Source organism: Oncorhynchus keta, chromosome 27 (genome assembly GCF_023373465.1).
Source record: "Oncorhynchus keta strain PuntledgeMale-10-30-2019 chromosome 27, Oket_V2, whole genome shotgun sequence".
Lineage (NCBI taxonomy): Eukaryota > Metazoa > Chordata > Actinopteri > Salmoniformes > Salmonidae > Oncorhynchus > Oncorhynchus keta.
Genome location: NC_068447.1, coordinates 25,911,307 through 26,038,155, shown reverse-complemented (window position 1 = coordinate 26,038,155; position 126,849 = coordinate 25,911,307). Strand labels below are relative to the sequence as shown.

At 43.5% G+C, this 126,849-nt stretch overlaps 5 protein-coding genes, 3 long non-coding RNA genes and 3 other non-coding genes across 24 annotated transcripts in view; 8 read left to right on the top strand and 3 right to left on the bottom strand.

Moving 5' to 3' along the window:
- The first annotated feature begins 7,350 nt into the window (after positions 1 to 7,350).
- LOC118359664 (nascent polypeptide-associated complex subunit alpha-like) lies at positions 7,351 to 20,354 on the top strand. 3 transcript variants are annotated; one of them, XM_035738259.1, is made up of 9 exons: positions 7,351 to 7,484; positions 8,448 to 8,525; positions 14,276 to 16,060; positions 18,217 to 18,296; positions 18,680 to 18,757; positions 18,926 to 19,072; positions 19,288 to 19,416; positions 19,835 to 19,957; positions 20,237 to 20,354. In XM_035738259.1, exons 2-9 carry the CDS (start codon positions 8,456 to 8,458, stop codon positions 20,249 to 20,251), a joined length of 2,427 nt encoding a protein of 808 aa, XP_035594152.1. In that variant the 5' UTR covers positions 7,351 to 7,484; positions 8,448 to 8,455; the 3' UTR covers positions 20,252 to 20,354. The 3 variants fall into 3 exon arrangements, with proteins under 3 accessions (XP_035594152.1, XP_035594153.1, XP_035594154.1); XM_035738260.1 differs by lacking the exon at positions 14,276 to 16,060 and adding an exon at positions 12,132 to 13,016; XM_035738261.1 differs by lacking the exon at positions 14,276 to 16,060.
- On the top strand, positions 18,461 to 18,534 carry LOC118360357 (small nucleolar RNA SNORD59). The gene has a single exon (XR_004820837.1). It is a non-coding gene; the product is annotated as a small nucleolar RNA SNORD59 (small nucleolar RNA).
- Positions 19,471 to 19,544, top strand: LOC118360356 (small nucleolar RNA SNORD59). The gene has a single exon (XR_004820836.1). It is a non-coding gene; the product is annotated as a small nucleolar RNA SNORD59 (small nucleolar RNA).
- Positions 20,094 to 20,167, top strand: LOC118360355 (small nucleolar RNA SNORD59). Its single transcript, XR_004820835.1, has one exon. It is a non-coding gene; the product is annotated as a small nucleolar RNA SNORD59 (small nucleolar RNA).
- Positions 20,355 to 26,923: 6,569 nt separating the features above from the next.
- On the top strand, positions 26,924 to 33,045 carry LOC118359663 (prostaglandin E synthase 3-like). Its single transcript, XM_035738258.2, has 8 exons — positions 26,924 to 27,092; positions 30,847 to 30,960; positions 31,092 to 31,161; positions 31,279 to 31,377; positions 31,911 to 32,048; positions 32,178 to 32,234; positions 32,452 to 32,479; positions 32,654 to 33,045. Coding segments are annotated over exons 1-8 (528 nt in total). The 5' UTR covers positions 26,924 to 27,090; the 3' UTR covers positions 32,674 to 33,045.
- Positions 33,046 to 39,488: 6,443 nt separating this feature from the next.
- Positions 39,489 to 83,838, top strand: LOC118359662 (bromodomain adjacent to zinc finger domain protein 2A-like). 11 transcript variants are annotated; one of them, XM_052482030.1, is made up of 29 exons: positions 39,489 to 39,880; positions 43,188 to 43,317; positions 55,106 to 55,957; positions 56,469 to 58,973; positions 59,228 to 59,485; positions 59,588 to 59,989; positions 60,160 to 60,220; positions 60,460 to 60,568; positions 60,957 to 61,058; positions 61,196 to 61,421; positions 61,612 to 61,673; positions 61,777 to 61,842; positions 61,939 to 62,571; positions 62,767 to 62,981; positions 63,145 to 63,219; positions 63,314 to 63,491; positions 63,571 to 63,633; positions 65,610 to 65,754; positions 65,839 to 66,446; positions 66,589 to 66,787; positions 67,102 to 67,257; positions 67,490 to 67,650; positions 68,129 to 68,194; positions 70,856 to 71,139; positions 71,328 to 71,463; positions 71,740 to 71,886; positions 72,280 to 72,551; positions 72,740 to 72,883; positions 80,956 to 83,838. In XM_052482030.1, the coding sequence occupies exons 2-29, from the start codon at positions 43,188 to 43,190 to the stop codon at positions 81,113 to 81,115; spliced, it is 8,415 nt and encodes a 2,804-aa protein (XP_052337990.1). In that variant the 5' UTR covers positions 39,489 to 39,880; the 3' UTR covers positions 81,116 to 83,838. The 11 variants fall into 11 exon arrangements, with proteins under 11 accessions (XP_052337990.1, XP_052337996.1, XP_052337999.1 ...); XM_052482036.1 differs by lacking the exon at positions 55,106 to 55,957 and adding an exon at positions 44,383 to 45,207 and having other exon boundaries at positions 39,492 to 39,880; XM_052482039.1 differs by lacking the exons at positions 39,489 to 39,880; positions 55,106 to 55,957 and adding exons at positions 39,940 to 39,961; positions 44,383 to 45,207.
- Positions 68,201 to 69,370, bottom strand: LOC127912506 (uncharacterized). Of its 2 annotated transcripts, none has more exons than XR_008082963.1 (3): positions 69,239 to 69,370; positions 69,130 to 69,181; positions 68,201 to 69,085 (listed from the first exon to the last, which is right to left on the bottom strand). It is a non-coding gene; the product is annotated as an uncharacterized LOC127912506 (long non-coding RNA). The 2 variants fall into 2 exon arrangements; XR_008082964.1 differs by having other exon boundaries at positions 69,220 to 69,318.
- LOC127912505 (uncharacterized) lies at positions 75,746 to 79,586 on the top strand. The gene is made up of 4 exons (XR_008082962.1): positions 75,746 to 75,824; positions 77,750 to 77,873; positions 78,826 to 79,453; positions 79,494 to 79,586. It is a non-coding gene; the product is annotated as an uncharacterized LOC127912505 (long non-coding RNA).
- LOC127912504 (uncharacterized) lies at positions 75,765 to 79,641 on the bottom strand. Its single transcript, XR_008082961.1, has 6 exons — positions 79,512 to 79,641; positions 78,260 to 78,759; positions 77,890 to 78,217; positions 77,020 to 77,309; positions 76,938 to 76,977; positions 75,765 to 75,884 (listed from the first exon to the last, which is right to left on the bottom strand). It is a non-coding gene; the product is annotated as an uncharacterized LOC127912504 (long non-coding RNA).
- Positions 83,839 to 119,091: 35,253 nt separating the features above from the next.
- Positions 119,092 to 122,477, top strand: LOC118359661 (lens fiber major intrinsic protein-like). Its single transcript, XM_035738254.2, has 4 exons — positions 119,092 to 119,987; positions 120,451 to 120,615; positions 120,796 to 120,876; positions 121,055 to 122,477. Exons 1-4 carry the CDS (start codon positions 119,628 to 119,630, stop codon positions 121,238 to 121,240), a joined length of 792 nt encoding a protein of 263 aa, XP_035594147.1. The 5' UTR covers positions 119,092 to 119,627; the 3' UTR covers positions 121,241 to 122,477.
- A 2,794-nt stretch (positions 122,478 to 125,271) lies between these two features.
- Positions 125,272 to 126,849, bottom strand: part of LOC118360285 (RNA-binding protein 38-like) — a 23,438-nt gene continuing 21,860 nt past the window's right edge. Inside the window, exon 4 of the mRNA XM_052482029.1 lies at positions 125,272 to 126,849. This exon is cut by the window's right edge and continues 1,995 nt beyond it. The gene's annotated coding sequence lies outside the window, so the exon portion shown is untranslated.

Below are 126,849 nucleotides of genomic sequence, written 5' to 3'. Positions count from 1 at the left end.
TTCGAGCCAGGCCTAATCGCCCAACATCAGTGCCCGACCTCACAAATGCTCTTATGGCTGAATGGAAGCAAGTCCCTGCAGCAATGGTCCAACATCTAGTGGAAAGCTTTCCCAGAAAAGTGGAGGCTGTTATGGCAGCAAAGGGGGGGACCAGCTCCACATTAATGGCAATGATTTTGTAATGAGATGTTTTTCTACTTTTGGTCATGTACTGTATTTAGCAGATGTTATTGCAGGTGTAGTGAAGTTCTTGTGTTCCTAGCTCCAACAGTGCAGTAATATCTAGCAATACACAACAATACACACATCAAAAAGTAAAATAATGGAATTAAGGTATATAGAAATATTAGGACAAACAATGTCGGAGTCCGGAGTATGTATTTTGTGTGTGTTGTGTGTGTATATACACTACCAGTCAAAAGTTTGGACACACCTACTCAAGGGTTTTTATTTATTTTTTTACTATTTTCTACATTGTAGAAAAATAGTGAAGACAAAACTATGAAATAACACATGGAATCATTTAGTAACCAAAGAAGTGTTAAACAAATAAAAGTATATTTTATATATGAGATTATTCAAAGTAGCCACCTTAATGACATCTTTGCACACACTTGGCATTATCTCAACCAACTTCAAGGGGTAGTCCGCTCGAATGCATTTCAATTAAGGTGTGCCTTGTTAAGGTGTGCCTTGTTAAAAGTTCATTTGTGGAATTCCTTTCCTCAATGCGTTTGAGCAAATCAGTTGTTTGGTGACAAGGTAGCGGTGGTATACAGAAGATTTCCCTATTTGGTAAAAGACTAGGTCCATATTATGGCAAGAACAGCTCAAATAAGCAAAGATAAACAACAATCCATTATTACTTTAAGACATGAAGGTCAGTCAATCTGTAAAACTTAAAGAATTGTTAAAGTTTCTTCAAGTGCAGTCACAAAAACCAAGCGCTATGATGAAACTGGCTCTCATGAGGACCGCCACAGGAAAGGAAGACCCAGAGTTACCTATGCTGCAGAGGATAAGTTCATTAGAGTGACCAGCCAAGATAAATGCTTATTTGCATAAGAATTCAATTCCATTGATCATCTTTGAGATGTTTCTACAACTTGATTGGAGTTCACCTGTGGTAAATTCAATTGATTGGACATGATTTGGAAAGGCACACGTCTGTCCACATAAGGTCCCACAGTTGACTGTGCATGTCAGAGTAAAAACCAAGCTATGAGGTCGAAGGAATTGTCCATAGAGCTCCGAGACAGGATTGTGTCTAGGCAAACATCTGGGGAAGACTACCAAAACATTTCTGCAGCATTGACGGACCCCAAGAACGCTGTGGCCTCCATTTTTAAATGGAAGCGGTTTGGAACCACCAAGACTAGGCATAACTAAACAATCGGGGGAGAAGGGCTTTGGTCAGAACCCGATGGTCACTCTGACAGATTTCCAGAGCTCCTCTGTGGAGATGGGAGAACCTTCCAGAAGGACAGCCATCACTGCAGCACTTCATCAATCAGGCCTTTCCACCAATCAGACGGAAGCCACTCCTCAGTAAAAGACACATTTTTTAATTTTTCATCTTTTATTTAACAAGGTAGGCTAGTTGAGAACATGTTCTCATTTACTAATGCGACCTGGCCAAGATAAAGCATAGCAGTGCGACACAAACAACACAGAGTTACTCATGGAATAAACAAACATACAGTCAATAATACAATAGAAAAAGTATATATACAATGTGCTCAAATAAGGCAATAAATGGCCATAGTGGTGCAATAATTTACAATATAGCAATTAAACACTAGAGTGATAGATGTGCAAATAGAGATACTGGGGTGCAAAGGAGCAAAATAAATAACAGTATGGGGATGAGGTAGTTGGATGGGCTATGTACAGATGGCTATGTGCAGTGATCTGTGAGCTGCTCTGACAGCAGGTGCTTAAAGCTAGTGAGGGAGATGTGAGTCTCCAGCTTCAGTGATTTGTTTGTTTGTTGTTGTTGCAGTTCGTTCCAGTCATTGGCAGCAGAGAACTGGAATGAAAGGCAGCCAAAGGAGGAATTGGCTTTGGGGGTGACCAGTGAGATATACCTGCTGTGGTGTGTGCTACGGATGGGTGCTGCTATGGTGATCAATGAGCTGAGATAAGGTGAGGCTTTACCTAGCAAAGACTTAGAGGACATGGAACTAATGGTTTTGGCGACGAATATGAAGCGAGGGCCAGCCATCGAGCGCATACAGGTCGCAGTGGTGGATAGTATATGGGGCTTTGGTGACAAAACGGATGGCACTGTGATAGACTGCATCCAATTTGCTGAGTAGAGTGTTGGAGGCTATTTTGTAAAGGACATCGCTGAAGTCAAGGATCGGTAGGATAGTCAGTTTTACAAGGGTATGTTTGGCAGCATGAGTGAATGATGCTTTGTTGCGAAATAGGAAGCCGATTCTACATTTAATTTTGGATTGGAGGTGTTTAATGTGAGTCTGGAAGGAGAGTTTACAGTTTAACCAGACACCTAGGTATTTGTAGTTGTCCACATATTCTAAGTCAGAACCGTCCAGAGTAGTGATGCTGGACGGGCGGGCAGGTGCGGGCAGCGATCGGTTGAAGAGCATGCATTTAGTTTTACTTGCATTTAAGAGCAGTTGGAGGCACCAGAAGGAGAGTTTTATGGTATAGTTAACACAGCTTAGTTAACACAGCGTCCAACGAAGGGCCAGAAGTATACAGAATGGTGTCGTCTGCTTAGAGGTGGATCAGAGAATCACCAGCAGCAAGAGCGACATCATTTATGTATACAGAGTAAAGAGTCGGCCAGATTATTGAACCCTGTGGCACACCCATAGAGACTGCCAGAGGTCCGGACAACAGGCCCTCCGATTTGACACACTAAACTCTGCCTGAGAAGTAGTTGGTGAACCAGGCGAGGCAGTCATTTGAGAAACCAAGGCTGTTTAGTCTGCTGATAAGCATGTGGTGACTGACAGAGTTTAAAGCCTTGGCCAGGTCGATGAAGATGGCTGCACAGTATTGTCTCTTATCGTTGGCGGTTATGATATCGTTTAGGACCTTGAGCGTTGCTGACGTGCACCCATGACCAGCTCGTAAACCAGATTGCATAGAGGAGAAGAAACGGTGGGATTCTAAATGTTCGGTGATCTGTTAAGTTGGCTTTTGAAGACCTTAGAAAGGCAGGATAGGATAGATATAGGTCTGTAGCAGTTTGGGTCTAGATTGTCACCCCCTTGGAAGAGGGGGGTGATGCGGCAGCTTTCGAATCTTTTGAGATCTCAGACGATACGAAAGAGAGGTTGAACAGGCTAGTAATAGGGGTTGCAAAAATGTTGGTGGATAAATGTAGAAAAAAGGGTCCAGATTGTCTAGCCCAGCTGATTTGTAGGGGTCCAGATTTTGCTGTTCTTTCAGAACATCAGCTATCTGGATTTGGGTGAAAGAGAAATGGGGAGGCTTGGGCAAGTTGCTGTGGGGAGCGCAGGACTGTTGACCAGGGTAGGGTTAGCCAGGTGGAAAGCATGGCCAGCTGTAGAAAAATGCTTTTTGAAATGATCAATTATTGCGGATTTATCCGTGGTGACAGTGTTTCCCAGCCTCTGAAGTTGGGAGGAGGTGCTCTTATTCTCCATGGACTTTAGTGTCCCAGAACTTTTTTGAGTTTGTGCTACAGGATGCAAATTTCTGTTTGAAAAAGCTAGTCTTTGCTTTCCTAACTGTGTATATTGGTTCCTAACTTCCCTGAAAAGTTGTATATCGCGGGGGCTATTCAATGCTAATGCAGTATGCCACAGGATGTTTTTGTGCTGGTCAAGGGCAGTCAGGTCTGGAGTGAACCAAGGGCTATATCTGTTCCTGGTTCTACATTTTATGAATGGGGCATGCTTATTTAAGATGGTGAGGAAAGCACTTTTAAAGAATAACCAGGCATCCTCTACTGAAGAAATTAGGTCAATATTCTTCCAGGATACCAGGGGCCAGATCGATTAGAAAGTGACGGCCCACTTGGAGTTTGCCAAATGGCACCTAAAGAACTCAGACCATGAGAAACAAGATTCTCTGGTCTGACAAAACCAAGATTGAACTCTTTGGCCTGAATGCCAAGCGTCACGTCTGGATGAAACCTGGCACCACCCCTACGGGGAAGCATGTTAGTGGAGATGTTTTTTAGCGGCAGCGACTGGGCGACTAGTCCGGATTGAGGGAAAGATGAATGGAGCAAAGTACAGCGAAATCCTTGATGAAAACCTGCTCCAGAGCGCGCAGGACCTCAGACTGGGGCAAAGGTTCACCTTCCAACAGGGCAACAACCCTAAGTACTCAGGAAAAATAAATCAGGAGTGGCTTTTGCGACAAGTATCTGGATGTCATTGAGTGGCCCAGCCAGAGCCCGGACTTGAACCTGAGGAATATCTCTGGAGAGACCTGAAAATTGCTGTGCAGTGACACTCCCCATCCAACCTGACAGCTTGATATGATCTGCAGAGCAGAATGGGAGACTCCCCAAATACAGGTGTGCCAAGCTTGTAGTGTCATACCGAAGGAGACTTGAGGCTGTAGTCGCTGCCAAAGGTGCTTCAACAAAGTACTGAGTAAAGGGACTAACTAGTTATGTAAATTTATGTTGTGTCTTTACTATCATTAACTGAAGACTTATAGTTTTTATCAAAGATTCTCTGTAATTAGTATTACGCGATTAGACTGATTAATCATGTTACCGTAATTACTAGGAAGTCGGGGCACCAAGGAAAAATATTCAGATTACAAAGTTATCATTTCCTAAAATAACTTTTCAGATATTTTATCTGATCAATTAGTCTTCGAATTAAATCATTATTTACTTTACCTCACGTTAATCTCATTCCAAACATCGTAAATTGTTGGTTATCTGCACGAACCCAGTCTTCACTATGAGTCATCCATACATCAATTGTCTTAAATAATGTATGTATTACTAAGTAATTCACAGAAATGCACAAACATACAGAAAATATGGTTACAAGAAATTATAGGAGAATGTGCCCTAGTGGGCTAAACCGGCATGGCGGCTTGTTAGACAAAAGGGGAAGTGGGGGTCGACTAACTGAAATGAACACTCACTCATTCGGGAACAATTGCACTCAATATATATATTTACGCTCAGTGTGTCGTCTTGATTGCTGGTGAAAAGTTAGTTTCTTTTGTAGAATTGTCCGTCTCTCTCCCTCTCTCTCTCTCTCTGTCGTGGTTATAGTGTATAGTTCAGAGTGACATTCATTTGCTTCGATATACTGTGGATGTTTCGGAGGTTGTCGTGCTTCACGTTCAATGATACCGAATTCCTAGCTGCAGACTAGTAATTAATATCAAAGACTTGTTCTTATTCTGTCGGTATCGATAGTCTAAGAGTTTAACCATGTGGTATGGTTAAAAGACTCAGCAATGGTCAACAACCTTCGTCTCCTCCTAATGGAGAAAAAAATGGTCTGGTGATAATTTCTCAAAGTTGGGTTTTATTCGGAATGGCAGAAAAGGGCTGTCCCAGGACGCCTGACCCTAACTGGGCTCAGGGGCGGTCCTCTGATTTAGTTAACTCCAATCCCCTTTTTGAGTTTTCCTTCATTAAACAGTCCAAAATCATATTACACAATTTTACAAACTGTATCATACTCACTCATTCATCTTATACAACAATTAGATGTAAACCTCATATCTGAGGCTATTATATAAACAGTGTTATGGTAATGGGCCACACCGTCTCCAATGAGCTTCCCCAATTTGTGACAAACGGACCAGTTCGTAGCTGGATTCTTTACCGATCTTTTATACTTTCTCCAGAACATGACATTTGTTCGTACCTCAAGTTCTGTGTGCTCCATGAAAATTTCCTCTGCCTCTTATACTATGTGGCCATGTGGCAGGTTCTTCTCAGGAATTTACGACCTCTCTCTGACCACAGCAGCCTAGTTGAAGGAGGAAAGGGGGAGGCAGGGAGGGGGGATGGGCTTGCTATACCCAAAGAGGCCAACGTCATGACAGTATTTATGTATTTTTTTAGTTTTTGCTTTGTCATTATGGGGTATTGTTTGTAGATTGATGAGGTGAAAAAAACAATTGACTTAATTTTAGAATATGGCTGTAACATAACAAAATGTGGAAAAATGACATGTGAAATGGGTCAAACAGTATGTAAACATTATTAAAGTGACCAGTGCTCCATGTCTATGTACATAGGGCAGCAGCCTCTAAGGTGCAGGGCTGAGTAACCAAGTGGTAGCCAGCTAGTGACAGTGACTTAGGTCAGGGCAGGATACTGGTTGGAGGCTGGCTAGTGATGGCTATTTAACAGTCTGATGGCCTTGAGTTAAGAAGCTGTTTTTCAGTCTCTCTGCCCCAGCTTTGATGCACCTGTACTGACCTCGCCTTCTGGAAAATAGCGGGGGGGAATAGGCTGTAACTCAGGTAGATGAGGTCCATGGTGATCTTATTGGCATTCCTGTGACATCATGTGCGGTAGATATCCTGGAGGGCAAGTAGTGTGCCCCCGGTGATGCATTAGGCGGACCACACCACCCTCTGGATAGCCATGTGGTTGTGGACGGTGCAGTTGCTGTACCAGGTGGTGATACAGCCCGACTGGATGCTCTCAATGGTGCATCTGTAAAATTCTGTGAGGAACTTCGGGGGCAAGCCAAATTTCTTCAGCCTCCTGAGGTTGAACAGGCGCTGTTGGGCCTTCTTCACCACACTGTCTGTGTGTGTGGACCATTTCAGATTTCAGTGATGTGTACACTGAGGAATTTTAAGCTTTTCACCTTCTCCACTGCGGCCCCGTCGATGTGGGTGGGGGCGGGCTCGCTTTGTCTGGTCTTTTTTGGTAAACAGGCCTATAACTGTTGTGTCATCTGCAAACTTGATGGCACAACACCTGGGGGTGTCCTGTCAGACTGGGTCATGCACTTCCTGGCGGGCCGTCCCCAGGTGGTAAAAGTAGACAACAACACCTCCACTACGCTGATCCTCTAACACAAGGGCCCCACAAGGGTGCTTGCTCAGCCCCCTCCTCTACTCCCTGTTCACCCATAACTGCGTGGCCATCCTGATGTCACTGAAGTTGCTAATGATTTGTACTGCCGTGTTCATGTATCGTGTTAATGAGGCCCAGACAAAGAAGCTGACCAGTGCTGAAAGATTAAAACAGACACGATCAAGTCACACACAAAAACAACAGTGCCTGCCAGAATGTCAAATGTTAAAATGTCCCACCATATAATGTCAACTTTGCAGATTTCAAATATGAAAATGTAGAGTTGTAACTTCACCTGAAAAACCTCTGAAAGGATACGCCATAGATGTTATGGAAAAAATAGTGTGAACACCATTTGGAAACACCGGAACAACCCGGAAGAAGAAGCTAGTGCAAAATGTGATAACACCGCGAGACAGAGGTCAGAATTTCTCTCTCACAACCATCTTGGATATAGAATCCTGACTCGGTGAGTCTCTCGCTAATCTATCTTAATCTAACCCTTTATTGTCTTTGAAAATATTTTAAACAGGGTTCCGACAGTACATGATAAATTTGTCATACACTTTATGTGGATATTAATCTATATCATTGGATGTACACATTTTCACTGTTATGTAGTCGATCTCTGGTACAAAATGGGGGAACATGACTGCTCACATTCCCTATCTGGAACAGGCTAACTAGTTTATAACACAGGACGAATTTTAAATGTTACCAATTGTGGTATGTTTGTGAAGTGTTTAGTAAACGTTGTCCGTGTATGAACACGTAAAATTGTCTTTCGGCTTTTTGTGACCGTGCACAGCCAGCTAGCTAACGTTAGCTTCAAGTGAACCTTGTTCGCCAGAAAGTGAGTTTAACGTTAGCTTGATAACTTTTTTGTTTTCTTTGTAGAGTTTAAAAGTTGATACGAGTGTTTATTATTGCTGATATGTTATATTAAACAGATTTGATTGATTTGCAGTTTTACATTAACTAGTTAAGTAATCATTTTAAAGTGGCTTGTTTGTGCTAACTAGGGCTGTAGGTAACGCTAGCTATGTAGCAACACGTGAAACACGCACATCACTTGAGTTATAATTTAAAATGGCTAACGTTAGCTACTATCCATTAGCCAGTTACCCTTCAGTCAGTAAGTTGCATAACGTTACATTTGACAGTATCAGTAGTAAAGTGATTCAAATGTTACTCAAGTACAATAGCTTGTACTTAGTATAAATGAGATCTAGCTGGGAATGATTGATATTTAAACACAGACACGTTGAATCCAGTTCCTACTACAGTACACTGAAGCCATCAGCGCTCTGCATTCGCCTAGTCAGTGAGCCATGTAAAAAAATAATGAGTAAGTTGGCTGTGTTTTATTCAATCCTCACTTGATTTAAATGTAAGGTATTCCTGGTTATCATTACTTGATTTCTCCTTTCAGACACAAGCATGCCTGGCGAAGCCACAGAGACTGTCCCAGTCACTGAGCAGGAGATGCAACAGCCGCAAGTTGAGACTGGTTCGTATTGCATTATTATATCACACATGCATGCTAAGATACTAAACTACAGGGCTAATTGGGGTCCTGGAACTCAAACACTGCAGTACAAGTCATATTCCCCCATTGGGAGTGGAGTGGTGGCTTTTATTTCAGAGCTCTATATTGGTTTAATTCCTTTTGGGAAAGGTAACACTCGTCTGTTGACACTGAAATAATCAAGCAGGTGACACTGCTGTTGAATGACACTAACATCTGTTGGTGACGTTGACTTGGAACTCTGGGTTGCCTGTTGAGTCCTGCTTTACACACATTCTCAGCATAAATCGGGAGGTGTGGTGTCTGGTTTATTTTAAGGGGATGGGTGGGCTGAGCAGCTGATGGATCATATAAACCATACCCTGTCTCTATCTACTCGGTCTCTATCCACAACTTCCAGACTAGAAACCTTGTTTTTATACTGGGAAGTGAGTAGCCCTCTAGAATTATGTTTGACAAGGCCGGTCATTGCCTCACTTTGCATTAAATTGGGAATAACTGTGTGTTAACAATTTGGTTGTGTCCTGAAATTCACTGCAGTCCAAATGGGTTATCCAGGACCCCTTATTTACTCAAACTCACTCACAACTGCCTGTTGAATGTTACTGCACTGACAACTGGGTTGTGAAACACTTCCCAATGCATGGGTATTTATGTAGTCGCCTTGTGCATGGAACATTTTAAAGGAACAGGAATTAATTACGTGGTCAAACTAATGGCAACCTTTGGTATAAAGGAGTGGCACTGACTCATATTGGTAGAGTTGTAGGAATTACTTCTGGTTCTGGGAAATTCCAGTCCACATAAAATATATTTTTTATGGCAGCTTTATTTATTTTTTATTCTCATTGACCATGTTAAGTGTCCATTGCTTACTGCTATTTTCTGTTTATTTTATCTGAAATTCCAGCTTTTACTTCGAATTGATGGTAATGATAGTGCTATAGTATAGAGGTCGACCGATTATGATTTTTTTTTTTTTCAACGACAATACCAATTATTGGAGGGCCAAAAAAAATGATACTGATTAATCGGCCAATTTATTTTTATAAATATATATATTTGTAATAATGACAATTACAACTAGACTGAATGAACACGTTTATTTGAACTTAATACATAAATAAAATCGATTTAGTCTCAAATAAGTCATGGAAAATGTTCAATTTGGTTTAAATAATGCAAAAACGCAGTTGGAGAATGTAAAAGTGCAGTATGTGCCATTGTAAAAAAAAAAAAGCTCACGTTTAAGTTCCTTGCTCAACATGAGAAAGTATGAAAGCTAGTGGTTCCTTATAACATGAGTCTTCAATATTCCCAGTTAATAAGTTTTAGGTTGTAGTCATTGGAATTATAGGACTATTTCTCTCTCTACCATTTGTATTTCCATATACTTTCGACTATTGGGTGTTCTTATAGGCACTATAGTATTTCCAGCCTAATCTCGGGAGTTGATAGGCTTGAAGTGATCAACAGCACTGTGCTTCAAGCATTGCAGAGAGCTGCTGGCAAATGTAGGAAAGTGCTGTTTGAATGAATACTTACAGGCCTGCTGCTGCCTACCACCAATCAGTCAGACTGTACTATCATACTTAATTATAATATAATAAACACAGATGTGAGCTTTAGGTCAGTTTGTTCAAATTTTGAAAACAATGTTTATTCTTTCAGTGAATACGGAACTGTTCCGTGTTTTATGGAACAAGTGGCAACCCTAAATATTGCTGTTACTTTGCATAGCCTTCAATGTTATGTCATAATTATGTAAAATTCTGACATGAATTACGGTCTTTGTGAGGAAGAAATATTCTTCACAGTTCGCAACGAGCCAGGTGGCTCAAACTGTTGCATATACTCTGACTCTGAGAGAAGTGACCATTTCCCTGGTTAATATTGCCTGCTAACATGAATTTCTTAATTACATATGGAGGTTTACAAAAAAATATACTTGTGTATTGATTTTAAGTAAGGCATTGATGTTTATGGTTAGATGCAACGATTGTGCTTTTTTTCGCTAATGCGCTTTTATTAAATCATCAACCATTTGGCGAAGTTTGAGGTAGGCTGTGATTCATTGATAAATTAACTGGCACCGCATTGATTATATGCAAAGCGGGACAAGCTAGTTAACTTCACATGGTTGATATTACTAGTTTAACTATGATTATGCTAAGATAAGTTTAATGCTAGCTAGCAACTTACCATGGCTCCTTGCTGCACTCGCGTAAATCGGCCTTAATTAATCAGCCAACCTCTACTATGGTAATGTACTGATGACCTAACAAGTGCAGGCCTGTTATGGCATTGATTTGACTAAATGTTGATGTCAAAGGTACGCTGCTTCTGTGAAGTAGCTTATGGCTTTTTCAAGTCATTTGAGAAACATTTGGTTTTGACTAGAAAGGAGTTCGCATTGTGGTTTTCTTAAAGCATTTTCGTGCTGTAACAAACTCAATTCTGATTAGTATGGTGACGATGTCAATATGCTAGTGATTATAATTGGTGAAACTTTTATGGATTTCCTCACTACCAAGCCCTGTACTAGAAGCGTTATAAACAGATGAAAGTCCATGTTTCCTGAAAGAGACTATGGGGTGGCGCTGATTAAGACCACAAATTGCTTTTGAAGTCCATTGGTCATGATGGCAGCCAAAGAAGATGCATGTGCTAAACTAGTGAAGACTACCGATATTGATTGGAGAAGACATGGGTGTTCAGTACCACAGGTGCTTGTTTAATCAAGTTGCTGAGAAACTACAGTGAAGGATTTATGGAGAGCCCACATACTAGTGATAACTGTTTTTAGCTGAAGACCACACGTGAATGCTTTAGGAATTAATGTTAAGACTGTTTTGTTTTTTGTTCCGCATGGAAGTCGGTGTTTCAGAAAGGTGTTGAAAATCCTACTGGGGAATTTGTTTGTTGCATGAAATGGGTGAAAAAAAAAACTTTGCAATTCTAGTTATTTGATGGTTTTTCGGGTAATGTTATTAAATTGTCTCATTATATATAACAGAATAGGACGTTTTCTAGTTTTCCAGTGTGCATGATTGTCTCTGTCGCAAGACACTTCACTCTGAAATGTTGTCATTACGGTTTGTAGGTGTATTGAATGCTACTCTGTCTTCAGAGGTTTTCCTCACTCTTGGTCTCAAGGTGTTTCCAAGTACAATCTTGTGCATTTGGGCACTGCATGATAACTGGGACATGGGCACAAGTTTGGTTTTGTTGGTATACACATTCACCCATTTTAGGTTCAGTTATAACAAATGGAAAGCTCATGTCTGCATCCTTGAACAACCTCACAAACACCTTGGTTCAACTGAATTGGTAGATGTAGATCACAAACCCATTGCTAAAAATGTACTCTTATTCAATTTTTTCCTCTTAATATTTTGTCACATAATTAAAACATTTTGGACCCTGCCTTCATGTTTTAGTCTCTCGTATAGGGGAGTACTATTAGTGTAGCTAGATTTTCTTAAACAAGGTGTTCAATCATTTTGATCATATGCTTTAAAAAAACACGCTATCGCTGTGACTATCCCCTGCTGCTCCTTCCGCTCCTCCTCCTTTCCTTCCTATCAGCTCCAGGGGTGTTGAGTTCCTCTGCTCCCCTTGGGATGTCTGTGCCCGACGTGACCAATGCCCCTTTGGAGAGTCCTGTGCCTCCAGAAGGCTCCACTTTTCTTCCAGAAATCAAATCCCATTCAGTGTCAGACATGGCTTCTGGAGAGGCAGCTAGTGGACAACTTAATGGTGTAAAAGCAACACCTGAAGCCACTGCGCAAACTGAAGTGCCTGGTGTCACAGAGGAAGCAGTGATCCAAGAATCTGTCTCACCAGTTGAGGCAGCTGCATCTGCCGCAGAAGAAACGCATGTTCCGGAACCAACGGCTCTTTCCGACGAACCTGATGCCTCAAATGAAGAACCAACTGTTAAAGACCTAGAAGCTGCTGCAGAAGAGCCGGTCACCCAAGCAACTGAAAATATAATAATTCAAGATTCAGCTGAAGTTACAGAGACTACCGTGGCAGCTAGTCAAGAGGCTGTGGTTGAGGAACCTATGGCTGGAGCTGAAGAACCCATTGAAGTGGTCAAAGAACCTGTGCCTGCTGCTGAAGAGCCCATCACTGATGCTGTTGACGTGCCAATCGTAGACACTATTGATGGGATGGCACGTGGAACTCCAGAAGTCACCCCTGAGCCTGCAGTTGAGACCATCGTTGAAGATGTGAAGACTGTGGGTTTGAAGCCAGCTCCTGAAGATGCAGTACCATGCACTGAAGTGGCCAGCTCGAACCTTGGGGCAAAAGAACCGAAATCTCTGCCTACTGATTTGACCATAGACACTGCCACACTAAACACAACTCTCGTTGAGAAAGAAGCATTTGCGGCCTTCTCTGAGGCCGACCAGCCAAAGGTGACGTCAAATCGTGCAGGCCCGACCATCTCCACCCGGCACCTGTCAGGTGGGTCATTTTGTGTGTAAAGTAAAAGCTGCTTTTACTTTCTTACAGCAGCTCCCCCTTCCAGATCTTTTGCTTCTTATATACTTGCTAACTTTTGCACCCACTGGGCCTAGATTACCTTGTAAATGGTATGTTTCCCCCAATTTATCTTTTTGTATTTCAATATGCTTGATGAAAAGGGCTAATGTTGACAGAATTAAGAATGTCAAGATTTTATTTTACGGCTTGTTATCTCGAGGGCTCGCTATCTTTTACGTCACTGGTTTAAACTCATTGTTTCACCTTGAAACAGGCCAGTCCATTTAATTAAGCACTTAATGTAAAGAGTTGACTTCCAGCAACTTTTTCCTCTTGTCGTCAGATGTTGACTGTTCTGTTTCTGTTGCTCTATTTTCTCTCTCAGTGCTTATTGGTGTTTGTCCAGGAAGAATGCACCAAGCCAACTGTGTTCATGTGCTTTAACTGCAGTGTGTTTTCAACACTGATATTTGTTTCCAATTAGTGTTTGTATCAATTTGTGGGAGTTGTAGTTCCAGTTTAAGGCTTTTTGTTCATTGTGGTACACCATTTTAATCCTCAGTATCTTTTAATCATTCTCACATCTGCTGTTGATTGCTTTAAAAAAAATGGTAGTATTAAACATAGCGAATTGGTTAAATGTTTCAATGAAATACTGATTTTATTTGTACCTATACTATAGTGATTCCCAAACCTATGGGGTTCGCTATGACGAAGGGGGGCATGAGTGAAAATGTTTGGGAGCACTGGTATAGCTTAACTTTGAAACTCTGTAAACCACAATTCATCATTCTACCTAGGGTTTAGGTCAAATGTTCTTAGTGTTATTTGTTCTGCATAGCATTGTTTATAACCTCCAAAGTGCCTTTGAATTTGACCGGTCACAAATTCATTTTGGTATAAATAGTGCCATACTTTGCGAATGCGTTTGCCAAACTTTGTCTTTCCTCTGCACTGAGTGGGTCCTCAATTTGAATCTCTGGTTATGAAATTATAGTGATGTTGTAGAAAATGTGACGTGTGTTTTTTGCCTGAATACTTTAAATTGAGTGTGCTGCCCTGCAACAAATCCTTCCATTTCGGAAAGAAGTTTGGTGTGGTGTTTATTTTCCTAACCCAGGATTTCTGAGATAAAATTGCCTCCTGTGTGTTCCGATCTTTTAACCCGCATGGTTCAGGCTTTGACATCCTTGTCTTCCAAATGTAAAAACATTTTTTTTAAACAAATTTGTTTCATTCAGCTGCACCCTCTGCCCCTGCAAGTCTGGCTACTTCAAAGAAACCTCAGACTGCTTCTGGCCCTGCCAAGCCCAAAGGCAAAGAGGCCAAGGGTGGCTCTGCCCCAAAGGCTGTCCCTTGCAGAAGAAAACGCTCTTCTATGTCTGCCTCCTCTGCTTCTCCTACCTCCTCCACACCCCATTCCCCCCTAGCTAACTCACCCGGGGCTTCTGGAACTCCCAGCCAGGGCAGTCGTGCCGCACCCAAGGTTGTGAAGGTTGGCAAACAAAGAAAGGCTAAAAAAGAGTATTTTAAGCCTGCTGCTGACCTGCCAGCCCCAGCAGAGGCTCCTGCCCCCACAGAGGCCAAACCTCTTCCTATGGAGCCTAAAGCTGCTCCTGCACCAGTAGTGGCCACGCCAGTAACTGTTGCTCCAGAGCCTGCCTCTCCCAAACCTGTGACGTCCCCTGTGTCCTTCAAAGTGACCTCAAAGCCTGCTGCACCAGCCCCTGTGTCATTTGCTGCCGCTATTGCCTCTCCCCCTAGAGCTGCTTCTGAAATGCCCATGGCCAAGCCAGAGCGTCTGCTCAAAGCTGAGGTGAAAGAGGTCAATGCAGCACCTGCCCTGGAGGATGACGATGACCTTCCCCCACTAATTCCACCAGAGGAGCCAGTAAATATGCCAGTCTTCTCACCCCCTACAGTAGTAGGTACTCCTAAGCCTGCCCCAGTTGCTTCTCCAGCTCCCCCTAAGCCAGCTCCTGTTGAGCCCGTTGTAGTGGCGTCAGCTCCTTTTAAGGCTGTTGTGGCTACACCAGCTCCCCTAAAGCCGCCTCCAGTTGTTGCTACAGCAGCTCCCTCTAAGTCAGTCCCAGTTAAGCCCATTGTTGCTACACCAGCTCCCCTTAAGTCTGCTCCTGTTAAGCCAGTTCCAGTTAAGCCCATTGTTGCTACACCAGATACCCCTAAGCCTGCTCCAGTTGTAGCTGTACCAGCTCCCCCTAAGCCAGTTCCAGTTAAGCCCATTGTTGCTACACCAGCTACCCGTAAGCCTGCTCCCCCTAAGCCAGTTCCAGTTAAGCCCATTGTTGCTACACCAGCTACCCCTAAGCCTGCTCCAGTTGTAGCTGCACCAGCTCCCCCTAAGCCAGTTCCAGTTAAGCCCATTGTTGCTACACCAGCTCCCCCTAAGCCTGCTCCAATTGTACCTGCGTCGGCTCCTGTTAAGCCCGTTGTGGCTACAATAGTGCCCCCTAAGCCAGTTCCAGTTAAGCCCGTTGTGGCTACACCGGCTCCCCTTAAACCTGCTCCAGTTGTAGCTGCATTAGCTTCCGTCAAGGCGTCTCCGGTTGTAGCTTCGCCAGCTCCCGTTGAGCCAGTTATAGCTGCACCAGCTTCCGTCAAGGCCTCTCCGGTTGTAGCTTCGCCAGCTCCTGTTGAGCCAGTTATAGCTGCACCAGCTTCCGTCAAGACCGTTCCCGTTGTAGCTACTCCAACTCCTATTGAGACCTCTCCGGTTGTACCAGCACCCGCTAAGCCAGCTCTTGTTGAGCCCGTTGTAGCTGCACCAGCTTCCGTCAAGGTCGCTCCCGTTGTAGCTGGACCAGCTCCCCTTAAGCCTGCTTCCTATGCAGCCGTGGTAGCTGCACCAGCTCCCCTTAAGCCTGTTCCCATCGAGCCTGTTGTAGCTTCCCCAGCTCCCCCTAAGCCTGTTGAAGTAGCCGTTGTACCAGCACCTGTTTCAAACCCTGCCCCCACCCCTGCTAAACCCCCTACCAAACCGGAGCCTGTGATCAAGAATGACAAGGGTATTTCTCCTTATTTTGTCTGTCTGTGTCCTCTGTTTGCCCACCAGTGTTGATTTCTATGGCCCGTTCAAGTCTCTTCACTTTTTAAGGTTAAAGCTAAAGAAAGTAGAGATTGTAGTAGTCTTTATTAGCTTTTCCTCAAATGTAACCTCTGAACTGGCCTGTTTCAAAGATCACGCATAGTTATTGGAGCTATTGATTGGAGAATTCGGGGCTCCCATTTGAGTGCCATTTTTATTATTTGGCGTACATTTTTACTGTGTACTTTCAAACAAGACATTCCAGTGTTTTTCCTCCCAACAAGATATGGTTCAAATTATGTAAATGCCCTGCTTTTATATACCGTTTTTTTCTGGGGGTGGTCTCTCAATTATAGTGAAATGAGGAGCCCTATTACAGTGCCTTCAAAGTATTCATACCCCTGGACTTATTCCACATTTTGTTACAGCCTAACTTCAAAATGGATTTTAAAAATACACTTTTGCACCCATCTACACACTAATGTCAAAGTGAAAATGTTATTTTTTTGCAAATCTATTAAATTAAATGCAGATCTCATTTACATAAGTATTCACGGGTAAGCACCTTAGACCCACACCTGTTTTACATTTTCCTATTTATTATTTTCAAAAGTCTTCAAGCTCTGAAATTGGTTCTTGAGCATGGCTAGAAAATCAAGTAGATTTAAGAACTAACTCTGCCACTCAAACATTTGGCCTTGAGTTTTAGGTTATTTTCCTGCTGAAAGTTGACATCTCCAAATGTCTGGTGGAATGCAGACTGAACCAGGTTTTCCTCTAGGATTTTGTCCGCTTAGCTCGTTCTTTTTTTAAATCCTGAAACTCCACAGTCCTTAACGATTACAAGCATACCCATAACATGATGCAGCCACCACTAGGCTTGAAAATATGGAGTGGTACTCATTAATGCGTTGTATTGTATTTACCCCAAGCATAACACTATTCCGGACAAAACATTCATTGTTTTTTGCGGTATTACTTTAGTGCCTTGTTGCAAACAGGATGTTTGTTTTGGAATATTTTTTTAAATTCTGTACAGGCTTCCTTTTCAGTCTGTCAATTAGGTTAGTATTGTGGAGTAACTACAATATAAATCCATCCTGTAAGCCATTAAACCCTTAACTGTTTGAAAGTCAACATTGGCCTCATGGTGAAATCCCTGGGTGGTTTCCTTCCTCTCTGGCAACTGCGTTAGGAGGAATGCCTGTATCTTTGTGGTAACTGGGTGTATTGATAATTATTAATGACTTCACCTTGCTCAATGGGATATTTAGTGTCTGCTTTTAAATTATAATTTTTTTAGTTGCCCTTTTGCTAGGCATTGGAATACCTCCCTGGTTTTTGGGGTTGACAATGTATTTGAAATTCGCTACTCGACTGAGGGACCATACAATTGTATGTATGTATGTATGTATGTATGTATGTGATACAGAGATGAGGTAGTCATTCGAAATTTGTGTTAAACACTATTGCACACAGTCCATGCAACTTATTATGTGGCTTGTTAAACATGTTTTTACTCCTGAACTTATTTAGCCTTGCCATAACAAAAGGCTTGACTATTTAAGATGTTTCAGACCTCTGTTTTGAAATGGTGTGTTAAGCCTTCGATAAAATCAATTTAATCCCTTTTTAAATTCTGTCTAACAAAATGTTGGCAAGTCGAGGGGTGTGAATACTTTCTGAAGGAGCTCTATTTCTGTCAGCCTATAAAATTACTTTTGTGGGGAATGGCTAGGGGGGTGGCAGTTCTATGTCATTGTGATACAGATTTGTCAAGTTGGGAGAACATTTCAAATCCATATGCAAAGGATGTGCAAAATTTTACTACTCCAGATACTTTCACATTTCTAAGCAGGTCTGTTGATTTCTACGCTGACTTTTTTTGTTAACCTCATCCACATATACCCGTTTTTATTCTGTTTCACTGCCACAAATGAATAGGTTAAATTCACCTACCACCAACCAATGTTGCGATCATTCAACATCTCGATTTGTATTAGTCTCTGTTGTGCCTCATAAACTTGCTCTGTTAAATACCTATGCAATTACACTTCTCTTACAAAGGCTACTGTAGAAGAACTGGTTTTCTGCAGCTCTGCAGCTAATGCTTGTTTCTCTGGGGGTGGCTTACAGGGTCTGGCACTGAATCAGACAGTGATGAGTCTGTACCAGATCTGGAGGAACACGACTCTGCACAGACACAGCAAGCGCAGGTAAGACCACCTGAGAGCGACCACGTGCCCAGATAAGACTATTCAGGCAGAGGTCTGGTAGGCCACAGAACAGATTAATTTAGCACGTTGCTTCTACGGTGTATGGGTGTGATATAGTAAACCATTATATTTCACTCCCGACATGATTAGAATAAATCCTGGACTCTTCAGTGATGATTGATTCAGTGACTTTCGTTCTTCTGATTCTACTGAAGCCATCCTTCCTGTTCTGAGAAGAGAAAAGGCCAAAGGGATATTTTAATATGCTTTATTTTTACCGCGCACACCATATTCTTACATATGGGTTGAATTTTTGATCGCGTTCTCTAAAAATCTACATCTTGCCTGTCATTAAAGGAGGATTTATATATTTTCCTCCACAGCTTGCAGCTGCTGCAGAAATAGACGAAGAACCCGTTAGCAAAGCCAAACAGAGCCGTAGTGAAAAGAAGGCACGAAAGGTAACTAATTTGAAACTATCTAGACTTGTTTTCATAAGGCATTCCAGTCTTAAAAGTATACATTGAATTATTTAAATTACTATGCCATCTATATCTGTCCATTGTTGGAGCTAGTGTTCATTTCCACTCAAAATAGAGCATGACCCATGTTTCTTTGCTTCTCTCCAGGCAATGTCTAAGCTGGGTCTCAGGCAGGTGACGGGGGTCACCAGGGTTACCATTCGCAAGTCTAAAAATATCCTTTTCGTTATCACCAAACCAGACGTCTACAAGAGCCCTGCGTCAGACACGTACATTGTCTTTGGTGAGGCTAAGGTAAGATGGATGCCGTTTGAATTTTGTTTTCTGATCCCTTTTAAATGTCATGTTATTCCATCTCATCTAAACTGCTCTTTCAGAACCAGAATTACATATTCTTAATGGTATCAGTCAAATGTGCAGTGTAATGTCCATTCAACCAAGGTGTTGGGGTTCTTTCCAAAGGTTACAGCGCTGATGTCACAGTCTGTTTCTCTCCCTTTGTGTCTCAGATCGAGGATCTTTCACAACAAGCCCAGCTTGCCGCGGCAGAGAAGTTCAAGGTACAGGGAGAAGCAGTGTCGAACGTCCAGGAAAACACACAGACTCCCACTGTACAAGAGGAGAGCGAAGAGGAAGAGGTGAGGGCCTTGATGGGTGAAACGGTTAACATAGAATCATCAGCAGGTCATTTCTCTTCAGTGATGATTGATACAGTGACTTTCGTTCTTCTGAGTCTACTGAAGCCAACCTTTCTGTCCTGAGAAGAGCAATTGAAACTATGATGGGGCTTAGTTTTATACATGATCAGAAGCCAGACCGCTGTAAACTATGATAGGTTTTAGTTTACACATTATCAGAAACCAGGTACCATACTTTTTGTCCATTTTAGATGGTATAACTCTGTTTGCCTCCATTAATTAGCTTCTAGTTTGTAGTAGTCTCCCTTGTGTAATGGGGTTATTGTGGGTCCAATCCAAAACCCCCATTCCCCTTGATATCAGTGAATTGCAGTGCGAGTTAAACTGTCTGATACTAATGCTTTGTCTCGATGCATAGGTTGACGAGACAGGGGTTGAGGTGAAGGACATTGAACTCGTGATGTCACAAGCCAACGTGTCGCGAGCGAAGGCTGTACGCGCCCTTAAAAACAACAACAATGATATTGTCAATGCTATTATGGTGAGTATATTTTACCACACAATTCCCTTGTCACCAGACAGTGTTATCCAGCACAGGGTCCCTTCAATTCAAATATTTGTAGATTTGAGTTGTGACCTGTCAGTTATCGTAGGATCTACTAGCTGGAGATCCTTTCTCTTCAGTGATGATTGATACAGTGACTTTCGTTCTTCTGAGTCTACTGAAGCCAACCTTTCTGTCCTGAGAAGAGATTGGCACTTAACTTTGACAAGGCTTAGTTTGTACATGTATCAACACATTGTATTCTTATATTCACAGGAATTGACGATGTAGGCTGCTGGTCGACGTGGGTTCTGAAAGTTTGCTGGTTTAATCTACTATTGTTTGTACAATTTATACCCGAGATGGAAATAAAGTTGTGGCTTGGTAAATTGAACTAGGTTTCCCTCTGTATTAGTTTTGTGAAATTATGAATCGTACATCTCCAGGACTAGGATTGAAAACTTTCGTCTGAACAGCGGTATGGAATACAGTTTAGTCCTCAGAGGTGTAAACTCTGCTCTGTTTTACTGAACTTTCAGAAGTCCCTCTGCTGAAATGGTATTGTAGGACTTTTCATTGCTGTGGTTAAATATTTTTTTGTAAACAATGTACCACAAATTTAAGACAAAGTATTGCGTTTTAATGAGCTGGTGCTGGGAATCTTGAGCCGTTTTGTTAGTATGACTAATCTAAAGACTTCCAGTGTAAACCGCACCTCTGAGTAACTGAGGAAACTGGAAGGCACTTGGTCTCTGAAAGATTACTGACAGTAAAGGTATTTGATATCCTAGAAATACCTGACTGATACCTGTGATAATACACCAGACATAACCCAGAGTGCTCCAACTGTATGTTAACCACTGATGGTCTGTTTCCGCATTCTCCTAATGATAAAGGCAAGAAATGGAATAATCTTAGATCGGTGGTCAGGCCAGGTCAACCACGGAATTCCGTCAAACATGCTCCTATCTAGGGTTTCTACTAAAGGGGAGTAGTCTCCAGAACTTTAATTCCTGTGTCCTAACCAGTTCATGAGCAACTGGTGAATGCCTGAGATGCATCCAGTTGCAACCCTGCAGCAACCTGTGATTAGCCTGTCACTAGACAATACTATCGACATCTACTGGCTGTGGTTAATCCCTACCGGGGGAGAGCGACTGCACCAAACAATAGCACTGTATTCTTTCACTGTAATAGGTACTGTATATTGGACAGTGCAGTTAGATTAACAAATGTCATTCTTCTGCCAATATCGGGTATGTCTGTCCTGGGAAATGTTCTTACGTACAACCTCATGCTAATCACATTAGCCTACGTTAGCTCAGCCATACCGAGGGGGACCCACCGATCCTGTAGAGGTTCATTTAATTTCATATTTTGTTTACAATCTTTCGGTTCAACCATAATGCATAATAAGCATCAACAGGGTGAACCTATTGGGTGTATGCTGATAAGCTGTAGAAAGAAAATTTATAGACTTTTTTTATGGAAAATATAATTCTTAATAAAAAGGGCCAAAGTCAAAATTCAGACCACTAAGGTGTCAATGTTTTTAAATAAGATATCCAGTTGGCCTCCCTCTAGTTGTAGGTAGGATCTCAACGTTACCTCCTCTCCTTGGTAGAGAAATTTGATAAATCCCTGTGTATTTGAGAGAGATGGGATGGTTAGCTTCAACAAAGTGAGCTGCTACTGGATCGTCGGTGTTCTTACACCTGATTGAGCTGCGCTGTTCAGCTATGCTTTGTTTTAATTGTGTTGTAATGTGTTCTATGTAGGCTTTCCACCATGAACAGGTGATGAGATGACTCTCTTTGTCCTTAATTTTTTTTTTATAGCTTAGTTTATTAACCCTTAGTCAGCACCTCTACACTAAATAATCTTCTATTTTATTAGACAATCAAATGAACGTCAGAACTGGTTGTGCTTATGCCACATTAAAAGCTTGTCATATCACTTTTAAGGCCTACAGAGATCATATGAAATTAATAGGGTTTCTATGTAATTATATGATCTCACCAGAGGAAGCTGGTGTGAGAAACTATAGGAGGACAGGCTCATTTTAATAGCTGGAATGGAATAAAGATGGAACGGTATTGAACACATCAAACATGGAAACCATATTTGACTCCGTTCCATGAATTCCATTCCAGCCGTTACAATGAGCCCGTCCTCCTATAGCTCCCCCCACCAGCCTCCACTGTATTACACCTAGGCTATTAATAAAATGTGTGCGCTTGGTTGTCCCTGACCTACTGGTATATTTTAATCTACTTTCACCTGTATTGAAAACGTAAATACATTTGCACAATGAGTATTTCTCTGAAGTACAAAGTTAAGTTGTTGGTTAACTAACTAGCTAATTTTAGCATAGACATGACGAGCAGTGCTTGACTTGAACCAAAATAGGCGCCGGTAATAATTGTAGGTGCTGGTACTGTTTATATTTGGGTGCAGGAGAAGTTGAAAATTTGAAGTGCAGGAATTTAGCGGTGAGCTCCTCAAAACAAGACATGGTATCAATAACAAGATGGACCTATGATTCCCCACATGGCAGCTTCATGTCATTGTTGCTTGCTATCTGACCATCCAGAATCATAACTACAGATGGACTTCTTCCCCATCAACGCACGTGCATAATCTTTGTTGTCAGCTAACCCATCTATAGTGAATGGAAAAATCTTTGTGTAAATAATTATATCTAATGGCAGCCTACTGTACCCCAGTCGGCCTTCAACTGCAGGTACTCAATGGGATTGGGCAGCAGCACTGAGCTACCCTGCAAGATATTTTCCTGGAGTAGCTCAAACTATGTTATGTCTCCATGAGACACCATTTTAACTGAATTTGGCTTGATTTTGCTATTTGAGTCTAAACAGAAAATAATTGGTGTCACGTAATCGATGGCTTTGTCCTTTCATATATGCCGTCATTGATCCCTACCACTTGCATGTGAAATCCTCTTATTTCCTAAATTAATTTCCTCTTCTTGCTAACTTTCCTTTCCTCTTTTCCTAGCTCCCATTTCCTCCTTTCCTAGCTTCATTTCCTAATAGACTAGCTTCCTTATCTCCTTTCCGAGGACCCTTCCTCTTTTCCTAGCTCCCTTTACTCTTTATTTCCTAGATAGGGGGAGCACCCCCCTATCCACATTGATGGAACAGTAGTGGAGAGGGTAGTACGTTTTAAGTTCCTCGGCATACACATCACAGACAAACTGAATTGATCCACCCACACAGAAAGCATCGTGAAGAAGGCGCAGCAGCGCCTCTTCAACCTCAGGAGGCTGAAGAAATTCGGCTCGTCACCAAAAGCACTCACAAACTTCTACAGATGCACAATCGAGAGCATCCTGTCGGGCTGTATCACCGCCTGGTACGGCAACTGCTCCGCCCACAACCGTAAGGCTCTCCAGAGGGTAGTGAGGTCTGCACAACGCATCACCGGGGGCAAACTACCTGCCCTCCAGGACACCTACACCACCCGATGTCACAGGAAGGCCATAAAGATCATCAAGGACAACAACCACCCGAGCCACTGCCTGTTCACCCCGCTATCATCCAGAAGGCGAGGTCAGTACAGGTGCATCAAAGCTGAGACTGGAAAAACAGCTTCTATCAATGCCATCAGACTGTTAAACAGCCACCATTAACATTGAGTGGCTGCTGCCAACACACTGACTCAACTCCAGCCACTTTAATAATGGGAATTGATGGGAAATGATGTAAACTATATCACTAGCCACTTTAAACAATGCTACCTAATATAATGTTTACATACCCTACATCATTAATCTCATATGTATACATATATACTGTACTCTATATCATCTACTGCATCTTTATGTAATACATGTATCACTAGCCACTTTAACTATGCCACTTTGTTTACATACTCATCTCATATGTATATACTGTACTTAATACCATCTACTGTATCTTGCCTATGCCGTTCTGTACCATCACTCATTCATATATCTTTATGTACATATTCTTTATCCCCTTACACTTGTGTCTATAAGGTAGTAGTTTTGAAATTGTTAGCTAGATTACTTGATGGTTATTACTGCATCGCATTAACATCTGCTAACCATGTGTATGTGACAAATAAAATTTGATTTGATTTCCTTTCCTTACCTCTTCCTAGCTCCATTTCTGTTCTGCCTTTCCTCGCTTCCTTTCCTATTTCCCTTGCTACCTTTCCTTCCCTACTTCCCTTTCCTCTTTCCCTAATTGCTTTCTTTACTTGCTCCCTTTTCCTAGGAAGCTAGGAAAGGAGGAAAAGAAAGCAGGAAGGAATCTAGGCACCCCTTCATTCAATACTTTGTACAACCTCCATTTGCCAAGATAACAGCTCTGAGTCTTCTCCTATAATGCATAATGAGGTTGGAGATACATGGCAAGGGATCTGAGACCATTCCTCCATACAGAATCTCTCCAGATCCTTTAGATTCTGAGGTCCACGCTTGTGAACTGTCCTCTTCAGCTCATCCAACAAGTTCTCTATTTAGGTCAGGAGACTGGGACGGCCATGGCAAAACCTTGATTCTGTGATTAGTGAACCATTTTTGTGTTGATTTTGAGGTGTGCTTTGGTTCATTGTCCTGCTGGAAGATCCAACCACGGCCCAGTTTTAAGATTCCTTCTAGAAGCAGTCAGGTTTTGATTTAATATCATCTGGTACTTAATTGAGTCCATGATATTTTAATTTTTAATTTTTTAATTTCACCTTTATTTAACCAGGTAGGCTAGTTGAGAACAAGTTCTCATTTGCAACTGTGACCTGACCAAGATAAAGCATAGCAGTGTGAACAGACAACACAGAGTTACACATGGAGTAAACAATTATCAAGTCAATAACACAGTAGAAAAAAAGAGGATACTGTGTATCCTAACAAGTTGTCCAGGGCCTTTGGAAGAAGAACAGCCCCACAATATCAAAGATCCATCACCATACTTCACAGTGGGGATGAGGTACTTTCCTGTATGGCTATCTTTCTGTCTATGCCAAACCCACCTCTGGTGTTTTAAAAAAAAAAAGCTATATTTTGGTCTCATCTGACCATGGAACCCGGTCCCATTGAAAGATCCAGTAATGTTTGGCAAACTGTAGGCACTTGAGTTTGTGGTTTTATGACAGCAAAGGCTTTTTATGGAAACCCTCCTAAACAACTTGTGGTTATGTAGGTGGCAGTAGTTAATAGTTTTGGAGACTTTCTGACCCCAAGACCCAACTGACGTCTGCAATTCTCCAGCTGTGATCCTTGGAGATGTTTTTGTCCACTCAAACTATCCTCCTCACTGTGCGTGGGGTCAATATAGACATACATTCTTTTTCAGGCCGATTGTTAACCTCTCCAGTTGCTTTAAACTTCTTAATTATTGCCCTGATTGTGGAAATGGGCATTTTCAACCGTTTGAGATATTTCCTTAAAGCCATTTCCTGATTTGTGCAGCTCAACAATCTTTTGTTGCACATCATTACTGTATTCTCTGGTCTTTCCCATAGTGATTGATGGCTATGGGAACTTGGCCTGTGTGTCACCTCAAGTTTATACCCCAGTGAAACACCAAGTCATGGCTTACCACTTAAGCGTTCCTAATCACTCAGGTGAACTTAAAATCGTAAAATATGAATGGGAATATAGTTCAGTTAGAGTCTACTCATAAGAATTTCTCGGGGTGCCAGTAATTGTGGCAGACATGTTTTGGAGAGAAATATTTATTTCACATGTATTTTTTTCAATCATTTTACTTCAATTAATTTCAATTGATTTTTGTGAATATTTTTGAATTAAATACCAAGAGGATTTTTCACAGCCCATTTTGCTCATGTTTACCATGGGTGCCAATATTAGTGGAGGGCACTGTAGATCTGTAACAGCACAGAGGGATTCATCAACAAGTGATATATGTTCCAGCAAGATTGGATTTTAGGCATTTATAGCAATGGTTATCAGGGATGGAACATAAGAACATAAGTCGCAGAAATAAAGTTTGTGGTGGCAGCTGCAGGGAGGTATTTTGTGTGTGCAAGATTTGATGTCAGAGTTACAGGGTGTGTTAAGTGGTGGTGTCCCATTCCCTAAAACAGGGAAGACAGGAGCAACTTTTAGTGTTCCTGAGTTTAAAGTGGCAGTGACGAAAAGAGCAACGGATGATTTATCTGTTTACACAAGGGAGTTGGTGGCAATACTATTGGCTGCAGAGTGGGTGGAGGAGGTGAGGCCAGACAGGGTAGTCATCTGCTCTGACACCTGTGCAGCACTGATGAGCTTAAATTCATGTATGTCTTAGAGCAGACAGGAGGTATTGTATGAGGTTTTGCAGTGTTTGTATAGGGTGAAACAGATGGCGGTATGTGTGACGTTCCTCTGGGTACCAGCTCATGTGGGAGTAGAGGGGAATGAGGAAGTGGATATTATTGCCAAGCAGACTCTTAAACGTCCTAATGTTGAGATGGAATTATCAATCAGTAAAGCAGAAGTCAAGGGATTAATAAGAACAGTGGTTAAAAATGAGTGGCAAGAGTTGTGGAACAGTGATAGTAAGGGAGGACACCTGTATAAGATCCAGGAGAGGGTGGGGGGAGGGAGGTCTACAGGCTGAGACTGGCACACACAGGGCTAAATACTACATTGAAAGTGGTGGGGAAACATCGACTGGGAGGTGTGATCATATTCAGGAGGAGATGGAGACAGTGGAACATCGTTCTATTTCAGTGCCAGGAATATGTGAGAGAAAGGGAGCAATTGTTATTAGATTTGAGGAGTAATGGGGTTGAAGAGCCAGGATGAAATGAACTGCTGAAGACCTTTTCATGGGATGTAGTATTTAATTATGTAATTCGTTTCCTTATGTAGACGATATTATTTGGTAGGATTTAGACCTTCACTGTCTCTGGTCCACACTCCAGTCCAGTTGGTGGCGGTAATGCACCTTAAAGTTGGTTGCCAACCGAGGTATAAAATCCACAGAAAAAGAAGATACACAGTCCGCGACTCATAGAAACGGTGGCTTTGCAGTGTATGGATATAGCACATTTTTGTACAGCCCATTGAAACGAAATATATAGTATTGTAAATTAATTTTGTATCCCCAAGGAGAAAGCTATCACATCTACAACAAGACATGTAAGTTTGATGAATTGCGAGCTTCTGTAAAATGTAGTCCGCAAGAGCACGTTAGCGCCACTAGCTAGCTAACGTCGTTGGTTTCTTTAAGGTTATGGCAAGTTAGCTACCTAGCATACCAACATGCTTTTACGAAAGGCGGGAGGGACGCCCAGCGACGATGGGCCTTGTTAGGTATCTGTTGGCTACCAAGCTAGCTCATGCAAGTCATTGAATATAATCATGCGAATGTCGGTCAGTTGATTTGCTAACTAGCTAGCTAGTAACGTTAGAAAATAAATGTAAAAAAAAAAAAAGCTAGTAACTAACGGCAAGGATTTAACTAGCTACTAACGTTAACCATATTTAGAAACTGCTAAACCAAACTGAATATAACGATGTTTCCTTCTATGCTCACATTGTTCTGCCATGGGCTAAATTCCCATGCTAGCCAAATAGACGCAAGTTATCTTACTTTAGTTGGCTAATGATGGAAGTTGGCTAGGTAGTGGTCAAGTGCACCGCATGGCATGTGGTGTGCATCCCCCTCCCGCCGAGTTAACGTTAGCTGTAAAATATATTTGCTACTTACCTAACACAACTGATTAATTAACTATTATATTAGCATGTTGATCGATCCCCATGGATGTTTACCACATTTGAACTGAATCCAATCATGACATGTAACCTTAATAACACACTAGTTAGCGAAGTGCTCTGGTTATAAGTAACTTTAGTTTTATTCTAATGATGAATGACTGACAGTTTAAATTAACAAAATGTTTACATACATACTATCCACATAGATAATGTCCAGTTAATCTCAACTAAATGAAAGTTTGGTCATCCTACTGCCGGCTGCTAACTAAGGAAGCCAAGAGCGATGGCTAACAAGCCAATGATACATAATGCTCATTAATGGATGTCCTAAAGTAGTGAAGTGCATTTAACATCAATTGTCAGTATGGTAAGATAAATGTGATTAATCTTAGGCAGTGAGGGCAAAAGTCGTCTTAAAGCTCTGGTTTAGCCCATGTCATTGACAGCCTACAATGCCTACTTTTGACTTTGAACAGGAATATGGAAGGAATGTGTAACTTTAGCTATCTAGTTACTATTTAGTCAGTCAGGCCTTAATCAAATCTTGATCATTCATTGGTTCATTGGGGCTATTTTTCACTACAGCATCACATGAGAACACTAAAGCAGGAAGTAGCTCATTTCAAAAACATGTAATGTTTTTATATCAGTTGAGTTTGCACGTTTCAAGTCAATGTCTCTATCTCTGACCTAAACAATGCAGTAATAAATAACAATATAATACTAAAAATAAAAGGGTAGAACAAAAACAAGATGTAAAAACACGATAAAGTAAGCAAGCACACTATATACAGGGTCAGTTCCAGTACCATATTTACAATGTGCATGGATGTTTTTTTTTTATTAGCCTGTTATTTTATTTCATTTAGTCCAGCATGTTGGAGCTTGAAGCCTAAGATTGTCACTGTATCCTATAATTGCACCTGTACATGTGACTATTAAACACTTTGAATCTGAGAGGGAGATATGTATAGGGGTAGGTGAGTAGGCATCACAATATATGATAAACAGAGTAGCAGCAGTGTATATGATTGTGTGTGGAGTCAGTATAAATGTGCATGATCAAATTATGGGGTGTGTTAGAGTGCCTAGTGTTTAGGGCCCTGTTAGTGTGCATAGAGAATAAAATACAGAGGGTCAACTCAGTCTGTGTACCTATTTAGCAGTCTTGTCTTTTTTTAACATTTTATTTAACTAGGCAAGTCAGTTAAGAACAACTCCTTATTTACAATGACGGCCTAGGAACAGTTGTTTAACTGCCTTGTTTAGGGGCAGAACGACAGATTTTTTACATTGTCAGCTCGGGGTTTTGATCTAGCAACCTTTCTGTTACTGGCCCAGCGTTCTAACCACTAACCACATGGGGATAGAAGCTGGTCAGACTTGATGCACCAGTACCGCTTGCTGTGCGGAAGAAGAGAGAAGTCTATGGCTTGGGATTGTAACTTTTTTCCTGGGCCTTTCACACTGCCTGATATACAGGTCCTGGATGTCAGGGAGCTCGGCCCACCATCTGTAGCGCCATGTGATGGAGAGCAATGCTATTGCTGTTTGTAACATCTTTTGTGCTGCTACCATGTTGTTCCTACCATGCTGTGTTGTGTGTTGCTACCTTGCCTTAAGTCTCTCTTTATGTAGTTGTGTTCTCTTGTTGTGATGTGTGTTTTGTCCTATTTTTCTTTTTTTGTCCCCCCGTCTCCGTAGGAGGTCTTTTGCCCTTTGGTAGGTCGTCATTGTAAATTTGTTCTTAACTGACTTGCCTAGTTAAATAAAAAATGCCATACCAAGCAGTGATGCAGCCATTTAAGATGCTCTCAATGGTACAGCTGTACAACTGAGGGTTCATGCCAAACCGTTTCAACCTCCTGGTGGGGAAGAGGTGCTGTCACACCTTCACGACTGTGCATGTGTGTGGACCATTGAGTTTTTCGTGATTTGGATACAAATGAACTTGAATCTCTTGATCCGCTCCACTGCAGCCCTGTCGATGTAGATGGGTGCGTGCTCTCCCCTTTCCTGTAGTCCACGATCAGCTCCTTAGTCATACTGCCGTAGAGGGAAGAGGTTGTTGTTCCGGCCCCACATTGCCACATCTCATCGTCGCCGGTAATCAACTCTACCACCGTCGTGCGGTTAACACACATGATGCCGTTGGAGTTGTGTGGGGCCCCACAGGGAGTACAGTAGATTACTAAACGCACACCCCTGTGGTGCCCTCGTGTTGAGGGTTAATGTGGTGGTGATGTTGCCTACCCTCACCACCTGGAGCCGCTCCACCAGGAAGTCCAGGATTCAGTTGTAGAGGGAGATGATCAATCCCAGGGTTCTAAGCTTGGAGGGGACAATGGTGTTGAATGCTGAGCTGTAGTCAATGAACTACATTCTCACATTGGTATTCCTCTTATCTAGGTGGGTGAGGGAAGTGTGGAGTGCAGTTGAAGTTGTCATCTATGGATCTGTTGGGGCGGTATGCAAATTGGAGTGAGTCTAGTGTTTCGGTGATGGTGGAGTTGATGTGTGCCATAACTAGCCTCTCAAAGAACCTTATGATTACAGATGAGTGCTACAGAGTGGTAGTCATTGTGACATGTTGCCTTAAAGTTCTTGGGAACAAGAATGATAGTTGTCATCTTAAAAAGTGGGATTATACCCGCCAACTATTATGCGCATGCTCAGAGAATGTGCTCAGGAATACCATCGGGCCTTGTGGTATTGATCTGATTAAAAGACTTTACGTATGTCGGCCTCTGAGAGCGAGATCACCCAATCTTCTGGGTCAGTGACGGCCCTTGCACTCGGATGTCATGGTCAAAGCGTTCATAAAATCCATTGAGTTTGTCTGGTAGAGAGATCTGGGTAGATCACCGCTGGGTCTTTTGTCATTCGCAATGGATGTAGCCCCTGCCACATGTGGCGAGTGGTGGAGCCTGTGTAATATAATTCCACCTATTCCTATATTGTCCTTTAGCTCGTTTAATGACTGTGGAGGTCATAGCGAGACTTCTTGAACTTGTTCCTGTTCTCAGCCGTAGACTCGGTTGTCTGCAGTAGCCCTATCCTCTAGTTTAGCACCAACCTGTTAATCCAGGGCTTTTGATTGGGTAAGCGGCTAACCTTAACTGTGGGGACAGCATTGCAGATGTCATTCATTGAGTTTCTTCACCTGTGTTCCCAGGCATCCGGCGACTGCTAAGTGGTATGACAGGCGGGACTCCGTCTACATCGAGTTCTGCGTAGCGGACAGCAAGGATGTCAAGATCAGTTTCGAGGAAGCAAAGTTTGTTTTCAGGTGAGTAATAACTTCTGTCAGTGGAGGTTTAAAGGAGACGTTTGGCTAACTGCTCTAGGCATTTGATAATTCTTCTAATTCAGTTTTAGTCACATTTATGCTTAATTTCCTTTCACCCCTCCCTTTACCAGTTGTCTTGGAGGAACTGATCAAGTCAAACATGAGAACGAAGTAGACCTTTTCGAAGGCATTGATCAAAATGTGAGTAACTTCATTGCATTGTCTTCAGGACAAGATGCAGATTACATCTGACAAGATATAACTAAGGGGACTTAGTTTTGCAGCATGAAAGTGTTCATGTATCTATTGTACACACAGGAATCCATACACAAACGCACAGATCGGTCAGTGTTGTGCTGTTTAAGAAAAGCTGAACCTGGGAAAGCCTGGCCTAGGCTAACGAAAGAGAAGGCTAAGGTTAGTGATGGTGTATAATATTTTTCCCATAATATATACACTAAATGGACAAAAGTATCTTGACACCCTTTCAAATTAGCTGATTTAGCTATTTCAGCCACACCCGTTGCTGGCGGATGTATACAATTGAGTACACCGCCATCCGATCTCCGTAGACAAACATTGGCAGTAGAATGGCCAGTGCTGAAGAGCTCAGTGACTTTCAACATGGCACCGTCATGGAATGCCACCTTTCCAGGAAGTCAGTTGTTCAAATGTCTTCCCTGCTAGAGCTGCCCCAGTCAACTTGAACTGCTATTTTTGTGAAGTGGAAATGTCAAATGTCATTTGAAGGGGTGTCTACATACTTTCGTATGTAGTTAAATTAGTTATCTATATATCTATATAGATCATTTAAATGCACATTTTCTGTGTTTGGTGCATAATTGATTTTGGAACACTGAACTCTAAATGCATGTAAGGAGCCTGGAAGATGACATCCTCCAAACGAGCATCTGCAATGCCTTTTTGTCATGTAAGATATTCCTCAACAGTTAACTTGGCTCAGCGTCGACTTTAACAACTGGAAGGACTGGGAGGGCGACTCAGACGAGGAACTAGGCAACTTCGATAATTTCCCAGAGGGGGGAGACGGGGATATGGCATTCAACACACAAGAAGCGATGGCTAAAGTAAGGGCCCTAGGGCAAACTGAACTTGCACTTGAATGCTGTATGAAAGGTTGGGCAAAGATTGTACAAGTAATATATGCCAACATGATGATATTTGTCTCCGGCTGTTCTGTGTGATTCTGATTGCAGATGATGAACAACATGGGAGGGGAAGACTGCTTACCTGATCTAGATGATGTTGATGATGTAAGAGCTTTTCTGTGGAGTTCCTTCTTTCCCTCAGTATCACTTGGCTTAATACAAAAACATGTCTCACTCTAGTCGTGTCCCTCTTGTGTATGGGTTTGCTAATGAATGATCAGTGTCTCTTCAGAATGTGTGGGACACAATATGCACTTGCAAAACCTTAATTGCAATGGTCATATTCCGCTTGATTGCATGCTCTTTTTCTATTCCTGTTTAGGACGAGTCTGCAGATAGTGACGATGAAAGTAAGCAAGATGTTTTCTGACCAGATACTGAGCTTTCGAATTAAATGTTATACCCCGACATCTCTTAACCCTGAAAATGTAATGATGCAGAATGTGCCATGAGAAGTATATTTTTTTGACCATAGGGGCATTTGTTTACTTTACATTATTTTTAACTGTTGGTTTTATTTTCAGAAATGCCTGATTTGGAATAAAAGGCCTCAAAATCCAGCAAGTCGGGATGGAAGGCAGGAGGAATCATCAAGACTATCTTGAAATAGAAGGCAGTGGGTAAAAACACTGTACATGAGTCAGTAGCCATATTTAAATCCAGAGCTCTTCTCCAATCAGTCCACTGAAGGTTAATATCTATAGTGTTGTACGGAGCAGCAGTCTCCACTTCCATTTGCAGTGCTGCACTCTTGGCATATCCTGTTTTACTATTAATTGTTACAAGTAAGCATTCATGATTTGTTCTGAAGTACTGTATAGTAATCATCCTCAACCTAGAAAACAATACATGTGAAGACATTTATGAGCAGTTGACTAATGTTAAGAAGTGTAATTAAACGGACAAATGTTTTACACCCCCTGCCTCATGGATGTGTGTTTGAAGTTAGTTGATCAGGTTACAATTTCTGTTTGGTTCCCTCTTGTGAGCCGCCTCCTGTGGATAGTGATCAGAGAAACAGTTAAAAGTTTCAGTACCTTAGCCTTTAAACTTACATGTTTCCCCTTTCCACCTCATCTGTTAAATCGCTAAAAGTCTATCAATGTTCATAAGATTTGAATGTTCTGGAATTCTGTCTTAATGTTGTTCTCAGATATACATTTTATGGTACCAGTTTTATTTTTTAGTAATTCCATATTGATATTATCTAACATCACATGAAGGCAAAATGAAAGGAGGCTTGAAGCTCGGTTTGGTAAACATCTGTTTTTTTTGTTTTTTTTACCTTCAAGAATCTTTCCATCTGTTTAGAGTTGTGGCAAGAGTACATTACAATACTCCTGGGTCTTGTGTGGTGAGGGGGTTGATGGGGGTTATGACATGGTAAACCTGTAATGACCAAATTAAACTTGCACTGTCAAGAAAATATTAGGTAAATGTGTAGTTATTGGTGTGTATGTCAAACCTGTAAAGGGATCACAGGCTTAAGCACTTCAAATGATGTTGAGTTACACTGGAACATGTATATTTTTGTCTACATCATTCTAAGAAACTAAGACTCGTGTTTCCCATGGTGCAAGTGTTTGAAGACTAGCTATGCTGTCAAATAAGTTTGAGAAGACACTGCTTTCAGTGGTGACTTTTCATACATTGGAAATGGGAGGACATGGCTACTGTACTTCATTAATCACTGTTTACCAAAACAAATGACCAAGAATACTGCATAGAGGTGTGTTTCTCAACCGTCAGACATCTGATCAGCTTCTCACTGTAGGTAAATATCCTAGAAATAATTCTGCTCCATGTTTGCATTAATTTAGATTTGGGTATGTCATTTTAGGAGAGAATTTTAAAAAGGGGGTGGATCCTTTATCACTCACCCACCCCTTCCCTAAAATGAATGCTCTGCGCCCCAGCACCAGAGGGGGTTGTACATACACTAGCGCTTGCGTGGGGGCTAGTTCCCTTTTATTTATAGGCTACAGAACCTGGTCTAATCAACGTTTGACTATATATTGTACCGTTGGTTATCAAAATAGGTTCTTTCAGTATGAAAAGTTGGAAATGTTCTTGTGAAATAGAGAGAATGACATCACTGACCGAGATGCAGATCACCACCTGCTACCATAGGACATAGGGAAGACTAAAATATGGCCAACAAACTGAACAAAAAATCAAATAAAATTTTATTTGTCACATACACATGGTTAGCAGATGTTAATGCGAGAGTAGCGAAATGCTTGTGCTTCTAGTTCCGACAATGCAGTGATAACCAACAAGTAATCTAACTAACAATTTCAAAACTACTGTCTTATACACAGTGTAAGGGGATAAAGAATATGTACATAAGGATATATGAATGAGTGATGGTACAGAGCAGCATACAGTAGATGGTATCGAGTACAGTATATACATATGAGATGAGTATGTAGACGAAGTAAACAAAGTGGCATAGTTAAAGTGGCTAGTGATACATGTATTACATAAGGATGCAGTCGATGTAGAGTACAGTATATACGTATGCATATGAGATGAATAGTAGGGTAAGTAACATATAAGGTAGCATTGTTTAAAGTGGCTAGTGATATATTTACATAATTTCCCATCAATCCCATTATTAAAGTGGCTGGAGTTGGGTCAGTGTCAATGACAGTGTGTTGGCAGCAGCCACTCAATGTTAGTGGTGGCTGTTTAACAGTCTGGCCTTGAGATAGAAGCTGTTTTTCAGTCTCTCGGTCCCAGCTTTGATGCACCTGTACTGACCTCGCCTTCTGGATGATAGCGGGGTGAACAGGCAGTGGTTCGGGTGGTTGATGTCCTTGATGATCTTTATGGCCTTCCTGTAACATCGGGTGGTGTAGGTGTCCTGGAGGGCAGGTAGTTTGCCCCCGGTGATGCGTTGTGCAGACCTCACTACCCTCTGGAGAGCCTTACGGTTGAGGGCGGAGCAGTTGCCGTACCAGGCGGTGATACAGCCGCCAGGATGCTCTCGATTGTGCATCTGTAGAAGTTTGTGAGTGCTTTTGGTGACAAGCCGAATTTCTTCAGCCTCCTGAGGTTGAAGAGGCGCTGCTGCGCCTTCTTAACGACGCTGTCAGTGTGAGTGGACCAATTCAGTTTGTCTGTGATGTGTATGCCGAGGAACTTAAAACTTGCTACCCTCTCCACTACTGTTCCATCGATGTGGATAGGGGGTGTTCCCTCTGCTGTTTCCTGAAGTCCACAATCATCTCCTTAGTTTTGTTGACGTTGAGTGTGAGGTTATTTTCCTGACACCACACTCCGAGGGCCCTCACCTCCCTGTAGGCCGTCTCGTCGTTGTTGGTAATCAAGCCTACCACTGTTGTGTCGTCCGCAAACTTGATGATTGAGTTGGAGCGTGCGTGGCCACGCAGTCGTGGGTGAACAGGGAGTACAGGAGAGGGCTCAGAACGCACCCTTGTGGGGCCCCGTGTTGAGGATCAGCGGGGAGGAGATGTTGTTGCCTACCCTCACCACCTGGGGGCGGCCCGTCAGGAAGTCCAGTACCCAGTTGCACAGGGCGGGGTCGAGACCCAGGGTCTCGAGCTTGATGACGAGCTTGGAGGATACTATGGTGTTGAATGCCGAGCTGTAGTCGATGAACAGCATTCTCACATAGGTATTCCTCTTGTCCAGGTGGGTTAGGGCAGTGTGCAGTGTGGTTGAGATTGCGTCGTCTGTGGACCTATTTGGGCGGTAAGCAAATTGGAGTGGGTCTAGGGTGTCAGGTAGGGTGGAAAAGATTCAATGTCAATGTAGTTAATGTACAATCATATGCCTAATTGATTACAATAACATTTGAACAGTGCCATATAATAGTATACTGTGGGAGAAGTGGTTTCTGTCACTATAATGGAATATTGTTAATGTCGTACATGGCACAACACAATTTCATTTGTCTGGCAATTTTTTTATGTTTATGAATTAAACGTCACCCTTCCAAATCCGCGCTGTCTCAGCATCACTTTCTGTAGCAGCATTCTGACCAGACACCTTTTGCGCTCTAATGATTCCAAGATGCGGCAGGGTAGCCTAGTGGTTAGAGCGTTGGACTAGTAACCGGAAGGTTGCAAGTTCAAATCCCCGAGCTGTCGTTCTGCCCCTGAACAGGCAGTTAACCCACAGTTCCTAGGCCGTCATTGAAAATAAGAATTTGTTCTTAACTGACTTGCCTACTTAAATAAAGGTAAAATAAAAAAATTAAAAGAGACATCCCATTGGGTCCTTGAGCCGGCCTTTGTCTTCGGTATTGAATGAGAATAATTAAATAGTTGTGCTTTGAAAGATGTGTAAAACGATTAGGAACTGCGAGACAATAGGGGGTTGCGCGTTGAAAGAGCATAAACATAAAATCCAGATGGAGCTGAATGATGATTAATCAGACTGTAATACACAAATAATTGGTAATTGGTATGTACAGCCTGTCAGCAAAATCGTGTAAATGTTCCTTACAAGCCAGAATGTTCAATCAAATTTGATTTAAACTTACTCTACCGGTTGTCTATGTGGTCTGCTCTTCAGCTGCTTGAAATTTGAGACAATATATACGGTTAAGTATTGTAAGATACATTTACATGATTTTGCAGTCATTTCCCCTATTCATCTGTAATTACACTAACATGCATACCTATTTTTAAATTACATGGTATACCTGGATTTTTGTGTGTAGTCTAAAAGTACAGGTAGGCCCTATATCCAATTATTTACAGTGCATTTGGAAAGTATTCAGACACCTTCACTTTTTCCACATTTTACATTATAGCCTTATTCTAAAATGTATTAAATTGTTTTTTTCCCCCCTCGTCAATCTACACACAATACCCCATAATGACAAAGCAGAAACAGGTTTTTTGAAATGTTAAATAAAGAACTGAAATATCACAATTACATAAGTATTCAGACCCTTTACTCAGTACTTTGTTGAAGAACCTTTGGTAGTGATTACAGCATCGAGTTTAATTGGTTAGGATGTTACAAGCTTGGCACACCTGTATTTGGGGAGTTTCTCCCATTCTTCTCTGCAGATCCTCTCAAGATCTGTCAGGTTGGATGGGGAGCTTCGCTGCATAGCTATTTTCAAGTCTGGACTCTGGCTGGGCTACTCAAGGACATTCAGGGACTTGTCCCGAAGCCACTCACGCATTGTCTTGGCTGTGTGCTTAGGGTTGTTGTCCTGTTGGAAGGTGAACCTTCTCCTCAGTCTAAATGGTTTAAATTTGAGATTCTTCAAAGTAGCCACCCTTGCACACTCTTGGCATTTCCTCAACCAGCTTCATGAGGTAGTCACCTGGAATGCATTTCAATTAACGTGTGCCTTGTTAAAAGTACATTTGTGGAATTTCTTTGCATCTTTATGCGTTTGACCCAACCTGTTGTGTTGTGACAAGGTAAGGGTGGTATACAGAAGATAGCCCTATTTGGTAAAATACCAAAGTCCCTATTATGGCAAGAACAGCTCAAATAAGCAAAGAGAAACAACATTTGATCATTACTTTAAGTCATGAAGGTCAGTCAATCCAGAATATTTCAAGAACTTTGAAAGTTTCTTCAAGTGCAGTCGCAAAAACCATGAAGCGCTATGATGAAACTGGCTCTCATGAGCACTGCCACAGGAAAAGAACACCCTGAGTTAACTCTGCTGCAGAGGATAAATTCATTAGAGTTAACTGTACCTCAGATTACAGCCCAAATAAATGCTTCACACAGTTCAAGTAACAGACACATCTCAACCTCAACTGTTCAGAGGAGACTGTGAATCAGACCTTCATGGTCAAATTGCTTTTTGGACACCAAAAAGAAGAAGAGACTTGCTTGGGCTAAGAAACACGAGCAATGGACATTAGACTGGTGGAAATCTGTCCTTTTGTCTTATGAGTCCAAATTAGATTTTTTATGGTTCCAATTGCTGTGTCTTTGTTAGACAGAGTAGATGAACGGATGATCTCTGCATGTGGGGTTCCCACTGTGAAGCATGGAGGAGGAGGTGTGATGGTGTGGGGGTGCTTTGCTGGTGACACTGTGATTTATTTAGAATTCAAAGCACACATAATCAGCATGTGTATCACAGCATTCTGCAGCGATACGCCATCCCATCTGGTTTGTGCTTAGTGGGACTATCATTTGTTTTTCAACAAGACAATGACCCAACACACCTCCAGGCTGTGTACGGGCTATTTGACCAAGAAGGAGAGTGATGGAGTGCTGCATCAGAAGATCTGGCCTCCACAATCACCTGACCTCAACCCAATTGAGATAGTTTGGGATGAGTTGGACCACAGAGTGAAGAAAAAGCAGCCAACAAGTGCTCAGCTTATGTAGGAACTCCTTCAACTGTTGGAAAAGCATTCCAGGTGAAACTGGTTGAGAGAATGCCAAGAGTGTGCAAAGCTGTCATCAAGGCAAATTGTGGCTACTTGGAAGAATAAAGTATAAAAGATTAAAGTATAAAAGTATAAAATATATTTGTGTAACACTTTTTTGGTTACTACATGATTCCACGTGTGCTATTTTAATGTTTGATGTCTTCCCTATTGTTCTACAATGTAGAAAATTGTATAAAAAAAAATGTAGGTGTGTCCAAACTTTGGACTGGTAATGTAGAATTTTGTCCTGTATGATTTTATTAATTCTTATGGAAGACTGCTCCAACTGGAGAGTGCCAATATGGCTGACCGGTGGCTACAAAGTTTTTTGATGGCCAATTCAACCACACCAGCCACTGCCTGCTCACCTTGCTATCATCCAGAAGGCGAGGTCAGAACAGCTGCATCAATCTGGGACCGAGAGACTGAAAAACAGCTTCTATCTCAATGCCATCAGACTGTTAAATAGCAATCCCTAGCACATTCAGAGGCTGCTGCCCTATATACATAGACTTGAAATCACTGGACACTTTAATAATGGAACACAAGTCACTTTAATAATGTTTACACAATTTGCATTACCCATGTTATATGTTTTTACTGTATTCTATTCTACTGTATTTTAGTCTATGCCGCTCCGACATTGCTCATCCAAATATTTATATATTCTTAATTCCGTTCCTTTACTTTAGATGTGTGTGTATTGTGTGAATTGCTGTGAAATTGTTAGATATTACTTGTAAGATATTGCTACACTGTTGGAGTTAGAAACACAAGCATTTCGCTACACCCACAATAACATCTGCTAAACCTGTATGTGAGCAATACAATTTGATTTGATTTACATCGTATCAGCAATCTAGGTTTTGTATCGTTGCCTACTTCAGATGACAATTCTCCTAATATGGACTGTTCCGGTGCTAGGACCCAGAGCGCTCCTGGCTGCCCGCAGTGTGTAAACTCCAGAGACGGAAGCGAGACAACCCACTCACTGTTTTATTTATTTTTTTGTCAAATGACAGTCAATAAACTAAGTGGACCATACGCAACTGCTATTGCATTGGTGTTTATGGGAGACCCACCCCGTTAAGTCGACCGGAACTGATCATTATTTTCAATAGTAAACGGCCTGAGTGAACTATCTTCATTTATCCGTTGGTTCACCCATTCACTTCTTCTTTCGGCTCGATGTATTTATCTTCTGTGATCATGGCTGCGCTCGAACACAAGCCATGTTTTCTCATTTGAAACCCAAAGGTTAGCGAATACTGTACCTGTTTTATTTACATAGCCTCTACCTACTTCAACCATATTTGTTCACTCGGATGAGAAAATACATCAGTGCCTTTGAAATCCAAGGATGACAAGGTTAGTCCGTTTCAATTACATTTTCTGGCAAACTTTTGATGTGTGTGTCTGAGGGAGGATGATGCGGTCTCACTATCTCAGGTGAATAAAGCGAAAACAATGTGCGTTTATTAGCTAACTAACAAAAGACACATTCAAAATGTTCAGAAACTTAAACTATACTCCAGGACAACTGATGGTGTTACTCTCCACGTGTTTCATCAACTAGCTATCATCGCAAAAGTTTAAATAGTACAGACCTGCTGTGACTGTATTATAAATTAGTTTTACACTGCGTTGTAGTGAACTTCTGTAGATGATTGTCAACAACCTTTAATTTAGCATGATCTTATAAGGGCCTAGAGGTGTCGAATGATATGTTGAAACTATGAGCAACTTAAATAATGTTAACCCGATTGTGTTAAATGTAGTTAGTTACATCTCACTAACGAACTCCTTGTTGGATTGTTTTTTGTTGCAGTGTACAGTAACGTCAGAAAGATATCAAATCAGATGCTAACTAGATAACGCTAGATAGGCCTAACGTTAGTTGGAAATTAAGTTAACCATTGGGTGGCGAGTTTTGAATGAAAGCTAATTTAGCTAGCTAGTCAAGAAATGGACAATAACAAAACTAAACGTGTTTAGCTATGCAACTGCTCGTGCCACCTTTTAATTAAATTATACAAGCCCTGACGTTTAGCCCTTTTTTTGTTTTCGTTATTGACAGTTTTGATAAGCAACTGGATAGCGGGATCTTTTAGCTAGCAAACAACCAACTTCAATGTGACAAGTTAAATAACGTGTCATGGTTACATTAGCTCGCTATCATGAAAGACTGCTATATCTAGTTTGCTGACAAGTTGAGTATTGGATGAGAGATTCAGGTCTATGCAGAGGGGCGATATCAGCAACAGCGCATGGTCACGTGTAGCAGAAAGCCTCGCTAGTAAGCAATGACAACCGAATCTAATTTTCTGTCGTTAGAAATGAGCAAATAAATGATTAACTACGGAAGTTGTCGGTTTTCAAATTGCAATTTTAATATTTGTGACATGGTTAATATTTGTGGCGAGCTAGCATAGCTTAATGAAACCAATGTTTTCAACTAGCTAATGTTCGCTGCTTCATGCTAATATGCGTTTATCGTGGGATGGATGTTGAAAAACGCAGTTAAACATTAGGAGGAAGGAGGACCATCCTCCTCAGTGAATTTCATAACTTTACAAATGTTTTACATTTTTTAGATAAAACTATACTAAATATATTCACGTCACCAAATAATTAATTAAAACCCAAGGTCTGTAGGGTAGCGTTATGGTGTAGCTGGGGGGATAGCTAGTTTCCGTCCTCCTCTGGGGAGGCTTATGGTTCTCACCCCCTTCCATAGACTAGCACAGTAATTATGACAACTTCTGGAAAATGTACTCCGAGTGATTAGAGCTCTTGCAACAAAAACTGACTTTCTTTTCTCCACCCAAGCAAAGGATCAGTAAATGATTCTAGTATTGAATGCATAAGCCACAGCTAGCGAGCACTGCATAAAATGTGGTGAGTAGTTGACTCGAAGAGAGAAAGACAATAGTTGAACTAATGAATTTCTTCCAAAATGAAGGAGAAGCAAGGGAGAGAGAAAGAGACTTATTTTTTTTCTTGAGTTTCTCTTACTTCGCTAGGAAATGCAGCTAGCTAGTTCAGCATACTCTAGCACGCTTCTCAAACAGAGAGCTGCTATGTTAGCTAGCTGGCTATGACTATCCAACACTGGAACTCTTCCAAGTCAAGGTAAGCTTTTGATTTCACAAATGTATTGCCTCCAGGGCTCGCCGGTGTAAGTGCTACACTGCTCACCGACCGTATACTGTAATGTTACTGCATGATTGTAGCGAGTTTACTAATGCATTAGTTATATTAGCTATGTTGACTGGAATTTTTTTTTTTTGCCTGGTCACGTACAGCTGAAGTGTAGTTCAATGAAGTCCACAAGCGAAGGGAAAAGATGAGAGGAGGAGAGCGCATAGGAATATAATGTGGCTACTATGGGCTGTGATTAAACATGATCAGGCGTGTATTCATTCCGCCGGTTCTGTTGAAAAACGTTTCTTAAACGGAAGCAAATGGAACGACACAGGGATAAACACTTGAATTTGTCCAATAGAAATGGTCGTTTGCAACTGATGGACTAATGATTACACCCTAGATCAGCTAGATGCAGACAAAAGTGTGCAAAGTGGTATTGAATGTGTCACTCACTGTCTGTCCAAAATGTTTCTCTCGACCTGTGTAAACTTAGATTCATAGGTTAGGTTGTAGCAACCTCATGATGGGTATTGGGCAAATAAGAGTATCATGTAGTAGTAGCATAATCCTATCGCTGTTAAGATATTCCATTCCCTAAATTCAATGTAACAACGATAGGACATGATACTCTTATTTCCCCTTCACCCATCATGAGGTTGCTACAACCTAGCCTATCCAGTCATCCAATATGCGATGATAGAAATAAGGCCATGCTCATGATGTACAAGCAAAGCTAATTTGATATTGTTTGAAAGTAGCTAGCTAATAAATTCATAACTACTGAAGTTGTCTGTTTTCTCATTGCAATTACCAGAGCTTTGTTATATATGTCCAAGATTTGTGAACTAGCGAGCTAGCATAGCTTAATGAAACCAATGTTTTCAGCTAGCTAGTGTTAGTTAGCTCTTAATGCTAATATTATGCGTTTATCTTGGGATGGATGTTGACAAACGCAGTTAAACGTTGGGTTTACAATATGTAGCTACTTGTTGAAAACCACGATATACCTTTTTCAATGTATAGCTAGATTTCTAGAAAACATGTCTCGCAGACCAAAATACTGTCGTTCCCCCGCTGTCAAAACGGGTTCGCTGTGCTTTAATGTGGATCAACCCGTGGCGTTCATTGCATGAGTGTGCTGGCCAGAGCATCCCTGCTGCTCTAACTGCGACATGTTGTGGGAGTGCAACGTTTGTGGTGTCGTCCTCAACGTGTCATCATCATTCATAGCCATTTTCAGGCTTGCCAGCGCCTGCATTGTAACCAATACATTTTAGTGTATGGTTCTAGCTAGTAATTTTATTTATTTTAAAAAATCACATAGTATTTGTTGTTTAGTTTATACTGCTCACTTGTTTTATTAATGGGAACCATCCATTGCATGTGTATTCTGCTTGTAAGAATAGACCATGAGACAGCTGCAGGGAATTTCTGTGAATTTGATTTCATTTTCAGAATCAAATATTTTTTTCCTTAAATATTTACTGTTTTTCTTCATGACTTGTTGTCTTTGCTACCTGTTTTTCAGATGGAGGCGAACAACTATTTCAACTATGGCACCCACTCCTCTGTGTCTGTTAACTCAGGACTGAAACTCTCCTCAGGGGATTCTGTCTATACTAATGGGTCCTCCACGAGTTTCCCTCAGCAGGAGAAGAGTGAGTACAGACCCAATTTTCTGCGTTTACTCTGCCTCTATTTCTATGGTGAACAAAAATAATAATAGTAATAAAATATCCCAGATATGTTCCATACACACTAAAATCGTATTTCTCTCAAATGTTGTGCACTATTTTTGTTTACATGCCTGTTAGGCAGCATTTCTCCTTTTTCCAATATAATCAATCTACCTGCCAGGTGTGGCATATTAAGAAGCTGGTTAAACAGTGTGTTCATTGCAAAGGTGCACCTTGTGCTGGGGACAATAAAAGGCCACTCGAAAATGTGCAGTTTTGTAACAAAACACAATGCGACAGATGTCTGAAGTTTTGAGGGAGCCAGCAATTGGCATGCTGACTGCAGGAATGTCCACCAGAGCTGTTGCAAGATAATTTAATGTTCATTTCTCTACCATAAGCCACCTCCAAAGTCATTTTAGAGAATTTGGCAGTATTTCCAACTGGCCTCACAACTGCAGACCCATGTGTAACCACGCCAGCCCAGGACCTAGACATCCGGCTTCTTTACCTACAGGATTTCTGAGACCAGCCCACCGGATGGACAGCTGATGAAACTGAGGCGTATTTCTGTCTCTAATAAAGCCCTTTTGTAGGGAAAAACTAATTCTGATTGGCTGGGCCTGGCTCCCGAGTGGGTGGGACCACGCCCACCCATTACTGCTCCTCTGCCCAGTCATGTGAAATCCCTAGATTAGGCCCTAATGAATTTGTTAATTGACTGATGTCCTATGAACTGTAACTCAGTAAAATTGTTTAAATTATTGCATGTTGCGTTTTACATTGTTGTTCAGTGTATATCAATAACTGATTTAAATGAATATTGCCCTGCCCCAGTCTTTTCACCCCTTTTATAATGAGCAAGAGATTGTATCTAACTCTAGAGCAGGTCTTTGGTGTATAAGCAATTCATTCATGTAACCTCACACCTCAAATTTTCTAGAGAATTTATGATTGTGCAGGATGCATGATTTGTGAATTGAATACACTGAAAAATGAATTATCTGACCCGTCTTCTCTTACTCTTGTCCCTGACCACCTTTGCAGATATGAACGGCGAAATGAATGTGAATGGCAGCACTACTGTAATTGGGTCCAGTGTGTCTGGCTCCCAACCTCCAACAGCCCCATACCCTCATATGAGCAACCACCACCACCAGAGTAGCATGGGCTACGACTACCTGTGGGGAGGACAGCCACAATACAGCCCAGTCATGAGCTTGTCTCCTGGGCATGGCATGCACCAGAAGCAGCCTCCCACTGGGGTGATGCAGCAACAGAGCCAGCAGCATTTCCAGGGTCACGGACAGTACCAACTGAACGGGGGCATGCCTGGGTCCCGTCAGCCCCCCGTGGTGCCACCCCCAAACATGACTCTTACAGGGGGCCAGTACTGGAACAAGGTTAACCCGGGGCAACAGCAGAGCAGCGCAGCCATGGCAATGGGGTATAACTCGCACAGCGTGTACGGGGCCTACCAGAGCCAGGTGCACCCTGGGATTGCACCCTCACACCATCACCAGCAGCAGCCTCCACAGCCACCCCCTCAACAACAGACACGGCAGCAACCTCAGCACTACAGCATGGTGTCCAATGGGATTCCCTACTACCAGCCCCAGCACCCACCTCTTCCCGCTCCACAACCTCAGGCTCAGATGATGCCCCCTACCTCCCAGAATTTCACCCCTCCACGGGGAAGCCCCCAGCACCACCAGATGGGCCGGGGGGGAACAGGCAGCCCCCTCCCCATGGCGGTGTCCTCTGTCATGGGTGACATCATGGGGACAATGGCGGATAGTGGATCGCCCCAGAGCCAGACCAGGGAGAGGAGTCCCCATGGTGGTTCTGTAGTGATGCCGGCTGTCATGCAAGGTGAGATGCACATATTTACACAGGTTTCAAGTCTTCTGAGTAACCTAACCCCTTCTATTTTATAGCACGGAAGAAGTGTTTCATTTTCATATTTCTGTGGTCGCTAGATACATGGCGCTGTTTCTACAGATACTGTATCACAAGAGTTTGAACTTCCTGTTTCAAAGCCATTTTTCAATTACTTAATGTTCTTTCAATTAGGCCTTATCTGCTAATTTACTCATCAGTGTCTCAGCTGTCAGTAATTGAATTCGCTAAGCAGATTTAAAACCTCTACAGGATTGGTGGGTCCCCCTTGGGACTTTTGAGCTGACATAGGCTAATGCGATTAGCATGAAGTTGTAAGTAACAAGAACATTTCCCAGGACATAGACATATCTGATATTGGCAGAAAGCTTACATTCTTGTTAATCTAGCTGCACTGTCTGTCCAATTTGCAGTAGCTATTACAGTGAAATAATACCATGCTATTTTTTGAGTGCACAGTTATGAACTTAAAGTTATTAATAAACCAATTAGGCACATTTGGGCAGTCTTGACACAAAATGTAACAGAAATGCAATGGTTCATTGGCTCAGTCTAAAACATTGCACATACACTGCTGCCATCTAGTGGCCAAAATCTAAATGTGCCTGGGCTGGAATAATAGATGGCCTTTGTCTTGCATTACACAGATGATGGTACAAAGAAACCAGTTGGTTTTCTAACGTGTTATATTCTCCTACATTCATTTCACATTTCCACAAACATCAAAGTGTCTCCTTTCAAATGGTATTAAGAATATGCATTTCCTTTCTTCAGGTCCTGAGTTACAGGCAGTTAGATTTGGGTATGTCATTTTAGGCAAAAATTGGAAAAAAAAGGGGCCAATCCTTAAGAGGTTTTTAATGTCAACACTAAACTGTTTCCATGACAGAACTGAAACCGTGTTTGCATATTCTGTCATCTCAGCTTGATAAGAGACATTTTTTGTGGAAAGGAATAATGATGTGTCAACTGGATTCCTTCTAACACAGGTTACAGTACGGACAAATCCCAAAATGTTTAGGAAAGTCACCTCTTGCAGTGGTTCGTGATGTAGGCTTATCTATTGGTCATTCATTGTTCCTGTTTGACTAGTTAGCTCTCCATGTCAGAGAACTTTACTTGTTTCCTGGTTTGGACCCTTGCTTGTATTTCATGAGAGAAATCATGTTGTAAATCTCACCTCGCATATTTCCTGATTCTCAACCACTGTAGTCGGGTGTAGCTCACCTCAATTTAGTGTGCACCACAATAGATAGCGAAAAACTCCTGGCCCTTGATACAGGCAATATATTTATTGTCATCTCACTGAAGTGGAACGCTGGCATGCATAAGATTGTCGACAAGGTGTTTTATAAAAGCTCCATCTGCTCTTCAGATTCCCTCCTTTGAATTGCCTTGCCGCTGCTGTGTTTTGTTCTTGTCATTTCTAATGGTCTGACTGTTTTGTGTTCCCTAGGGCGGATGAGTGAAGCGTTTAAGGATGTGGATAAAGGCTACAATGGGATGGAGAGGGCGTCTGTCGCCCAGCGGCTGCCTAAAAGCGACAGCGACCCTCCCAAGCCCCCTGGACCTCCCATGGGGCCCACCAGTGACTACTGCCAGCGCTCCAAGCAGCCAATGGCCCAGCACCATGAAATGACAACCTTAGCGAGGGAGTCTGCGCTGCCTGAGCCTCCACACTCGATGTCGTCGCCTCCCCCTGTGGTTTCCACACCTCCTTCAGCTAAGGCAGCAACCCCTCCTAGGGTCTCCGCAGCTGCACACAAGCCTAAGATCACAATACGCAATGCCAAGCGTCGGCTGGAGTGGTGTAAAGCTCGCCGCCATTGGACTCTGGAGCAGTGGAAACGTGTTCTCTGGAGTGATGAATCACGCTTCACCATCTGGCAGTCCGACGGACGAATATGGGTTTGGCGGATGCCAGGAGAACGCTACCTGGCTGAGTGCATAGTGCCAACTGTAAAGTTTGGTGGAGGAGGAATAATGGTCTGGGGCTGTTTTTCATGGTTCGGGCTAGGCCCCTTACTTCCAGTGAAGGGAAATCTCAATGATACAGCATACAATGACATTCTAGACGATTCTGTGCTTCCGACTTTGTGGCAACAGTTTGGGGAAGGCCCTTTCCTGTTTCAGCATGACAATGCCCCCGTGCACAAAGTGAGGTCCATACAGAAATGGTTTGCCGAGCTCGGTGTAGAAGAACTTGACTGGCCTGCACAGAGCCCTGACCTCAACCCAATCGAACACCTTTGGGATGAATTGGAACGCCGACTGCGAGCCAGGCCTAATCGCCCAGCATCAGTGCCTGACCTCACTAATGCTCTTGTGGCTGAATGGAAACAAGTCCCCACAGCAATGTTCCAGCATCTAGTAGAAAGCCTTCCCAGAAGAGTGGAGGCTGTTATAGCTGCAAAGGGGGGACCAACTCCATATTAATGCCCATGATTTTGTAATGAGATGTTCGACGAGCAGGTTATGTACGGATCCACAGTCAGAAATTAAACAAAGTAATCTGCCCCCCAACCATGTACAGTTTTTGTTCGGTTCCCTCTTGTGAGCCGCCTCCTGTGGATAGTGATCAGAGAAACAGTTCAACGTTTCAGTACCGTAGCCTTTAAACTTACATGTTTCCCCTTTCCTCCTCATCTGTTAAATCGCCAAAACAGTCTATCAATGTTCATAAGATTTGAATGTTGTGAAATTCTTTCAGGCATCTGTCTTATTGTTTCTCCCAAATATACATTGTTTTACTAATTCCATATTGATATTTGTTATCTAACAGCACATCACATAAAGGCAAATTGAAAGGAGGCTTGAAGCTCGGTTTGGTAAACATCTGGTTGTTTTTGTTTTTTACCTTCAAGAATCTTTCCATCTGTTTAGAGTTGTGGCAGAGTACATTACAATACTCCTGGGTCTTGTGTGGTGAGGGGGTTGATGGGGGATATGACATGGTAAACCTGTGTATTGACCAAATTAAACTTGCACTGTCAAAAAAATGAGGTAAATGTGTAGTTATTGGTGTGTATGTCAAACCTGTAAAGGTATCACAGGCTTAAGCACTTCAAATGATGTTGAGTTACACTGGAACATGTATATTTTTGTCTACATCGTTCTAAGAAACTAAGACTTGTGTTTCCCATGGTGCAAGTGTTTGAAGACTGGCTATGCATGTTTCATGTCAAATAAGTTTGAGAAGACACTGCTTTCAGTGTTGTGTGACTTCTCATACATTTCAAATGGAAATGGGAGGACCTGGAATCTACTTCATTAATCACTGTTTACCAAAATAAATGACCAAGAATACTGCATCAAGCGGTGTTTCTCAACCTTCAGACATCTGATCAGCTGCTCACTGGTGTAGGTAAATAAATATCTGAGTGGCGTCCCGAGTGGCGTCCCGAGTGGCGCAGCAGTCTCAGGCACTGCGTCACTACAGACCCAGTTTCGATCTATCCGTGAACGGGAGACACATGAGGCGGCGCACAATTGGCCCAACATTGTGTTAGGTGAGGGTTTGGTCGGCCGGAATGTCCTTGTCCCATCACGCTCTAGCGACTCCTTGTGATGGGCAGGGCACCTGCAAGCTGACTTGGTTGCCAGTTTCCTCCGACATATTGATGCGACTGGCTTCCGGGCTAAGCGAGCAGTGTGTCAAACAGTGCGTCTTGGCAGGGTCGTATTTCGGAGGATGCATGTCTCTCGACCTTCACCTCTCCTGAGTCCATACGGGAGTTGCAGCGATGGGAAAAGACTGAAACTACCCATTTAGATATCATAAAATTGGGGGTTAAAAGTACAAAATAATAATTCTGTTCCATGTTTACTTTAATTTAATATCACCCACCCTTCCCTATAAAGCTATTAGCGCTGTGTCCCAGCTCCAGAGGGAGCCATAAATACACTAGTGCTTGCGTGTGTGCTAGTGCCCCTTACACGTATTTCTAGGCTACATAACCTGGTGTAATCAGTGTTTATGTGGATATATTGCATCGTTGGTTATCAAAATAATCTGTTATTTCAGTATGAAAGTTGGACATTTTCTTTTTTATGAAATAATAGAGGAGATTGACATCACTTCCGAGATGCGGATGACCACCTGCTACAAGAGGAAAGGCTGAAAGATGGCCACCGAGAATTATGTTTGTACAAAAACCATTCAATGTCAATAGAGTTTGTGTACAATCATATGCCAAATTGATTACAATAAAACGAGAACAGGTCCCCGTCACTATAATGTAATATTGTTATTGTAGTACATGGCATGTCTCTTTAGAAAGCAACACAGTGTTTTATATTATTATTATGCTTTTCCTGAATGTGCCCATTTTATCATGAAATGAAGCTGGCAATCTGAAGACTACAGAATATGTTTAGTCTTGTGTAACTTATTTTCTCCTAAAGGGCAGTTTTTTTGCTGCTGGATTGGGATAGTCCTTATAAAAGGTAAATTATGTTTTGCACAATGATAAGATCATTGATCATCAAGGACATCAACCACCCGAGCCACTGCCTGTTCACCCCGCTATCATCCAGAAGGCGGGGTCAGTACAGGTGCATCAAAGCTGGGACCGAGAGACTGAAAAACAGCTTCTATCTCAAGGCCATCAGACTGTTAAACAGCCACCACTAACATTGAGTGGCTGCTGCCAACACACTGACACTGACTCAACTCCAGCCACTTTAATAATGGGAATTGATGGGAAATGATGTAAATATATCACTAGCCACTTTAAACAATGCTACCTTATGTTACTTACCCTACATTATTCATCTCATATGCATACGTATATACTGTACTCTATATCATCGACTGCATCCTTATGTAATACATGTATCACTAGCCACTTTAACTATGCCACTTTGTTTACATACTCATCTCATGTATATACTGTACTCGATACCATCTACTGTATCTTGCCTATGCTGCTCTGTACCATCACTCATTCATATATCCTTATGTACATATTCTTTATCCCCTTACACTGTGTATAAGACAGTAGTTTAGGAATTGTTAGTTAGATTACTTGTTGGTTATTACTGCATTGTCGGAACTAGAAGCACAAGCATTTCGCTACACTCGCATTAACATCTGCTAACCATGTGTATGTGACAAATAAAATTTGATTTGATTTGAGGTGTGTAGAATGCCTGTTGAGTTCAAAAGTAGACCAGCTAACAAATATGTTAAGTGAAATGAATAAATAGAAACACCTGCAAACGGTTATCTTCCCATGAATTGTATTGCACTCAAATGTATATAATCCTTGAAGGCAAGTACAGTGGGGCAAAAAAAGTATTTAGTCAGCCACCAATTGTGCAAGTTCTCCCACTTAAAAAGATGAGAGAGGCCTGTAAATTTTCATCATAGGTACACTTCAACTATGACAGACAAAATTAGAAAGGATTTTTAATGAATTTATTTGCAAATTATGGTGGAAAATAAGTATTTGGTCACCTACAAACAAGCAAGACTTTTAAGTGGGAGAACTTGCACAATTGGTGGCTGACTAAATGCTTTTTTGCCCCACTGTAGTTCTATTCCTTTCATAGAATCTGTGCTTTTAATATGAGAATTTGCCAAATGTATTGTAGGAGAGAGTATACCACAATATTACAACATCAAAACATAAATGTAATTAAGTAAACATTTTACCTTGAAACGTTAGACTTTATAACAATGAAACGGGGAATGAATAGGTTAACATTTGTGGCGGTGTAAGAGTTTTTTCAAAGTAGCAGAGCACATGAGATGTTAAAAAACATAATCCAGATGAAGCTGAATGAGGGTTAGTCTGATTAATCAGGCTGTAATATAAAATTCATTGGTATATAGCTTTGAAACTAATTCTTGCAAAATCGTGTAAATGTTCCTTACAAGCCAGAATGTTCAATAAAATTATATTTAAACTTACTCTACCAGTTGTTTGCATGGTTTGTTCTTCAGTTGCTTGACATTTGAGACAATACAGGAAAGTATTTGCAGTAATTTCCCCTATTGATCTGTGATTGCACTCAAATTCGTGCATATTCTTTATTACATAGTATACCTGTATTTTTTGTGTGTAGTCTACAAGTACATGTAGGCCCTACATCCAATTATTTATATATACACTAGAGAGCTTTTTGGGGGCGCTGTCTTGAAGACACCGTCCTCCATCTTGGCACTCCCCCACTGTCGTAAAAAAATATATTTTGGAAGCTATAGAAAGGCATTTATTGTCTACATTCGTTTTTGCCACATTTATTATATTACAGACACCTTAATGCATCATTTTAAATAATGTGAGCTAAACATAAAATAATGATCAAAACATAAAAACATTTTCCTTTAAGTATATATTTTATTAGATGATTAATGTTACTGTCCCACTACAATAACAAAAATACATAAATACTTAATTTTGTTCTCTACAATTCCATTAATACTATTTTAAGACAGCTGCTTCTGGGGATTGCCAATATGTCCGACCGGTGGCTATAAAGTATTTTAATGGCCAATACATAGCATCTTGCAATCCAGGGTTTGCATAGGTCATTGCCTACATCAGATGACAATTCTCCTAATATGGTGCTATTCCGGTGCTAGGACCCAGAGCTTCCCAGGCTTCCCCAGTGTGTAAACTCCAGAGACGAAAGAGGAAGCGAGACACCCCACTCTCTGTTATTTTCTGGTTAAATTCATGTCAATGAACTAAGTAGACCAGACCCAGCTGCTTTTGCATTGGTGTCTAAGGGAGACCCACCCCTTTATGTAGACAAGAACTGACCATATTTTTCAATGGTAAACGGCTTGAGTGAACTATCTTTATTTATCCGCCATCTCGTAACCATTCACTTCCTCTTTCGGCTCGATTTCTTTCTCTTCTGTGATCATGGCTGCGCTCAAACACCAGCCATGTTTGCTCATTTGAAACCCAAAGGTTAGCGAATACTGTACCTGTTTTATTTACATAGCCTGTACCTACTTCAACCATATTTGTTCACTCGGATGATCAAAGACATCAGTGTCTTTGAAATCCAAGGATTACAAGGTTAGTCAGTTTTAATTACATTCTTATGTCAAACTTTTGAGTGTGTGAGGGAGGATGATGCTGCCTCACTATCTCAGGCGAATACAGCGAAAACAATGTGCGTTTATTAGCTTGGTGGCTAACAAAAGAGAAGCAGCCACTGTTTTAAGAACGTAAACAAAAACGATACTCCAAGACGACTGATGTTATTACTATATATGTTTTAGTTATCATCACAAATGGTTATGAGCACAGACCCGCTGTGACTATTATTAACTAGTTTTACCCAGCGTTGTAGCTAATGTCTGTTGTTGATTACTAGTGACGCTATTGTCAATAACCTTGAATTTAGCATGATCTAATAAGGGCCTAGAGGTGTCAAATGATATGTTGAAACGATCAGCAAATTCTACAATCGCCCGATTGTGTTAAATGTAGTTACATCTCACTAACGAACTCATTGGATGATTGTTTTTGATGCAGTGTACAGTAACGTTAGAAGGATATCAAATCAGATGCTAACCTAGCGCCGTATTGCTAACTAGATAACGTTAGATAGCTTACAGTAGGCCTACCGTTAGTTGGATATCACGTTAACCATCTGGTGGCGAGTTTTGAATGAAAGCTAATTTAGCTAACTAGTCAATATATGAACTATAACAAAACGAAACATGTTTATGATTCCGCTCGTGCCGCTTCTTCAATTCCACTACAAGCACTAACGTGGGAGCCCTTTTGTTTTCGTTGAGTTTTAATAAACAACTGAATAGCGGTATGGTTTGTTTTCTAGCTAGCTCATCAACTTCAACTGGACAAGTTGAATAGCGAGCTAGTGTAACCATGACACGCTATCATGAAAGACTGCTATAGCTAGTTTGCTGACAAGTTGAGTATTGGATGAGAGATTCAGGTCTATGCAGAGGGGCGATATCAGCAACAGCGCATGGTCACGTGTAGCAGAAAGCCTCGCTAGTAAGCAATGACAACCGAATCTAATTTTCTGTCGTTAGAAATTAGCCAATATATGATTAACTACGGAAGTTGTCTGTTTTCAAATTGCAATTTAAATATATATTTGTGACATTTCCAAGATTTGTGAACTATCGAGCTAGCATAGCTTAATGAAACCAATGTTTTCAGCTGGCTAGTGTTTGTTAGCTCTTCATGCTAATATTACGCGTTTATGGTGGGTTGGATGTTGACAAACGCAGTTAAACGTTGGCTTTACGAACAGGCAGACGTTCTGTACAATATGTAGCTCCTTGTTGAAAACCACGATATACCTTTTTCAATGTATAGCTAGATTTCTTGAAAACATGTCTCGCAAACCAAAATACTGTCGTTCCCCCGCTGTCAAAACGGGTTCGCTGTGCTTTGTCCATGAGTGTGCTGGCCAGAGCATCCCATCTGCTGCTCTAACTGCGACATGTTGTGGGAGTGCAACGTTTGTGGTGTCGTCCTCAACGTGTCATCATTCATAGCCATCTTCAGGCTTGCCAACGCCTGCAGTTGTAACAATGCATGTTTGTGTATGGATCTAGATTTATTATTTATTTAAAAAAAATATTTATTTGATGTGCAGGGTCAAATACTTTTTCCTGGTTTATTTGTTTTTCTTCATGACTTGTTGTCTTTGCTACCTGTTTTTCAGATGGAGGCGAACAACCATTTCAACTATGGCACCCACTCCTCTGTGTCTGTTAACTCAGGACTGAAACTCTCCTCAGGGGATTCTGTCTATACCAATGGGTCCTCCATGAGTTTCCCTCAGCAGGAGAAGAGTGAGTACAGACCCAATTTTCTGTGGTTACTCTGCCTCTATTGCTATGGTGAACAAAAATATAAACACTATGTAAAGTGTTGGTCCCATGTTTCATGAGCTGTAATAAAATATCCCAGATATGTTCCATACACACTAAAATCGTATTTCTCTCAAATGTTGTGCACTATTTTTGTTTACATGCCTGTTAGGCAGCATTTCTCCTTTTCCAATATAATCAATCTACCTGCCAGGTGTGGCATATCAAGAATCTGGTTAAACAGTGTGTTCATTGCACAGGTGCACCTTGTGCTGGGGACAATAAAAGGCCATTCGAAAATGTGCAGTTTTGTAACAAAACACAATGCGATAGATGTCTGAAGTTTTGAGGGAGCCAGCAATTGGCATGCTGACTGCAGGAATGTCCACCAGAGCTGTTGCAAGATAATTTAATGTTCATTTCTCTACCATAAGCCACCTCCAAAGGCATTTTAGAGAATTTGGCGGTATGTCCAACTGGCCTCACAACATGTGTAACCACACCAGCCTAGGACCTCCACATCTGGCTTCTTTACCTGCAGGATTTCTGAGACCGGCCCACCGGACAGACAGCTGATGAAACTGAGGCGTAATTCTGTCTGTTAAAAAAAGCTATTTTGCAGGGAAAAACTAACTCTGATTGGCTGGGCCTGGCTCCCGAGTGGGTGGGACCACGCCCACACATGACTGCGCCCCTGCCCAGTCATGTGAAATCCACAGATTAGGGCCTAATGAATTTGTCAATTGAGTGATTTCCTATAAACTGTAACCCCAGTAAAAATGTTTAAATTATTGCATGTTGCATTTTTATATATTTAAGTGTATATCAATAACTGATTTAAATGAATATCGCTCTGCCCCAGTCTTTTCACACCTTATAATGAACAAGAGATTGTATCTAACTCTAGAGAAGGTTTTTGGTGCATAAGCAATTAATGTAACCTCACACCTCACATTTTCTAGAGAATTTATGATTGTGCAGGATGTGTGAATTGAATACACTGAAAAATGAATTATCTGACCCGTCTTCTCTTACTCTTGTCCCTGACCACCTTTGCAGATATGAACGGCGAAATGAATGTGAATGGCAGCACTACTGTAATTGGGTCCAGTGTGTCTGGCTCCCAACCTCCAACAGCCCCATACCCTCATATGAGCAACCACCACCACCAGAGTAGCATGGGCTACGACTACCTGTGGGGAGGACAGCCACAATACAGCCCAGTCATGAGCTTGTCTCCTGGGCATGGCATGCACCAGAAGCAGCCTCCCACTGGGGTGATGCAGCAACAGAGCCAGCAGCATTTCCAGGGTCACGGACAGTACCAACTGAACGGGGGCATGCCTGGGTCCCATCAGCCCCCCGTGGTGCCACCCCCAAACATGAATCTTACAGGGGGCCAGTATTGGAACAGGGTTAACCCGGGGCAACAGCAGAGCAGCACAGCCATGGCAATGGGGTATAACTCGCACAGCGTGTACGGGGCCTACCAGAGCCAGGTGCACCCTGGGATTGCGCCCTCACACCATCACCAGCAGCAGCCTCCACAGCCACCCCCTCACCAACAGACACAGCAACACCACCACCAGCAGCAGCAGCAACCTCAGCACTACAGCATGGTGTCCAACGGGATTCCCTACTACCAGCACCAGCCCCAGCACCCACCTCTTCCCGCTCCACAACCTCAGGCTCAGATGATGCCCCCTACCCCCCAGAATTTCACCCCTCCACGGGGAAGTCCCCAGCACCACCAGATGGGCCGGGGGGGCACAGGCAGCCCCCTCCCCATGGCGGTGTCTTCTGTCCCCATGATGTCACCCTCGACAATGGCGGATAGTGGATCGCCCCAGAGTCAGACGAGGGAGAGGAGTCCTCATGGTGGTTCTGTAGCGATGCCAGCTGTCATGCAAGGTGAGATGCACATATTTACACAGGTTTCAAGTCTTCTGAGTAACCTAACCCCTTCTATTTTATAGCACGGAAGAAGTGTTTCATTTTCATATTTCTGTGGTCGCTAAATACAGTATCTGTAGAAACAGCGCCATGTATCACAAGTGTTTGAAATTCCTGTTTCAAAGCAATTTTTCTTTTCAATGACTCAACTCTTTCAATTAGGCCTTATCTGCTAATTTACTAATCAGTGTCTCAGCTGTCAGTAATTGAATTCACAAGCAGATTTTTTAAAATGTCAACACTCAACTGTTTCCATGACAGAACTGAAACCATGTTTGCATATTCTGTCATCTCAGCTTGATAAGAGACATTTTCTGACGAGAGTGGAACGCTGGCATGGATAAGATTGTCGACAAGGTGTTTTATAAAAGCTCCATCTGCTCTTCAGATTCCCTCCTTTGAATTGCCTTGCCGCTGCTGTGTTTTGTTCTTGTCATTTCTAATGGTCTGACTGTTTTGTGTTCCCTAGGGCGGATGAGTGAAGCGTTTAAGGATGTGGATAAAGGCTACAATGGGATGGAGAGGGCGTCTGTCGCCCAGCGGCTGCCTAAAAGCGACAGCTACCCTCCCAAGCCCCCTGGACCTCGCATGGGGCCCACCAATGACTACTGCCAGCGCTCCAAGCAGCCAATGGCCCAGCACCATGAAATGACTACCTTAGCGAGGGAGTCTGCGCTGCCTGAGCCTCCACACTCGATGTCGGCGCCTCCCCCTGTGGTTTCCACACCTCCTTCAGCTAAGGCAGTAACCCCTCCTAGGGTCTCTGCAGTGTCTATGGCTCATATGAGTGCCTCAGGGCCTCCTGTTGTTTCATCTTCCTCCGTTACTTCTACGCCTCCCCGAAACTCAGCTCCTCCCGTGTCCTCTGCTCCTTCTCCCCCTGTGCTCGGGCCTCCTCCCAGGCTGTCGTCGCCTCCTCTGATGTTACAAGGCCTAAGACCTTTTCCAGTGACTGTGTCCACACTTCCATCAGTCGTATCACCTCCCTCCTCATTGTCTGCACCTCCTCCTATGCCATCTGCTCTTTCTCCTTTACTGGACAAATCCTCTAGACCTCCATCTGTGTCTGCTCCCAATTCAGTCAGTGCTCATCCCCCAGTGTCTGTGGCACATCTGACTGCTCACACTACATCTACACCTCCTGCAGTGGTCTTGACTTCTACCATGGTGTCTGCTCTCCCGCACTCCATGTCTGTGCCTATCCCCGCTCTTCAACAGATGGTCCAAGGATCCAGACTACCTCCTCTGACTTCTTCTCCCCCTGCTTTATTTGGAGCACCTCGAGAAACGTTTTGTTGTCTCGAGGTGTCTGCATCTGCTCCTTCCCCAGCGGTGTCTACTCCCTCGGTGGCAGTCATGGCACCTCCCTCAGCAGTGTCCAGGCCGCATTCGGCAGTCAGTTCACGTTCTATATCAGTGTCCTCACTTTCTCAATCAGTGTCTACTTGTCCCCTAGCAGTTTCTGCCCCTCCCGCAGTGTCTGTGTCTGTAATGTCCTCCTTTCCAAAGGAGGTGTCTATGCCTCTTCTAACAGTCCAAGGCCCTAGAGCTCTACCTTTGTCTGGACCTCCTCCTCTCACATCCCAAACCTCCAGAGCTCCTCCATTGTCTGAGTCACCTGCCTTGATGTCTGTACCTCTTGCAGTGATGACTGCTCCTCTTGAGGTACCTTCTGCACCTCCACTATCCGCCCCTGCTCCTCCACAAGCTCCTAAACGGATGGTTCCCCCAGAGCCAGAGGAGCGATGCATGGGGAACATGAAGTACATGGGGAACATGAAGGATCCCTCTGTAGAAGCAGACAGAGTCAAAACATCATCAAAGATTGATTCCGTAGGGTCTCCGACTCGTCAATGTGAAAAACACTCAATCAAACCCCTCACAGTTATTCCTGGGACGACACTGCACCCCAAGAACCAAGAGGACTCCCCTGGGGACCAAGTTTGTGCTGAGAAAAATGACACCACCCCGATGAGCGGTGCAGACATTCCCCTGGAGAAGAGAAGTCTGGATGACATCTGTGTGACGGATGAGTCAACAGTTGATGAGTCTTTTGACGAGTCCTTGCAGGCGGAGTCCATACGCCTCGACAGCACCCATATGGAAGACCTCAGCCTCACTGAGGAAGATGACATCAGTAACAACTCGTCATTTGACGATGCCTCTCGGTTTGACGAAACTTCTAGACTTGACGATACCTCTCGCATGAATGACACATCTCGATTGGATGACATCTCCCGCGTAGATGGTGATAACTCTCTGTTTGACGATACCTCTCACACGGATGATGACACTTCCCGCTTTGACGACAGCTCTCGCGTAGATGGCAACAAATCTCTATTTGACTACAGCGCTCGCATGGATGACAGCGCTCGCATGGATGACAGCGCTCGCATGGATGACAGCGCTCGCATGGATGACAGCGCTCGCATGGATGACAGCGCTCGCATGGATGACAGCGCTCGCATGGATGACAGCGCTCGCATGGATGACAGCGCTCGCATGGATGACAGCGCTCGCATGGATGACAGCGCTCGCATGGATGACAGCGCTCGCATGGATGACAGCGCTCGCATGGATGACAGCGCTCGCATGGATGACAGCGCTCGCATGGATGACAGCACTCGCATGGATGACAGCACTCGCATGGATGACAGCACTCGCATGGATGACAGCACTCGCATGGATGACAGCACTCACGTGGAGGAAACATCACATGTTGGAGACACTACAATGGATAGCAGCTTCTCCTTTGTGGAGGACTCTAGGGAATTGACTCTGGATGATACCCAGACAGAGAACGTTTCTCGGGCAGAGGAGACCATGGACAGCTGCCTGAGCACCAAGGAGTCCATGCTGGAGTCCTCTCTGAACAACACCTCTCAGATGCAGGACTCCAGTGTTGACGTGTCCCAGAATGACATCTCTCGGTCAAGCTCAAATTTCCCTGCTAAACCAACCCCAGCCTACGAAGGTAAGATCCTTGCCATAGTTGATGTATGACAACCTATGTTTTTGTAATTAAATAGATTTTTATGAGTCAGAATCTCCTGTTAAGTAAGATGTGTGGCAATCTAGAACTTTGCAAGAAAGAGTTGTGGGTTAGGTCTTGGAAATGATCACAGCCAACTATGGAAATACATATTTTGTCAACAAACAGTAACTCCGTTAATTCGATGTTGCTACACATTGACCATTAACCTTATGCCCTCTTGACACGGTCTGAAGGTGACCGCGAGGCAGAGGTCTGCGATATACCAGACTCCACTGGCACCACCAGCACCAAGGCCAGTGCTGCTACCATCATGGCACCACCTGTTATCGTGGATAAAGGCAAGCACACAGCGGCGCTCAGTGCCCTGGTGGAAAGCCTGGTTGGAGCCCCGCTCCTGCCCCTAGGTGCCCCAGCCGTGCCCACGACTGGCCAAAAGACCAAAACACCAAGGAAACCCAGGAAGCCACGCACTCAAGCAGCCTCCATTCCCGGTAAACCAACTTCTCTTTATCCCTTTTTTATCTGTGTAACTAATTAATTTTGAAAAAGGTAGTGTACAAACAAGGATTTCTGAAATTTTTGTCACTCTCCAGTTCCGCAGGCCCCTGGGAAAGCCCAGCGGAAGTCTGCTATTAAAACTCCAAAGGTAGAGAAGATAAAGGTAGAGAGGAGGAAGAAGCTTGAGGTAGGAGAGAACAAGGAAAAGGGACGACCTAGAAAGAGAAAGAAGAAGATTGAATCAGTAGCAGCCACAGGAGAGCCTGAACATTCTGCTGAAGGCCTACTTCCTGGTCAAAGTGGACCAGTCACTACCATTGGTAAACCATGTCTGACCAGTGGCGAGACCCCACCAGTAATCAAACCCAAGAAAGTTAGAGTCAAGAAAGTAAGTGTTCTGGAGCCGAAGCCACACAAAATAGCAAAAATGGACATTGACACTAAACCCAATGATGATGACAATAACGTCAACGACGGCGACGACAGTTCCACTGCGGGTAATGAATGAGCAAACTACTTTAATACTGGAAATGATTGAAAAATGGTTACATATTTTTCAACTAGATATAGTTATAACCCAATGATTATAAACTCTAAACCAATGGCATTGTTGATGGATGAGTCATTTGGTACTGATCTGATTCAACTATCTTTGTTCTTTGTACAGGTGACACTCCTAGAAGGAGGATAGCAACAGAGGAGCAGGTCTACTTCCCTCTGCTCCACGGGTAATGATACATACACTCTGATTTATACAGTTTATGGAGCGAGAAGTCCCCCTTAATTAGGCTTTCTCTGTGCCAAATACTTCTAGTGTGTGGAAAGTGCAGAAGGTTTATGTTCACCCATAAATACAAAACCCCTCAGTTTCATCCTTCTATTCTAGGCCCACTGCATGGATACAATGTGCTGCTTTTACTCTGTTGAATGTGGTTCTTAACTGACTTTTTATTGATCTGTGCTTTAGCTGGAGGAGGGAGATCCGGGTCAAGAAGAATGAGGACCGACTCAAGGGCGAGACCTGGTACTACAGCCCCTGTGGGAGGAGGATGAAGCAGTTTCCTGAAGTCATCAAGGTAAATGGCCCTGAGTTACAGTAAAACCTCACCACAGGAGCCATTTTGGTACAACATAATCTTACTGTCAATTTATTGTATGAGACACGAGAGAACTTCAGCAGCTATAAATAGCCCTTGATACAATGGGTTTTCTTTACCTCAGGGCATTTACCACATCAGACAGACACTTATTTTGGGTGAGAGATTGACTGTGACCATCTAAATTAAGAGACTATGGAGAGGCCATGTTTTTAGCATACAGGCATAACTGTAGCTGCATTTGATCCCATTTAATCAACTCATCATTTGCTCATACTGTGGGTGGATGACTCTGTGACCTATGACCTGTATTTTTCCATGTTCCTCTGCTCTGATGCCACTGACTGATGATCCTGTTCTCCCTCAGTATCTGAACAGGCACCAGGACACTGCTGTGACCAGGGAACACTTCAGTTTCAGCCCCCGCATGCCTGTAGGAGACTTCTACGAGGAGAGGGACTCCACTGAGGTGTGTGTGAATTTATTGTATTTGCTGACAGATCTTTCATCATAAATACCTACAGTAATAACTCGATGCACACTGTCAGTGTAATATCATAAAACATAAAACATTTCCCATAAACCTTTTCATATGATCTCTTCCAGGGAGTGAAATGGTGCCTACTGGCCAATGAGGAGGTGCCCTCCATGATCATGGCCATCACAGGCCGACGTGGCCGACCTCCAAACCCTGACAAAGAGATGCCCCGGCCCCGAGCTCGTCGTACCAAGGGTGGGCCAGTCCGAAAGCCCGGGAGGCCGCCCAAACCCAAGATGGTGGACCTGCTGAGCAAGGTGGACGCCAGAATGCTGAAGAGGCTAGAGGCCAAGGGTGAGTGGAGGTCATAGCCTGGCGATATGAGTCTGTGTTCACTGGTTGGAAAGTAAGCTCCTGTACAGACTTATTCAATGGCACAAAATAATCAGCGAATGTAATATTGTAGAATCTGTCTGCATCAAAAAGCTTCAATTAGGTTGGGGATTTTGAAGTCTCCAATGTAAACGTGTTTATCTAATTTTAGATGGTCTGACTGAGGAGGACAAGGAGAAACTTGTCAAAATCAAGAAGAAAATGAAGAGAAAGGTACGGTATACTAAGCATCAAAATCTGAAGACGTGTTGTAACATTACATGTTGGTGGTGTATCCAACACACTTAAGGCAAATGGTTCCATTCCTCTCTTCTAGGCAAGGATGAAAAGAAAGGAGGATAACAAGAATAAAAAGATCCGACAGGAGAAAAAGCAAGCGAAGGTAAGGCGTATTTATATATATATTTTTGTTGTTGTTGACCAAAGCAATAATCGGCCACACTCTCTATTTAACAAACCCCTCTTACCCTCTGTTCAGCTGGACAAGGAGACCAAGGAGGTGAAGGCTGAACCAGCCGACCAGGAGGCCTCACAGCCGGCCCCACCACAGCCACCCGCCCCTGAGCCCAAGAAGCGCGGCCCTAGGAAGAAGGTTGAGGTGCCGCCACCGGTTGTGGAGACTGACCAGGAGAGGTTGGCCAAGGGGAAAAGGGTGCTGGGGGCCAGGAGTAAGGCCAAAGCCCTGGCTGCGGCCCAGGCAGAGGCGGAGGCTGCAGCCCAGGCAGCCCTGGCAGCTAAGAAGCAGGTGGAGAGGAGGGCCCAGGCCCAGAGACGGCTGGAGGAGAGGAGGAGACAGCAGATGATCCTGGAGGAGCTGAAGAAGCCCATTGAGGACATGTGTCTCACAGACCACCAGCCCCTTCCGGAGCTGTCTCGGATCCCTGGCTTGGTTCTTTCTGGTGTGGCCTTCTCCCACTGCCTGACTGTGGTGGAGTTCCTGTACTGCTATGGCAAGGTGCTGGGCCTCCACATCCCCACTGATGTGCCTAGCCTCAGCACCCTGCAGGAGGGCCTCCTGGGCCTGGGAGACAGTCAAAGCGAGGTCCAGGATCTGCTCATAAAGCTGGTGGAGGCCGCACTACACGACCCAGGCCTGCCACCCTACTACCAGGTGTGTGTTGTTGACTGTATGGAGATAGTTTTGAAATGGTTGTTCCTGAATATTTGTTTGACAAAGCGCTGTCTCCATGTAGACATTTTACTGTTAGCTATAAAAAATGTATTTAGCTGTATGTTACATGTAAACTCTAGTTCATCAGATTTACCTAGTTCAATTTCTTAAATCCCCCTCTTTCTCTCCCTCCAGTCGGTGAAGATCCTAGGGGAGAAGCTGGTGGACCTGGAGCTGACTCGCAGCACAGTGTCTGAGGGCCTGAGGATCTTCCTGGAGTCCCATGGCTTTGACATGGAGGTGTGCAACGTGCTGCGGACCAAGACCTTCCTTACCCTCAACCCCGACACCAAGGCTGCCATCCTGGGCTTCCTGGTGGAGGAGCTCAACGGCAGCAACATTGTCATAAGGTCAGGATGACAATACACAGAGAGAAACTAAGCAGTTAATAACAACCATATCCTAAGTATGATGCAGATATATTTTACAGCAAAAATGTGTCAAAAGAAACCCCTTCTGGAAAGGATATCCCACATTTAAAGTAAACCCTGTTTGGATTGTTTTGCATTGCAGTGAGATTGACAACACACTGGAAAACAGGGCTACGTACAGGAAGAACAAGTGGATCATCGAGGGGAAATTGCGCAAGTAAGACCAGTCCCAGCTCCTTGAATTTAGATTAGTTTTAGTTTGTGGAAGGAGAGTGTTATATCACTGGGGCTTTATGTGTGTGATCTCCCAGACTGAAGGCAGCTCTAGCACGGCGTACGGGGCGGTCTGAGGAGGAGCTCTATCTAGAGGAGAGGAGGCGCAGTGTCAGGGTGGCAGAGGAGGAGAACCTCAGTCTGGAAGAAAGTGGCGGCCCCATGGAGAGGGGCAGCCGCCGCCGCACACCCAAGGAGGATGCCAAACTGAATGAAGTGCGTGTGTGTGTTTGTGTCAATCTCAATGTGTTGGTGAGGGTGTCTGTATTATACTCACCAAATGTCCTTTCCACAGACTGACAGCCCCACCAACGCCAGCATTCCAGAGTTGGAGAGGCAGATCGATAAGCTAACCAAGGTAAGGCATTCATTTTGTTCTTCTGTAGTGTCTTTTCTATCAGTGTAACTACATTGTGTTCACAGTTCTGAGTTGTTTTGTTTGAGGAAAATGTCACCCTACATGACCAAAAGTATGTGGACACCTGCACATCGTTGGTCCACCCTATAACAGTCTCCACTCTTCTGGAAAGGCTTTCCACTACACGGTGTAACATTGCTGCGGGGATGTTCAGCCGCAATGGAAGCAAGTCGAATGGCAGACCAGTCAAGTTCTTCCACACCGATCTCGACAAACCGAGATCTGGACCTCGCTTTGTGCACGGGGACATTGTCATGCCGTAACAGGGAAGGGCCTTCCCCGAAATGTTGCAACAATCGTCTTGAATGTCATTGTATGCTGTAGCATTAATATTTCCCTTCACTCTAACTAAGGGTCCTAGCGCGAATCATGAAAAAACAGCCCCAGACCATTATTTCTCCTCCACCAAACTTTACAGTTGGCACTGTGCATTAGGGTAGGTAGCTTTCTCCTGGCATCCACCAAACCCAGATTTGTCCGTCAGACTGCCCTATGGTGAAGCTTGATTCATCACTCCAGAGAACGCCTTTCCATTGCTCCAGAGTCCAATGGCGGCGAGCTTTACGCCACTCCAGCAGACACTTAACGTAGGGATAGGCGTCCTGTCAACAGGACAGTTATAAATCAGATTTTAGAGAAACAAAAAATGTCGGTACATATGTGTCTTATATCGGCTGAAAGCTTAAATTCTTGTTAATATAACTGCACTGTCCAATTTACAGTAGCTATTACTGCGAATAAATGCCATGCTATTGTTTGAGAGTTCCTAACAACAAAACACCTTTTTTCACCGCGATAGGTTTGATAAATTCACCGCTGAAGGTGAAATGTATACTTAAATCAGAACTAGATTTCAGATAGCGACGCCTTCATGGCGCGCCGGTTACGTGGTTGGTCTTCACTTTATTGACTAACTTTGTCAAATAAGCACCAATCGGGGTCCAACAACGCTAGCTGGATAGCCAACGAGCTGGGCTTTACGGGAGTATGCGGAAACTCCGACTCTGTCGCCAAGTTCTGCTGCTAACCTTGTGCGACAGCAAGCCTTTTCCTTTTGGACAAAAATTACAAGAATATGGAGAGTTTGCAAATGTTGAATTTACGATATGGCTGCTAAATCAAAGTCCAAGTATACAGATTTGACGATATTCTTGCAGAAAAATGTAAATGTCTCCTTCATGATTTGCCCAAATGTACCTGGGTGACTTCACACTAAATGTCATGTAGTTTGCTCATACTTCAAGTTATGAGTCTGAAACTTTGCACATGCACTGCTGCAATCTAGTGGACACCATCGGAAATTACATCCAGATTGATGGCCAAATTTGGGACCTTCCTGTTGCATTTCGAAGATGGTAGAAAAAATGTTTTTGTTTTTTGTAGTCTACCAGATCTATTGTGTTGGTTTTTGTCTTTTGTATTTTATTCGAACAGATCGATTGTGTTATATTCTCCTCCATTCAATTCACATTTCCACAAAACTCAGTGTTTCCTTTCAAATGGTACCAAGAATATGCATAGCCTTTAGATTTGGGTATGTCATTTTAGGTGAAAATTGAAAACGCGCTTCATCACTCGGCGGTCCCGTTCTGTGATCTTGTGTGATCTACCATTTTGCGGTTGAGCCGTTGTTGCTCCTAGGTGGTTCCACTTCACAATAACAGCACTTACAATTGACCGGGGCAGCGCTAGCAGGGCAGAAATTTGGTGCCACAATGAACTGCGCTCTTGAGTAAGGCCATTCTACTGCCAATGTTTGTCTATGGAGATTGCATGGCTGTGTGTGCTTGATTTTTATACACCTGTCAGTAACAGGTGTGGCTGAAATAAACAAATCCACTAATTTGAAAGGGTGTCCACATACTCTTTGGTGTATGTGTGATTTTTTTTTTTTCTTTTTTTTCTCTCCTCCACAGCGACAGGTGTTTTTCCGTAAGAAGCTGCTCCAGTCCTCCCACTCCCTGCGGGCGGTGTCTCTGGGCCAGGACCGGTTCCGCCGGAGATACTGGCTCCTGCCCCACCTGGGAGGGGTGCTGGTGGAGGGGCCTGAGGAGATCCTAGGTGAGTTGCAGAGCAACTGCCCTCAACCCTCTGCTAGCCATCTTTTTATTGACTCTAAACATATCCATCCTCTCTGTCTGTTAGCGACAGAAGATATCCTGGTGAAAGAGGTGCCCGTCACTCTTCTGAAGAGGGAACCCAAAGTGGAGGAGAAGCCCACTACCGCCCCTCCCGCCTCCTCTCCCCAGTCCCAGACCTCCTTGCCCCCTAAAGAGGACCCTCTCCCCGGCACCGCCTCTCTTATGAGCAGTCCCAGGGCCCGGGGTCGCCCCCGCAAGATCAAACCAGAGGTGGAGCTACACCTCCGCACCGCCAAGTGTCGCCGCCGTCGCCGTAGCAGCAAGTCCGGCGGGGAGGAGTCGGGGCCAGGCGTTTCCCCGGACACCACCACCACCACCACCAATGGAACAGAAGACCTCACTCAGTCCACTTTCAGCAACTGTCTCAGCCAATTTCAGGGCGCCTTAACCAACGGGACGGAGCCAATAACAGGGACGGCACCTAAAGGCAGACTACAAGAGGATAGCGTGAAAGAGATGGCGGAGAAACGGGGGCAGTGGTTCAACCTGCTGCCAAAACAGCCTTGTGACAAAACCTCTCTGACAGAACCTCAGACCCCCCCCAGCAAGCCGCCCAAACGCCTCCCTCTGACCCCCAGCACCCTGCCTGCCCTTGCTGCTCCACTGCTGCAGGTGATTCCCCCTCAGCCCCCTGCACACACTTCAGGACCCTCATGGGAGAGAACACTCAACATAAGTTACTACTGTTGAACATGTTTTCTTCATCAAAGATGATTTTTATCTCTTATTAAACTATCTTTCTCCCTCTCTCCAGTCTGTATCAGACCCCACACCCCATGTGACCCCCAGTCCAGCCAAACCAGGGCGCAGGCGGAGGAGGGGCGGCAGTCCCGCCCGCAGGGCTGGCGCTAGAGCGGCTGCAGCTAAGCGTCGTGGCCGCCCTTCTTCCACACTCTTCCAGGAGATAGAGCAACAGTACTTCACTCAGCTCGTGGTCAAGCCAATTCCAGCATGTAAGCCATTCAGTTCAATCCTTTCAAACATTTATTTTTTTTACACATGCTTTTGAAAACTACCTACGGATTATCCAATATCATCTGTAGTGTCTGACGATGACACTTGTCAGCAATGTAAACATAATGCAATTTGAGCTTGGGATTTGGCTTACATGATTATGTATGGTTATCCGAAGTAGCAAAACTCTTATACAAGATCTAATCATATGCTTATGTGTGGTTAGCCGATTATGGCTAGCATGGTTTGCTAACGTGCAATGCTATAGGTGTGATGCTGGTGTCAAGTGCGTGTGTTGCTGTTGTTTTGTTAGCAATGGTGCGTGGCTGGTGGTGGATAAAGGAGCCTGAGGACCTGACGGCCACCCTGCAGGCCCTGCACCCACGAGGCATCCGGGAGAAGGTGCTCCACAAACACTTGGCCAAACACATGGAGTACCTGGCTGAGGTCTGCACACGGCCCATCAACGGTGAGTCAGTGAGCACTGGTCAGGAAAAGATGGGGATATGAAAAGTCATAGTGTGTCAGATTTGGTTGTTTCATAGTGAAGCTTCTTTGCACATCAATGGGAATTTAAAGAAGTATGTTGTTGTAATGAATGGAAACGGGATGATGACACTTTCCTTGTCCTTTTTTCTCTTCTGTCTATCTATCTCTATCCCCTTCCCCTTGCATTTCCCTTCTCTCCGTCCCCCCGTCAGACCCTATATTCCAGGTGAAGGTGAAGGAGGGAGAGGCCCTGCTAGAGTCCCTGCAGCAGCCATGGCAGGTCCAGGAGCGGGCCCTGGAGACAGATGTCGGAGCCCTCCGCTGGGTGGAGGACCTGGAGCAGAGGGTCATTGCCGCCGACCTGCACCTCAAGGTGAGATGCCAGGGGGACAGAGGGGCCCTGTCTCAATAGTCTAAAGTTTATTTCTATCCCTACTGACATCCCTCATCTACACTGCTCTTTGAAACAAAGATAGTGGAGAGTTGATCCTGAAATACATTTCCGTCATATCATCCCTAAATTTACTGCCTTTTCAGATCTGTGCAGACCAAGGCAATGAGGACACTTTAGACTGTTGAGATGCACACAGGGATGCATGGGTAGGGTGGGTAGTTTGTAAAGTAAGTTGGGTTTGAAATGTCTAGAACTTGTCAGTTTATATTTTGTCGTTTTTTTTTTCTGTTTATTTTTTACTATGGCTGCAGTTGCACTGAATGTCCAGAGGGTGGCGTAGGTGGCATGTGCTGCTGCAGTTTGTATAGTGACCGTGTCCCCCTCCTGGCATTGTCATACAAAAACAGGGAAACTTTTCACACTCATCACATCATATGTCCATTACTTATATTTCAAGATGGCTCCTCAGAATGGAAGGAGCGACACTGACAATAACACGGAAACGCCAGCCGCAGGATTCCAGGTACAAACCAGGTTTTCGATCTACAATTCACACATCCTCACCCTTCTTTTGGATCTACACTCTTTCACAAGTCTTCATGTTTCCCTTTTAAGAATTATTTTTTGTCACCTCCTAAAATTTAAAAGGAGACGCTGTGTCTGAAATCTGTCTTGTCTACTACTTAAACTGCATACTGTGTACTACATACTATTTGGAACATACTTTTAAGTAAAAGCGGATACAGTAGTCAACGACTAGGCTCATCCTACTGAGAATACGTTATCAATGTGCAATTATGTTGATTTCTGCCATTTGTTAATTTTGGTACAGCGCGATTATCAGCTGTTGTCACACACGTGTCTGGAAAGACGATACTCTTCAGCGAATTCTACTAAATGAAAAGCCAAAATGAGTGTGACATCCTGTCATTTAATGCATACAATTTTTTTTAAATGTCACATACTATTAAAAAAAATATTTGTATGCCTACTATTTAGATTGCAAGTACAGGTATTCGGACACAGCCAGTGTGTCTAGAGTTGTCACGTCAGCACTCCTGCTCCTAACACTGTTTGAAATAAGCACTCTCTGTGTTCCTTATATTCACCCAACCTCTGGTTTTTAGGGGCCTGCTTTTATATTTTGAAAATAGTTGTGGCTTAAAAAATGTATCATTTGATGTCTGCACTCACTTACCTTACCTCACCTCGCCCACCTTACCTCGCCCACCTTACCTTACCCAACTTACCTTACCTCGCCCACCTTACCTCGCCCACCTTACCTCGCCCACCTTACCTCGCCCACCTTACCTCGCCCACCTTACCTCGCCCACCTTACCTCGCCCACCTTACCTCGCCCACCTTACCTCGCCCACCTTACCTCACCTCGCTTACCTTACCTCGCCCACCTTACCTTTACCTCACCTCGCCCACCTTACCTCACCTCGCCCACCTTACCTCACCTCGCCCACCTTACCTCACCTCGCCCACCTTACCTCACCTCGCCCACCTCACCTCACCTCGCCCACCTTACCTCACCTCGCCCACCTTACCTTACCTCGCCCACCTTACCTTACCTCGCCCACCTTACCTTACCTCGCCCACCTTACCTCGCCCACCTTACCTCGCCCACCTCACCTCGCCAACCTTACCTCGCCCACCTTACCTTACCCACCTCGCCCACCTTACCATACCCACCTCGCCCACCTCACCTCGCCCACCTTACCTTGCCCACCTTACCTACCTCCAGTGGCGTGTATTCATGGATACCAGAGGAAGCCAGGGTTCTCAAAAAAATGTACCAAGTAAAAAAGCAAACATACATATATTTTGTCTCTCCGTTCGATAATGTTCTTTAAATTTGCAAGAGGCTGAATGTATCTCATCGGAGAAAGTATCCGAGCAAGTGAAACAGCCCCCATCTGTCTCTGTGTCGGCCATCAATCTGATGCTGTCTGGTCCAAAAGAGTATGACATGTTTGCCACCCGTAGCATTGAATGCAAGGGAAGCCAGCGAGCATTTAGCCTCCCTAGATTAAAATAATAGCCAATCAGCATTGAGCTAAACTGAGTGAGCTCAGCTGTGAATGGTCCTGGCGCACACCAAAAAACAGTGTCAAGGGAAGCCAGTTTGGATTTGGCGTCACTCGTATCACATCACATTGAGAGCATACATCATTGACGGAAACAACTTGAATTGTTGTGTTGTCCTCCAGTGGCTGGCTAGCTCGCCTAAATTGTCCCTTTCCTAAACTAGCCATGGCTGCAGATGGGGATTTGGACTTGTGGTTTTACTTAATTCTCTGTACTGGCCAATGATTATTACTGTGATTCTGATCCAACTATTAATTCATACATTCTGGCCTGAAATGATGGAAGTTCAATATGTAGTTAGATGTAGAAGGCCCATGAAAGGAAGTTAGGCTTGCGCGTAAGGATTTTAGCCAGGTAGCCTGACCATGATAGACCATTTCGTCGACATGAGAGGATGGCGGCATTGGCGTATCTCTACAAGTAGGGTGAGTCAACATGTTTGTATACTTGCACTCACATAAATCAGTACCATGGACAGCCACATCATATTTAGCTTACGTTTGACTAAATAGTTTTTGGTATCTTTTAGTTGTCACCTGTATTAGACTAAGCATAGGTGATTTGATGGTGAAGTTGAATTGGTTCTGGAATAGTGGAAGCAGCTCCTGTTTTCTTTGCGACTTGCGGTAACTCTCTGGTTCAAAATGTAATGGTTGTTTAGTGGTCTGAAAATGTTGGAAAAGTTAACTTGCTTAACCGTGCTGTAGGTCACTTAACTGTTTGTTACATACAATATGCTTTGTAGACTTCTCCGGACAGAGTTAACAGTTAACTTGCTCTCCCGTTTTGTGATGAAACAGAGGTGTGGTTGGATTTATTCTTATATAGGCCTAAAGGCAGAGACAATATCACCGTCGCAAGGCATTTAAACTAACAGGTTATAGAGCAAACAATGCAATTATCACAACACAGGTTGTAATATTTATTTTTTCCCCCAGTGATTTTACCCACGTACTGCTTACCTCGCCCGCCGTACCTCGCAACCCTTTTAAGTCTTGCTCTAGCTTCAAAGTCCTTTGCTTCACTGCTTTTTGATCGTCGAGAACTTTAATTTTCTATTTTCTGTCATTCTCCCTCCTCCCCACCTCAGCCCTACACAGTTCCAGAGGTGGACTCCACGCGTGACGACCTGCAGTACTACGAGCATGATGTGGACCCCCGGGACGACTGGATCGTGCGGACCAAGAAGGAGTGGTCAGACCTGCCCCGTGTGGCCAGCCACCCGCTGGACCTGGCCGTCCTGCGCCTGGCCAACCTGGAGAGAAACATCGACCGGCGCTACCTGAAGGAGCCCCTCTGGAACCTGGCCGAGGTGGTGCGTCTCGCCCCCCTCACCCCCGAGGAGAGCCAGATGGGCCAGATGGATGTCATGAGGTGGGAGGGACAGGGTTGGGGTCAGAGGTTGGAAAGGGTGGAGTGGAGCGTGATTTAATAATATCATGGATTAGATTTGTGTGGTATTTGGTCAAATTGCTCAAAGCTCTTCAGAGTGATTTTAAACCTTCGTCTCACTTCAGCCCTTAATTGTGCTGAGACCTATTTTTATAATCTCTTTCCCACAGTTTGGAGAGTGAGATCACCCCCAGATTGCGGACATGGCGCCAGGCCCTGGACCGCTGTCGGAGCGCCCCCCAGCTATGTCTGTGTCTGCTGCAGCTGGAGAAGGCCATCGCCTGGGAGAGATCTGTGGTCAAAGTGGTGGGGACAAGCCCAGTAGCAATACTCAATATGTACACTGAGAATGGAAACCATTATTATGAAGGGAATAATGTTATGGATGTAAGTGAAACAAGGAATATAGAACATTCCTATGGCAAATATCATAGTAGTGACATGCTGATGAGATCATTGAGAAGACCCTTTGATCCAAAGCAACTTACAGTAAACACAGGTAGTATTGCACCGTAGTCTGAAAGACTGCAACAGAGCATTTTCCTTAAAGACAACTGTGTTCCTGTCTGTGTGGTGTTGTAGACGTGTCAGGTGTGCAGGAAGGGGGATAATGATGAGTACCTGCTGTTGTGTGACGGCTGTGACCGTGGCTGCCACATGTACTGCCTGAGGCCAAAGGTCACCCAGGTGCCAGAGGGGGACTGGTTCTGCCCCACCTGCGTATCCAAGGTGAGGACTGACTGGGGCTGCACTCTGCTTGGCTACCCTTATGGACCACAACAGGGCTCACTGCTCATCTAACCAGGGGGGAGTTCAGAAGGGTGAACTGTTCAGACCATTCAACTTGGCTTAGATTAAGAAACTATACGCTGATTTACTTTTTGTAAATCCAACCAAAAAGCCACGATGGTGCAACATAATTACAATAGTAATATATGGTGAAACAACATGAACACATACACACATTTTTGTCCCCAGTGTATTAAACCATAATATTGTCCGAACCTACTTCAAAAACCTGCCACAGCAGTACCCTCTGATTTCTGCTCCCCGTGGCCTCCTTAACCTTTCTCCCAGAGCTGTAATTTCATCACTGTCTCACTGTGTCTTGTTGTTTATAAGGCTAGTGACGGTGAGTCACCACGTAGCAACCATCGCTCCTCCAAGCAGAGGACCCGGGTGAAGAAGAGGAGGTACGAAGATGACAGTTCTGATGAAGAGGCGGTGCCCAGCAAACGCAGCGGTGGTGGTGCTAATATAGCAACACGGCATAAGGACGGTGGCCCTGCCTTATCCTCCCGTTACTCTGGAGATGGAGGTCGCACAGCGGGCTTCTCACCCGCCAAGCGCCGCCGCATGACCACCCGCAACCAGCCCGACCTCACCTACTGCGAGTGAGTCTGACCTCAGATCAGTTGTAGTGTCACAATGTTGCAGTGGTTATAGAACATGATATTAAATGACTCTCCTCAAATGAGTTATCGTGTCCTGTTGCTCCAGTGGTTTCTATAAGACCATTAGATTCATGTTCTCACGATTGTGATGATAGTCCAGTTCTAACTGACGTGTGTTTTGTGTGTAGAATCATTCTGATGGAAATGGAGTCTCATTCTGACGCCTGGCCCTTCCTGGAGCCCGTCAACCCCCGCATGGTGCCCGGCTACCGACGCATCATCAAGAACCCCATGGACTTCCTCACCATGAGGGAGAGGCTGCTGCAGGGAGGGTATGGGGGCCACTCATTCTCTCTGTCTGTCTGTGTGTGGGTTTGTATTACTATGCTTGTGGGTACCGGAAGTGCCCTCACGGATAGTGAAACAACGAAAATTCTCCCTTGTGGGGACATTTCCTTCATCCCCACAAAGACAAAGGCTATTTAAGCTTAGGGGTTAGTTTAGGGTTATCTTTAGGGGTTAGAGAAAATAGGATTTTAGGTCCCCACAGTGTTCAAATCAAATGTATTTATATAGCCCTTCGTACATCAGCTGATATCTCAAAGTGCTGTACAGAAACTCAGCCTAAAACCCCAAACAGCAAGCAATGCAGGTGTAGAAGCACGGTGGCTAGGAAAAACTCCCTAGAAAGGCCAAAACCTAGGAAGAAACCTAGAGAGGAACCAGGCTATGTGGGGTGGCCAGTCCTCTTCTGGCTGTGCTGGGTGGAGATTATAACAGAACATGGCCAAGATATTCAAATATTCATAAATGACCAGCATGGTCGAATAATGATAAGGCAGAATAGTTGAAACTGGAGCAGCAGCACGGCCAGGTGGACTGGGGACAGCAAGGAGTCATCATGTCAGGTACAGTGCCTTGCGAAAGTATTCGGCCCCCTTGAACTTTGCGACCTTTTGCCACATTTCAGGCTTCAAACATAAAGATATAAAACTGTATTTTTTTGTGAAGAATCAGCAACAAGTGGGACACAATCATGAGGTGGAACAATTATTCAGCCCCTTTACTTTCAGTGCAGCAAACTCTTGTAGCCTGTTGACTAAATATTATATTTCTTGCCTACGTTTACTGACACCAGTCATATTCAGCTGGTGTTGCACGTTTGTAAATTCATAGTTTGTTCTGCGCTCTGGCACACTCCGATCCATCTATTCTGACAACAATGCCTTGGTGTATGTCATGGAACGTTGAGTAGAATGGAATCTATTTTTAAAACCTCTTATAAAGTTGGGTTTGTAGCATAAACTGGGAATTAAAAATGTGATTTTTATCATGGTCTGTTTCATATCTGCACTTTAAACATTAGTGGAGTGCTGCAGAGGTGGTTGTCCTTCTGGATGGTTCTCCCATCTCCAAAGAGGAGCTCTGTCAGTGACCATCGGGTTCTTGGTCACCTCCCTGACCAAGGCCCATCTCCCCCGATTGCTCAGTTTGGCCAGACAGCCAGCTCTATGAAGAGTTGGTGGTTCCAAACTTCTTTCTTTTAAGAATGATTGAGGCCACTGTGTTCTTGGGGACCTTCAATGCTGCAGAAATGTTTTGGTACCCTTCCCCAAATCTGTGCTTCAACACAATCCTGTCTCGGAGCATCTACGGCCAATTCCTTCGACCTCATGGCTTGTTTTTTTTTTCCTGACATGTACTAACAACCGTGTGACCTTATATAGATAGTTGTTTGCCTTTCCAAATCATGTCCAATCAATTGAATTTACCACAGTTGGACTCCAATCAAGTTAAATACTCAAGGATGATAAATGGAAACAGGATGCACCTGAGCTCAATTTAGTCTCATAGCAAAGGGTCTGAATACTTACGTAAATAACTTATTTCTGTTTTGTATTTTTAATACATTTGTTAAAATTTCTAAAATGTTTTCACTTTGTCATTATGGGGTATTGTGTGTAGATTGCTGAGAATTTAAAAAATATATATCATCCATTTTAGAGGCTGTAACAAAATGTGGAAAAAGTCAAGGGGTCTGAATAATTTCCCACGGCACTGCATTTCAATTGGGAAATTCTTAATGGTTGTGTTTTTGTATTCTTCTGATTGGGACCTACTGGTTATGTCACTTTATGGACTGATTATCCTTTGACATCATGCTGTGTGTGACTGCTGTCTTACTGGAGGCCTATAGGTACACCACCACTAACCTGTCACACACGGAGGACCTATAGTTTCACCACCCTACTAACCTGTCACACACGGAGGACCTATAGGTTCACCACCCTACTAACCTGTCACACACGGAGGACCTATAGGTTCACCACCCTACTAACCTGTCACACACTGGAGGCCTATAGGTTCACCACCCTACTAACCTGTCACACACTGGAGGCCTATAGGTACACCACCACTAACCTGTCACACACTGGAGGCCTATAGGTTCACCACCCTACTAACCTGTCACACACAGAGGACCTATAGGTTCACCACCACTAACCTGTCACACACGGAGGACCTATAGGTTCACCACCCTACTAACCTGTCACACACGGAGGACCTATAGGTTCACCACCCTACTAACCTGTCACACACTGGAGGCCTATAGGTACACCACCCTACTAACCTGTCACACACTGGAGGCCTATAGGTACACCACCACTAACCTGTCACACACTGGAGGCCTATAGGTTCACCACCCTACTAACCTGTCACACACAGAGGACCTATAGGTTCACCACCACTAACCTGTCACACACGGAGGACCTATAGGTTCACCACCCTACTAACCTGTCACACACGGAGGACCTATAGGTTCACCACCCTACTAACCTGTCACACACAGAGGACCTATAGGTTCACCACCACTAACCTGTCACACACTGGAGGCCTATAGGTTCACCACCCTACTAACCTGTCACACACAGAGGACCTATAGGTTCACCACCACTAACCTGTCACACACTGGAGGCCTATAGGTACACCACCCTACTAATCTGTCACACACTGGAGGCCTATAGGTTCACCACCCTACTAACCTGTCACACACTGGAGGCCTATAGGTTCACCACCCTACTAACCTGTCACACACTGGAGGCCTATAGGTACACCACCACTAACCTGTCACACACTGGAGGCCTATAGGTACACCACCCTACTAACCTGTCACACACTGGAGGCCTATAGGTTCACCACCCTACTAACCTGTCACACACTGGAGGCCTATAGGTTCACCACCCTACTAACCTGTCACACACGGAGGACCTATAGGTTCACCACCCTACTAACCTGTCACACACTGGAGGCCTATAGGTTCACCACCCTACTAACCTGTCACACACTGGAGGCCTATAGGTACACCACCACTAACCTGTCACACACTGGAGGCCTATAGGTTCACCACCCTACTAACCTGTCACACACTGGAGGCCTATAGGTTCACCACCCTACTAACCTGTCACACACGGAGGACCTATAGGTTCACCACCCTACTAACCTGTCACACACTGGAGGCCTATAGGTACACCACCACTAACCTGTCACACACGGAGGACCTATAGGTTCACCACCCTACTAACCTGTCACACACTGGAGGCCTATAGGTACACCACCCTACTAACCTGTCACACACGGAGGACCTATAGGTTCACCACCCTACTAACCTGTCACACACTGGAGGCCTATAGGTACACCACCACTAACCTGTCACACACGGAGGACCTATAGGTTCACCACTGTACTAACCTGTCACACACGGAGGACCTATAGGTTCACCACTGTACTAACCTGTCACACACTGGAGGCCTATAGGTACACCACCCTACTAACCTGTCACACACGGAGGACCTATAGGTTCACCACTGTACTAACCTGTCACACGCGGAGGACCTATAGGTTCACCACCACTAACCTGTCACACACGGAGGACCTATAGGTACACCACCACTAACCTGTCACACACGGAGGACACCACCACACACACTAACCTGTCACACACTGGAGGCCTATAGGTTCACCACCACTAACCTGTCACACACTGGAGGCCTATAGGTTCACCACCACTAACCTGTCACACACGGAGGACCTATAGGTTCACCACCCTACTAACCTGTCACACACTGGAGGCCTATAGGTTCACCACCACTAAACCTGTCACACACGGAGGACCTATAGGTTCACCACCACTAACCTGTCACACACGGAGGACCTATAGGTTCACCACTGTCACACACGGAGGCCTAAGGTTCACCACCCTACTAACCTGTCACACACGGAGGACCTATAGGTTCACCACCACTAACCTGTCACACACGGAGGACCTATAGGTTCACCACCACTAACCTGTCACACACGGAGGACCTATAGGTTCACCACCCTACTAACCTGTCACACACGGAGGACCTATAGGTACACCACCACTAACCTGTCACACACTGGAGGACTATAGTTTCACCACCCTACTAACCTGTCACACACTGGAGGCCTATAGTTTCACCACCCTACTAACCTGTCACACACTGGAGGCCTATAGTTTCACCACCCTACTAACCTGTCACACACGGAGGACCTATAGGTTCACCACCCTACTAACCTGTCACACACTGGAGGCCTATAGGTTCACCACCCTACTAACCTGTCACACACGGAGGACCTATAGGTTCACCACCACTAACCTGTCACACACTGGAGGCCTATAGGTTCACCACCCTACTAACCTGTCACACACGGAGGACCTATAGGTACACCACCACTAACCTGTCACACACTGGAGGCCTATAGGTTCACCACCCTACTAACCTGTCACACACGGAGGACCTATAGGTTCACCACCCTACTAACCTGTCACACACGGAGGACCTATAGGTTCACCACCCTACTAACCTGTCACACACGGAGGACCTATAGGTTCACCACCCTACTAACCTGTCACACACGGAGGACCTATAGGTTCACCACCACTAACCTGTCACACACTGGAGGCCTATAGGTACACCACCCTACTAACCTGTCACACACGGAGGACCTATAGATTCACCACCCTACTAACCTGTCACACACTGGAGGCCTATAGGTTCACCACCCTACTAACCTGTCACACACGGAGGACCTATAGGTTCACCACTGTACTAACCTGTCACACACTGGAGGCCTATAGGTTCACCACTACTAACCTGTCACACACGGAGGACCTATAGGTTCACCACTGTACTAACCTGTCACACACTGGAGGCCTATAGGTTCACCACTGTACTAACCTGTCACACACGGAGGACCTATAGGTTCACCACCACTAACCTGTCACACACTGGAGGCCTATAGGTACACCACCACTAACCTGTCACACACGGAGGACCTATAGGTTCACCACTGTACTAACCTGTCACACACTGGAGGCCTATAGGTACACCACCACTAACCTGTCACACACGGAGGACCTATAGGTTCACCACTGTACTAACCTGTCACACACGGAGGACCTATAGGTTCACCACTGTACTAACCTGTCACACGCGGAGGACCTATAGGTTCACCACCACTAACCTGTCACACACGGAGGACCTATAGGTACACCACCACTAACCTGTCACACACTGGAGGCCTATAGGTACACCACCACTAACCTGTCACACACGGAGGACCTATAGGTTCACCACTGTACTAACCTGTCACACACTGGAGGCCTATAGCTTCACCACCCTACTAACCTGTCACACACTGGAGGCCTATAGTTTCACCACCCTACTAACCTGTCACACACTGGAGGCCTATAGTTTCACCACCCTACTAACCTGTCACACACGGAGGACCTATAGGTTCACCACCCTACTAACCTGTCACACACTGGAGGCCTATAGGTTCACCACCCTACTAACCTGTCACACACGGAGGACCTATAGGTTCACCACCCTACTAACCTGTCACACACTGGAGGCCTATAGGTTCACCACCCTACTAACCTGTCACACACGGAGGACCTATAGGTACACCACCACTAACCTGTCACACACTGGAGGCCTATAGTTTCACCACCCTACTAACCTGTCACACACGGAGGACCTATAGGTTCACCACCCTACTAACCTGTCACACACGGAGGACCTATAGGTTCACCACCCTACTAACCTGTCACACACGGAGGACCTATAGGTTCACCACCCTACTAACCTGTCACACACGGAGGACCTATAGGTACACCACCACTAACCTGTCACACACTGGAGGCCTATAGGTTCACCACCCTACTAACCTGTCACACACGGAGGACCTATAGGTTCACCACCCTACTAACCTGTCACACACTGGAGGCCTATAGGTTCACCACCCTACTAACCTGTCACACACTGGAGGCCTATAGGTTCACCACCCTACTAACCTGTCACACACTGGAGGCCTATAGGTTCACCACCCTACTAACCTGTCACACACTGGAGGCCTATAGGTTCACCACCCTACTAACCTGTCACACACTGGAGGCCTATAGGTTCACCACCCTACTAACCTGTCACACACTGGAGGCCTATAGGTACACCACCCTACTAATCTGTCACACACTGGAGGCCTATAGGTTCACCACCCTACTAACCTGTCACACACTGGAGGCCTATAGGTTCACCACCCTACTAACCTGTCACACACTGGAGGCCTATAGGTACACCACCCTACTAACCTGTCACACACTGGAGGCCTATAGGTTCACCACCCTACTAACCTGTCACACACGGAGGACCTATAGGTTCACCACCCTACTAACCTGTCACACACGGAGGACCTATAGGTACACCACCCTACTAACCTGTCACACACGGAGGACCTATAGGTTCACCACCCTACTAACCTGTCACACACTGGAGGCCTATAGGTACACCACCACTAACCTGTCACACACGGAGGACCTATAGGTTCACCACTACTAACCTGTCACACACGGAGGACCTATAGGTTCACCACTGTACTAACCTGTCACACACGGAGGACCTATAGGTTCACCACTGTACTAACCTGTCACACACTGGAGGCCTATAGGTACACCACCACTAACCTGTCACACACGGAGGACCTATAGGTTCACCACTGTACTAACCTGTCACACACGGAGGACCTATAGGTTCACCACTGTACTAACCTGTCACACACGGAGGACCTATAGGTTCACCACTGTACTAACCTGTCACACACTGGAGGCCTATAGTTTCACCACCCTACTAACCTGTCACACACTGGAGGCCTATAGTTTCACCACTTCGCAAACCTGTCTCAAATCAAATTTATTTGTCACATACACATGGTTAGCAGATGTTAATGCGAGCATAGCGAAATGCTTGTGCTTCTAGTTCCGACAATGCAGTAATAACCAACAAGTAATCTCTCTAACAATTCCAAAACTACTACCTTATAGACACAAGTGTAAGGGGATAAAGAATATGTACATAAAGATATATGAATGAGTGATGGTACAGAGCGGCATAGACAAGATACAGTAGATGGTATCGAGTACAGTATATACATATGAGATGAGTATGTAAACAAAGTGGCATAGTTAGTGGCTAGTGATACATGTATTACATAAAGATGCAGTAGATGATATAGAGTACAGTATATATGTATACATATGAGATTAATGATGTAGGGTATGTAAACATTATATTAGGTAGCATTGTTTAAAGTGGCTAGTGATATAGTTTACATCATTTCCCATCAATTCCCATTATTAAAGTGGCTGGAGTTGAGTCAGTGTGTTGGCAGCAGCCACTCAATGTTAGTGGTGGCTGTTTAACAGTCTGATGGCCTTGAGATAGAAGCTGTTTTTCAGTCTCTCGGTCCCAGCTTTGATGCACCTGTACTGACCCCGCCTTCTGGATGATAGCGGGGTGAACAGGCAGTGGCTCGGGTGGTTGTTGTCCTTGATCTTTATGGCCTTCTTGTGACATCGGGTGGTGTAGGTGTCCTGGAGGGCAGGTAGTTTGCCCCCGGTGATGCGTTGTGCAGACCTCACTACCCTCTGGAGAGCCTTACGGTTGTGGGCGGAGCAGTTGCAGATATCGTTTCAAGAAAGGAGTGTATATATTTGGCCCCAGGAAGCAGTTTTATGCGCTGAATGAATGGAAGCTGTTAATTATGAGTTTTTTTTACTCCACTGGTTTTGGCTGGTCTCAAGAAATTACGAGTGCTCACTATCCCGAGACCAAGTCAAGACAGAGATGCAAATAACACCGAGACAAGACCGAGACACTCAATATGTGGTCTTGACTACTACAACACTGGGTCCCCACAAGGATAGTAAAACTGGGTCTACAACATGACCCAAACTTCCATAATGAGGCCGGTTCCTTTCATTTTCAACAATGTTACGGAAAATGTGTACGCTTATATTTGACCGGTTGTTCTCTTCTCTGCTCTCCAGGTACTGCAGCTGTGAGGAGTTTGCAGCAGACGCCCATCTGGTGTTCAACAACTGCGAGCTGTTCAACGAGGACACGTCAGAGGTGGGCATGGCTGGACACTCCATGAAGCGCTTCTTCGAGAACCGCTGGGCTGAGTTCTACGCGAGCAAAGACCAATAGGACTCTTGTGCTGGGGGCAGGGTCACCCATTGGCTAATGCTTACGCTCCCCGTTACTACGAAGACTGTCTGGGCCGGAGAATCCTCCGGCTCGCTGTATACATATATGTATAGATCTATGTATAGATTTGGATATTTGTCTCTTCTTGTTTTTCCCTTTCTCTGCTTCACCTTTTTTAAAACCTCAACCGTTGGCTTGAAATTCTCTCGACGACAGAGGGGGATGTTTGAGCTCTCTTCTTCCCTCTGCACCCTCCCTTCTGTTCCTAGACACCTGTTTGGAATTTTCCTGTTGTCATGTTATCTCCTAAGCCACACCCCTTGTCTCATAAGGCCACGGTATTCGTCCATCCCTTCCTCTGGGGGCGGGAGGAGGGTCTGAGGCCCTGAGCGGATTGGGTTCTCAAACTCTGCCCTCTGACCGCAACAGGAGGTCTGCCAGACCAATGTGTCACTGCAGACCGGACATGCTCTGACCTCGTTTCCACCATATAGATCATAACCCTAAGGTCCTCTCTGAACTCAAACACTTTGGGATTGGACCCTCTTTTAACTGTTCAATGGAAATGTAGTATGGTCTTATGCCTGAAGCAATTTTTCTCACTATATTTTTATTATATATTCTATATATGTGTATATATATATAGAGTACAATAGCTGGGATTATTTAATAGCAATAGCTTGTAGTGAATGTGTACAGACTATATAGTTGAGATGTCTAGACGATTTATGAAAAGGCCAGTAAAACAAAATGGAAAGGAGTGTTTGTTTTTGTTTTTCCCCCTGAAGACTTACATTGTGTAACAACCCCTGACCTAACTCATACACACCCACACTCCTGCTGCTTTGTGAAGGTCACTGGTTTCAGAAACTGGGGGCTTTAGTGTATTTTCTTTTCTGTCCTGTTTTTTTCTGTTTTTTTTTCTGCTCCATAATGACAACTAAGACCGGTAGTCACAGCAACGGGAATCGTCAGGTGTGGTGTGTTCATAGATGGTGTCAATAGAACTGAAATGACGCTACCGCCATTATTAAATGCGGTTTGCTTTGTGTTGCAGCTCTTTACCATATTGGTCAAATTGTGCAGAAAGCTAGCAGGCTGCTGAAATCTTATTGGTTGACTGTTCGCAAACAAAATGATGTCACGTTTTTTTAGTGACACCCGTTCATGGGAAGAATTGTTTTGATTTTACAGAAAATTGTCACTCAATATTTCTTACAATGCATTTGTTTTCTCACTAAATTTAAAGGACCTTCATAGGAATTTGTTTAACACTGGAAATGTTCAGTCTCATCAATTTCAAATGAACGTAGAAACACCCCCAAAAATAAAAGCTTGATAACTTGATGTAACCGTTTAAAATTGGGGAGAAGCTATAACTCTTATGAATACTGCAGAATAACTGTAAATATGCATTGAGAGGTTTCTTCTGCTTGTGGGTTTCTGAATCTTGACAGTTAAGCGCAGGTATCACTTGTGTGTTAAGAGAAACATTTTGTTCTAGACACCTACTGATTAAAAGCCTTCAAAACAAGTATGTCCACATTTTGCTAAGCTCATGTTCCATTTATAAATCTTTTGTTTGTTTTTTAAGTGGCCACTGTGCCCCACAGTGGAGGAGTCATAATACCCATAAAATACTAGCGGTCAAACAGGGAAATAGTTCCAATTGTTTTTCCACCGTAAATTGTTCTAATATGGGGAAAAACACTTAAAGTAAGCATTGTGTTTTGTGTAGGCTTACCTAGGTGTGACATTTTCATAACCATGTAAGTCTCTCTCGGACAAGGTGACTTTTTTTATTAATATATTTTTCTCTTTTTACTCTGATTTGAAAATGCTAATTCGCATCAGAGTAGATGCAAAACGACAAAGCCCTGCATGTCATCGCTAGCTGACACCTTTAGTAACAGGTATTGTTAATTTAAAACTTGCACGAGACGGTTCACAGAATTGTCAATTTTTAATCTAATGTAGCCAATTTACACAATACCACATTTAGAAAACATGAGTTAATCCAGGTTTTCTTACCTTTGCCTCAATTTGGCGGTCTCGTCCAGATCATCATGGCATTTGTAGTTATTTTTGATAGCCTAATTAGCAATTCATTTTGGGGGGGTAAATACAATTGATAAAAGTCACCTTGTCTGAGAGATTTTAGAAGGTAATTGAAATGTCACCCCAGGGTAAGCCTAAATGAAACACAGTTTTAGAAACACAGTTTCTAAAATCCCCTATGGGAAAAATATTAATGGTGGGAAAATGATTGGAACCATTTCCCTGTTTGACCGCTAGGTTTTCTGGGTATTATGACTCCTACTGTGGTACTCTAGCGTGGCATGGTTGGTGTGTTATGGGAAAGGTATGAAGGCGGCATGACGATACTTCACAATCCGGGTTTTATTTAAAGCGTGGTTTCTTACACAACTCAAACTGGTCAATAGGAAATTAATTTTTGTGTTCCTTTCTTCACAAAAGGGACATTCCTTTTTCTATATAAAAAAAACGAACTAAAAGACATGAATTAAAACCAAATCTGGTGTTAAGTGAATTTTTCATAATGTACAGTTTTTGTGACTACATTTGTTCCTTTCTATATTTTTAGGACCAATATAATTTTTAAGAGGTATTACAAGACCATGTTGTATCTTGGTGATGTAACACGTGTGCATCTGTAGAATGTACTGTTAGTTGAATAAAAACCACATCTAGTAGAGACTACACTCTGGAACTGTCCCTGGGTCCTCATTTCATTCTCCTTTTTATTAAATCACAGAAGTAGGACATCCAATAAGAATTATAGGAACCAGCAAGCTAGTACAGTAAGTAGCCTGAATGGAGAGCGGTGCTGTACACCCATTCACAGACAACCCTATATACGGTGCATTCGGAAAGTATTCAGACCCCTTCACATTTTGTTACGTTACAGTCTTATTCTAAAATGGATTAACTCGTTTTCCCCCCTCATCATTCTACACACAATACCCAATAATGACAAAGCAAAAAACGGTTTTAAGACACCTATGGACAGTTATCTTCTGGGTGACTCTCAAAAAACTTGTCTTGACCACCAACCCAAGGTCTCTTTTAAATGTAACCATTGCAACCATTGCAGTAATATTGCACAGAATAAGTATTTTGTTGACACGGCTTCCAAAATGGAGTATTACGTCAAGCATTTCATTAACTGTAAAACCACTCATGTCATCTATAGATTGGAATGTCCACAGTGCAAGGTGTTCTACATTGGACGGACAAAGACACGACTTCAAGACTGCTTAGCGGAACACAAGTATGCCATACGGGTAGGTAATGAAGACTACCCCATGGCAAGGCACTACAAGTCCTTACACCATGGCAACCCTGCCTCCCTACAAGCTATGGGTATTGATCATATTCCGGCCTCTATTAGAAAAGGGGACCGTCTTAAACAGTTAAACCAAAGGGAACGTTTTTGGATTTACAAACTACAGGCCACTAAATACCCTGGTTTAAATGAAGATATGGATTTACAAACTACAGGCCACTAAAAACCCTGGTTTAAATGAAGATATGGATTTACAAACTACAGGCCACTAAATACCCTGGTTTAAATGAAGATATGGATTTACAAACTACAGGCCACTAAATACCCTGGTTTAAATTAAGATATGGATTTCTCACCCTTCCTGTAGGGTCGTGATGGGTCCATTTGCTGTCATCTAGTGGACATTTTGCTCAATTGCCCTCAGCTATGGTTCGACTGTTCATGTTTTGCTGTGTTCTAGTGTACTATGGAATATATTGCTTTCTTATTCTTGACACTTCTCCCAGTCATATTTAAGGTTAGAACTACCTTTTAGTGTTCTGATACTTCTAGCTTGGAGTTGTATTTCTATGATAACATAGCTATAGTATTTCACCTTTCAATGTGTATAGTATTGTTTACTAGGTGTGTCCAATCAATTTTGTTACCATTCCCTCTTCCAATTAGGGCTAATTGGAAAAGCTGTTCAAAAGAGGACATTGTATTCCTTTTTTTTTGTACTCCCTGACGAAGGCCATGCAGCCAAAACTCGTCGGTTTAAAAAAAACTTGTTTCTATTGAACATGACATACTAATAAAGGCATATTAATTATATGAAGAGTGCCTTGGTGTTGGAGGAAATTATGGTTGAAATGACTAATTATGTATACATTCCAATCAGAACGGACTAGTCCAAATGCTATAATGTACTGTACATATGAATTTTCTCTCTTGCTCCCTTTCCCAATTGTATATAGTGTAGTCAGGAGTTTAGTAACAATGAAGGTCTGTTCCTTAGTTCATTCATTTGTACAATCTCCAGGTGGCAGGAACAGACTATCTCCAGACTGTCTAGAATGCTGATTTATACTGTCTGACCTTGACTTCAGGCGTGGAGCGAAAACTCGAGAAACTATAGGGCCTCTAAGAAAACGCTGACGTCATTTTCAGTTTTATAACCTGTAGGAAAATGTGTATGTGTTAGTACTCTCTTGAATTAAACACTGTTACCTGGCTTTTAAGACTGGTCTCAATCTACTTCATGCATAATTAATGAACTTACAACTCATTAATGAATTAGAATGAGTGAGAATTTGGTTTTGGCCACAAAACATATAGGAATTTAAAATTCCACTAACAATTTGGTCCTTCGATCCCGGATCTAAATACCCCTCCTCCCTGTTATCTGGAGGTAGTACGCTGAAAATCGTGCACGGACGAGTTTTTGACTCGTTTTACTAAAAACCTGACCTCTGAATTGAGGTTAAAATTAAAACAGGCCTGCGTATTATCACGGAGTACAGGGAAGGTGACTAGATTCAAACGAACAATGTTTTCCCAGCCGGCAGCAGGTAAAGTAGCCTTTATTCTCGATTCTGGGGGGATTTGAGCTCTTTAATTGATGTTCTGAAATTTTCAGAATTCATCAATAATGGGAGCATTGCTATTCCCACAGGGTTTGTATGACCATCATACACTGGGTTTTGTATAATCGATATACACTGGGTTTGTATGACCATCATACACTGGGTTTTGTACAACCGATATACACTGAAGCAGGTTCGAAAATAACCTGTGGTAATGTGCACTACCGTAAATAAACTAAACTTAATCATGAGAGGCACACCCGCCCGAGATTAAGACGGGATATTAAATAGGTACTGGGAAATAGGACGGTGATCTTGTAAAAATACTAGGCGTGGGGAGACAGCAAGGGAATGCGCAAGATAACTGGATTGGTCATATGAATTGTGGCAGTATTGATCATCGTTCCGATTCAACTAATACTACGGAAAATATCCAAATAAGGAGGAGAGGGAACTTAAATCTAAAGAAATGAGATAAAAGCCATATCTATAGACATGATAGTTCCATGCGAGAGGTGAGTCTCCTATAGAAATGGTAGTCTGTCAGGTACTCAGCAGTAAAGTATGATTTCAATATTAATAAATCAAGACCCAGATGGCAAATATAAAGATCCCGTCTATGTAAAACACTAGAGGCCCCTTACACTTCAATGTTGTGATACAAAAAATACTAGTGAAATGCATTCAGCACTCAGAATTAAAAATAGTTTTACCAGGTATTGTTCACCCTGATCAAACAGGTTTTTTACATGGACGATACATTGGAGATAATATACGACAACTACTAGAAATAATAGAACATCTAAAAAGCCAGGCCTGATATTTATATTGGATTTTGAAAAGGACTTTGATAAAGTAAGACTGGATTTTATTTAGAAATGCCTGGATTTTTTCAATTTCGGTGATTCTCTTATAAAATGGGTAAAAATAATGTACAGCAACCCCAGGTGTAAAATAGTAAATAGCGGCTACTTCTCAGAGAGTTTTAAATGATCAACAGGAGTTAAACAAGTCTGTCCACTGTCACCATATCTATTCGTTATGACCATCGAAATGCTAGCTATTAAAATCAGATCCAATAACAACATTAGAGGATTAGAAATCCAACGCTTAAAAACAAAGGTGTCCATGTATTGATGACTCAAGTTTTATATTAAGTCCGCAAGCTAGATCTCTGCAATGTCTCATTGACAATCTAGATAGGTTTTAGTCCAGAATCCAGAAAAGTTCATTATGATAAGTGTACAATATTATGTATTAGATCTTTTAAAAAAGCAACTTTTACATTACCCTGCAGTTTACCTATACAATGGGCTGACGGTGAAGTTGACATGCTTGGTATTCAAATCACTAAAGATATAAAAGAGCTTTCCACAATGAATTTCAATAGAAAACTTAAAATAGAAAATATCCTGCAACCATGAAAGGGAAAAATACCTGTCTATTATTGGAAAAATTGCCCTGATTAACTCCTTAGTCAAATCTGTTTTACTCACCTCCTTATGGAGCTGCCTACTCCTGATGAATAGGAATTGGGTGGGTTGAGATGATTAAATACAAAAGCACTAAACCTCTAAAAGCTTCACTTATTCAAAAGTTTGACTTGAACTCTAAATGGTTCTCAAGTAGATTACTAAGAAACATTGCCTTTTTGCCTTTGTGCAGATTGCCATGTCTCATTTTAGATTCATTGTAAATGATACTGTTTTCAAAGCATCTCTTTTTCAAACAAGCATTGCAAAGCTGGCTACAGTTTAAATTTCCTCCCCCTGAAAAGATAGAACAAATATTACAATAAATATTATGGCTGAACTCAAATGTGCTGGTTGATAAAATACCTGTATTTATGGGAAAGATGTTTGAAAATGGTATTTTGTTCTTATATTATAAATTGGAATGGTAGAGTTATGTCTTTCATGGAGTTACAATAATTGTACGGAAAGGTCTGCATTACCCCAAAAATGGAGGAGACAGGTGGCAGCGGGAGGAGGTAGGGAACTGGTCTGTTTGCCCAATATAAAGGATCAAAACTGGCAGAGGAATAAAAATAGCATAAATAGGAAAGTATACCCGTTTCATTTGAGGACCAGGATGTTGACAACTGTGCCATACAGATTGAAAAAGAGTTGGGAAGAGATTTTTGATGTACCAATTCCATAGTACGGGGTGTATGAGTTGATATATAAAACAATGCAAGATTCAGGACTTAATAAATAATGTAAAATTCTTGCCACCAACAATATGTTGAATATTTGGGGCATAAAATCATCAAAGCTCTGCAGATTTCGTTGTGAGGATACAGAATCAATAAACCACTTAATTTGGTATTGCCTTCAGGTAGCTTGCTTCTGGTCTCAGTTTCAGGAATATTTTCAATTTTACCTTTATTTAACTAGGCAAGTCAGTTAAGAACAAATTCTAATTTTCAATGACAGCCTAGGAAGTGGGTTAACTGCCTGTTCAGGGGCAGAATGACAGATTTTTACCTTGTCAGCTCAGGGGTTTGAACTTGCAACCATTCCGGTTACTAGTCCAATGCTCTAACCACTAGGGTACCCTGCCACCCCAATGTGTCACAGCTGATGAAAGGAGAGGACCAAGGTGCAGCATGGGTAGCGTACATTGTCTTTTAATGATCAAAATGACGCCGACAAAACAATAAACAATACAAAACCAAACAGTGAAGCTCAACGGCAAAGTGCCATAAAGAAAGTCAACCTCCCACAAACACAGGTGGGAAAAAGGGTATCTAAGTATGGTTCCCAATCAGAGACAACGATAGACAGCTGTCCCTGAATGAGAACCATACCCGGCCAAACACCAAAAAATAGAAAACATAGAACACAAAACATAGAATGCCCACCCCAACTCACCCCAACTCATGCTCTGACCAAACCGAAATATAGGCATAAAAAGGATCTCTAAGGTCAGGGCGTGACAGAATGGCTGAAAATGCATAACATTGATCTAAAATTGACCCTATAAATAGTACTGATGGGAGATCTGGAGAGACCGGGTCAGTCAATTACTAATATACTAACACTCTTAGTAAAAGTATTTATCTTCAACTCACAATCTGTGGATTTTATTCAATTAGATAGAAATTGTATGTTAAATCAATGAAATGTATTTATAAAGCCCTTCTTACATCAGCTGATGTAAAGAGCTCACAAAGTGCTGTACAGAAACCCAGCCTAAAACCCCAAACAGCAAGCAATGCAGGTGTAGAAGCACGGTGGCTAGGAAAAACTCCCTAGAAAGGCCAGAACCTAGGAAGAAACCTGTCTCAGAGGTCTACGGACAATTCCTTCAACCTCATGGCTTGGTTTTTGCTCTGACATGCACTGTCAGTTGTGGGAACAAATATAGACAGGTGTGTACCTTTCCAAATCATGTCCAATCAATTGAATTTACCACATGTGGACTCCAATCAAGTTGTAGAAACATATCAAGGATGATCAATGGAAACAGGATGCCCCTGAGCCCAATTTCGAGTCTCATAAGCAAAGGGTCTGAATACTTACGAAAATAAGGTATTTCTGTTTTTTATTTTTAATACATTTTCCATAATGTATAACCTGTTTTTGCTTCGTCATTATTGGGTATTGTGTATAGATTGATGAGATTATTTTTGTATTTAATCCATTTTAGAAAAAGGCTGTAATGTAACAAAATGTGGAAAAAGTCAAGGGGTCTGAATGCTTTTTGAATGCACTGTACACCTCAGCACCCCGGTGAACCCTGTCTGGAGCACTTGCTGCAGGGAAGGCCCTCCCGTCAGTGCCAGCTGGACTTTCCTCTGTTTGAAATGGGACAGAGTGGAAGAGGTCTGGGGTATGGATAACTTTCACCTATGTGCTGATTATTTAGAGGTTGATGTTATAGCAGAGGGAGATAACAGCATAACCCTTCAAACACTTTCTTCTGGCACTGTGCATGAGCTCTCTATTCTGGGATATGATAGATAGTCTCTCTCCCTCTGTCTCATATCCATTAGCTGGCACTTTTGGAGGGGTTTTAGTGGCTACCAGTTAGGGGTCTGAGTGGGGATTTGTGTGTGTATGCATGGTTGTGTGTGGTAGCTGAGTGGTTGTGTGTGTGGTTGTCAGCACTCTGGGTGGAGGGGGCTGAAAACTCCCCATGCCAGTGGGTTCGACTGCTCCCCCCACTCATGCCTCCACACACAGGGGGGCTTAGTTCCACAAAAGGGAGTATAACAGCACCTGTGGTGGGGGGTAATCCACCCCATAATAGGGCACGCTAATGCTCCCCATAACCAGTTCATTCTGGACCGGGTCTGCTACAGAGTGGGACCCTGAGGCCTAGGGGACTTCTCTTGGCCATTGCTCTCTGCTGGTTCCCTCTTTTCCCCTAAACACCCCTCTATCACTCCCTACCACTGGGTAGAGGTGTTATCCAGTGTCATCTTGGCATAATTTAAGCCTGATCCTTTTGATTAATGACTAACAATCAAAATCATCACACAGCCTGTTTGCATACGTCACAACTTGAAATTCATGGACGTGAAATTTGGTTTAAATCTTGACTTTATTGCAAGGTTAGAGTTTATAGAATGTTTATCAAATACCCAATAACAAGGTAAATACATAGAGCATGTTGTTAAAACAGGAACTCTGTGTGTTTTGTTTTAGGGAGGATCTTCACAGAGGTGATGTTTGTTTCACATCAAAGAGGATGAGAAAAAACATCCTCTGAGCCAGCATCACAAAAGATGCCATGGCAACTGCATCACGAAAGAGACTGTCTTCATGGCGATTAGAACTGTAGATTGATGAAAGACAGAAAAGGCAAGAGGGATGGGAGGAGAGGAGTAGAAGCCATGATGAGTGGGAAATGAACAGTTTAGATATTAGATCATTGAAGATAAAATTTAGAGTCGTTAGATTCGTTTGGCCCTTTTAATCCCAGTAAGGTGTTCTGTTATTTTCCATGTTGTAGGACCATGTCGTCATGATCAACCTTTCACTTTCCTTCAGTCAGATACCCCTGTACTCATCCCTCTATCACTGCAGTCTCTCTCTCTGACTCTTTTTCTCTATGCCAACATGATAACATTGTTACAACTATCAACATTTGTATATTTTAGTAATTAAGGGCAGACGCTCACGAGCAACATACAGGAGCAATTAGGGTTAAGTGCCTTGCTCAAGGGCACATATACATATTTTTCACCTAGTTGGCTCAGGGATTCAAACCAGCAACCTTTCAGTTACTGGCCCAGCGCTCTTAACTGCTTGGCTACCTGCCAACCAATAATTTTAAAATGTCTATGTGTGATAGAGTAACCTTGTGGTTGGATCCAGTCAAACTGCACCCAGTAGCTTCTCAATTCATCCTATAATGTGGATGCTGTATTTGTGTTTGGTAATGATATGGCCTGATTATGATATGGGTGCTCTCTCTTGCTCTCTCCATCTCCACTCAGTACTGGGCCTCTTCTCAGGGTCATTGATATGAAAACGAGTCAGAGGAGCAATGATCTGTGCCAGGTGCTTAGGACACTCCAGCTGAGCTTAGGCCAGGAGGAGAAGCCCCCGGCTGGGGAACATGACCTCATACTGGAGGAGGGGGAGTCCCAATGGTGACCAAACGCACTTGGGCAATCACTCCACCTAATTCGTAACACACAGGTAGGAAGGGGGAGGAGGCAGAACCGAGAGGAAGGAGGTCAGTGTAAGGAGGGATGAGAGAGAGGGGGGAGGAGGGGGATAGAGAGGTGGGCCACGCTCTTTCAGGGAAAGATCCTCAGACTGTCTGGCCCCAGTCACACAGACGGATCACACAGACAGAAGGACAAACAGGCAGACAGAGAGAAGGATCCCACATATCGACAGAAGGACAGACAGACGGACAGACAGAAAGACAAGATATAATTAAATCAAATCAAATTTTATTGGTCACATACACATGGTTAGCATGTGTATGTTATTGCGAGTGTAATGAAATACTTGTTCCGACAGTGCAGCAATATCTGACATGTAATCTAACAATTCCAGATCATCTACTTAATACACACACATGGGGCGGCAGGGTAGCCTAGTGGTTAGAGCGTTGGTCTAGTAACCGGAAGGTTGCAAGTTCAAACCCCCGTGCTGAAAAGGTACAATCTGTTGTTCTGCCTCTGAACAGGCAGTTAACCCACTGTTCCTAGGCTGTCATTGAAAATAAGAATTTGTTCTTAACTGACTTGCCTAGTTAAATGAAAGTACAAATAAAATGGATGAATGGAATAAGAATATATACATATAAATATATGGATGAGCAATGATAGAGCAGCATAGGCAAGATGCAATAGATTGTATAAAATACAGTATATATATATACATAGGAGATGAGTAATGCAAGATATGTAAACAAAGTGATCCATTTATTAAAGTGGCCAATGATTTCAAGTCTGTATGTAGGCAGCAGCCCCTCTGTGTTAGTGATGGCTGTTTAACAGTCTGATGGCCTTGAGATAGAAGCTGTTTTTCAGTCTCTCGGTCTCAGCTTTGTGTACTGACCTGGCCTTCTGGATGGTAGCGGGGTGAACAGACAGTGGCTCGGATGGTTGTTCACTCTACCTGTTCAAAATGACACTTGTTATACATCAATTTATGATGGCTTTATAAAGCATTAATACATTTTTCATGAGCCCTACATAGATTCCTACTTTTCCTTTATCTTATTTTACCTGAAATGAACTAATGTTTGTCCAAGAGAACCAATTATGATTTACAATGACAGCCTTGTAAAGAGTGTGTGCTTGCAAGTGCATTGGTGTGTAAAAATAATGCTGGGTTTTACTACCTGTTGGCAAGAAGTGAATGGACATTATCAGACAATTAGTTAGTCAAGTGATGTTAATAACTTGAACCTTTGATTTTTATTTATTTATTTCACATTTATTTAACCAGGTAGGATAGTTGAGAACAAGTTCTCATTTACAACTGCGAACTGGCCAAGATAAAGTATAGCAATGTGAACAGAAAATAACACAGAGTTACACATGGAGTAAACAATAAACAAGTCAACAACACAGTAGAAAAAAATAGTCTATATACATTGTGTGCAAAAGGCATGAGGAGGTAGGCAATAAATACCCTGTAGGCCATAGGAGCGAATAATTACAATTTAGCAGATTAACACAAGAGTGATAAATGATCAGATGATCATGTGCAAGTAGAGATACTGGTGTGCAAAAGAGCAGAAAAGTAAATAAATAAAAACAGTATGGGGATGAGGTAGGTAAATTGGGTGGGCTATTTACAGATGGACTATGTACAGCTGCAGCGACCGGTTGGTTAGCTGCTCAGATAGCAGATGTTTAAAGTTGGTGAGGGAAATAAAAGTCTCCAACTTCAGCGATTTTTGCAATTTATTCCAGTCACAGGCAGCAGAGAACTGGAAGGAAAGGCGGCCAAATGAGGTGTTGGCTTTAGGGATGATCAGTGAGATACACCTGCTGGAGCGCGTGCTACGGGTGGGTGTTGCCATCGTGACCAGTGAACTGAGATAAGGCGGAGCTTTACCTAGCATGGACTTGTAGATGACCTGGAGCCAGTGGGTCTGGCGACGAATATGTAGCGAGGGCCAGCCGACTAGAGCATATAGGTCGCAGTGGTGGGTGGTATAAGGAGCTTTAGTAACAAAACGGATGTCACTGTGATAAACTGCATCTAGTTTGCTGAGTAGAGTATTGGAAGCTATTTTGTAGATGACATCGCCGAAGTCGAGGATCGGTAGGATAGTCAGTTTTACTAGGATAAGTTTGGCGGCGTGAGTGAAGGAGGCTTTGTTGCGAAATAGAAAGCCGACTCTAGATTTGATTTTGGATTGGAGATGTTTGATATGAGTCTGGAAGGAGAGTTTACAGTCTAGCCAGACACCTAGGTACTTATAGATGTCCACATATTCTAGGTCGGAACCATCCAGGGTGGTGATGCTAGTCGGGTGTGCGGGTGCAGGCAGCGAACTGTTGAAAAGCATGCATTTGGTTTTACTAGCGTTTAAGAGCAGTTGGAGGCCACGGAAGGGGTGTTGTATGGCATTGAAGCTCGTTTGGAGGTTAGATAGCACAGTGTCCAAGGACGGGCCAGAAGTATACAGAATGGTGTGGTCTGCGTAGAGGTGGATCAGGGAATCGCCCGCAGCAAGAGCAACATCATTGATATATACAGAGAAAAGAGTCGGCCCGAGAATTGAACCCTGTGGTATCCCCATAGAGACTGCCAGAGGACCGGACAACATGCCCTCCGATTTGACACACTGAACTCTGTCTGCAAAGTCGTTGGTGAACCATTCAAGGTAGTCATTTGAAAAACCGAGGTGACTGAGTCTGTCGATAAGAATATGGTGATTGACAGAGTCAAAAGCCTTGGCCAGGTCGATAAAGACGGCTGCACAGTACTGTCTTTTATCGATGGCGGTTATGATATATTTTAGTACCTTGAGCGTGGCTGAGGTGCACCCGTGACCGGCTCGGAAACCGGATTGCACAGCAGAGAAGGTACGGTGGGATTCGAGATGATCAGTGATCTGTTTGTTGACTTGGCTTTCGAAGACCTTAGATAGGAAGGGCAGGATGGATATAGGTCTGTAACAGTTTGGGTCCAGGGTGTCTCCCCTTTGAAGAGGAGGATGACCGCGGCAGCTTTCCAATCCTTGGGGATCTCAGACGATACGAAAGAGAGGATGAACAGGCTGGTAACAGGGGTTGCGACAATGGCGGCGGATAGTTTCAGAAATAGAGGGTCCAGATTGTCAAGCCCAGCTGATTTGTATGGGTCCAGGTTTTGCAGCTCTTTCAGAACATCTGCTATCTGGATTTGGGTAAAGGAGAAGCTGGGGAGGCTTGGGCAAGTAGCTGCGGGTAGCTGTTGGCCGAGGTTGGAGTAGCCAGGAGGAAGGCATGGCCAGCCATTGAGAAATGCTTGTTGAAGCTTTCGATTATCATGGATTTATCGGTGGTGACCGTGTTACCTAGCCTCAGTGCAGTGGGCAGCTGGGAGGAGGTGCTCTTGTTCTCCATGGACTTTACAGTGTCCCATAACTTTTTGGAGTTAGAGCTACAGGATGCAAATTTCTGCTTGAAAATGCTGGCCTTTGCTTTCCTGACTGACTGCATGTATTAGTTCCTGACTGAACAGTTGCATATAGCGGGGACTATTCGATGCTATTGCAGTCCGCCACAGGATGTTTTTGTGCTGGTCGAGGGCAGTCAGGTCTGGAATGAACCAAGGGCTATATCTGTTCTTAGTTCTGCATTTTTTGAACGGAGCATGCTTATCTAAGATGGTGAGGAAGTTACTTTTAAAGAATGACCAGGCATCCACAACTGACGGGATGAGGTCAACAGTGAGAGACTTATTTCTGGAGAGATCAATTTTTAAAATTAGAAGTTCGAACTGTTTGAGTATGGACCTGGAAAGTATGACATTACTTTGCAGGCTATCTCTGCAGTAGAATGCAACTCCTCCCCCTTTGGCAGTTCTATCTTGATGGAAAATGTTATAGCTGGGTATGGAAATCTCAGAACTTTTGGTGGCCTTCCTAAGCCAGGATTCAGACACGGCAAGGTCATCAGGGTTGGCAGAGTGTGCTAAAGCAGTGAGTAAAACTAACTTAGGGAGGAGGCTTCTGATGTTGACATGCATGAAACCAAGGCTTTTTCGATCACAGAAGTCAACAAATGAGGGTGCCTGGGGACATGCAGGGCTTGGGTTTACCTCCACATCACCCGAGGAACAGAGGAGGAGAAGGATGAGGGTGCGGCTAAAGACTATCAAAACTGGTCGCCTAGAGCGTTGGGGACAAGGAATAAAAGGAGCAGATTTCTGGGCGTGGTAGAATATATTCAGGGCATAATGTACAGACAGGGGTATGGTGGGGTACGGGTACAGCGGAGGTAAGCCCAGGCACTGGGTGATGATAAGAGAGGTTGTATCTCTGGACATGCTGGTTATAATGGGTGAGGTCACTGCATGTGTGGGAGATGGGACAAAGGAGGTATCAGAGGTATGAAGAGTGGAACTAGGGGCTCCATTGTAAACTTAAACAATGATAACTAACCTGAATAACAGTATACAAGGCATATTGACATTTGAGAGAGACATGCAGCGATCAATGTGACACTGAGGTCTGGTTCAGACATTGATAATGATCAATCCACAGATTACTACCATAACTTGATTATAACCTGCTAGGCCATTTGATTTGGATAGTGTTGGTTAGAATACTAATAGAAGTAATATATTTCTATTCAAGACACAGGGTTTTATATGGTATTTACAATGGTAGTTGAATGCTAGATAAACATGTTCCTCTGTCCCCTTTCCCGGAGGAGTTGCGTAGTTGTGAGTTCTGGCTTGCCATTTTGGCCGAGTTGCTGGGCTCCCTTGTGTTTGTGAGTGCTGTGCTGGGGGCCTCTGTGCCGGGCCCTGGAGAGGCCTCCATGGGGCTCCTCTACCCAGCCCTGGCCGCAGGCATGGTGGCTGTCACCCTGGGACACTGCTTTGTAGAGATCAGCTGGGCACAGGTGAACCCACTTTTATGGACTTGGTTGTGTGTCTGCATGCATGTGTGTGACTCTAAACTTTTGCCACAGAATTACTGTGAATTGATCACTATTATTTGTCTATTTTTATCTCTGCAGGCTGGACTTGTCTATTTTTATCTCTCAAGGGCTGGACTTGCTGAGGGCACTGGTGTATGTGGGGGATCATTGTGTGGGGGCCTTCCCGGGGGCTGGGGCTCTCTACCTCTCCCCAAAAACCACAGCAGACTGCTTCATCAGCAGGCTCAGAGAGAGGAGAGAGAGTGTGTGTGTGTGTGTGTGTGTGTGTGTGTGTGTGTGTGTGTGTGTGTGTGTGTGTGTGTGTGTGTGTGTGTGTGTGTGTGTGTGTGTGTGTGTGTGTGTGTGTGTGTGAGAGAGAGCTTTTTTGACATCTGTTGGGAGAAATGACTGTTGCCTAATCACACATATGAAGTTTTGAGAGAGAGAGAGGGGGGGGGGGGTCTAAATCTAATCATGGACCTGTACCTTATCTCTCCTCCTCCATCTCTCCCGCCCCCCTCTCTATGTCCTTTGGTCTGATGAGTCCAAATTTGAGGTATTTGGTTCCAACTGCCATTTCTTTGTGAGATGCGGAGTAGGTGAATGGATGATCTTCGCATGTGTGGTTCCCACCGTGAAGCATGGAGGAGGAGGTATAATGGTGTGGGAGGGCTTTGCTGGTGACACTGTGATTTATTTATAATTCAAGGAACACTTAACCAGCATGGCTACCACAGCATTCTGCTGCGATGCGCCATGCCATCTGGCTTGCGTTTAGTGGGACTATCATTTGTTTTTCAACAGGACAATAACCTGTTAGGAAATTATGATATAATATGACTGAACAAATAATTTTAAATGGAACTGTAAGTAAACTTATGCTTTGTTTTATAAGCGATTGACAATATAAGTTCATAAGAAGGGATTGTGTGACAGGACAAGGAGTAATTAAAAGTGAATGAACACCATTCCAACTAGGCAGAAACAAATGGGTTGGGGACTGAGTAAACACATAAGGTCGTTAGCCTATGGTTGACCCAACTGAAACTTAGCTCTGGGGTTTTTAGATAAGGCAGTGAGTGCATTCCTAGGTTTTCTACCTAATAAACCTGTCAGTTCAGTGGTGATCGATAATGTTGAGGGGTCAAAAGTTATCTGGGAGTGTGTTAGTAAGTTAGAATGAACTTTTCACCTTACTTTGTCCCGGTCGAGTGGAGGATGATTCTGTTAAAGCAGTGAAATGACGTCATGATCTGTATATAAACTGCTTCATGTGTTTAAGTGGTAGCGCGCTCCGAGAATAAATTCTATTACCTATTATTTAAAGACTGGTCTGCGTCTATTTTATGCAAACAAGAAATCTTACAAATTCTCATAAAATAGATTAAGGGCTTTCAATTGATGAAAGTACATTGGCATAATTAAATTATAGTAACATAACCCAAAACACACCTCCAGGCTGTGTAAGGGCTATTTGACCGAGGAGTGTGATGGAGTGCTGATTCAGATCACCTGGCCTCCACAATCACCCAACCTCAACCCAATTGAGATGGTTTGGGATGATTTGGACTGCAGAGTGAAGGAAAAGCAGTGCTAGCATTGCAGTGCTAAGCATTTTTTGGGAACTCCTTCAAGACTGTTGGAAAAGCATTCCCCATGAAGCTGGTTGAGAGAATGCTAAGAGTGTGCAAAGCTGTCATCAAGGCGTGGCTACTTTGAACAATAAAAAATATTAAATATATTTAGATTTGTTAAAAAATGTGTTGGTTACTACATGATTCCATATGTGTTATTTCACAGTTTGGAGGCGTGACAGTGATAAGTCTACAGCTGTAAGGCCCCAGCTTCGGGCAGTCTACAGGGATGACCTATGAACCTCTTGTGGAGAAACTGGTGAGGACTGTAGCTGTCGAGTCAAAGATCTCAGAATAAATTTTCAACTTTACTAAGGCTGGTATTTTGTTCAGACTCTTAAGTGATCCGAGCATAAATCCTCATTAAATGTTCCGTTGTACGGGTGCATTTGTGCTTACACAAGCACACATACCAAGGGGAAGAACCAAGTATCTGTGTAAGCTGCAACCTGTTCAAAATGAGTCTGAAGTCATCAGATCATTTCCAGGCCAATGCCTGGAGTTCAGTAAGAATTTATGTCAACCTCAAGACGTGTTAAGGGGACGTGTAGTAGTTTTACTACACGTCAATGTGTCTTACACCATTGTAGTGGTGATAGGTATGTTTGTGGGTTGGGTGCAGGAACATAGCGAACAGGCCGATTGAAACAGTAGTCGTTTCGATGGTGATGTACTTTACAGTTATATCGACCGCGGTGGTTATTGGATTCGTGGTTTCGTGGTAGAAACTGTTGTTGTGCGTCATCTCGCAACACACCAATACCTGATAATGCACCCTCTAACTGGAATGAGTGGTCCTGGTCAAACTTCAAAACCGAGACGTCAGGGCTCTTAGCGTTGCAAGCTTTTGATGCCTCAAAAGCTGTGCTTGCAAGCTCTCTGAGTTGTAAGATAGGCAAGCCAACATGGTCTGTAGGTCCCAAGAAAGTAATGAAAGTGGGATACCTGTTCAACAGAAACATTTGTTTGAATGGTAACAGCTCTTCCATTCCTGTTTCACTGAGTAGGCCAAAGCAAGCTGAACGAAGCCTATGATAGTAAGCTTGTGGCTGTTCATTCCGAGCTTGTTTGACAGTGTTAGCCAGTGAGCTATCGTGTTTGCGAGTTTCAGAACCACTGAATTATAATTTCAAAGCTGTGGCAAGTTTAGGGTAGTCGTTTATCATGTGTTGCTGTTGTAGATGAATGAACCTTGTCACGTGTCTATTCTACGTTCGCTTCAACAGGTAAAGCCTGTCAGAACCTGTAGTGTTCGGGTAGCCACCCAATGCGTCCTATGTCAGCTAGGAACGTCTCCGTATAATTTGCCTGACCTGGAACAGGGTCAAAGGTGGGGAATTTCTTGATGAGTGTGTACTTGGTTGGGTAGTCACGCTGTAGCGCGTGATCGTTATGAAATTCCTCCAGATGTTACCCAAGGGTGGTATTCTGCTGCATTGCAGAGTCCACTTGAGTGCTTAGAGTACTGATTTTGGACACGTGAGTATCACACTTGCTCTGTTCGGTCTCATACTTATCTGACATGGTTTGCAGACAGAGGTCAGTGATGAGATTCAGTGATGAAATGTCCTCTGCTTGCTTGGAAATCAATATTTCCATCTTCATCACCAGAGTTCTCTCATCATTCAATAGGACCGCGACTTCAATGAATTCTGCTGACTTGTCATCCAATTTATTCATGGTGGTCATAAACTGATCGTCTTTGGTCTGCAGAATTTGGAGTAGAACATTGTTACTTTGAGTAACGTTCAACAAAACTGCATGCATGTTATCAATGTTCCTGTAGAAGACTGTTTTGTGGAAGAGTTTGCTCAATCGTTGTCATAAGTTTTTGCAATTACATTTAATTGTTCTGTTTTCAAACGCAGTTCCATAGCTAGCATCATTTTTCCCTTTTCTGCGTTTGTCATTAGTTTCCTGGTTCTCTCCACATGTCCCTTTGTGTTTACAGTGTCCTGCCCATGCTTCGGCTGAGCACTGCGGTATTGGACCGATGCCAATCTTGGATGGCAAGAAATCAGGGCTAAACTGGAGAAAACCTTTACTGTGCCCATGGTTTATTTTGGAGAGCATTTGTCACGATTTCTACTGTTTTTCCGCAAAGGGCATATTTAGGGTTGGTATCAATGCTGAGGTCAGAGATCAATTATTTTATGGGTGAAGGTTCATTAATTAGCGGGGGAGTGGGGACCACCCCCTCTGATAGCTTGCACATTATTTGAAAAATTGAGAGGAAAAATTTTCATATTTTTTTCTAAAGTTTGTGTTTGGAATTCATTGGAAGCTGCAAAGACGATTTTAAACTATTTTTAGACGTTAATGAACCAGCAATACTGTATCAGCAATGTGGGAGTTGGACGCAAATTAATTTGCAAAAGCAAATTGACTTGAATAATCAATGATAATGATTAATCATACCTGGATAGGCAACTGGGAATTAAACTTGAATTAACCTGAGAAGTTGGTTCATCTAGGTTAATATGGGAAAGTTTAAAATGTCTCATTTAATTGGAAGACTCTAAAAAGGCATGTTCGACAATTTAGTTTATTAGATTGAATGAGACGATTAATTGAGATTGGCTGGTTTATCACAAGTGTAACCAGTAATTCAAATGTTAGGGATTAGTGACCCTGGTGGTGAATGTACCCTCAGGCCGAAGCCACATGGGATTCCCGCTAAGGCGGGACTTTCGTCAGTACTGGGTAGTACTGACTGAGCTTTGCAAAAGCAAATTTGACTGATTAATCCATGTTAATGATAAATCAAACCTGTATAGGCTATTTGGGAATTAAACTTTAACTCACCTGGAAGCGTAGCTGTTTCAAGCTTAATGTGGAAAAGTTTAAGTTGTCTCATTTGTACCTCTTAGTTAAATTGAATGAGACAATGATATCCAATCAATTGAGATGGCTGGATTATCATAAATGTAATCAGTAGTTTAAATGTTAGGGTACATTCACCACCAGGTTCACATATCCCTAAGGCTACAGCCACATGGGATACCCGTGAAGGCGGGACTTCCGTCAGTACTGGGTAGTGATGGGGGTTTGTACTCATTAATCAATGTTAATGATAAATCAAATCTGCATAGGCTATTTGGGAATTCAACTTTAATTCACCTGAAAGCGTAGCTGTATCAAGGTGTAACTCTGTACGCTGCGAGTCGGGAAGCAAGTTCAGGGAGTGAAAACATTAAATAAAAAACAACACACCGACATGAAACAGAAACACATACAATGATGACTGGGGAAGGAACCAAATGGAGGGACAATTATAGGGCAGGTAATCAAGGAGGGGATCGAGTCCAGGTGAGTGATAATGTGCAGTTACGATGGTGACAGATGTGCGCCATGACGAGCAGACTGGTGACCTAGAGGCAGGAGAGGGAGCACATGTGACAGTACCCCTCCCCGACGAGCGGCTCCAGCCGCAGGACTGGATCAGGAGCAGACTGCTCACCTCTTGTCGAGGCGCAGGAAACCTGACGATCCAGCTGAGGCGCGGTAGCATGGTGACCTAGAGCGCCGGAGAGAGAGCATACCTGACAGTACCCCCTCCCCGGCTTGTTCGGCTCCAGCCGCAGGACGCCAACCACAGGGAATATCCGGGGATCAGGAGCGGACCGGTCGCCTCCACTGAGGCCCAGAAACCTGATGAACCGGCTGAGGCATGAGAGCCTGATGAGCCGGCTGAGACCTCTTCAGTTGCCTTGGTCGAGGCACGAGAACCCGTCGAACCCACTGTCATGACGTTGCCCTCTTTGGGTGTGGCGAGCCCCATCCCCCTCTCCCTGCCTCCCCCTATTGTCCTTCAACTAGGCTGCTGTGGTCAGAGAGAACCAGATAAAATATCTGAAAAGTTATTTTAGGAAATTACATATACTCTTCCTTTGTGCCCCGACTTCCTAGTTAATTACAGTTACATGATTAATCAGTTGATCGCGTAATACTAATTACAGAGAATCTTTGATAAAAACTATAAGTCTTCAATTTAATGATAGTAAAGACATGACACCACCGAGGCATGGAAATCCAACAAACCGGCTGAGGCCTCCCAGGTAGCTCCGGCCCAGACACCTGGACCCAACATCTCCTCCAAAACAAAAAAACACCCTGATGCTTCCCTTTGGTGAGTCATCATTCTGTAACACTGTACACTGCGAGTCTGGAAGCAAGTTCAGGGAGTGAAAACATTTAATTAATTAATTAAACAAACAGCGCACCGACATACATGAAGGGAACATTTTGACATTTGCCATAGTTAGTGAGAAAGTCCATATTGCATATGTACGGTCCCTTACTAGACGTCCGCGAACGTTTCTAAAATTTGCGGATGTCGGCAGGCCGTGCACAGGGACTGGGTCTTCCGGGAAGTCATCAAACGAAGTCTCTCGGACATTCGGTTTCCGTTATTATAAAATGTTCAAATTTGGTCATTTTTCCGCTGTCCCGGTAAATCCCACCAGAGGTCAAATGGAATCATATTGCAAATGTACAAAACATCACCAATCACGACGTGGCTTTCTCTGCTAAATGGAAAAGACTTTGAAGACGAAACTTAGGTTTGGCATAATGGGCAGTTGGCCCTGAACAAGATGACATCGAGGCCTCAACGATTTTTGAGTTATGGCCATTTTTCTGGGATTAAAGGTCAAAAATAAAAATAGAGCGCTAATTTGACCGCTTCACGTGAAAATAAATGAACCTATGGTGTTAGGAAAAAAAGGACTAGCCATTTATCTATCGTAATTTAAGAGAAATCGTACAATGTACAATTGGTGATGTTTTTAAAAAAAGTTACAGATCCAGTTGCAGCATGTTCAGACGAATCTTTTTGAAGTGTGTTTCGGAGCTCTGCAAGATTTCTGTGATTTTCTAAAATAAAACACGCTCATTCAACCCTCTGCAAATACGTCAGTTCTTAACATAAAGACTTAAAACTCAAAATTCTATAAGTGCCTACCCCAAGGAGGATATGTGTTCACGTTCAGCTTCCTGTGTCAACTGGAAGTGCCTTAAAATGGTGTCATAGGTGCTGTTTCGAAGGGTTAAAAAAGTCAGATCTTTCCAAAACTTCATATGTGCGATTAGACAACCCTCAAGAACAGTAAATCAGTCATGTCTGCCATAAAATTTCCAAGAAAAACTCATACACATACAGCTTGGACGGAGGGACACAGTGTGGTGCGTAGAGACAGACAGAGCCCGCAACAGTTACCTTTGTTCGAACTATTAAAGAACCATCAGACCTAGAGTTATGAAACTTTCGAAACCTGTTCTGGAGCTCAGGTCGATGGTGAGTTATGTGGCTCTAGAAGGTTATCCGCCAGAGAAACAGACTCGTACATTTGCAATAACTTCAATTCATTTTGACATCACGAAAATGACGACATTTAGAAATGTCCCAGAGTCGCAAGACTAGGTGCATTGCAACCGCCTCGGCCCATAGAGACATTTATGTCTGATAGCTCATTCAAGGACCTCGTAGCAACGCCCGGAAAATGTGGATTTTCAACACCAATTAAGGTCGCTATTCGGGCTCCAAATGATCTATCGAGCCAAAACTTGGGATTCGGGGTCGCCTCAGGTAGGCCTACATATACTGTCAGAACTGGACTTGCAGCTGGAACGTAACTATGTGTTTTATCTTTTTATTATGGTTTGAACAGAAGGCGCTGTGAAGTTTTGGCCAGCTCTGAAATATGTGATAGTTGGCTTCTAAACCAGTTGGAACAAGTGGGTGTGGTGTCAGTTTATATCAGTTTGGTGTCAGAATGATATCTCATTGACTGATGGACGTTGACTTGCTGGCTGACTTTTGTCCATTTGCAATATGTTTAAACAGTGAGGTACCATCACCAAAGTGACATTCTGAAAACAACCAACCAACGAGCAATGGAGAGGAACCAGTGGAGAGGAACCAGAATCACTGCCCGGCCATCCCGAGTTCATCGGGCCAGTCAATTTCGCATTCCTGCAGTATTTTTGAACATGTCAAATTCGTGATGGTAAATGCCCATTGAAACATATTACAAATGCACAGTGCATTTGCAATATGATTCAACAGTGAAAAAACATCACCAAATGGACATGATGAAATCAACACAACGAGCGATAGAGAGGAACCAGAATCACTGCCCGGCCATCCAGAGTTCATCGGGCCAGTCAAATGTGTATTTCTGCAGTATTTTTGAGTGTGTCAAATTCCTGATGGTAAATGCCCATTGAAACATATTGCTAATGCACAGTGCATTTGCAAAATTATTGAACAGTGAAAAAACATCACCAAATGGACATGATGAAATCAACACAACGAGCGAGAGAGGAACCACTATCACTGCCCGGCCATCCCGAGTTCATCAGGCCAGTCAATTTTGCATTTCTGCAGAATTTTTGAACATGTCAAATTCATGATGGTAAATGCCCATTGAAACATATTGCAAATGCACAGCCGTGCACATGGTGATTGGAATGGGTTACCAGGAAAACATTTTTATAATGGTTTTTAATGCCATTATGGGGCAGCAAGGGGTCCACGGTTGGGTAGGGAGCATCCCCCCACCCGTGCCCTTGGCATTTTGGAAATTTTTCAAAAAATCGTTAAAAAACAACAGTCCCACTTCTCCCTCATCATACATGACAAATATACCATCTAGGTTGATTCATGGCTTAACATAGTGCTATATATCATTTTGGCAGTTTAAATGCCTTTTGGACATGGTTCACTTACTTTTGGGTTTGTAAACCGACTTCCATTGATCGTACATGGCAAATGGACATAACATCCTGATTTGGCACTTTCAAATATTTCATATTGCATTTGGATTTGGATTTCTTATGGCATTTGGCCAAAAAAAATTAAAAAGTGACTTTTGACTTCGGCTTTAACTTTCTATAAAATCATATTGCAAATGGACAAAACATATGTCTTATGGACAAGTAAAAATAAAAATTATAATCAAATATGACAAAAGTATGTTCATGCAGTTCTTATACATGTGTAAATGACAAAAAAATCAAATTTCGTAAAACGGTCCAGAAAGCACTTTTTTAACCTCTTGCGATGAGCAAACCCGTATCCGGGAGCGTAATCATAGCCTCAAAGGCATTAGCATAACGCAATGGACATAAATTTACATTTACATTTAAGTCATTTAGCAGACTCTCTTATCCAGAGCGACTTACAAATACCCCTAGAAACTTTTCCTATTCATGAAAATCGCAAATGAAATTAAATAAATATATTCAAACACAAGCTTAGCCTTTTGTTAACAACACTGTCATCTCAGATGTTCAAAATATGTTTTTCAACCAAAGCTACACAAGAATTTGTGTAAGAGTATTGATAGCCTAGCATAGCATTAAGCCTAGCATTCAGCCGGCAACATTTTCACAAAAACAAGAAAGCATTCAAATAAAATAATTTACCTTTGAAGAACTTCGGATGTTATCAATGACGAGACTCTTAGTTAGATAGCAAATGTTCATTTTTTCCAAAAATATTATTGGTGTAGACGAAATAGCTCCGTTTTGTTCATCACGTTTGGCTAAGAGAAATACCGGAAAATGCAGTCACTTACAACGCCAAACTTTTTTCCAAATTAGCTCCATAATATTGACAGAAACATGGCAAACATTGTTTAGAATCAATCCTCAAGGTGGTGGCAGTTGGCTTGTCATCAGAAGCAAACGGAAAAATACTGCAGCTGGAGATTACGCAATAATTGCAACAGAGGACACCAAGCGACCACCTGGTAGATGTAGTCTCTTATGGTCAATCTTCCAATGATATGCCTACAAATACGTCACAATGCTGTAGACACCTTGGGGAAAACGTGGAAAACGTAAGCTGTAACGTAACGTAAACTGACGTAAGCTGACTCCGAGCTCCTTTACAGCCATATAAGGAGTCATTGGAATGAGGCGGTTTCAAAAAATGCGGCACTTTCTGATTGGATTTTTATCTGAGTTTCATCAGTTCTGTGGCACTCACAGACAATATCTTTGCAGTTTTGGAAACGTCAGAGTGTTTTCTTTCCAAAGCTGTCAATTATATGCATAGTCGAGCATCTTTTCGTGACAAAATATCTTGTTTAAAACGGGAACGTTTTTCATCCAAAAATTAAAAGAGCAGCCTAGTGGTTAGAGCGTTGGACTAGTAACCAGAAGGTTGCGAGTTCAAATCCCCGAGCTGACAAGGTACAAATCTGTCGTTCTGCCCCTGAACAGGCAGTTAACCCACTGTTCCCAAGGCCGTCATTGAAAATAAGAATGTGTTCTTAACTGACTTGCCTGGTTAAATAAAGATAAAACTTTTTTTTTTAAATATCGAAGAAGTTAAGGGGGTGATACGTTTTTTTGATTTTTTTTCTTCACATTTTCGACTTTTGACTGACTATGAAATCATATGGACAAAACATATGCCTTATGGACAAGTGAAAAAAAAATGTCCCAAAAAATTATGATAATAAAATTTGACAAAAGTATGTTCATGCAGTTCTTATACATGTGTAATTGACAAAAAAAATGAAAGAATTTCAAAAAACAATCCAGTAAGCACTTTTTTAAGGGGGTGATAAGTTTTTGAATTTTTTTTCAAATTTTCAAAATTTTACTCTTGGGTCTTGACTTGTGTTACATTTGCAATATGAAAAATGACGGTGGAGCGCACTTGCCATCTATTGGATTGTTGAAGTGTTAGACTTGGCATTTTCCATATGGCATTCGCAATCAACTTTGAATGAAACAACGTCCAATTGAGTGGTATTGGACACCGTGTATATGTTTCGTGTGGTGCCAATATGTTCCCATTCATTTTTGTCCATTTCAGGGGGGTGTTCCCTTACATGAAACCGATACACATACAATAACGACTGGGGAAGGAACCAAATGGAGTGACAATTATAGGGCAGGTAATCAAGGAGGTGATCGAGTCCAGGTGAGTGTCGCAATTATGCATTATTAGCACATGTGACACAAGGTTCATGTGGAAAAGTTTCAATTGTCTCATTTGTAGAAACCAATCAATTTTGATGTTATTTAACCTGTTAAGTCGACCCTCTACTTTTTTGAACATTCTGTTAAAAATCGCGCAACATTTCAGCGCCCTGCTACTCAGGCCAGGAATATAGTATATGCATATGATTAGTATGTGTGGATAGAAAACACTCAGACGTTTATAAAACTGGTTAAATCACGGCTGTGACTATAACAGAACGTGTGTTTCATCGAAAAGTGCAGGAATATCTGATCACTGAAAATGGAAAAAATATCCATCCGCGACTTCAAGGAATTGTTCAAAGTGAATCGAATTAAATGAGGCCGAGGTTGCAGTGCCTACAGCTTCCACACGTTGTCTAGAGTCTTGTCATTTGATTCGCAATTGATTCTTGGTCTAACCGATTCAAGGGAATCGATTCCCTCCGGTCTCCGACCGGATGTTTTGGTCGAGCTCTCTCCAAGACATTTTTCGAAACAGACACCTATAGAATTGACATCGCCTCCTGATGAATTTTATCGCTTATTAACGTGTACTAATACCTAAAGTTGCATTACAAAAGTATTTCGAAGTGTTTTGTGAAAGTTTATCGTCGACTTTTTGAATTTAAAAAAATGACGTTACGTTATGAAACGCTATTTTTTTCCGTTTATCACACAGTCTTCATAGATCGATATCTAGGCTATATATGGACCGATTTAATCGAAAAAAAAGACCCAATAGTGATTATGGGACATCTAGGAGTGCCAACAAAGAAGATGGTCAAAGGTAATGAATGTTTTATATTTTATTTGTGCGGTTTGTGTAGCGACGACTATGCTAATTATTTTGTTTACGTCCCCTGCGGGTCTTTTGTGGTGTTACATGCTATCAGATAATAGCTTCTCATGCTTTCGCCTAAAAGCATTTTAAAAATCTGACTTGTTGCCTGGATTCACAACGAGTGTAGCTTTAATTCAATACCCTGCATGTGTATTTTAATGAACGTTTGAGTTTTAACTAATACTATTAGCATTTAGCGTAGCGCATTTGCATTTCCAGAGCTCTAGATGGGACACCTGCGTGCCAGGTAGGACCAAGAGGTTAAAAAAGGTATATCTGGCAATTTTACCTCTTAGTTCAATTGAATGAGACATCTATACCCAATCAGTTGAGATTGGCTGGATATCATAATAAACCACTCTTTGTCACGACTTCCGCCGAAGTTGGCTCCCCTCCTTGTACGAGCGGTGTTTGGGGGTTGACGTCACCCGCCTTCTAACCATTGCCGCTCCATTTTTCATTATTCCATTTGTTTTGTCTTGTTCCCCGCACACCTGGTATACATTCCCTAATTAACTGCATATATATTCCTCTGTTCCCCCCATGACTTTGTGTGGGATTGTTTTGTTACGTGTTTTGTATTGATGCACCTAGCTGGTTTTTCCCCCGGGTACTATGTTTCAACCCAGAGTATGTTTAATTGATAAACATTTTTGCTTATTTGCGACTTTGTTGCGCTTTGCACTTTTGCCTTTGGCTGGGAGGTTTGTTGGACACTGTTGCAGCCGTTTGTTGTTTGCTTCTGCAGAATAAAGTGTGCGCCTGATCACAACTCTCTGCGCTCCTGCACCTGACTTCAACACCAGTAGCGCATACGCTGAAAGAATCCCACACCACCCATGGAGTCAGCAGGAGCAGGTACCCCGGTTAGAGGAGTCGAGGAACGCGTCCGAGAACACTCGGCGATGCTGCAACATCTTGGCGCCACGACGGATCGCGTAGTCCAGACCATGGACCGCTGGGAGAGACAGGGAGTCTCTCCGGCGCCTCGACCAGCACAACCAGGGGTACCTCTACCCATCCCCCCTGTATCCGGTCCCAGTGGGATGTGTCTCTCCCTTCCCAGGGAGTATGACGGCATTTTCCCACTCTCAGGGAGAGCTTTGGAGTGGGCAAATGCCGTGTGGGGAGAAGGAGATGTGGCGTTGAACCACTTCGAAGAGTTAACCTGCCGCTACCGGGCAGTCTTTGACCATCCGCCCGAGGGTAGAGTGGTGGGGGAGCGACTCTTCCACCTGAGGCAGGGGATGAGGAGCGCCCAGGAGTTCACCCTAGAATTCCGGACCTTGGCAGCCGGAGCAGGATGGAGCGACAGGGCCCTTATCGACCACTACCAATGCAGCCTGCGCGAGGACGTCTGGCGAGAGTTGGCCTGCAGGGATGCCACCATTACCTTTGACCAACTGGCTGATCTGTCCATCCGATTGGATAACCTGCTGGTCACCCACGGACGTCCAGAGAGGGCTCTGTCGGTTCAGTCTTCCAGCACCCCCGCTCCGGTGCCCATGGAGCTGGGAGAGGCTGCGCTTAGGGAGGCTGGAGGAGGGGCCTTCACGTGCACCATCTGTGGCCACAGAGGGCACACTGCCAGTCGGTGCCAGGTTGGTCCCTCTGGGAGTCGAGGCAGCAAGCAGGGCTCTCTGGCGTCACCCCAGGTGAGTCTTCACCACTCTCATCCAGAGCCCTCTGTTGACCACCTGTTTGTGCATGTTTGTTTTCCTGAGTTTTCCCCACATTCCCAGCATAAGGCGCTCGTCGATTCAGGCGTGGCTGGGAATTTTATTGACAGACGGTTCACTCACCCTTAGTTTAGGGATTCCCATTGTTCCTGTGGTTAGACATTTCCCGGTACACGGTCTGGATAGTCGACCATTAGGGTCTGGGTTAATTAGGGAAGCCACCATGTCCCTGGCCATGGTGACGCAGGGGAGTCACGAGGAGAGAATCAGTCTCTTCCTCATTGACTCTCCTGCATTTCCCGTGGTACTAGGTCTTCCCTGGTTGGCTAGTCATGACCCCAGCATTTCATGGCAACAGAGGGCTCTCACAGGGTGGTCGCGAGAGTGTTCGGGGAGGTGTGTAGGGGTTTCCATTGGTGCTACCATGGTGGAAAGTCCAGACCAGGTCTCCACCGTGCGCATCCCCCCAGAATATGCCGATTTGGCTCTCGCCTTCTCCAAAAAGAAGGTTACTCAATTACCACCCCATCGACGGGGGGATTGTGCGATAAATCTCCTGGTAGACGCTGCACTTCCCAGGAGTCACGGATATTCCTTGTCGCAAGCGGAGACGGCGGCTATGGAGACATATGTCTCTGAATCCCTGTGTCAGGGGTACATTCGGCCCTCCATTTCACCCGCCTCCTCGAGTTTCTTTTTCGTGAAGAAGAAGGAGGGAGGTCTGCGCCCGTGCATTGACTATCGAGGTCGCAATCTAATCACGGTGAGGTACAGTTACCCGCTACCTCTCAACGCCAAGGCGATTGAGTCAATGCACGGGGCGCGCTTTTTCACTAAACTGGATCTCAGGAGCGCTTACAACCTGGTGCGTATCCGGGAAGGGGACGAGTGGAAGATGGCGTTCAGTACCACCTCAGGGCATTATGAGTACCTCGTCATGCCGTACAGGTTGATGAATGCTCCATAAGTATTCCAATCCTTTGTAGACAAGATTTTCAGGGACCTGCATGGGCAGGGTGTAGTGGTGTATATCGATGACATTCTGATATACTCTGCCACACCTGCCGAGCATGTGTCCTTGGTGCACAGGGTACTTGGACGCCTGTTGGAGCATGATCTGTATGTCAAGGCTGAGAAATGCCTGTTCTTCCAGCAGGCCGTCTCCTTCCTAGGGTATCGCATTTTCACATCAGGGGTGGAGATGGAGAGTGAACGCATTTCAGCCGTGTGTAATTGGCCGACTCCCATCACGGTAAAGGAGGTGCAGCGGTTTTTTAGGGTTTGACAATTACGGAGATTTAGCTGTGGTTTTGGCCAGGTGGCTGCTCCAATTACCTCACTTGAGAGCAAATAGATTAATTTCATTTCATTTGCGATTTTCATGAATAGTTAACGTTGTGTTATGCTAATGAGCTTGCGGATAGATTTACACAATCTTGGATACAGGTTTATTTTCGTAGCTAAACGTGATGCAAAAAAACGGAGCGATTTGTCCTAAACAAATAATCTTTCAGGAAAAACTGAACATTTGCTATCTGAGAGTCTCCTCATTGAAAACATCTGAAGTTCTTCAAAGGTAAATGATTTTATTTGAATGCTTTTCTGGTTTTTGTGGAAAATGTTGCATGCTGAATGCTAACGCTAAATGCTATGTTAGCCATCAATACTGTTACACAGCTTGTTTTGCAATGGTTGAGAAGCATATTTTGAAAATCTGAGATGACAGTGTTGTTAACAAAAGGCTAAGCTTGAGAGCAAATAGATTAATTTCATTTCATTTGCGATTTTCATGAATAGTTAACGTTGCGTTATGGTAATGAGCTTGAGGCTGTAGTCACGATACTGGATCCGGGATGGCTCGACGCAAGAAGTTAACGTCATCAGTGAAGAGGCGACTCCGGGATGCTGGCCTTCTTGGCTGAGTTCCTCTGTCCAGTGTCTGTGTTCTTTTGCCCATCTTAATCTTTTATTGGCCAGTGTGAGATATGGCTTTTTCTTTGCAACTCTGCCTAGAAGGCCAGCACCTCGAAAATATGGATATTTAGCACCCCAACAACCGTTCATTTGGATTTTAGAAATGCAATGTACATATTTACGAGTGTATGCCATTGTTGTCCTTCTCTGCGATCGCCGGTCCATCTGCTGGATAGTCAGTCGACATAAAGCCTCTGGTTTGTCCACCAGAGATCAAAGTCTTTCGTAGTTGGAGCTTGTTATAAAGTATTTAATTACATACATTCCCACACATTTGGATGTGAACTTGACAACTGGGAAATAAATAGGCAGCAGAACGTTCTCCACGGCGTCTCCATCACGTGACTATGTCACGTCTGTCACATGTGCTCAGTGTGAACCTGCTTTCATCTGTGAAGAGCACAGGGCGCCAGTGGCGAATTTGCCAATCTTGGTGTTCTCTGGCAAATGCCAAACGTCCTGCACGGTGTTGGGCTGTAAGCACAACCCCCACCTGTGGACGTCGGGCCCTCATACCACCCTCATGGAGTCTGTTTCTGACCGTTTGAGCAGAAACATGCACATTTGTGGCCTGCTGAAGGTCATTTTGCAGGGCTCTGGCAGTGCTCCCCCTGCTCCTCCTTGCACATAGGTGGAGGTAATGGTCCTGCTGCTGGTTTGTGGCCCTCCTACACGTCTCCTGATGTACTGGCCTGTCTCCTGGTAGCGCCTCCATGCTCTGGACACTACGCTGACAGACACAGCAAACCTTCTTGCCACAGCTTGCATTGATGTGCCATCCTGGATGAGCTGCACTACCTGAGCCACTTGTGTGGGTTGTAGACTCTGTCTCATGCTACCACTAGAGTGAAAGCACCGCCAGCATTCAAAAGTGACCAAAACATCAGCCAGGAAGCATAGGAACTGAGAAGTGGTCTGTGGTTATCACCTGCAGAACCACTCCTTTATTGGGGGTGTCTTGCTAATTGCCTATAATTTCCACCTGTTGTCTATTCCATTTGCACAACAGCATGTGACATTTGTCAATCAGTGTTGCTTCCTAAGTGGACAGTTTGATTTTACAGAAGTGTGATTGACTTGGAGTTACATTGTGTTGTTTAAGTGTTCCCTTTATTTTTTTGAGCAGTGTATATACATAAAGGATTTTGTGTAACAATTTTTTTTTTTTTAAATGTAGTGGTTGTTGGGTTATATATCATATTTCTGCGTAAATTAGTATTACATAACACTGAATATTGATACAATATATACTTAACAAAATATGCACCAACATGTAAGCACAAAATACTGAAATTTCATTTAAATAATATATTATGTGAGAGACAGAATCTAAAACAAAAATCCATGGTATGATTTTTAAGTAATTACATGCTTTGTAAGTAGGAAAACCTGCAAAATCTGTAGTGTATCAAATACTTGTTCTCCCCACTGTATGTACATATATATATTTCTCTCTCAAATGTTGTGCACAAATTTGTTAACTGAGGAGTATTTGTCTTTAATAAAACCCTTTTTTGGGGAAAAACTCATTCTGATTGGATGGGCCTGGCTCCTGGCCAGTCATGTGAAATCCATAGATTAGGGCCTGATGAATGTATTTCTATTGACTGACTTATTTGTACTGTAACTCAGTAAAATCTTTGAAATTGTTGCATGTTGTGTAAAAAAAATTGTTCAGTGTACACTACTGTTACGCACGCCTCTATGAAGAGGGAACGCAACACCTTGCTACAACTAAACTCTCCGTGAAGTGAAAAAGGTATGGACTGTAGGTGCAAGTAAGAATGACAACAGGCAGAATGTGGTACCGTTTACAAGGACTTTATTCCTTTACACGGTAATATGGGGAAAAGGGGCTGGACGGAACCGAAGCAAAGAAAGTACATCTCAAAGCCCCCCTCTATCTTACCTGCCTACCCACTACTTACCTAATTTAGCACCACCTGGTGCCCTAACCAAAATACAGGGGGTGGTCCGCCCAGATCTTACCTAGTGTGCCTTGATAGCGAATATGCTACGGGTATATGTATACCCGCGGGCCTCTTGCCTAAGCACTCCCTAGGTGCCTTCCCCTTCCCCCCTGGGAACAAATGAAACAGAATATTAAACAATTTTCACAAACAAACTAAGAAACAAAGGACATCAAATAAGCTCTATCTGAGCAACAAACTCACAAAACATACCAACTCTCAGCAATGAACTCTCAGCAATGAACTCCCAGCAATGAACTCCCAGCAAAATCTCTCTCTAGCAAAATCTCTCTCTAGCAAAATCTCTCTCTAGCAAAATCTCTCTCTAGCAAAATCTCTCTCTAGCAAAATCTCTCTCTAGCAAAATCTCTCTCTAGCAAAATCTCTGCAATGACCTCCCAGAAAATCTCTCTAGCAAAATCTACCTCCAGCAAAATTCTCCCTCCTGAACAGAACACTGGCTTTTATATAGCTTCTGAAGGAATGGGTAATTGGAGACAGCTGTGTCTTGACGAGGGGGCGGGGTCAGCTCTCCACTTAGCCATGGAGTCGACCAATCAGCTGCTTGAGGGATTTCAGGAAGCCATTTCCTGAAATAAACACATGCAAATACACAAACTACAACACTTTTGTTAGGAACGTAACAACTACCGGTCAAAAGTTCATTGAAGGGTTTTTCTTTATTTTTTACTATTTTCTACATTGTAGAATAATAGCGAAGATATCAAAACTATGAAATAACACATATGGAATCATGTAGTAACCAAAAAAGTGTTTAACAAATCAAAATATATTTTATATTTGAGATTCTTCAAATAGCCACCCTTTGCCTTGATGACAGCTTTGCATAAAATATAAAATATATTTTGATTTGTTTAACACTTTTTTATTCTACAATGTAGAAAATAGTAAAAATAAAGAAAAACCCTTGAATGAGTAGGTGTTCTAAAACTTTTGACTGGTATTGTATGTAAAATTTTACATTGCGTGTCTGAGTGTGTATACACATTCACAGGTATCATTTGTCATAACTCTCCTGGGATTATCTGAAGGATCGGGTTACAGTCGGTCCACTCTACAGCACGCTCTCTTGTAGAGCGGGAAGTCGGCTGTTTTATGACAGTCGTAAATACCGAAACTTCTTTCCCCACCAAAATGAAAATCGAGAATTTCTTTGTTACCACAGAGAAAGACTTTGCAGTACGGTAACCTCAAAGGTTGAATAATGTAACAATATTTCTGTGACGGCTGGCTGATGGACTGGACCAAGGTGCAGCATGATAAGTGTACATTTTAACTTTATTTTAAAATGACGCCGACAAAACGAAGAACAAAAAAACAAACCATGAAGCTTTGGGCTATGTGCCCTGAACAACTACAAAGTTAACTTCCCACGAAAAGGGTACCTAAGTATGGTTCTCAATCAGAGGCAATGATAGACAGCTGCCTCTGATTGAGAACCACACCCGGCCAACCACCTAGAAATAGAAAATCACAGACTGTCCACCACAGACTGTCCACCTGTCACGAACCTTGCCGAAGATGGTGCCTCTTCCTGTTCGGGCGGTGCTCGGCGGTCGTCGTCGCCGGCCTATTAGCTACCATCGATTCCCTTTCCGTTTGTTTTGGGTTATTGGGTAATTGGGTACACCTGTTTTGTATTAGGGTTTGTTTGTAGGGTATTTAAGGGCACTAGGACCACTGGGTATTTGTGCGGGCTTGTTTGTGTTACGCTGTGATTGATGGTGTGAGTTATTTGTATATTTATTCTCTGGACTATTTTTGTCCTGTTGTTTGGACTGGCAATTTATATACGCCCTGTGTGTTGGTGTGACTGTTTTGGTTGCGCTGGGGAATACATTTGAAAGAAAGACTGAACCCTACTCTCTGCGCCTGATTCCACCCACCACTCCTAGTTGATCGTAACACCACCACGTTGCACCACAGACTGTCCAGGAGTTGGCGGATGCTTTAGTTCAGGTCTGGGAGGAGATCCCTCAGGAGACCATCCGCCACCTCATCAGGAGCATGCCCAGGCATTGTAGGGAGGTCATACAGGCACGTTGAGGCCACACACACTGCTGAGCCTCATTTTGACTTGTTTTAAGGACATTACATCAAAGTTGGATCAGCCTGTAGTGTGATTTTTCACTTTAATTTTGAGTGTGACTCCAAATCCAGACCTCCATGAGTTGATAAATTTGATTTCCATTGATAATTTGTGATTTTGTTGTCAGCACATTCAACTATGTAAAGAAATGTATTTATTAAGAATATTTCATTCATTCAGATCTAAGATGTGTTATTTTAGTGTTCCCTTTATTTTTTTGAGCAGTGTATTTTATCATTACTCACCCTGTCTGTTAATGTTTTGAAATGCTAAAGAGGCCTACCCTAATCATTGACACACTCACACAGGCCATTATCTCTGGCATCTCCATGTATCTGAGGCTCTCTCACCTCAAAGCTCTGCAATTCTGCTATTCACTGTCAAATAGGTCATCAGATCAGTGGCCTCTAATGACACAGTGTCACGCCCTGGTCGAAGTATTTTGTGTTTTTCTTCATGTATTTGGTCAGGCCAGGGTGTGACATGGGTTTTTGTATGTGGTGTGTAGCTTAGTGGGGTTGTAGCTTAGTGGGGTGTTCTAGGAAAGTCTATGGCTGTCTGAAGTGGTTCTCAATCAGAGGCAGGTGTTTATCGTTGTCTCTGATTGGGAACCATATTTAGGCAGCCATATTCTTTGGTTGTATTGTGGGTGATTGTCCTGAGTGTCTTGATGTCCTTGTTCGATGTTAGTTGACACATGTATAGGCTGTTTTCAGTTTTCATTTCGTTTATTGTTTTGTAGTGTTTGTGTTTAGTCGTGTTTACGTTTGTTTAAATAAACATGGATCGCAATCGACACGCTGCAGTTTGGTCCGACTCTCCTTCACCATATGAAAACCGCGACACACAGGAGTAAAGTTGTGGGAGCAGTACGGTTGCTAAAGTCCGGGAACGTTAAATAAATTCCCAATTTTTCAGTAGGATTTCCTACTTATTCTTTCCTGATTCCAGGAATCTTCCAGTTGAGATTTCTGGAAAACTAGGGAATTCATTGAAATAGGTAGTGGGGATCAGCCTTTCACAGACTCACTCCCTACCCCCTCTAAATAGGTTGTTGGATCAGCCTTTTACAGACTCACTCACTTGCTCCTGGTTCGCCGTTGATAATGGCCCCACTTTCCAAGGGTGTATCAGAGGAATTGGGATATGCAACAAAAAAAAACACTTCCAATTCACACATGCGTATTAATACACACTTGTATGTATGTGAACTAGGACAAATATAAGCACCCACCAAATTATTATTGTTATTGGTCCTTCTGTAGCTCAGTTGGTAGAGCATGGCGCTTGTAACGCCAGGGTAGTGGGTTTGATCCCCGGGACCACCCATACGTAGAATGTATGCACACATGACTGTAAGTCGCTTTGGATAAAAGCGTCTGCTAAATGGCATATATATATTATATATTATTATTAAAACAATACTGGGTTTGTAATGAGCAATTAGAGGAAACTACATTCATGTAAATATAGATGGAAAACAGGAATTTGGTGGAATTATATATTTCATTTGCACCTTCTTATTTTAGTATTTATTTACCTTGAATATGTTTTTGAAATGTTTTACTTCAACATTTTACTCTCAATATGTTATATTAGTGAAAAGTGCAATGTATGTTTCGTTGCAATTTCTTATGTACATGTTTGTGTTTACTATATAAAGCTATGAATGTTGTAGAATAAACACTTCGCAATCATTATTGAAACATAACAATTTGTGCACACACACATATCTGCGTGTGCATAAATGCATGTGCGCACACCATCTCATGCACACTCATGCACATATGCACCCCTTCAAACACACATGGATCTGCTCTTTCATCTATACACCCCCCTAACAAACAGTAGAAAATAACTGCCTCGTGCCGCCAGCATTTTGCATTGTGTTTTTTCGGTGTATTAAAAAAGTTAAAATGGTGAGATCAGCGTTCTCCATTCATGGCCCACTGCCCAGTGACGGCTTTGGACTGGTCAGCAATATGCTCCAGCGTTGGAGCTCAATAACCCCTGTTTCCCCTGTCCCCTGCCACTGTCCTACCCTGTCCCTCCCCTTGTCCTCAGCCCCATGCATGGATTGTTCAGGGCTTTGGCTGCTAGTGGGCCACCCTGCCTCTCACCCCTCCTGCCTGGCACACACGCCCTCATACACAATACAAACCTCTGCCTATTCAATTCTCCACTGAGCAGCCCAGCACCTCCTGGAACGCTGGCCGAGAGAGAGAGAGAGAAAGAGAGAGTCATGTTTATTGTTAATTTGTATTGTTTATTTCACTTTTGTTTATTATCTACTTCACTTGCTTTGGCAATGTTAACATGTGTTTCCCATGCCAATAAAGCCCTTAAATTGAATTGAAATTGAGAGAGAGAGTGAGAGCAAGAGAGAGAGCAAGACAAGAGAGAGAGAGATGTGTCTAAGTGATACCTGACTGTTTTGTCAGGGCTGCCCTTTACAAAGCTGATATTTGTAGTTAGTTCACAACTTAAATATTTAGTTAAGTTTTGAAATGTATTTGTTTTCTACCACTTTGGAGCAGTAGTCAAAGTTTATATGTAAATATGCATGCCTCTGTACTGTGCTTTGGGTGTCAATGTCAAGTTAATTGCTTTAAAGAAGTGCCCTATGCTTCTATGTTATGCAGACATCTAAGGTCCCCATGTCACGCTCCCAGCTTCAATGTTTTGTTCATAGCCCTTAAGTAGTGCTTATAACCACTTACGTATGCTTAACACCTCTGTCAATAACACTGTTGGGATTTGAGGTCAGTGAATAGTGTGAGTGCAGCACCTCTGCCATGTGGGAAAAATCTGCAAAAAACACATCTTATCAGTTGTGAATGATAACTACAAACATGTTTCTAAAACACCAAGTGGTTCCACTGTGCACATGTGGCACACATGCTCGATGCTAAGACAATGGTTTCACAAGGTCAGGCATTTCTATTTATGAGTCAATTCCGCACACTGTTGGCTTAAGGCTCATCTGTCTGGGGCCCCCCTTGGATCACTGTGTGTGTGTGTGTTTGTGTGTGTTCTCCGCCATCAGCACTTGTTCCCATGGTTATTATGGTTATGATGTGTCAACAGATAACATACAGTGCATATGACACTATGAGACTAGACAAACTCCTCTCATCACTTCTGTGGGGTTGATCTCCCCCCTAGTCCTTATACTCACCCAGTCACCCAGTCACCCTTGCTCTTTCTTAATTGCCTCCTCTCTTGTGTCAATCTCACCCTTTTCTCTTCCTCCCTTACAGTCCCTCTCTTCCCCTCTCTTCTGTTGTGGGAGGCAACAAAGAGGTTAAAATTGTTTGATTTGGGCCATTCTGTGTGTCCACCCCTGGGATTATGGCGTCACTGGGCCCTGGGGGGGAGGGGGGTTATAAAGCCCCCGGTGGGCCTTCTCCCCTCCGTCAGAGAGGCTAAAACGTCCCTAGGACAGTCCGTCTATTCCTGTCTCTACTCTAGAAACACCCCTCTAGCATCAATGCACATCTCCTCTTGACAACTATTCTGAGACACACACACACATTCCCACACACACATACCTATGTTGCTACGGCAGGTGGCCAGTGGAGGCGAGCACAGCTGAGTTGATGTTTGACTGCCTTCGCGCCAACTTGAGATCGTCTGTAGCTTAGAGCTAGATCTGTCTGGTGGATTCCTCTGTCAACTTTTTTAACTGTTTGTCTTCCAACTGATTGGCTAAGTAAGACAGCGTTTGGGTCAGCCCAGCAAACTGACCTCCAAAGGGATTAAAACATTTTTTTTAAGTGCAAACGAGCAGCAAGACTTTTAAAACGTACACGCTTACCTTTTCTAGATTCACCTTGACAACTTTTATTTTGTGAGAAAAACATTTTCTGTTACAAGGAGCGTCCAGTGAACAGTCAGCATGTGGGAGTTCCGGTCCATGACGTTTTGGCGGGCAGTCTTCGCAGAGTTCTTCGGAACCATGTTCTTTGTGTTTTTCGGCATGGGTGCCGCGCTGCGCTGGACAACCGGACCCAACCACATACTGCATGTGGCGCTGTGCTTCGGCTTGGCAGCTGCCACCATGATCCAGTCCATTGGTCACATTAGTGGCGGCCACATTAACCCGGCTGTCACCTTTGCCTACCTGGTGGGTTCCCAGATGTCGTTGTTCCGCGCCTTTTTCTACTGGGCTGCCCAGATCCTGGGGGCCGTGGCCGGGGCCGCTGTGCTCTATGGGGTCACCCCCAACAACATGAGGGGCAACATGGCTCTCAACACGGTAAGGCACCACCCACCAAGTGCACATCTCAAATAGCACCGGGCCTATTCCCTTTATGGTGCATTAAGGGTCCATATATATCAGCTCAAAGTAGCAAAACATTTTTTGGTAGGCTTCTTAATGCTAATGGGGATTTAGAATGGGTAGAGATGAACAGGTATTAGGGAATCATCATGGAACCTACTGGTAACTACAGTTGCTGTGGTACAATGACCACAATTACATGCCATTAGCGTTGTGTAGAGCTGAGGCCATAGCAGTGAAGCCCCTGAACGTTTTACAGTTTGAGTTATGTGTTCCATCTTCGATTGCTGTCATGTCCTGTTACAGGCCTTTAAAGCCACAACTAATTGTATACATAATATACACTTAACTAGAAAGAGGACACACTTAATTTACAAAGTGAGTTGTTCACAAAGGACCTAAAGTCTGATGCATATTTTTCTCCTCTGGCCGTCTACAGCTGCAGCCTGGTATCAGCCTGGGCATGGGTACCACAGTGGAGGTGTTCCTGACCATGCAGCTAGTGATATGTATCTTTGCCGTGACAGATGAGAGGAGGAACGGACGCATGGGCTCTGCTGCCCTGTCCATCGGCTTCGCTGTCACCATCGGACACCTCATGGGGGTGAGCAACACACACACACTAACACTTACACACACTGGTAGGAGAAAACACACGCAATTCCCAAAACACTTATATCCTCATAGTGGAGCACACACAAAAACAGACTTGCATTGTGTACAACAGAAATGTACTCTTTGCCAGTCTGTATTCTGAGCGCCCAATTGTCCTTCTCTGCTGTAGATGTACTACACCGGTGCTGGAATGAACCCTGCAAGGTCTTTCGCCCCCGCTGTGCTCTTCAGGAACTTTGTAAACCACTGGGTAGGAAACACACATACACCATAACGTAGAATTTGAAATATTTTGTGCAAATATCAAATAATCAAATCACAATGGATTCTATGATCTTATAGTAATTAATAGTGTAGCCAATATACAACATTACATGTTGCTTGTACCGTATCTTCATGATAAACTTTGTGTGTGTGTTGTGTTTCAGGTGTACTGGGTGGGTCCCATGATAGGAGGTGCTATGGGAGCTCTTCTGTACGATTTCATGCTGTTCCCCCGTATGCGTGGTCTGTCTGAGCGCCTGGCCACACTGAAGGGCAGCCGACCCCCCGAGACGGAGACCCAGCAGGACAACCGTGGGGAGCCCATCGAGCTCAAGACACAAGCCCTATAAACCTGCCCATGTCTGGGGACAAGGGAGAGGCCCTGTGTCCGCCAACCCCCACGCTGGCCCCATCCCATGAGCACATACACAGTCCCTCTCATTGACTCACTAACTAACACACAGGCACATGCAGATTCAGACATATATTGATGCACAAACTGTACACACACCCAGACACAGACAGGTTCACAACATTCAACCTCAATATGCAACGAGACTCCTCTGCTTCCAACCTCACTTTGTATCCTGAACTGGACATTGTGTTTGATAGAGGTGACCAGTGCCTGCTCCAACAGTCCCACTACCTCCCCTCTCCTCCTCCTCAGCCACACCAAGTCCCTCACACACAGACTGAAGGATCAGACCTGTCAGCACAGAAGCATGTGAACCCTGTGTCTAGCAGGAAAACTAGGGGAGGGGTATGCAGGTAGGGGGTGAGGGTGAGGTATAGGTGGGTATGTAAGTATAGAGTTATAGTTGTATAACTCTATACTAGTTGTATAGGTTTGAGTCAGGCCTGAGCAACTCGAGTCCTCAGGGGCTTGATTGGTGTCACACTTTTTCCCCAGCCCCAGCTAACACACCTGACTCCAATAATGAAGATCTTCAGTTTAGAATGCAATTAGTTTAAATCAGCTGTGTTTGCAAGGGATGGGGAAAAGGGTGACACCACTCCGGCCCCATGTACTAGAATTGCCCAGGACTGAAACCAATGAAGATGGGCATGCTTTTTCATTATTTATCAGATTTTATCTCTACATTTTTTCAGTTTAATTTTGTTTTCTGCACTTCAGACACAAAACGTGGATGTATGAAACCATTTGATTTGAGCAGGGTTTCATTTTTAAAATCACTTAATTTTATCTGTGTGTGTGTGTGTGTGTATGTGTGTGTGTGTGTGTGTTTGATCGAGTTCGCAGATTTATTTAGTTTATTTTCATTACGCTCCTGTTTGTATCATGATTATGTTTCATAGCATTATCAATTTTTAAGACATTATCATTTTTCCTCCCTTCACTGTGGTATTTGCTATGATATTCATTTTTACACAAACCATCTGCTTTTGTGTTCAGAAAAAAACACAATTCAAAGGAAAGGTATCCCAGACTGGACTGATTCTGTTCACTGCAAAAAGGCTGTGTAAGCTTTTCATTGAGTCTCCTTTTATGATTTGATCCTTAATGGGAGCACAACGCTGTTTAAACCATATTTAAATTAAAAATAAATACAAAAACTTGATACAAAATGTGTGTCATGTTAAGTTTACTCCATTATTTGTTTCATGCATGTTGACATTAGAAGCCTCCTCCCTACGCTTGTTTTATTCACTGCTTTAGCAAACTCGGATGTCTTAGCCGTGTCTGAATCCTGGCTTAGGAAGACCACCAAAAACTCTGAAATTTCCATCCCTAACTATAACATTTTCCTCCAAGAGCTGTGCCCTGGACACCATATGTGAATTGATTGCCCCCCATCTATCTTCAGAGCTCGTGCTACAAGGTGACCTAAACTGGGACATGCTTAACACCCAGGCCATCCTACAATCTAAGCTTGATGCCCTCAATCTCACACAAATTATCAATGAACCGACCAGGTACAACCCCAAATCCGTAAACCCAGGCACCCTCATAGATATCATCCTGACCAACTTGCCCTCCAAATACACCTCTGCTGTTTTCAACCAAGATCTCAGCGATCATCCGTAATGGGTCTGTAGTCAAACGACCACCCCTCATCACTGTCAAACGCTCCCTAAAACACTTCGGCAAGCAGGCCTAATCGACCTGGCAGGGGTATCCTGGAATGATATTTACCTCATCCCGTCAGTAGAGAATGCCTGGTTATTCCTTAAAAGTGCCATCCTCACCATCTTAAATAAGCATGCTCCATTCAAAAAAAAATTCACCAGGAACAAATATAGCTCTTGGTTCACTCCAGACCTGACTGCCCTTGACCAGCACAAAAACATCCTGTGGCGTACTGCATTAGCATCGAACAGTCCCCGTGATATGCAACTTTTCAGGGAAGTTAGGAACCAAAATACATTGTCAGTTAGGAAAGCAAAGGCTAGCTTTTCAAACAGAAATTTGTATCCTGTAGCACAAACTCAAAAAAGCTCTGGGACACTAAAGTCCATGGAGAATAAGAGCACCTCCTCCCAGCTGCCCACTGCACTGAGGCTAGGAAACACTGTCACCACCGATAAATCCACTATAATTGAGAATTTCAATAAGCATTTTTCTACAGCTGGCCATGCTTTCCACCTGGCTACCCCTACCCCGAGCAACAGCCCTCCACCCCCCACAGTAACTCGCCAAAGCCTCCCCCATTTCTCCCAAAGCTTCCCCCATTTCTCCTTCACCCAAATCCAGATAGCTGATGTTCTGAAAGAGTTGCAAAATCTGGACCTCTACAAATCACCCGGGCTAGACAATCTGGACACTCTCTTTCTAAAATTATCTGTCGAAATTGTTGCAGGCCCTATTTACTAGCCTGTTCAACCTCTCTTTCGTATCGTCTGAGATTCCCAAAGATTGGAAAGCTGCCGCATTCATCCCCCTCTTCAAAGGGGGAGACACTCTAGACCCAAACTGCTATAGACCTATATCTATCCTACCCTGCCTTTCTAAGGTCTAAGTTAACAAACAGATTACCGACCATTTCGAATCCCACCGTACCTCCACTACGCAATCTGGTTTCAGAGCTGGTCATGGGTGCCCCTCAGCCACTCTCAAGGTCCTAAACGATATCATAACCGCCATTGATAAGAGACATTACTGTGCAGGCGTATTCATTGACCTAGCAAAGGCTTTCGGCTCTGTCAATCACCACATTCTTATTGGCAGACTAAACAGCCTTGGTTTCTCAAATGACTGCCTCGCCTGGTTCACCAACTACTTCTCTGATTGAGTTCAAATCGGACCACTCGCTACATATTCGTCGCTAGACCCACTGGCTCCATTGGTTCTATAACTCTATGCTAGGTAAAGCTCCGCCTTACCTCAGCTCACTGGTCACGATAATAACACCCACCCATAGCACATGCTCCAGCAGGTATATTTCACTGGTCACCCCCAAAGCCAATTCCTCCTTTGGCTAACTTTCCTTCCAGGTCTCTGCCGCCAATGACTGATCACTGCACCTGTACATAGCCAATCTGTAAATAGCCCATCCAACTACCTCATCCACATACTGTATTTATTTATTTATTTATCTTGCTCCTTTGCACCCCAGTATATCTACTTGCACATTCATCTTCTGCACATCAATCACTACCGTGTTTAATTGGTATATTGTAATTACTTCGCCACCATGGCCTATTTATTGCCTTACCTCATTTGCATACACTGTATAGAGACTTTTTTCTACTGTATTATTGACTGTATGTTTGTTTATTCCATGTGTAACTCTGTGTTGTGTGTCTAACTGCTTTGCTTTATTCTTGGCCAGGTCGCAGTTGTAAATGAGAACTTGTTCTCAACTTGCCTACCTGGTTAAATAAAGGTGAGCACGGCAATCAGTGCCCTGCTTTGGTTGTTGCATCGGATTGCAGTAAATGGGAATGACCACAAGGTGATGCTCCATACGTTTCTGGCTGCTGAGTTGTGTCACACCATGAATGATAGAGGCATCTCATGGTAAAAGACTGTTTTAACATGGGCAGCTTCAACCATGCTTCCTCCATTTTAAAGTAGTCAAAGTAGTAGGTGAGGATTCCTATGGGTTGTAGCCTCAATGGAGCTGCCCATGCTGTCACAGACGCTATAATGGCATAGATGTAAAGATGAGTCCTCTATCTATCTCTGTGTCACACATAGCAGAAAACAACTCATGGGCAGGGTTCACCAGATAAATAAACACATGTTCCAGTGTCCACACACACACACACACACAATGTACACATCATCATCTGAATGTACCAGAGCACACAGACCAACACGTATATATATATACACACACACACACACACACACACACACACACACACACACACACACACACACACACATTTTGGTTTGCAAAAAACAAACGTGAGTGTGTGTAATAACAAATACATTTTATTATACATATTTCTGTTGTGGTTGTATGGCTTCATTGTACAAGTAAATAAGGTGGTGCCGCACATAGAGATTCCTGGAGCAGCTCTGTACCCTAAACTGCAGCTGGCTCAGAGACGATGGCACAACACTGACTCTCACAATGGCTTACAATGGGGGCCAGGGGATGACGTGCCTAACCAAAACACACATGACTCATACACTGACACGCACTGACACACAGACAAATGCTGTATCACCCACACATATATACAGTGGGGCAAAAAACTATTTAGTCAGCCACCAATTTTGCAAGTTCTCCCACTTAAAAAGATGAGAGAGGCCTGTAATTTTCATCATAGGTACACTTCAAATATGACAGACAAAATGAGAAAAAAAATCCAGAAAATCACATTGTAGGATTTCTAATGAATTTATTTGCAAATTATGGTGGAAAATAAGTATTTGGTCACCTACAAACAAGCAAGATTTCTTGCTGATCTTTTCAAGTGGTAGAACTTGCACAATTGGTGGCTGACTAAATACCTTTTTGCCCCACTGTATGCCATTTAGCTGATGCTTTTATCCAAAGCGACTTAGTAACGCGTGTATACATTTGACATTTACAGTCGTGGCCAAAAGTTTTGAGAATGACACAAATATTAATTTTCACAAAGTCTGCTGCCTCAGTTTGTATGATGGCAGTTTGCATATATTCCAGAATGTTATGAAGAGTGATCAGGTGAATTGCAATTCATTGCAAAATCCCTCCATGCAAATGGATTGAATCCCCCCCCCAAAACATTTTCACTGCATTTCGGCCCTGCAACAAAAAGACCAGCTGACATTATGTTAGTGATTCTCTCGTTAACACAGATTTGAGTGTTGATGATGACAAGCCTGGAGATCACTCTGTCATGCTGATTGACTTCGAATAACAGGCTGGAAGCTTCAAAATGAGGGTGGTGCTTGGAATCATTGTTCTTCCTCTGTCAACCATGGTTACCTGCAAGTAAACACGTGCCATCATCATTGCTTTGCACAAAAAGGGCTTCACAGGCAAGGATATTGCTGCCAGTAAGATTGCACCTAAATCAACCATTTATCGGATCATCAAGAGCTTCAAGGAGAGCGGTTCAATTGTTGTGAAGAAGGCTTCAGGGCGCTCAAGAAAGTCCAGCAAACGCCAGGACCGTCTCCTAAAGTTGATTCAGCTGCGGGATCGGGGCACCACCAGTACAGAGCTTGCTCAGGAATGGCAGCAGGTAGGTGTGAGTGCATCTGCACGCCCAGTGAGGCGAAAACTTTTGGAAGATGGCCCGGTGTCAAGAAGGGCAGCAAAGAAGCCACTTCTCTCCAGGAAAAACATCAGGGACAGACTGATATTCTGCAAAAGGTAGAGGGATTGGACTGCTGAGGACTGGGGTAAAGTAATTTTCTCTGATGAATCCCCTTTCTGATTGTCCGGGGCATCCGGAAAATTACTTGTCCGGAGAAGACAAGGTGACCGCTACCATCAGTCCTGTGTCATACCAATAGTAAAGCATCCTGAGACCATTCATGTGTGGGGTTGCTTCACAG

What these genes read in the sequence shown, in the direction of transcription:
- LOC118359664 (XM_035738259.1), top strand. Translation starts at nt 8,456, where the DNA reads ATGCCTGGCGAAGCCACAGAGACTGTCCCAGTCACTGAGCAGGAGATG. An exon ending in CACAGACACAGCAAGCGCAG is followed by an intron (nt 18,297 to 18,679) that starts GTAAGACCACCT and finishes TTTCCTCCACAG; the next exon opens with CTTGCAGCTGCTGCAGAAAT. An exon ending in GTGAAAAGAAGGCACGAAAG is followed by an intron (nt 18,758 to 18,925) that starts GTAACTAATTTG and finishes GCTTCTCTCCAG; the next exon opens with GCAATGTCTAAGCTGGGTCT.
- LOC118359663 (XM_035738258.2), top strand. An exon ending in ATCTAGATGATGTTGATGAT is followed by an intron (nt 32,235 to 32,451) that starts GTAAGAGCTTTT and finishes ATTCCTGTTTAG; the next exon opens with GACGAGTCTGCAGATAGTGA. An exon ending in TGCAGATAGTGACGATGAAA is followed by an intron (nt 32,480 to 32,653) that starts GTAAGCAAGATG and finishes TTTTATTTTCAG; the next exon opens with AAATGCCTGATTTGGAATAA.
- LOC118359662 (XM_052482030.1), top strand. Translation starts at nt 43,188, where the DNA reads ATGGAGGCGAACAACTATTTCAACTATGGCACCCACTCCTCTGTGTCT. An exon ending in TACTTCCCTCTGCTCCACGG is followed by an intron (nt 60,221 to 60,459) that starts GTAATGATACAT and finishes TCTGTGCTTTAG; the next exon opens with CTGGAGGAGGGAGATCCGGG. An exon ending in GGTCAAGCCAATTCCAGCAT is followed by an intron (nt 66,788 to 67,101) that starts GTAAGCCATTCA and finishes TTGTTTTGTTAG; the next exon opens with CAATGGTGCGTGGCTGGTGG.
- LOC118359661 (XM_035738254.2), top strand. Translation starts at nt 119,628, where the DNA reads ATGTGGGAGTTCCGGTCCATGACGTTTTGGCGGGCAGTCTTCGCAGAG. An exon ending in GCAACATGGCTCTCAACACG is followed by an intron (nt 119,988 to 120,450) that starts GTAAGGCACCAC and finishes GGCCGTCTACAG; the next exon opens with CTGCAGCCTGGTATCAGCCT. An exon ending in CCATCGGACACCTCATGGGG is followed by an intron (nt 120,616 to 120,795) that starts GTGAGCAACACA and finishes TCTCTGCTGTAG; the next exon opens with ATGTACTACACCGGTGCTGG.